At 43.9% G+C, this 144,179-nt stretch overlaps 3 protein-coding genes and 1 long non-coding RNA gene across 11 annotated transcripts; 3 read left to right on the top strand and 1 right to left on the bottom strand.

Moving 5' to 3' along the window:
- The first annotated feature begins 31,813 nt into the window (after nt 1-31,813).
- Nucleotides 31,814-60,791, top strand: TOP3B (DNA topoisomerase III beta). 4 transcript variants are annotated; one of them, XM_084820058.1, is made up of 19 exons: nt 31,814-31,923; nt 39,121-39,247; nt 40,392-40,523; nt 41,135-41,241; nt 42,917-42,991; nt 43,707-43,903; nt 46,078-46,234; nt 47,002-47,115; nt 47,864-47,954; nt 49,253-49,407; nt 49,729-49,834; nt 51,435-51,581; nt 52,286-52,459; nt 53,609-53,737; nt 54,278-54,427; nt 55,918-56,018; nt 56,851-57,052; nt 60,177-60,358; nt 60,494-60,790. In XM_084820058.1, the coding sequence occupies exons 2-19, from the start codon at nt 39,178-39,180 to the stop codon at nt 60,656-60,658; spliced, it is 2,454 nt and encodes an 817-aa protein (XP_084676184.1). In that variant the 5' UTR covers nt 31,814-31,923; nt 39,121-39,177; the 3' UTR covers nt 60,659-60,790. The 4 variants fall into 4 exon arrangements, with proteins under 4 accessions (XP_084676184.1, XP_084676185.1, XP_084676181.1 ...); XM_084820059.1 differs by having other exon boundaries at nt 31,814-32,068; XM_084820055.1 differs by having other exon boundaries at nt 60,177-60,791.
- Nucleotides 51,613-66,242, bottom strand: LOC146336101 (uncharacterized). The gene is made up of 5 exons (XR_014785768.1): nt 66,036-66,242; nt 65,207-65,277; nt 64,809-64,840; nt 63,002-63,083; nt 51,613-54,083 (listed from the first exon to the last, which is right to left on the bottom strand). It is a non-coding gene; the product is annotated as an uncharacterized LOC146336101 (long non-coding RNA).
- PPM1F (protein phosphatase, Mg2+/Mn2+ dependent 1F) lies at nt 66,215-99,274 on the top strand. 2 transcript variants are annotated; one of them, XM_084820060.1, is made up of 7 exons: nt 66,215-66,482; nt 78,388-78,518; nt 89,335-89,534; nt 90,498-90,686; nt 93,313-93,456; nt 94,767-94,860; nt 97,733-99,274. In XM_084820060.1, exons 1-7 carry the CDS (start codon nt 66,304-66,306, stop codon nt 98,098-98,100), a joined length of 1,305 nt encoding a protein of 434 aa, XP_084676186.1. In that variant the 5' UTR covers nt 66,215-66,303; the 3' UTR covers nt 98,101-99,274. The 2 variants fall into 2 exon arrangements, with proteins under 2 accessions (XP_084676186.1, XP_084676187.1); XM_084820061.1 differs by lacking the exon at nt 93,313-93,456.
- Nucleotides 99,275-114,058: 14,784 nt separating this feature from the next.
- MAPK1 (mitogen-activated protein kinase 1) lies at nt 114,059-143,961 on the top strand. Of its 4 annotated transcripts, XM_084820499.1 has the most exons (11): nt 114,059-114,404; nt 117,777-117,881; nt 121,860-122,065; nt 122,893-123,075; nt 124,535-124,724; nt 125,272-125,388; nt 127,271-127,385; nt 132,133-132,264; nt 136,144-136,253; nt 138,245-138,372; nt 141,882-143,961. In XM_084820499.1, exons 3-10 carry the CDS (start codon nt 122,028-122,030, stop codon nt 138,359-138,361), a joined length of 1,002 nt encoding a protein of 333 aa, XP_084676625.1. In that variant the 5' UTR covers nt 114,059-114,404; nt 117,777-117,881; nt 121,860-122,027; the 3' UTR covers nt 138,362-138,372; nt 141,882-143,961. The 4 variants fall into 4 exon arrangements, 3 of the variants coding, with proteins under 3 accessions (XP_084676625.1, XP_084676626.1, XP_084676624.1); XR_014785814.1 differs by lacking the exons at nt 117,777-117,881; nt 121,860-122,065 and having other exon boundaries at nt 141,882-142,679; nt 142,721-143,961; XM_084820500.1 differs by lacking the exon at nt 117,777-117,881.
- Nucleotides 143,962-144,179: the final 218 nt, after the last annotated feature.

Raw genomic sequence — 144,179 nt, 5'->3', positions numbered from 1 at the left:
CTGTTGATTGGGCAGTTAATAGACCAGGTGCTACTCGATCTCTCCTCCTCCCCAGCTCCGCACTCTCTGCTCCTGGCGCCGGCTCAACCTCCAGAGGCAACGGCTGCCTGCCCGCCTCCCCACTTCAGAAATGTGTGTGCGGGGTTTGTTATGAACGTCTACTCGCAAGCAAGTCCCACGTGATAGTCACGCACCCTCCTCCCCAGCTCTGAGCTCTCTGCTCTTCCCGGCTAGGGAAGCCCGCTTTAACCCTCCCATCTACCGCCCCAGTTGTTAATCCGCAGCGCTAATACTGCGCAGCTCCTACCGAGCAAATAATGAAATTGGTGCTATTTAGACGCGGCCCTAGAATCTGCATTTGTAAAGAAGCCATTCGTTTACTGATGAAGCAGTGTTGGCCTGAAGCCTTGTTTCCTGGAGTGTGTGTGTTGATTGTGGAGGGGAAGGACGAAGGAACGTGACACTTAGTGACTCACAATAAGAGCTTAGAGCTAAAATACGTTCGCGTTTTTTTGTATTCTTGGCCCCACCTGTTTTTGCCTCTGGCTCCACCCCCATTGCCTTTGGCCACACCCACCACTGGCATGCGGTCCCTGAGAGCTTCTTCAAAATGGAATTTGGCCCTCAGGCTGAAAAAGTTTCCCCACCTCTGAATTAGAAGAACTGGTGCTATCGCTTCCTCCATCTTGTTTGGAGCAAGGGGGTGATTTGTCACTGGCAACTCACCATCAAATCTACTACAACAGGAACCATTCCCCCTTACCCTGCTATGCAATCTCCTCCACTTCATTAGGAACCCAGGGTATCGAGAGCACTCTAGGTTTTCCTCATGAATTTTAATTTATTATTTATGTTTATTTATTTACAGTATTTATATGCCGCTCCACAGCAAAGGTTTCAGGGGTGTGAAACAGCTAGATAAAAGAATAAAACCCCATAATTAAAACAATGAAAACCTTTTAAAAGAACAGATTCTGAACTTAGCACTTATAGCTTACAGTCATGAAGTAACAAATGGATGATTACCTTTTATAGCCCTTTAGCTGAGTCTGCAGAACAGAGCGAAACTTAACAAATTACGATGCATTCGACAGGATTTGAAAACCGAAAATGTTACGAGGGGAGAACTCTGTTTGTGGCATTGTCTCCTATGGATGTTTTGTGGGGCAGGGACGGGGTGTGTGCATGTGTGACCGGCAGGGCTTTGTTATAATGGGTAGTTTGCGTCCTGATCTAAGGATCAGAAACATTTTTGCCCAAGGACTGCAAGCAGTGAAAATGCAACTATTAATAATATTAAAAACAACAACAACAGTAGAAGAATGAGTCATTCCACATGAAAAGTTCTGTCTGCTGTGAGTCTGGGACCTATTTTGATTCTCGGCACAGACAATTTGGCCATCTAACCCAGTAGCGTCTGCTCTGACTAACAGCCGCTGTCCAAGAGGCAGTGGCAGCTGGTGCCCACTGGGGCTGGTGGGGCAGAGGGCAGGGCAGATACTCAATATCCTCCTGAGATTGTCTGAGGAGGGCAGTAGATCATTCACGGCAATTGGCAGCTGCATACCATGCATTGGAGCAAATGGACCTGGTTGTGGGGGGGTTCCTCTGCCACAAGTGGGAGGGGAAGAGGCAGAGGGTCAGTGCCCCATTCTCCCCAAATACAGAGCCACCTCTCGCAGAAGGTCATTTCCATCACCCGCTACCTGATCCTTCTAACTACAGATGCCAGGGATTGAACCTGGGACCTTCTGAATGCAAAGCAGTTGCTCTGCCACTGAGCTGTGGTGGGCATCAAAACGGTTAGGGTTCTTCCCAACAAGCTACACACCTGAGCTTTGGTACGTATACAGTCCAAGACACTCAGTTCCTCAGGGAAATGAAAATGGGCGACTTTTGTACCTCTTTGTCAAAACAAGAGAAACAAATTGTACCTCAAAATGGTTAAGACAGTAATCCAATGGTCCCTGGGAGAGCGTCCCAGAGACCATAGGATTGCTCAGAAAAACCCTTCTGAGGTTGGGGGCAATGCTCCGACCTTGAAAGGGGGAGTTGGAGATCTGACACACACACCCTGCTCCCCTGCCCACTCACAGATGGTGTGGAAAGAACTGCTCCAGCTACCTTCCGAAGTTGGAAAAGTGACATCAGTGTCATGCCTGAGACATCAGTCTCATGGAGGAGTCCTCCTCAGAGGAGGAGCTTGAGGCCCCAGAAGCCCAGGGCACCCCAAACCAGTGACTACCACCAGATCCACAGGAGCCTGAACCTTCGGGGGAAGTGGTTGCCAGGCCATCCTTGTCAGGAGAGAGGGACTCTGCCTCTGAGGCAGAGGCTGAGCTACCCCTGATCCCCAGGAGTGTCTTTACCTCAAGCAACAGGCTAGTGGGGCTCCTGTGCAAAGGAGTGCTCGCCTCCAGAAGAGGTCTCCTTGGGAGAAAGGGACTCCTCAGGAGTAGGCTCTGGGAAGGGAGCTCTGATTGCCACAGCTGAGCTCTGGGTGGGGTCTGGCTAGCTTTGGTCTTAAAAAGCCTTCACTGGAAACCTAGCCAGGATTGGAACAACTTGGTCCTTCCAGCCTCTGCTGTGTGCCTTGCCTCCTGAATTGTGTCCTGTGACTGATGTGCCGTTTCCTGACCTTTTGGACTGCTCAACGACCCTGCTTCTGGACTGTGTGATGTACCTGACTGCTTTGCTGTGTTTGACGTCTTGCTTGTGATCTTGACCACTCCTGCTGCTGACTGATCCTTGCTGCCTGCCTGCCTGCCTGCCTGTGTCCTGACCTCTGCCTGGATTTTGATCACTCCTGCCTTAGCTTAAAACTCCTCGGACTGAAACCTGTGTGCTTGACCCTTTGCTTGCCAACTTGACTATTCTATTGCCTTGCTCCCTGTACGTGCTTGCGAACAGCCAAGACTTGCTCTAGAGGAGGACAGTCAGAGGAAGAGGAAAGGGGGTGGTCCAGTGAGCAGGGAGGGGAGGAGACCACAGAGGCCAAGATATGAGATATCCTGAGCCTCCTCCAGGCTACTTACCTCCCCTTCCAAAGTGCCCTCACTAGATGAGCTTAATAGCCTGTCTCATGAAAGTCACCAAAGATGGAGGATGGGGAGGCCAAGATCACCTCCACTGCTGCTCCCGCCCTGCCAGCTTCAGCCTGGCAGGGCATAGGAATCTTGTAAGCCTCCAAGAAGGAATCTCAGAAGCCTCCAAGAAGGACAGCTTGGACTTTCCCTGGACTCCAGAAGGACTCCACCCACCCGGGCGGGCATTGGCTCCCCATAGCAGGAAGAACGATCAAAGCTTCCTGTTCAGGTTGCAACTCTCCACTGGCAACAATAGTCCTCATTAGGCCTGAGGCCTGATCCCCCTCAGCTTGTGTCCCATGGTTCCCATTCAACAGCTCTGTTCCTGCTGGCCCTCTTATTTACAAATAAATAAAAATGTATGTTTTTATGCTACGATAGTTGTTTGAGTTGATTTGTTGTACGCCATCTTGGTGCCTCTTGTGGAAAGGCGGTATAAAAATATGACAGGCTTTCAGTATTTGAACAGGTGGTGTATAGATGCCACCTGCAAATGGATATTTACTGTATTTGGATATTTGGTCTACTTTTGTTGAAGTTTATGTATAGTTCTTAAACTTTATTTTCATTCATATATATATATATACACACACACACACACACACAGAGTTAACAGCATAGCTACTGATGAGGGCGAAAGCTGACATGTTTAGTTTAAAGTGTATTTTTTTAATATTCTTTTGTTAGTCTTTCATCTTATGTTTTACCTTAAGACTGACTGCTTCCAAAGCATATCTATCTATACATCCACACACACACTTCATATGTATACATTGAAACAGACATATTCAAATCTATATATTCATATTTTTCTTTCCTTCCCCCCTTTTTTGTTTTGTTTTGACACTTTATAGTAAAAGTTTAAAAAATGTTGGATCCAGGTTCTGCCTTCCACAAGAGGAAGGGATCTTCCCGGAGAGGAAGTTCCCCACTCACAGAAATTCTCTCTGCAAGATTTTTGGGGATCCCCAACCCCCACACACACCACAGCTCAGCCTTAGTTGGGCCTCCTGACTCTCTGTGTAGCATTTTCAGGGGGCTGGAGGGGCTGCCATGGGAAGGAGGAAGCAGGGAAGTCCACTTCCACGAGGGCGGTTGACCCAGGGTAAATCTGGATCCAACCCAGATGTGGATTTATACAAATATAAATGTATGTTGATCAACTCCTAGAGTTCTGCCATGTTCGTGGGGGCTACGCCCAGTTCTATGGAGACTTCCCAAGAAGGCCATCCCATTCTTCGTGACCCATTTCTGGCTTGGTTCAGTAGTCAGAGACTGGGGGAGGGAATGAAGGGGGGATAATCGCATGAGAGAGTCCATCACATGCACTGCTAGTTTTTCAACCAATAGCAGCACAAATACATTGCAATGGAATTTGCGGTGTGTGGTTATCAGACGAATAATACAGAGTGGCTTAGTTTGCTATTTTAGCTTTTGTGGGTTTGATTTGGGGGTGGAGGGCTGAAGAATCTATATAACAATGTTATCCCTTAACAAAATGAAGGATTCCTTCCATTAACTTAATATAAATATTGATACCCTGGCTAATCCTGCTCTCGTGGCTTTTCCTTACAATCAGTACATTTGTCGGCTTCAAGAGGTTCCTGCAGGGATTTCAGCAACAATTATCATAACTCCACATTATATAGTTCTAGTTTCTGCAGTTCCGATCCAAGATAGTCGTTCCCTGACCCTTCACATTCATGTTTTGAAATGCAACATGATACAAGGGCCAAACAATTTCAGCTAGCCCTAATTCTCTTCCTTTAGGCTGTCTCCGCACAAATATTAACTGGGGAAACAATACGATAAATAATTACTGCAGTGAAAAAGAGCATCAGACTTAAACGGGATAATGTAACTTTCTCCAGCAGACTGAAGGTTGATTCAGTTGAACCGGCCACATTGATTGGCAGGGCTATGCAAATTAGAATTGTCCATTCTATCCTGGTGGAGGAAGCCCTTCCCATATTTGGAAGGAAGTGTGGGCAGTCGGGATGCTGCAGAGTGACAGAGATGTATAACAGGGCCAAGAGAAAACAAAATCTCTTAGAATAGATAGACGTATTTATTGTGTCTATCTATTACGGGGCGGCCTGTCCGCACAGACAAACGAGATGGTCGTGTAGGGCACCAAGTTAAGTGGGGCACCAAATTTGAGGAAAAGAATACAAATTAAAAAACACAGATAAAATAATGATGGCATTCTTTCATATTATGTTTGCAATCTACCACATATCATGGGCGTCCACAGGAATTTAAGCATAAAGAAAAATACTTGTTTCTCTGTATATCTCGGCTGAAAAGGATGTAACAGTTATTTTATTTTATCTGATCTCAGAAACATTGCGAGAAAGGCTTCTCAGAAAAGCTATGTTTTGAGAAGGGATTAGAAGGAAAAGAGAGAGGTGTCACCATGAAGGGAGGCAGTTCTGCGTATAAAGGTCAGCAGGGGAGAAGAGGCAGAGTTGTTCATTGGGAGCAGGAGACATTTGGACAGCTGCGAATGATGGAGTTCAGAGCAGAAGTAGGCAGCTTGGTGCCCTCCTGTGTAGTCCAACTTTTGGACTACAAAATCTGTTCAAAAACTTCAGCTGGTCCAGAATGCTGCGGCCAGACTGTTAACCAGTTACAGGGAGCATGTGACTCCCTTGTTACAACAGCTTCACTGGCTACAGTTCTGTTTCCAGGCACAATTCAAAGTGCTGTTAGGAGCTATAAAGCCCTTTACGTCTTGGGACCAGGCTCCCTGAAAGACCGCCATCTCCCATACAACCCTGCCTGGATTTTAAGATCTTTGGGAGAGGCCGTTGTGTCAGTACTCATCACAGGCATGTTTGGTGGAGGCACGAGAGAGGGCCTTCTCAGTGGCCGCTCACAGGCTAACTACCTGTCGAGATAGGCTAGGTTGGCTCCCTCTCTGCTGTCCTTCTGCTGGCAGGCAAAATACATCTTTTATTTATTTATTTAAAATATCTCTTGGCCGCCTTTCAGGGCAGAAGCCCTCCCAAGGTGGCTTATAACAGTAACACACATAAAAACAATTAAAATATTAAAAGTGATAAAATATGAAAACAATAAAACCAACAATAAAAGCAACAATGATGTTAACAGCAGGAGCAGCAACAACAGCAGCAGCAGTCATATCAACAGAAGGCCAAGGTAAAATATGTTTTCAAGGCCTTCTTAAAAGGTTTTATTTATCTATGACTGCAAGCCACCTTGAGTGCCATTTTCTAGGTGTTATTATTATTAATTACAATTCTATACCACCCCATAGCCAAAGCCCTCTGGGCAGTTTACAGAAATTAAAACACTGAAATACAATATACAAAGTTTAAAAGCTATTTACATAAATGCACACAGACAGTATACACAGACAACATATAACTAAAAACAATTCTGAACTAATGACACACCCAGGACCAATTAAAAGGTAAAAGGTGAGGTTCAAATCAAATCAATAAATAAACTCCCATCAGCTCCAGTCAGCATAACCAATAGTCAGGGATGATGGGAGTGGTAGTTCAACTTCAAAACATCTGATGGACAGCAGGTTGCCTAAACCTGGTTTAGAGTTATAAACACCTTACAAAATGGATTTTAAATTTGACATCAACAGCAAATGTGCCATGTATTACTGAAAGAGAAAGAAAGGTATTGGCTGGGACGGGGGAGGATCTAGTGTCTGATTGACTTCATTGCTGTAGCTAACATTTGGGATTTTCCCCTCCTCCCCAGTGGGGAAAAAATATCAACCTGATTCAATTTAGGTGATGAATGCTCACAGAATGGAACTGTTTTGGAACGCTGGCCCTTGGGCGGATTAGAATAGTTAGGTAAGACACATCCAGCAAGTATTTATCAAAAGGCTCAGAAGACATGGCAAAGCAAAGGGAGTTCAAAAGCAAGAGACTTTTAGTCTTCATCCAACTGACAGGGCTGTAACGTTTCAAGAATGCCAGGAATCCATGTGGCTGTTCCATTAAACACCCCTGATTAGTGAATGCGCTGATAAACCTCAGAGGCCAGAGGTCAGCGCTGTGGAACTGAAGGTACCCCAGGTATTGGAGAATGTCTCCAGGATTCAGATTCCACTGGTACAGTTAACCCTTCCACCACTCTGGAGAGGGAGAGAGAGAGAGAGAGAGAGACTGATAAGTGCTGGGAATCTCTCATGTTTTGGCAGAATCCCCTTTTACCTTAAGAACTGAAATTAGACCCTGTTCATTTCAAGGGAAGAGTTCATTTCTGCTTCTTATTTATAGAAAACATTTATTAGTGTTGTGCTGAAATTTTCTTCTGCATTTCCCCCTTCCCCCCACCCCAACCATTGTCATTCAATTTAATGGAAAAGAAATTCCTTTGGAAGATAATTTCCAAGGAGGAGAAGGTGTTGGTGAAATTCTCATGGGTGGGCTGCAGGGTTCATGCGCTTAGCTTAGTTACAAGGTATCCAAGGAGTGTGTGACTATCCAGCCTTTTATTATATCATCATCTTTCTGGCAGTCTGCAGCCTGACTGGTTGCCCATACTTCAATTAAAGCTCACAGGAAGGCGTCATGAGGGAAGTCCTCCTAGGAGGCTTTCTCAGATCAGGAAGTGTGGCAGTCGGGAGGCTGCAGAGTGACAGAGATGTGTAATAGAAAGGGGGGAAAGCAACATCGCAGCACCCTTGGTCACCTCTCAGTGATACAGTAAGCTGAAAAACACCGGCAAATTTTTTAAAATGAAATTCTAATGCCCACTGAGAATGAGTCAGGAAAAACAGAATCTTCTTTCTTGGGAGAAGGAAATGTTTGAGAAATGGAAGGACAGGATTTGGCACAGCACTAATATTTATATGCCACCCTTCCATTAAAAAACACACACAAATGCACAAGGTGGCTTACAATACATTTAAAAAACAAATAACAAATGTCAAACACACAACTTTTTCTAGGGAATCGATTTGGGAGGTCAAATGCCTGCCAGAAAAGGAAGATCTTCACAATATGGTGAAAGACCATCAAAGTGGGGAATGGAGAGCAGTTGAGAGAAGCAGGGAGTTTAGCATTTCAGAGTGCCAAGGTGCAGCCGCAGAGAAAGCTCTCCTGCTTCACAGCCAGAGGTGCTCCAGAACCGAGGAGAGCCTCTCATAAACCTTAATTCTCTCTCTCCCATCAAAATCCTCATAGGGATCATGCTGGAAGTGTACGGACAAACCTTCATCATGTTTTAAAGCAGGGGTGGGCAACTTGAGGCCCTCCAGATGTTCTGGCCCACAACTCTCATGTTCCCTCACCATTGGTTGTGCTGGCTAGGGCTGATGGGAGCCATAGGCCAAAACCTCTGGAGATCCACAAGTTACCCACCCCTGGTTGAAAGGCAGCAGCGAGCCAGATATTCACAAAGAAATTCAAACCAGAGACATTTTGCAGGCTGGATTTAATGCAATTCCAGCTTCTTGACTAAATTGGGTCAGACCATTCATTGGATGGATAGGACATTTGTTTTCGGCACCAGCTCCGTAGGGGAAGACCCAATAACCAGAAACCACGGGATATTTATTTATTTATTTAAAATATTTATCTCCCGCCTTTCATCTCTTTGAAGATGTCCTCTGTTTGAAGGGCTTTCCAGTCCAAGTTTGGTTAAAGCTTGATAAAAAAACAAAAACAAACCTGGGACCTTGAAGTTGCCCATCTACAGCACCTGGACAACAAATTGAACAAGCACACAGCTCACCAGGTCACAGTCTTCCCTGCCATGATGAAATGCATCATGTCTCTATTTATATGATAGTCATTCTTTCTAAATTTGCACTTTATGTATATAAATTCGCAGGTCCAATTATTTTGTGCAACTCCATGTCCCCTCTTGTTCTTTTTGGCAGAAGTATTTCCTCTTGTTTGGTGGCGCGTGATTGGTCACCCTAGGTGGCGCTTTGGTGATCTTTCCTCCCAAAGCAAGTGTCATGTGATGAGAAGGCTCCCTTCATGAAATGGCTAAAACTTTAAGGGTGCAATTCTGTGCATGTTTAGACAGGAAAAGGTCCTACAATTCCCAGCATGCCCCAGTCAGCCACGCTGGGAATTGTAGGAGATTTTTCTGCCTATGACCCCATGTTCATTTTTGTTCCAATACAGAAGTATTTGAACTGATGGGGAGGGAGGGAATTAAAGCACACTAAATGTGATTGAAATGTTATACTATATAGGCATTTTTATTAGAATACCTGTAAAAATTTAAAGACATTAGCAGATACTTCCCTGTTTAAGGGTGCGCGCCAGCGCATGTTTAGAAAGAAAAAAGAGCTACAACTCCCTACTGGCTGGGGCATAATGGAAGTTGTAGGCCTTTTTTCTATCTAAACATGCATAGGATTGTGCCTTAAATTGTTTAAATTTAAGAAAAAACAAACAAGGGTACTGAAAACTGTTGACATACTCCATTCTATGCATTCTATGCATTGACATACTCAATGCTCAATACATTGGCTCAATTCTATGCATGTATAGACTGAAAAAAGGCCTACAACTCCCACTATCCCCCAGCCTGCATAGGACTTGTCTAAACGTTCATCGGATTGTGCCCTAAAAGGGCCATAATTCAGTGGTAGAGCACCTGCTTTGTATCCAGAAGGTCTCTAGATGCAATCCCTCTCCAGTTAGAAAGATCAGGCTAGCACAGGAGTGGGGAACCTCTTGCATTCCGAGGGCTGAGTTTAATTTCTGAAAAGCTCTCTGGGGCCATGTTCCAGTGGTGGGCGGGGGCTGAAAACAAAGGAGGCTTGGCCAAAGGCAAAAGTGTTAGGGCAAAAATACAAAAAATACGAGAATGTTGTAGCTTCGAGTGCTTCCTGCCAGTAACTCAGCCTAAGGAGAGGCATTTCAACCTTTTAGAATGGGGAGAAACTTCACAAAAGCTAGGAATCCCCCAAACAATCAGCTACAGTGACTACAATAAGTTTAAGACTTGTTTGTTTGTTCGATTGTTTAGGAACAGTTCTGTCCTGTCCTTCCACAGCCTAAATCACCTCTCAGAGCGGTTACAGCAGGGACCCCCAACCTTTTTTGGGGGGGTAGGTAGGCATATTTGGATTTCTGAGTGAGTGTTCTGGGCACTCTCACAAAATGGGGGGAGATTGTTCTTTCATAAAATGGCTGCCATGGCTAGTCACAAAACACTCATTTCCCAGAAGGCAAACTGGTAAGACTAAAAGAAAAGTAACATGCCCAAAAATCAAAATGCAAGGCCCAGAGAGGGGCTCTGAACTCCAAAACACAAACCCACCCGTTTGAGCCCAACTGAAGATGGTGCTGAAGGGCTTTGCTGGCTGGCAACCTCCCAATTATAAAATTTTATTTATTCATTCATTCATTTAAAAATCTTAAGAAGTAAAATTAGGAAGGGCAGGGAGACCAGTGGATACTAAGGGAGGTGTCTGTGGGCATGCTGGAGTGTTGGGGACATGGGTTATGGCTTCAATCCCTCAGCTCACAAATAGTATCTTTAAAAAGCAAATAAATACATTTCAGATTAAGGAAAGTAAAATGAGCAACACTTCCCCCACCCCATTAATAGTTTGGTTCACATATTTTAGTTGTATCCTTTCTGATGGTTCCAGGACACACAATCCACCAAGACAATCCGCCCCTGCGAGCGCCATAGAGATGAATGGAAGCTGCACATGAGTGCTACCAATTATGCCCCTGGTTTTGCATTTTCGCCGTGTCTTTCCTTCCCTTGAACTTCCTTCCAGATGTGTTCCTGCTGGACTGACCCAGCTGTCAATAACTGTTAATTTCACTGCCGTCTTTTCAAACGCGCTTGAAAACAAACAGGAAAAAAAGTAAATTGGAGGGGGTGGGTGGGGGAGCCACCAATGAGAAGACTCATTCTAGCCCGAGGAGGAAAGCTATTAATGATGACAAGTAACAAAACTTTGTACTCCTGTAGCAACATGCATCAAACGGTTTTGAGAAGCTGTTGAATACATAGGAACATAAGAAGAGCCCTGCTGGATCGGACCAAGAGTCCATCTAGTCCAGCATTCTGTTCACACAGTGGCTAACCAGCTGTTGACCAGGAACCCGCAAGCAGGACATGAGTGCAACAGCACCCTCCTGCCCATGTTCCCCAGCAACTGGTGTATGTAGGCTCACTGCCTCGTAGCACACAGCCATCAGGACTAGTAGCCATTGATAGCCTTTTCCTCCAGGAATTTGTCTAACCCCTTTTAAAGCCATCCAAATTGGTGGCCATCACTACATCCTGTGGTAGCGAGTTCCACAGTTTAACTCTGCGCTGTGTGAAGAAGTCCTTCCTTTTATCTGTCCCGAATCTCCCACCAATCAGCTTCATGGGAGGACCCCATTAGATTCTAGTATTTTGAGAGAGGGAGAAAAATTTCTCCCTACCCACATTCTCCATACCATGCATAATTTTGTAGACCTCTATCATGTCTCCCCTCCCCTAACATAAGCCCTTCTACCTTCCCGTTGCTGGAGAGCAGCGGTAGATCCCACAAGAAGGAAGGGGAGCTTTTTCTTGCAGGAGGGGCAAGCCAACCATGTGCTTGGAATGACCCCTCACACACACACACACACACACACACAAATGCAGAAGTTCAGATGGGGAATGGCTCTTTCCTAAGGCCCAAAGTAACATATAGGGCAGGGGTGCAAAACATCTTTCATCCCAAGGGCCACATTCCATTGTGGAGAAGCTCTCGGGGGCTACAGCCTGGTGGTAGGTGGGGCCAAAGGCAAAAGGGGCGGGGCCAACCCCCCCAGCATGTTTTAGCTTCAAGTTCTTACTGCCAGTAATTAGGCCTTAGGAGAGTCATTTCAACCTTTTAGAATGAGGAAAAAACAGCACAAAAGTTGGAAAGCCACCAAACCATCGGTAGTTGGGGGGAAGGGGTGTGGTCTTCTGGGGAACTCAGGAGGGCTGTATTTGGTCCCCAGGAGGGCCATATTTGGTCCCCAGGAGGGCCATATTTGGTCCCCAGGCCTGAGCTCCTGATAAAGGGGAAATATATCCCCACTCCTGATATAGGGGAAACTCCCCAGACCCCTCCTCGCACACAGGTTTCCCAACAACTTTGGGGGATCCCCTACTTTACATTTCACTTTTTAAACAATGTTTCTAGCCCTCATGGTTGCTGAGTAAAGCATGAAAATTAAGGCTGTAATCTTTAATCGATTAAAAATATTTTATTGACTAAAAACGCACCCTGCTTAAGCGGCACCCTTCAATCTGAAGAACTGCAAAAGCTAGGTAGATCAACAAAACCCATGTGAAAAACCAAGTATCTTCTCCCATTCATCCCAAGTCCTCCAGAGGACAAAGATGGTTAAGAGGTTGTGCTATATTTCATGGGAATGCTCACCATGCCATATGCCAGGTGTGGGCAAAAGGTTGCTTGGGATCGACTGGTAGATCTCTGGGTGCCTTCCAATAGCTCGGCAAGGGTTTCTAACTTCCAACTCTTTAATGACAGCTACAATTAAAAGTCTCTGTGTAAATTTGGCTTCTGACGCTTTGCAGTGCGGGGCCCCCAGGGCCAAAGTCCAGGGCCCTGCAGCCCGGGGTCGGAGGAATAACCACCCAAGCAGCAGCAAATGATGGGCACAGTGGCTGTAGCTCAGTGTTAGAGCACCTGGTTTTGCATTCAGAAGGTCCCAGGTGCAATCCCTGACATCCCCAGGTAGGGCTGGAAAAACTCCCACCTGAAACATTGGTGGCTGCTGCCAGTCAGGGTCAGCAATACTGGGCTAGATTGGCCAAGGGTCTGAGTCAGTATTAGCAATGTACATATCTTTTAAAATCCGTTCCATCTGCGTTTTGCGATTGTCAAGCATGTTTCATTCTGCTGTCCACTCACTGACGGAATCAGATTTTTTAAAGGGATGTTCAGGAATTTCGTTCCACTTGCGCAAGTGTGCATTAGTGCCAGTGTACATCAGCACAAGTGCACATTCGCATTAATGCACATTAGCACATCTGTGCACTTGTACTAAGCATTGACGCTGATGCGAATTCATGCAAATCCCCCCCAAAGTTAAAAAAGTTTGCAAGACTTGGAAAAAGCCAGCCTGCTGCAGAATCCACTGATTGGATTCATAGAAATCCAAACTCATTTGAATTCATTGCAGATTTCTCCAACATCCCTACTCAATGTAAGGCAGCTTCCTAAGTTCCTATGAAAACAGGTCACTCCCTGGGCTCGCAAACCCTGTATTATTCTCATAGTCATGATGGTGCTATGATTTCAGTGAGTTTAAAATGTGAAGCTGCACATGTTTAAAGTATTTCTTTGATAAGGGTTGACAAATATTTTTGTTGTTGTTTTTTCCTTACATATTAGGTATGCAGAACTAGTTGTAAAGCATGGAATGGCATTGGTGGCAGAGGGAGATGGGGAGAAGAGAAATATTCATTGTCGTTCTAATGGGGGTGCCCATAAGACCATTCGGTTGAGGGTCTAAATTATCTAGCTGCCCCACTGCTGACACAAAGGGAACTTGGGAACGAATGGCTTGGGGCCAGGTTATCTGAAGGATCTCCTCCTCCCATATGTGTCTGCCCAGACACTAAGATCATCCTCAGCAGTCCTTCTCTGTGAGCCACTGCCAAAGCAAGTGAGGCAGGTGGCTACCAGGAAGAGGGCCTTTTCTGCTGTGGCACCCCAGATGTGGAATGAGCTCTCTAGAGAGGTTTGCCTGGCACCTACATTGTACTCCTTCCGGTGCCAGGTGAAGACCTTTTTATTCTCCCCGTATTTTAGCATTTTAGCTTCCTAGTCTTTTAGCTTTGGTGTTTTAAATCTGTATTTTAAATCTCTGCATTGCTGCTAGGTTTTATTCTGGTTGTATTGTTAAATTGTGGTTTTAATGCTTTTATATTTTATATTGTTTTATCCTGCGTTTTTTGTTTTTAATTTTTGTGAACCGCCCAGAGAGCTTTGGCTATTGGGTGGTACAGAAATAAATAAATACATAAATAAACAAACAAACAAGGAGTGGATTTTTGAATGAAAAAGCTGAGACTGTAAGCTTAGTTCTGGTACTGAAGACACATTCCTGGACTGAGCATATGCTCAGAGGTAACCCTTTTCGGGTGCAAACCTATGCCTGTTTAGACAAAATAATAAGTTCTACAGCTCCCAGCATGCTCTAGCCAGCCAGAGTTGTAGGACTTTTTTTCTGCCTAAACATGTGTAAGATTGAGCCCTTTACCTTCTTTAATTCTAAGTGTATGTTTGCTCCACTGAGCCACTATGCAAAACACTTGCCTCCAGTTGGTGGATCTCAGGAATCTTGTAAAAACAACAGCAAAGTAGATCCCACAAGCCTGATGTCTGCTCACCCCTGACGCATGTATGTGAAAATGAGGCCTCGGTAAAGATTCTTTGGAAAGTCACGTTTGAAGAATAGCCCAGCTTTGACTAGTAGTCCCATTGAGCTCAGTGGGAGTTACCTGTTCCACCTGGCAAGAGCGTTGTTAAGCCTGGTTCCATGGGGCCCCTGGCCCCAAATCTATTTCCCAGGGGTCTGGATCTGTTCCACAGAGCACTGAGGGTCCATCAGTCCAAAGGTTTTTCCCTCAGCTTTATTACCATGCAGCTTAATTACCTTTTTTTTCTCAGCTTAATTACCATTTTCAAGGGGGATTGCAGCTGGGGAAGGAAAGGGTTAACTCCCCCTTCCCCAGATGCTGCAACCCTCCTCCAAAAAAAATATTCCCTTGCATGGGAATTAAGGTCAGAAAAGAACTGTTTCCATTGGTTTGGGATGATCTGGGTCAGGGTGCAATGATTATTAATGAAGAATGTATTTTCTTGGAAATTATTTGGATGAAAAATTATTTGGCTGGCTTTGTTGCTTGCGAAATTAAAATAAATCCCAGTAATTATTTCTAAATTTCCATATATATACATACATACATACATACATACATATATATGCAGATTTGTGCCCTATGGGCCTGAGGCCTGAATCGTTTAAGTGCCTAGCAACACCCCTGACATCTGCAGTGTGGGACAGTATCTCCTGAGTATCTCTATATACATAAAATGTCCACCATTTTGGCCCTACCTGACACTAATCTCCTGCACTAACATGGCTGTGGAAAGTGCCTTTTCCTTGAAACAGTCTGAAAACAGTACTCTATTAGCAACCTCATTCTAGAGCAGCCTTCTCAAACCCAGTATTCCCCAGATAGGCTTGGCCCAACCTATATTGCCACCTGAGGCAAGAAGCCACCTTCCCGCCTGCGGGGAGCTCACCTGAAGTATTGAGACCTTGCCCAAAGTCTCACAAGACCTGGCTGAAGTCTCGTGAGACTTCGGTTGACCTCTCATAAGACTTTGGCCAGGTCTCACGAGACTTCAGGTGGGCAGGGGCACACACCAGGAGGGCAGGAGGCTGCCTCAGAGAGCCCCGCTGGCTGTTCTTCTCCTGCAGCAAATGCCATGGCAGGAGAGCAGCTGGCGGGGCTCTCAAGAGCACCCGCTGGAGGAGGAGGTGGACTTTCTTGATGGGGGGTGGAGCAGCGCAATTCACAGTTCTTCCCTCTCTCCCACCTAAATTGTTTGCTTCAGTCTGCCTAATGAGAAGGCCTGGCCTGCCTCCAGATGTGTCAGATTAGAACTCCCGTCATCTACAGCCAGCATGGCTACGGCTGAATTTTTGTGCCAAAAGGACGGTAAACTCAGTTCTGATACAAAAACAAATCCCTGCTGAACATGTGTTTAGAGGCATCCTATTCCTTAAAAACATGCTTTACTGCCTCCCATCCCACCACTAGTTTGCACATGATTCTTGTTGCTGGACCTCAGGGTTCTAGCAACAACAACAAAAACTAGCTCCCATAAGCCTGAAGTCTGCCTGCCATTGCTACAGAAGTTCTCATGCTGAGAGCTAAGGGTAGTAGGTTTAAAGGTAAGTGTTTGGTTAAGACCTTGGTTCGTTTGCTTTATTCCTGACTCTGAGGGAAAATATTTGTGGAGATGATCTACAGGAACATGTACCCTCAACCCACATCAAAAGAAGAATATTATAATCTTGTTTCTCCTGAGAACCAAGTGTCAGCTGGAGGCTGCACGCCCTGCCTCCCAGGAATTGTGTCATGGCAAAGGGGAGACCAACGTAGCCCCCGCTCATTGGCCAGGGCAGGAACAGCTGCCCAAACTTTCCAGAAAGAACACCTTTCCAGGAGAGGGGCCATGGCTCAATGTGATAGAGCCCCTGCTTTGCATGTAGAAGGTCCCAGGTTCGATCCCCAGCTTCTCCAGGTAGGGCTGGAAAAACTCCTGCCTGAAACCCTGCAGAGCTACTGTCAGTCAGTGTTGACAGTTCTGGGCTAGATGGACCAAGGGTCTGATCAGGCAGCTTCCTATGATCCTATGAACACTTGTAGGAACTTCGAAACGAAGAAATAGTGCCTGAGTTTTGCTTTTTTTCGTCCTCCCTCCCAATCCCTTTTCCTTTTGTGTCGTGTCTTGTAGATTGTAAGCCTGACGGCAGGGACTGCCTTAAAATTCATCTTTGAAAGACACTTCAGGAGCCTTTTGGGGCTGAAGATTTTTTGGGGGTAAAAGAAATGCTGTAAATAAGAATAAATTATGATGATTTATTCTTTTTGTTATTTTTAGGTTGGTTTTTGCATAGGTCTTTTACTATAATACTTCTGAAGGTTCTCAGAAAGTAGAACATTTTCTTTCACTCTCCAAGATCCATTTCTTTTTGTCTTGTGTTTTTATTTAGATTCTGAGCCTGTGCGCATGATTCTATTTGTTTTTTAAAATTATATATTGTGTACATGCTTTCACCCAAATAATGTTTGTTTGTATGTTTGTTTTCACTTCATCAAGCTTTTTGGCACTATAGGCTGATAGAGAACAGAACAAATCACAGAGTATTGGATCTGTTCTTAGAAAATTAATCTAATGACATAAACAAAGGGCCAAAATTTGCCTGACCCTGAGGAGAAAGTTGCTTCCCTTTTCAATAGCACCCCAGTCAGAAGGCTACTGAGGTTAAGTGCCATTTTTATTGTTTTACAGGCAGCTGCCCTAGACAAAGAGGAAACTAAAGAGACAATCCAACACAAGGGTAGCGATGGACAAATCTCTATGTTTTGTTTTCTATAATGTTTCCATTTTTTCAGTCACAACTTCGCTCCATCCCATTTCCACATTCGTTTGCAAATATATATATATATATATATATATATATATATATATGCACAAAAATCCATACATATTTTTGTATGCATCTTCCCCTGAAATATGCATTTTTGCAAGCAATTTCCCACAATATATGTGCTTTTGGACTGTTTTCCCAAATGTGTGCATTTTTGATATCCAATTTCTCCTAAGGCATGCATTTTTGTCAGCGTTTTTTGTGTTGGCTGGAAAACTGCAACACAAAATTCAGGGAAATGCAAAAACAAAAGGATCGCAGCATTCTGGCTTGTGTATTAGTTCGGAAGGAGCAAATTAGGTTGGTTCATACTGAAATGTGAATCAAACAAATTTCTCCCCCAAACCTACACAAGGGTCATAGGAAATTAAGTGAGAACGAGTTTAAAAGTGCACCCAAGCGGGGGCAATGGATGGGTAACCCAGTCAATGACCTAAAATAACAAGCAAGGCAATACTGATTCTGATTATCACTCTATCCTTCCTTGTTCTGTTCCAGTTTGGGTTGCCACCTGTTCATAGTTTTGATGACTCCTTTTTCATAGTTTCTTGGGGGTTTTGTGCATGATGAATGGAGTTTGTCTTTGAACATGTTGACCAGCTTTAGCTCATGAAAACAGAGAGTTGTGGATCTCTTCTGTCGGGAGTTCAGGCAATTGCGGCAAAGCTGACCCAGTCTCCGCTTTCCAAAGTACCTTGGGCCCTTTCCATATGAGCACTGTTAAAGGCACGATCCAATCCACTGGGAAATTATTATCCCCTTGAAATGCACGGGAGATGTTGATACACACGCACTGCCGGTGAGAGTTGCACCTACAATACAGATGTGCGAGAACACTTGCTGTATTTCGGTGGCATTTGTACAGCTTCCAGAAGAACGTGATCCCAAAGAAACAGTTCTTAGTAAGTTGCTGGGCGCAGTTAGGAGCATAAGAAACTGCCTTGCAACCATGTCAACCCACAAATCGTTAGTCCCTCTAGGCTAGTATGTTCTATGACAGCTTGTCGCTCACCAGGATTTCAGACAGGAGTCTTTCTGCTACCTGGAGATGCTGGGGATTCAACCAAACCTGGGACCTTTTGCATGCAAAGCAAGTGCTGCACCACTGAGCCATGGCCAGTGATGCAGTGGTAAATGTTGAAGTACGGGTGCATCATGACATTCCTCTTAGCCACGCCCCCAAGGAGAATCCAAACATCCAGGCAGCTGTGTTGATCCGTATCATCGAACCACTTCTAGCAGTTTTATCTCCACCAGGAGATCTCTTTTAAAGCCAAGGGGTCTTCATTGCCCATTCAAAGCCAAGCCAGTGGGGCTGTTCACACAACATACTCATCCACAGGCAGTGGCTGAGTGTGGGTTGTTGTTGAACCACGAGTTATTTGTTGAACTGTGGGGTTAGTGAGTTGTCTGGACTGAGGACATTTTTCTCAGCAGGACAGCTTGTTAACCGTGCAGCATGGCTTGTTAACCACCCTGAACAACCCAACAACAAATCATGGATTCTCAAGGTGGTTTATTCGGAAAAAAATAAGCCACTCTGCATGGTTCACAAGCCACCCTGCAGAAAATGTCCTGGATGCAGACAACATGCTAACCCACGGTTCAGCAAACAACCTACTGTTCAACAACAACCCACACTCAACCACTGAGTGTGGGTTAGCGTGTTGTACGAACCCAGTTAATATATGGTTGGTGGGAAAATCTATTTCATCCCAGTTACTGTGAGCATTGCAGATAAGATCAGAGGGAGCAGGGAATTCTGAAGGGGTGTGGCTGAAGATATCAGCATCCCTGCTAATAATTTTTTTTAAAGGCCAGCGCTGCATGCCTGTGAGCCCTGGGTGGTCAAGGCAATTTTATTTAAGCTGGCTTTTTTTTTTTTAGGATCCTGGTTTTCATAATCTATGCTGTTTTTAACTGTTGTCTGTTTTAATCGTTGCTGGTTTTGTTGTTAATATGATTTTTTAAAAACTGTATTTTATTGCATTTTCTACCTTTTTGATCTTATGGTAGCCATCTTGCATTGCAGAGTTTAAAAGGTGGGCTACAAATAAATGAACAAATGCCTATTTGTTGTGCCATTTATTTGTCGGTGGGACCAACATGTGCAGAGCAAATGAATCGATGGAAAAGAATCAATCAAATCCCCCCTAAAATCCAGAAAGGAAGGAGGAGAAGGTGAAGGAGAAGAGAGACTGGCATGTAAATAAACGGAGCTAAAACAAGGCAGTATTGGTCAAAGGTGATCTTTTGAAGATGGGCCCCAGATGGATTCCAGCAGATGTCGTCAGGAAAGGAATCCCAAAGATAAGATTCTGGGGTCGAGGACACCCTGCCTCCAGCCCAATTCAGTTGGACCATGAGGAAAGGGAGCAAGCAAAGCCTGTCAACTCCAATTACTGGCTAGAAGCTACATTTCCTATTGACATTAAAGCAACCAGAATGCATACAAGTCAGTGAGAGAGAGAGAAAATCATCCCCTTTCTTTTCCTCCACTTTTCATCTTGGTTTGCTCTCATTGTCAGAGTAAGGTTTGGCTGTGCAATGGCCATCGGACCACACGGAGGGAAGCCAGATAAGAATTCTGACAAATATAGAAAGATTGTTAACAGGATCTCTCTCGTGGGCAAGCCTACGCTCGCCTACTCAGAAGTAAACCCTGTTGCGTTCAACAAAACAAACGTTTGGGGAGTTGTGACTGTCGTTTCTAACGGCAAAAAGCGTCGTGCTGCCTTACAAACCTGAGGCCAAATAATCACTTCTATGCAGACAAGTGAATGGATTTCCACCTGGACGTCTGCTTCTTCGGGGAGGGGCACGTGGTTTCATAGGGGGAAGATTTTCAACAAAGAAAGGGGAGCTTAGTGCAGCCATTTCTGCTGCACTCCTGCCCAAATCGGCCCCCTCCGTGAAGGTTTTGATGCAGATGTTTGTAAGGGTCAAAACACATCTGAAGATTATGGGGGGTGGGGAGAGGTGGCCAGGAGTAGGAGAGCTGCAATGAGAAATGGCATATATAGGAAGGATTTAACAGCCCCTTCCTCCAGCCTGCCTAATATTGCCCCCTCCTGAAACTGCTTTTTCCTATCAGAAGGGTCAGTCAGGGTTTACATATACCACTTTGTAAGTAGCAGGGGTGCAGAACGACAGGCTTGGGGGCCAGTTTTGCCCCCCCCCCAGTTCCCAGTCTGTCCCTCCCAAGTTTCCCAGATGACCATGCTCCTTCCTCTGGCTCCACCCCCTTTCCCCCAACCATGGATCATTTGGGGGTTTCCTAGCTTTTGTGTAGATTTTTCCCCCATTCTAAAGGGTTGAAATGCCTCTCCTAAAGCTTAGTCACTGACAGTAAGAGCTTTAAACTAAAACAGGCTGGTATTTTGAGTTTTTTCACCCTGCCCCTTTTGCTCCACCCTCCACTGGAATGCAGCCCCGAGAGCTTCTCCAAAATGGAATTCAGCCCTTGAGCTTAAAGAGGTTCAAAACCTTTTAGTGTGTAATTTGGGCAGTAGGCACCACATGTAAATGACGCTGGTGTTGGGGTAATATACTGATCCTAACAGGGAGCAAATTGCAAGGTGGGTCAGAAGTGGCCTGCCCCACTTCACACACTATCTCTTTGTTCGTTTGTTTATTGCCTTTATACCCCGCCTTTTTTCCTCTTGCAAGGAACCCAAGGTGGATTACATTATCCTCCTCCTCTCCATTTTACCCTCACAACAACAACCCTGTGAGGTGGGTTGGGCTGAGAGTCTGTGACTGGCCCAAAGTCACCCAGTGAGCTTCCATGGCCGAGTGGGGACTAGAACCTGGATCTCCCAGCTCCTAGTCCAACACTCTTGCCACTACACCACGCTGGCTCTCCTATCTCTTTAGCAGTCCCTTAGCTACTGCCATCAAGATTAGGCATGGTCAGGCATCTGCTGAGGGCCCAATGAAAAGAGCCCTCTGGACTTGTTTCTCCTCTTCACCCTCACAACCTGCTTGTTCACCTGCCTCTCGGTTCACCTGCCTCAGACAACGGTGGTGGTGAGAAGGAGGAGGAGCAGATGCCACAGCCTGCTTGCTGACTGGATCTCTGCCTGTCAAGCGATCAAGTGGTAGCGATAAGGAGAAATGATGTCTTGCCTGAAGGCTCTGAAAAACCTAGAGCCAGCACTGGGTGAGGCCCACGTTAGCTTCCCTGGTGAAAGTGGCAGTGGCAGGCACCAGTGCTCCAATCAGCCACCATTTCAATTTCCCACAATGCCCTGGAGTGATGCTATGCCCTCAGAATTGCGGGAAATTAAAATGGTATCTCCTTGACTTACATGCCTTGAATGAATGAATGAATGAATGAATGAATGAAAGCGACCCAGGGCAGGCAACAGCAGCGAGCCCTGCCAAGCTGCTGGAGCCCTGGCAACTACCTGAAGACGTTGTCTGGTGATGCCAGGCCTTGGAGAGAGCTTAAATTATGGGAACTAGAAGAGGCGGCCTGGTCCCTTTATCTTTTGTGACAGTCCCTTAGCTCCTGTTTTTAAAAGCTGAGGGGGCCAGGATTTAGATAGAATTGAGGTGGAATCAGTGGGGGGGGGCTTGTGAATTTCATTAAATGCCCCCCTGCTTTAAACGCCCCCCTAATTTGAGCACTGTGCACCTGTGTCGTCACCACCACCACCACCGTCTCTTCCTGTTACAGGTTTGCGAACGCATTCCCATTCTCCCTGCCCCAACCATGACATCTCAGAGGAACGTAAGAAGCTGCCTTATACTGATTCAAACCACTGGTCCATCAAAACCAGCATTGTCATCACTGGGCCATTCTGCATGACCAAATAAGCCACGGGGCTTGTTTTAATTGGTAGAGCGTGGTGGCTGCCATTTCCCCAGTTACCCACCCAGGCGCGGCTTGTTGTGTCATCCGAGCTTGGGCGTCATGGCTTGTTTGAGCGGGAAACAACCCCCAAATAACCCTGGCCTGTTGTAAGGTTATTTGAGGGTTGTTTCCCCCTCAGACAAGAGGCACACAACAAGCCGTGCCTGGGTGGATAATTAAGGAAATGCTGCAGATTAAAACAAGCCTACAAGGCTTATTTGATCATGCAATTGGCAGTGGCTCTCCAGGGTTTTAGGCAGGAATTTTTCCAGCCCCTCACGGAGATGCTGGGGATCGAACCTGGGACTTTCTGCATGAGAAGCAGGGGCTTTACCACTGATCTGCAATCCCTTCTCAGATCTGAAGAGGGGTTTCTCCTTTGCAGCCTTTCCAACGTGGCAAAATTTCCCCTGAACTCTCTTCAGCACAGGAGACAAAAGCTCTTAACACCCATAAACCAGTGAGGACCATAAACCAGTTAAGGCCAATTGACGTGGCCTAACTGGCATGCGGAGAATGGGGTTTGCATCGATGCACGCAAAAGCTTGGCATGTGGTACATTCTCGGCATGCCAGTTGGGGAGTGCAAACAGGCCCTTGGGCTCTGATTCTCTGGACGTGCTGGGGATTGTGTCCCAATGAAGTCAGTTGCACTTCCTTCCAAGTAAACATGCACTGGATAGGGCTGTCGCTCTCCGAGATGCCCTAATGTTCGCCCTATGGAGGATTCAGCTGGTGTGACACAGCCAAAAATTTGATGCATTAACTACCTAACAATGATGACCTGCATTCACATTTTTCCACGATGCACATGCACAATAGTACCAGGTCATCACAGAATACATACGTACAGGCTATAACCTCTTTCATGCAATACATGTTTCCAGCTACCTTGGCCTCAAGGGAATAACCTCCCCCCGCCCTCAAATCTGATTGCATCAAGCACACACCCATGATGTCTGCCTGCTGGACAGGTATTATTCATTTATTTGGTTTATGAGTTGCCCTATAGCTAAAGCGCTCAGGGCGACATACATAATAAAAGCAGCAACAATAAAACCAATGAATAATAAATAAATAAATAAATAAATGATAAAACACATGAAAAAGGTATTGATCCTATGCAAGATGAAACACATGAAAAAGTGTTTTAAAAGGCAGCAACAAAAGTACAGCATTTAAAAGAGATAAATAACTGATCCACTAAAAACATGAGAAGATTATTTAAAATGAAGCATTAAGGGAGCAATCCTATTGGGATCGACGGTCGCCTCCGACCCTGGGGGTGACCACCTATCCAGTGCAGGGCAGGAGGAGTGGTGAGGAGCAGATCTCCTTCTCGCTCCCCCCACCCTGCTTTCGCGGCTAGACAGCCAATTTCGGCTCTCTAGCTGCGGGACCTTGGAGTGCAGGAAGCGGCGGCCAGACAACACATAGGACCAGCATTTCCGACTTCCCCGCCCTGGCCTGCCCCCAGGAACACCCTGTTTTCACTGCTCCACACTGCTCTTACGAGCGTGGGGCCGATCTGTGCTGCCTACGAGGCAGTGTGGGAGAGGGTGCGTGTCGGTTCTCCAGGAACCGACATCGGAGCACAGGCTCTGAGATCGGTTCCCGGGAATCGACCTCTCCTGTGGCCATCTAGCTGCTGACTAGCAGCCATAGGATTGCGTCCTAAAATTTTTAAAATAATGCGAACAGCCATTAAGAAATACTATTAAAAGGCCTTGGAGAATGAAAATGTGTTTGTCTGGCACTGAAAGTCAACAAAGAAGACACCAGGCGGATCTCTCTGGGGAGGGCATTTTAAAATTGGGGGGCCACCACAGAAAAAGCCTGCTCATACATGTGATGCTCTGTCCAATATACTGGATTTTTATTTGTTTACTTATTTATAAATATAAAATGAAAAGCCCTCCTGGCTTTCTGCCTTCATACTTTATTTCTTGGTTTCTTGGCTTCTGTACTTGGAAAGCTACATTATTTAGGATTTGCCCTGTCCTTATAAATAAGCATGACATAGAAAATTGCTAGAAAATCATCTGGATCAAAACAAGATTCCTTCTACACGCCGAGGCAACTATATAGTGGCATGGGGGGGGGGGAATCTAGCAGTGTCTGTCCCCTGCCTAGCATTGCTTCCACTTTTTTGTAACACTGCAAATCCGGCAAAACAAATAGTTAATAGCTTGCCTTATAAATACTTGGGGTACTACTGCCCTCTTCTGGAACAGGACAAAATTGTTAACGTGTCATGTTCTTTAATCTAGGAGGTAGTGAGAGAATCTTGTTCCAACCATTTGTTAGTGCTTCAAGTAATGATATTATGTTCTGACACCCCATCCCATCCCATTATTCCACACACTTTTCTGCATAATTGAGAGCACAGATGGAGGGAGAAGACTGCAGTGCGAAGGTTCAAGAATTGGATACCCCTGGCGTTCAGACCTATGTTGTTGTTGTTCAGTCGTTAAGTCGTGTCTGACTCTTCGTGACCCCATGGACCATAGCACACCAGGCCTTCCTGTCCTCCGCTCTCTCCCGGAGCGTGCTGAAGTCCATATTCATTGCATCGGTGATGCTATCTAGCCATCTCATCCTCTACCGTCCCCTTCTCCTTTTGCCTTCAGTCTTTCCCAGCATCAGGGTCTTTTCCAGGGAGTTTTCTCTTCGCATTAGGTGGCCAAAATATTTGAGCTTCAGCTTCAGTATCTGTCCTTCCAATGAGCACTCAGGGTTGATTTCCTTTAGGACTGACTGATTTGACCTCCTTGCAGTCCAGGGGACTCGTAAAAGTCTTCTCCAGCACCACAGTTCGAAAGCATCGATTCTTCGGCGCTCAGCCTTCCTTATAGTCCAGCTCTCACAGCCATACATTACTACTGGGAAAACCATAGCTTTGATTATATGAACCTTTGTCGGCAAGGTGATGTCTCTGCTTCTTTCTATGCTGTCTAGGTTTGCCATACCTTTCCTCCCAAGGGGCAAGCGTCTTTTAATTTCATGGCTACAGTCACTGTCTGCGGTGATCTTGGAGCCCAAGAAAATAAAATCTGTCACTGCTTCCATTTCTTCCCCTTCTATATGCCAGGAAGTGATGGGGCCAGATGCCATGATCTTCATTTTTTTAATGTTGAGTTTCAAACCAGCTTTTGCACTCTCCTCTTTCACCCTCAACAAGAGGCTCTTTAGATCCTCTTCACTTTCTGCCATTAGGGTGGTATCGTCTGCGTATCTGAGGTTGTTGATAATTCTCCCGGCAATCTTAATTCCGACCTGTGATTCATCCAACCCGGCGTTTCTCATGATGTACTCTGCATATAGGTTAAATAAGCAGGGCGACAATATACAGCCTTGTCGTACTCCTTTCCCAATTTTGAACCACTCGGTTGTTCCATGTCTGGTTCTTACTGTTGCTTCCTGACCCTTGTACAGGTTTCTCAGGAGACAGGTAAGGTGGTCTGGTACTCCTATCTCTTTAAGAATTTGCCACAGTTTGTTGTGATCCACACAATCAAAGGCTTTAGCGCAGTCAACGAAACAGAAATAGACATTTTTCTGGAATTCTCTTGCTTTCTCCATGATCCAGCGAATGTTGGCGATTTGATCTCTAGTTCCTCAGTCTACTCCAATAGCCAACTCAAGACAAAAGGATTCTTTTCAAGGCTGTAATCCTTTTACAACTTAATGACTCTTTCAGACGCTAATCACCAGTGACTAAGCAATGAACAGCAGATTAGCCTATGCTCCGGGTTAGGCAGTTGGTCCCCGTTTGAAGGAGAATCACTTGCAGACCCTGAACTTATGGGCTAGGGAGAGTTCCTCTTTCCCTTGGGTCCACGGGACGCGACCGTTGCTTGCGTGTGAAACGGGCGCTACGCCTCCTTTCTGCGCCCTCCATCGCTCATCACTCCCTGCGTCTGCGTCGAGCGTCTAGCAAGCCCCCCTCCCACACTCTCTCACTGCCAGGGTCACTATCTATCTCAGGAATGCTGGCAGGAGGAATGCTGTGCCTGTGAGGGATGAGCGGGCTCCTTTCCCACCGATTGCTGTTCCTTCTCAGAATCAGAACTGCTCTGGGGTTTATGGGCTCAGTTTCCACCCTCACACCCAGCTTGTACTTCCGGTAGTTCTCATTTTACATACTGCTGAAGCCTAGCTTGTAGGATTTTGAGCATCACCTTGCTGGCATGTGAAATGAGTGCAATTGTACGGTAGTTTGAACACTCTGGCATTGCCCTTCTTTGGAATTGGAATGTAAACTGACCTTTTCCAGTCTTGTGGCCACTGTTGAGTTTCAAACTTGTTTGTTGGCATATTGAGTGCAGGTACAGCACTTTAACAGCGTCATCTTTTAGGATTTTAAATAGCTCAGCTGGAATACTGTCATCTCCACTAGTTTTGTTGTTAGTAATGCTTCCTAAGGCCCACTTGACTTCATTGTCAAGGATGTCCAGCTCAAGTTCAGTGACCTCACTATCATGGCTATCAGGGACATTAAGATCTTTCCTGTATAGTTCTTCTGTGTATGCTTTCCACCTCTTCTTAATCTCATCTGCTTCTGTTAGGTCCCTGCCGTCTTTGTCCTTTATCATGCCCGTCTTCGCACAAAACGTTCCCTTGAGATCTCCAATTTTCTTAAAGAGATCTCTAGTCTTTCCCATTCTGTTATTTTCCTCGATTTCTTTGCACTGTTCATTTAAGAAGGCCTTCTTGTCTCTCCTTGCTATTCTCTGGAACTCTGCATTCAGTTGTATATATCTTCCCCTTTCTCCCTTGCTTTTCGCTTCCCTTCTTTCCTCAGCTACTTGTAAAGCCTCATCAGACAGCCACTTTGCTTTATTGCATTTCTTTTTCTTTGGGATGGATTGAGTTGCTGCCTCCTGAACAATGTTACAGACCTCCGTCCATAGTTCCTCAGGCACTCTGTCTATCAGGTCTAATCTAATAATTCATTTTGTACACCAAGGCCATGCTTGCCTGTTATCTCGCTTATTTCTTGACTTCCTACTTTAGCATTCCAATCCCCTATGATGAAGAGGACATCTTTTTTTGGTGTTAGTTCTAGAAGGTGTTGTAGGTCTTCCTAGAACCGATCAACCTCAGCTTCTTCGGCATCAGTGGCTGGGGCGTAGACTTGAATTACTGTGATGTTGAATGGTTTGCCTTGGATTCGTACTGAGATCATTCTATCGTTTTTGAGATTGCACCCCAGTACTGCTTTTCCCACCCTTTTGTTGACTGTGAGTGCTACTCCATTTCTTCTAAGGGATTCTTGCCCACAGTAGTAGATATAATGGTCACCTGAATTAAATTCGCCCATGCCTGTCCATTTTAGTTCACTGATTCCCAAGATGTCGATGTTCAGTCTTGCCATCTCATGTTTGACCACCTCCAGCTTACCTTGATTCATTGACCTTACATTCCAGGTTCCTAAACAATATTGTTCTTTACAGCATCGGATTTTCTTTTCACCACCAGACACATCCACAGCTGAGTGTCCTTTCGGCTTTGGCCCAGCCGCTTCACTCTTTCTGGCACTACTTGGAAATACCCTCTGCTCTTCCCCAGTAGTATATTGGACACCTTCCAACCTGAGGGGCTCATCTTCCAGCGTCATATCTTGTGATACGTTCCATGGGGTTTTCTTGGCAAGAATACTGGAGTGGGTTGCCATTTCCTTCTCCAGTGGACCACATTATGTCAGAACTCTCCGCCATGACCTGTCCGTCTTGGGTGGCCCTGCACAGCATAGCTTATGGCTTCACTGAGTTATGCAAGCCCCTTCGCCACAACAAGGCAGTGACCTATGAAGGGGGTTCAGACCTATAGCTCAGTGCAAAAATGTGTGGCCAAAGCCACAGTCAAAAGCAATACAGTAATGTGGGAAAATGTACACGAAGTGTACATTGTGTGTGAACATTGTGTGCGCACGTGTAGCGTTGTGTGAGAAAATCAATGCAGAACAGCCCAAGACCAAATGCAGATAGCCTAATTTGTTCACAGTTAACTTTTTTGTCTTTCCTTTTCCAAAATCAGTGTTATAAAACAGAGGTAGACAACCTAGTGCCCTCCCAATGTTTTGGACTACAATTCCCATTGTCCTTGCCTATTGGCCATGCTGGCTGGGGCTGATGGTAGTTGTAGTTCAAAGCATCTGGAAGGTGCCAGGTTGCCTACCCTCTTATACAATATAAAAATAAATGCCTAGTGCTCATTTGTTCTCCCAGTGCCTTGCACTCACTGGACAGAACACATGAAGGTAAGAACAGGCTTGCTTCTTACTGAGCAATTGGATAGAATATTGCATGCACATTTTTCTTTATATCCCAAAAATAAATCTAGAGATCTACATTTTTTAAAAAAAGGTTGAACAATCAGGAATGGGGTCTGGAATCATCTGCTATCCAGATGTGTTAGACTACAACTCCCAGCACCCCCAGTCACCATGGTTGGCTGGGGGATCCTGGGAGTTGTAGTTCAACACATCTGGGGCGCATCAGCTTGGAGAAAGCCGAGCTAGGGTAAAACACCCTATGCAGAAGTTTGCTATCTAATGCAGCGGTGGGCAACTTATGGCTCTCCATATGTTGTTGGGACTGCAATTCCCATCAGCACTAGTCAGCATAGCCAATGGTGAGGAATGATAGGAGTTGTGGTCTTCCAGACGGTGGACTGCAAGATGCTCATTCCTGAATGAAAAGACAAGTTATATAGCATTTATAAGAGGTTTATGTGCTATTTTGTGTGTGTGTGTTATTTTTTTAATTAATAACACTTATATACCACTTAATATAACTTAATATTAATATACACTTATATACCACTTAATATTTATATGTGAACTCTCAGCAGTTCACATATAAATATTAAAAATCACATTTAAAATGCTCCACTAAAAAGAATTTCAACCTACAATAACAATACAAATACATTTGAAATACACTACCGAAAATAATTTCAATCTACAACAATACAAATACATTTGAAATACACCATTAAAAACAATTTCAACCTACAACAGTCCAAATACATTTGAAATACACTACTAAAAACAATTTCAAACTACAATAACAATACAAAACAGTACAAGGAACTCCCGGGGCAGAAAGTGTGGCATCTTTCAAGGGCCTCCTAAAACACACCTTTTCACCCAGGCTTTACCTGGGTTGTAACTGCTGTTGGGTTTTACTTTGGTTTTATATGCTGCTTTTAAACTTTTAGGGAGCAATGCTATGGCCGTTAGTCAGTGGCTAGATGGCCATAGGATACGTCAATTTCCGGGAACCAACCTCAGAGCCCGCGCTCGGAGGTCGGTTCCCTGAGAACCGACCTTCCGCCTCTCCCATGCTGCCTCACAGGCAGCTCAGAATGGCCCCGTGCTCCGTGCTCAGAAGAGGAGCACAGAGCAGCGAAAACGGGCATTCTGGGGGGCATTCTGAGGCAGGGAAGGCGGAAATGTCGGTATGACACATCCAACGTGCTGATTTGGCTGTCTAGCTGCAGGAAGGTAGAGCAGGGGAAGTGGCTGCCGGATTCGGCCGATTCGGCTGTCTAGCCGCAAATGCAGGGCGGCTGAAGCGCGGAGGGGACTATCCCCTCTGCGCTTCTCCTGCCCTGCATTGGATAGGCAGTCGCCTCCGAGTTCGGAGGCGGCCGCCTATCCAAATAGGATTGCGCCCTTAAAAGATTCATATAATCAAAGCTATGGTTTTCCCAGTAGTAATGTACGGCTGTGAGAGCTGGACTATAAGGAAGGCTGAGCGCCGAAGAATCGATGCTTTCGAACTGTGGTGCTGGAGAAGACTCTTACGAGTCCCCTGGACTGCAAGGAGGTCAAGTCAGTCAGTCCTAAAGGAAATCAACCCTGAGTGCTCATTGGAAGGACAGATACTGAAGCTGAAGCTCCAATATTTTGGCCACCTAATGCGAAGAGAAAACTCCCTGGAAAAGACCCTGATGCTGGGAAAGATTGAAGGCAAAAGGAGAAGAGGACGGCAGAGGATGAGATGGCTAGATAGCATCACCGATGCAATGAATATGGACTTGAGCACACTCTGGGACAGAGCGCAGGACAGGAAGGCCTGGCGTGCCGTGGTCCACGGGGTCATGAAGAGTCGGACACGACTTAACGACTGAACAACAACAACAACAATTTTATGGTTTTAATGGTTGTGAACTGGCCAGAGAGCCTCCGCTGTTGGGCAATATGTAACTGTAATTAATGAATAAATATGCGGCAGCGTATAATTAACTGCACTTATTTACAAGCCACAGAAAAGTCAGGTATAAAACAGGCAACTGTATGTGGCTGGAATTTAATCCGAAGTCCATTCGTGTTTATTTTATTTATTTATTTATTTATTTATTTTATTTCTATACCGCCCAATAGCCAAAGCTCTCTGGGCGGTTCACAAAATTAAAACCAAACAACACACAATAAAACAATTTACCCATGTAGCCGGTCATGCACTAGACCTTGTGTTTGTTTCTGGAGAAGTGGGGAGTGATCTGGAAGTCGGGGGTATATCCACCACCCCCTTGTCATGGTCAGATCACTATCTGGTGACGTTGGACTTCTCGGTTCCAATAAAACCTGCCCTGGTCTCCTCTCGTTTAGACTACTGTAATGCGCTCTACGTGGGGTTACCCTTGAAGACGGTTCGGAAGCTGCAGCTGGTACAGAATGCGGCGGCTCGCCTGATTAAAGGCAGCCGCCGGCGAGATCACATCACTCCAGTGCTGAAGGAGTTGCACTGGTTACCAGTTGTTTTCCGGGCCAAATTCAAGGTGTTGGTTTTGACCTTTAAAACCCTATATGGTTCCGGCCCAGCCTATCTTAAGGAGCACCTCCAGCACCAGACAGGCCGCTTAACAAGATCAGCCTCGGATGGCCTTCTCTCTGTCCCATCAGCCAGGACAGCTAGACTGGTGGGGACGAGGGAGAGGGCCTTTTCTGTGGTGGCCCCTACTCTGTGGAACTCCCTCCCTAGGGAACTCCGTCATGCCCCCTCTTTAATGACCTTCCGTCATGCATTAAAAACGTGGCTGTTCAGGCAGGCATTTGGGGTGGGTTAGGGTATTTTAGAAAATGTTTTTATTGTAGAATCTTATTGTTTTAAACTGTTTTTATTGTATGTTGTACATCGCCCAGAGTGGCTGGGTGACCAGCCAGATGGGCGATTAATAAACTTAATAATTAATAAATAAATGAATAATGCCTGGGAGAATAAACAGGTCTCCACCTGGCGCCGAAAGGAATACAATGCAGGCGCCAGGCGAACCTCACTAGGGAGCTCATTCCAGAGCCGGGGTGCCACAGCAGAAAAAGCCCTCCTCCTAGTAGCCGCCCGCCTCGCTTCCTTTGGCAGGGGCTCACGGAGAAGGGCCGCTGAGGATGATCTCAAGGTCCGGGTAGGCACATATGGGCAGAGGCGATTTATTATTGTTTAATAAATATATAAAGCAGCCACGCATACATGGGGTTCCCCACATCAATCCCCAAGCCAGAAAGCTCCTCTCCTTCAGAAAGGAGTGGGAGAAGGGCCGCCCCGTTGCCACGGCAACGGGCGCACCTGCGAAGCCGGGATGCAGGAGCCTGAGAGAGAGCATCTCTCGCCCGGGAAGAGGCGGCGGCGGCGGCGCAGTCTTCGCCCCTGGGCCCGAGAATGACCCGGCAGTGGAAGCGACGGCAATGGCGGCCGCCGGCGCCGCCTTCTCCTAAGGCCGCGGCGCCGGGCGGCTCGCGTGGGGAGAGCAGGCCTCGCCCGTGCGGGGAGAGCGAACGAGTAAGGAGGGGGCTGTGTGGGGACGGGGGCTCGGGGTGTCCGCGCTTCCCATTCAGGGTGAGGCCGCCGGCGCTTCGCCTTCTCCCCGTTCCCTTCCGCCTCGGACCACGCCACCGCACGCTCAGGCGGAGCCTCCTGCGGGAAGGCAAGCGCGATATGCCTCGTTTGAAACGTTTAGCTCTACATATATTTTGAAACTACTCTGTTGTTAGTCTGTTTACCTTAGGTATACATATATAATGTTATATGCCGTTGAACTAATGCGCTCAAATTCCCCTAGTAAGACGAGCCATATATATATATATGTATATATACACAGAGAGAGAGAGAGAGAGAAAGGGAAAGAGTTTAGTTCAACTATATGTATATGGCTCGAGCCATATATATATAGTTGAACTAACCCCTTTTTCTTTGTGTATATGTGTGTAAATACATATGTATATATATGGCTCGTCTTGCTGAGGAGATGAGCGTGCAATTCTGTGTATGTTTAGACAGAAAAAAGCCCTACAACTCTGTCTAAACTGGCGTAGGATTGCGCCCTAATTCCCTCAGCAAGATACATATACAGAGAGAGAGAGTTTAGTTCAGCCATAACTCTATATATGGCTCGAGCCATATATATATATATAGTTATAGTTGAACTAAACTCTTTCTCTGTATATGCGTATAAATAAGTAAATATATGGCTCGTCTTGCTGAGGGAATTAGGGCGCAATCCTCTGTATGTTTAGTCAGAAAAAACGTCCTGTAGCTCTGTCTAAACTGGCATAGGATTGTGCCCTAATTTCCTCAGCAAGATACATATACAGAGAGAGAGAGTTTAGTTCAGCCATAACTCTATATATGGCTCGAGCCATATATATATATATATATATATATATATATAGTTATAGTTGAACTAAACTCTTTCTCTGTATATGCGTATAAATAAGTAAATATATGGCTCGTCTGGCTGAGGGAATTAGGGCGCAATCCTCTGTATGTTTAGTCAGAAAAAACGTCCTGTAGCTCTGTCTAAACTGGCATAGGATTGTGCCCTAATTTCCTCAGCAAAATACATATACAGAGAGAGAGAGTTTAGTTCAGCCATAACTCTATATATGGCTCGAGCCATATATATATATATATATATATATATATAGTTATAGTTGAACTAAACTCTTTCTCTGTATATGCGTATAAATAAGTAAATATATGGCTCGTCTTGCTGAGGGAATTAGGGCGCAATCCTCTGTATGTTTAGTCAGAAAAAACGTCCTATAACTCTGTCTAAACTGGCGTAGGATTGCGCCCTAATTCCCTCAGCAAGATACATATACAGAGAGAGAGAGTTTAGTTCAGCCATAACTCTATATATGGCTCGAGCCATATATATATATATAGTTATAGTTGAACTAAACTCTTTCTCTGTATATGCGTATAAATAAGTAAATATATGGCTCGTCTTGCTGAGGGAATTAGGGCGCAATCCTCTGTATGTTTAGTCAGAAAAAACGTCCTGTAGCTCTGTCTAAACTGGCGTAGGATTGCGCCCTAATTCCCTCAGCAAGATACATATACAGAGAGAGAGAGTTTAGTTCAGCCATAACTCTATATATGGCTCGAGCCATATATATATATATAGTTATAGTTGAACTAAACTCTTTCTCTGTATATGCGTATAAATAAGTAAATATATGGCTCGTCTTGCTGAGGGAATTAGGGCGCAATCCTCTGTATGTTTAGTCAGAAAAAACGTCCCGTAGCTCTGTCTAAACTGGCATAGGATTGCGCCCTAATTCCCTCAGCAAGATACATATACAGAGAGAGAGAGTTTAGTTCAGCCATAACTCTATATATGGCTCGAGCCATATATATATATATATATATATATATATAGTTATAGTTGAACTAAACTCTTTCTCTGTATATGCGTATAAATAAGTAAATATATGGCTCGTCTTGCTGAGGGAATTAGGGCGCAATCCTCTGTATGTTTAGTCAGAAAAAACGTCCCGTAGCTCTGTCTAAACTGTCATAGGATTGCGCCCTAATTCCTTCAGCAAGATACATATACAGAGAGAGAGAGTTTAGTTCAGCCATAACTCTATATATGGCTCGAGCCATATATATATATATAGTTATAGTTGAACTAAACTCTTTCTCTGTATATGCGTATAAATAAGTAAATATATGGCTCGTCTTGCTGAGGGAATTAGGGCGCAATCCTCTGTATGTTTAGTCAGAAAAAACGTCCCGTAGCTCTGTCTAAACTGGCGTAGGATTGCGCCCTAATTCCCTCAGCAAGATACATATACAGAGAGAGAGAGTTTAGTTCAGCCATAACTCTATATATGGCTCGAGCCATATATATATATATAGTTATAGTTGAACTAAACTCTTTCTCTGTATATGCGTATAAATAAGTAAATATATGGCTCGTCTTGCTGAGGGAATTAGGGCGCAATCCTCTGTATGTTTAGTCAGAAAAAACGTCCTGTAGCTCTGTCTAAACTGGCGTAGGATTGCGCCCTAATTCCCTCAGCAAGATACATATACAGAGAGAGAGAGTTTAGTTCAGCCATAACTCTATATATGGCTCGAGCCATATATATATATATAGTTATAGTTGAACTAAACTCTTTCTCTGTATATGCGTATAAATAAGTAAATATATGGCTCGTCTTGCTGAGGGAATTAGGGCGCAATCCTCTGTATGTTTAGTCAGAAAAAACGTCCCGTAGCTCTGTCTAAACTGGCATAGGATTGCGCCCTAATTCCCTCAGCAAGATACATATACAGAGAGAGAGAGTTTAGTTCAGCCATAACTCTATATATGGCTCGAGCCATATATATATATATATATATATATATATATATAGTTATAGTTGAACTAAACTCTTTCTCTGTATATGCGTATAAATAAGTAAATATATGGCTCGTCTTGCTGAGGGAATTAGGGCGTAATCCTCTGTATGTTTAGTCAGAAAAAACGTCCCGTAGCTCTGTCTAAACTGTCATAGGATTGCGCCCTAATTCCTTCAGCAAGATACATATACAGAGAGAGAGAGTTTAGTTCAGCCATAACTCTATATATGGCTCGAGCCATGTATATATGTATAGTTATAGTTGAACTCCGGGAGAGAGCGCAGGACAGGAAGGCCTGGCATGCTATGGTCCATGGGGTCATGAAGAGTTGGACACGACTGAACAACAAATAGTTGAACTAAACTCTCTGTATACGTGTATAAATAAGTAAATATATGGCTCATCTTGCTGAGGGAATTAGGGCGCAATCCTCTGTATGTTTAGTCAGAAAAAACATCCTGTAACTCTGTCTAAACTGGCATAGGATTGCGCCCTAATTCCCTCAGCAAGATACATATACAGAGAGAGAGAGTTTAGTTCAGCTATAACTATATATATGGCTTGAGCCATATATATATATATATATATATATATATATATATAGTTATAGTTGAACTAAACTCTTTCTCTGTATATGCATATAAATAAGTAAATATATGGCTCGTCTTGCTGAGGGAATTAGGGCGCAATCCTCTGTATGTTTAGTCAGAAAAAACGTCCTATAACTCTGTCTAAACTGGCATAGGATTGCGCCCTAATTCCCTCAGCAAGATACATATACAGAGAGAGAGTTTAGTTCAGCCATAACTATATATATGGCTCGAGCCATATATATATAGTTATAGTTGAACTAAACTCTTTCTCTGTATATGTGTATAAATAAGTAAATAAATATATGGCTCGTCTTGCTGAGGGAATTAGGGCACAATAAAAAAAATAAACAATTAAACAACAATAAAGACTCATTTAATGTTTGGAAAGGATCTTGAACCCATAACCCTCTGGAAGCCCTTCTAGCACAGTACCCTCTTCTTTACAGAGAATCCAAGTGAGGAAGGGGAACTCCTGGGCATTTTAAGAACTGGGGGGGGGGGGTAGATCACTGCACTTTTATAGCTGCTGGTTTTACTTTGGTTTGATGTGCTGGAGAGTTTTTACCCTTTGCTGCTGGTTTTATCTTGGTTTTGTTATGTGCTGTTTTTATTCATTGTCTTGTTTGTATTTTCTGATTTTAATGCGTTGTACAGTGCCTAGAGGTGATTGGGTGGTTTTAATGAATAATAAGGGTGCAAATCCTATGCAGGTTTAGACAGAAAAAGTCCTATGACTCTCAACATGCCCCAGCCAGCGTGCTGAGCCTTCCCTGACTGACCAGCCATGGTTTTATTGGCATAATTTGATTTTAAATGTTTTCATTTTGTATTTTTATTGTTTATTGGGAATCTTGTTAGATATAGAGCACTATAGAAATCCTGTAAATAAATAGAAACATACATATATCCATACAGCTCAATCCTACTCAAAAGTAAGTCCCCCTGTGTTCATGTATGTCTGTATGCATGTAAGTTGCACAGACCTCAAAGAACTTGGTTCACATCTTCTTATCTGTGGTACAGTGAGAACAGTGCATATATGGAAATAGATTTCTATGTGTGAACAGCCCCTCTGAATTGGGAACCACATGCTCAAAAGTTGTGCTTCTCAGGTGCTTCCCAGCTGTGTATCTCTGCATCCAGCCCTCAAGGCCATATATGTAGGGCTCCCAATATGAACTAGAAACTGTGTGCCTTGCCAAATGCCAGTTTCAGTTAAGTTACTAAATACTTGGTTTGTGCTGTCAGCTTTGACAGATCTGATCACCTGACTGAATCTATATGCCCACTCTGAGTAGTGGGAGGAAGGCTTGAGATCAGTCCCTCAATCTTCAGATCCAGGATAACATAGCTCCCCCAAAGATGGGAGGCAAACCGAAGGATACTACATGTGCACTTACAGTAAATCATAGAGTACGGGGAGAAATGTGATCAGTCTATTTTATTTATTTATTTATTTATTTATTTATTTCTATACCACCCAATAGCCAAAGCTCTCTGGGCGGTTCACAAAAATTAAAACCAAACACACAATAAAACAATTTAAAATATATAGAACATTAAAACCACAATATAACAATACAACCACAATAAAATCTAGCAGCAGTGCAGGAGTTTAAAATACAGATTTAAAACAGCAAAGATAAAAATTTAGAAAGCTAAAATGCCTGGGAAAATAAAAAGGTCTTCACCTGGCACCGAAAGGAATACAATGTAGGCGCCAGGTGAACCTCACTAGGGAGCTCATTCCAGAGCCAGGGTGCCACAGCAGAAAAAGCCCTCCTCCTTGTAGCCACCCACCTCACTTCCTTTGGCAGGGGCTCACGGAGAAGGGCCGCTGATGATGATTTTAAGGTCCGGGCAGGCACATATGGGAGGAGGCGATCCTTCAGGTAACCTGGCCCCAAGCCGTTAAGGGCTTTAAATGTTAATACCAGCACTTTGAATCGGGCCCGGAAATGGACTGGCAGCCAGTGCAGCTGGAAAAGTACTGGCGTAATATGAGCTCGCAGGCCAGTCCCTGTTAACAATCTTGCTGCCCTATTTTGGACCAGCTGAAGTTTCCGGACCATTTTCAAAGGCAGCCCCACGTATAACGCATTGCAGTAATCCAGACGAGAAGTTATCAGAGCATGGATAACTGTAGCTAGGCTCTCTCTGTCCAGAGAAGGGCGCAGTTGGTATACCAGCCTAAGCTGATAAAAAGTGCTCCGTGCCACTGAGTTCACCTGTGCCTCAAGTGACAGTTCTGGATCCAAGAGCACCCCCAAACTACGAACCTGATCCTTTAGGGGGAGTGCAACCCCCTCCAGAACAGGTTGAATATCACCTAGCTGGGCAGACGAACCACCCACTAACAGTACCTCCGTCTTGTCTGGATTGAGTTTCAGTTTATTAGCCCTCATCCAGTCCATTACCGTGCCCAGGCACTGATTCAGAACAGTCTAATATATTGCAGCATCAGAATATCTTCTGGAATGAGTCTTGTGGTCTCAAAAACCTTGGAGGCAGATAGGTTGAACATGCAAGTGGCTTAAGGGTGGTATTCTGGAGCTGAATTCTGACCATTCCAGAAATCATTTCAGAGCTACAAAATGGAACATCAGAACTGAACAGGGATTAATGGTCAGGGACTGGCCAGGGATTATTTTGTAACATTACCTTATAGATGTTTCTAGTCTTCCCATACCCAGATACAGAAGAGCAATGCTCAGATAACTTTCAATAGATTGTTAAAACCATAGAATGGCATAAACTTTGATCTGTGTGTTTTAGCAGGACTTTGCTAAGCCAGTATGGGCTTTTGCCTATTTTATTCAAACTGCCTATGTCACAAAATGTTTGCTCCACCAATAATCTTGACTTCTTTGCTTCCCAGAGAAGAGTAATGTTGTTTCTGCTTCTTATTTTTGAATATGGTAGTTCCACAGATCTCAACAGAATAAGCCCAGCATAAAATGGAATTAAGCTTGTTTTTTTGAAATTTAGGGCGCAGTCCTATTGGGATAGTCGGCCGCCTCCGAACTCTGAGGCAGCTGACTATCCAATGCAGGGTGGGCCGAGCACGGAGGGGATCCTCTTCTCTGCGCTCCAGCTGCCCTGCATTTGCAGCTAGACAACTGATTTTGGTTGTCTAGCTGGAGACATTGGCGCGGGGGGGAGGAGGCCAGAGGGCGCACAGGAAGCATCATAACAGTGCTTCCGCGGTCTCCTCCCCTCCCTGCCCCTGGGAATGCCCCCCTTTTGCCTGCTCTGCCCTGCAGTTACCAGCACGGAGATGGGGAAGAACAGTGCTGCCTATGAGGCAGCAGGGGAGGGGAGGGGAGGGGAAGCGTGGTTCCCAGAAACTGAAAAATCTTATGGCCCTCTAGACACTGTCTAGCAGCCATGGGATTGCTCTCCCTGATAGCAGTCCTGTACCTACTTATTTGGGCTTACCTCTGAGTAGATGTGTAGAGAATTGCAGTGTTACAGTACAATCTTTATGGGTTTACTCAGAAATAAGCCCCATTGAGTTCAATGGGACTTTCTCCTAGGCAAATGTGTATAGGATTGCATCCTTAATCTAGTACTTTTATTTGGAAGAGACCTTAAAAAAATTAGTGTGCTTCTAGACAGTGCAGTTTGCAAAGATGTGAATGCCAGCTGATTCATAGCTGATTTTCATTTACTTGTGAAATAAAGACATTGAGAGTGGAGTTATCTTCAGGCCACCAATCTAAATAAATAAATAGGATTTGTTTTCTCTCCTTAGGTTGAAAGAAGCCAGAGTTTTCTTAAACCTTGACAGCCTGTTCACTATCAGCAGAGGATGAAGACGGTTCTTATGGTAGCAGAGAAGCCTTCTCTGGCTCAGTCTATAGCCAAAATCCTTTCAAGAGGTTGGGAAGAACCTACATTTGTTTTCTTTATCATTCTTGCTTGTGTCACTTTGGCAAGATTTCTGAACAGTATTGTTTGAATCAGCTTGGATGATAATCCCATTCATACTTACTTGGGAGTAAATCTGATTGAACTAGTGATAGCGAAATTCAACCAGGTTTAGAAGTGGTATTCCTCTGAATATCAGGTGCTGGAGATGGGAGAGGAAAGACAAACAGGAGTGAACAGCTGTTACTTTCATGCCCTGCTTGTGAGCTTTCCACATGGCAGGGATGGGGAAAGTGTGGCCCTCTAGATGTTCTTGAATAGCAACTCCCATCATTCCTCACTGTTGGCTATGCTGGCTAGGGCTCATGGGAGTTGCAGCCCAACATCTGGTGGTCCACACATTCCTCATCCCTGCTGCATGGAAATGAAATGCTGGACTTGGACAAACCCTCGGCCTGATCAAATAGGGCTCTTATCTTCTTATGTACATAAAATTGGGCTGTTGCATAGATTAGCTTACAGAGCAGGTCTGTGGTGGTAGGGAGTTTCCGCTACTTGTGAAGCTCTGTTGATTTGCTGTGACCAAGGCGGGGATGGCTTTTTCTGTTTTTTTTTTTTAATTTGCCATTCTTTTTTCCCCTCTCCCATTTTGGTCAATGGGAAGGAGGGAATTGCACCCACTGCAGGACTGGCATAGTTGAGGACTTCTTTTGGGGATGTGTCAAGAGATCCTAGGCTGCCCCCCCAATTCCCTACACACACACACCACCTATGGGATATCTACACCCTTGGAGCTTTCTGTAGGCATACTGGAGTGGCCTCTGGCAGCACAAATGCCATCCTGCCAGTGGCCCTCCCTCTCTGCCAGTGGAACAGCACTTACACTGCATCCAACAGCCCCTCCACTGGCTTTAGGATTGCACTCCATTGATTATTTACTTTATTTATAGGGTTTATATTATACCCCATCTTTGAGACAAGCAAGGTGGTTTACAACAGACGTAAAGCGTAAAACACACTTAAGCCAACAGGTTTTTTTTTTTATTTATGCTCACCCTCCTTCCCTCTCTTGCCAAAACCAATATCTGCCAAAAAATATATATAACTTGAAACATTTGTAGTGTCTGTTGTTATTGTTATGTCTTCTTGTCATAGGAAACATGTCCTCTCGCAAAGGGCTGAATGGGGCATGTTCGGTGCATGAGTACACAGGATCATTCCTAGGACAAAGTTCCCACTTCAAAATGACATCTGTGTGTGGTCATGTGATGACACTGGACTTTATAGGTATAGCATCATCTGTTAACTATTGACAATTTTATTCAGTGCTGTTGTTATTTAAAGCTAAAAAGGAGGAGGGGTGCGGGGGAGAGAATTCCTGTATAGTTGAATGAAACTTTGAACCCTGGCACATTCTGAAACACAACAGTATCCTGTTGGTTTGCAGTAACCACTGTTTGCCCAATTCAGATGTCACAACAAACTCTAGTTATTATTAACCAGGAAGCAAGGGAAAAAAACTGGATCGTGCAAGAGGGGAAGTGAGCAAGTGAGCTGGAGGCACAGCTCTGACAGTCAAACCATGGTTCTGCATTCATGTCTGAACCAGACCATTATGTAAGAATCCATCTTGATACTGGAAGACAAAGTTAAAAAAAAATCTTAGCACTTTTTGTAAGGGTTTCAGAGAATGTCAACAGGCCACAAGTTCCTTTGTTATACCCTTCAGATGAATGTAGTTATGCACCCCTGGAGTATTTATATAGAATACTAAAGTACAGAAGCATCATCTTCTAAAGCAGAAAGAAAGTCACAGTAGCCTTTGAAGGCCACTGTGTCCACACAAACATTTTACCTAAGCTAATGAGAGCTGTATTTAATTCTCTTCCCCCTCTCAGGCAAATACAACAACTGGGATAAAGTGGACCCAGCTGAACTTTTTAGTAAAGCCCCTACAGAAAAGAAAGAAGCTAATCCCAAACTGAACATGGTGAAATTCTTACAGGTATTTTATTCACTTAAACAACAATGAAATTTATTTCTGTATTGGTGGACTCCTTGAAACATACCCTGTATAGATAGAGTGGCAAGTAGGTTGGATGCAAGGATACTGACTAGAGTGCACTAAAGTGTTAGCTGTTGTGCAGTCTATGCATATTTACTTAGTAGTAAGTCCCATTTCATTCAGTGAGGGACCATAGTTCACTGACAGAGCACATGCTTTGCTTGCCGGAGATCCCACATTCAGTCTCTGGTATCTCCGGTTGAAAGATCAGGTAGTAGGTGATGGGAAAGTCCTTATTCTAGCTGGAACCCTGGAGAGCCAGTGGCAGTCAGGTAGATAATACTGGGTTAGATGGACCAATGGTCTGACCTGGTATAACGTCGCTTTCTAGGTTCCTACCTCCAAGTAAGTATGCATAGGATTGCAACCTTAGATGGAACACAGGATTAGGCTATCAGAGCCAGTTTTTGCAGTTGGCAGAATCAAGTGGTAAAGCTTTTCCCTTCCTTGAATGTACCATTTCAGGCTACAATTCCTAAGTCATGTTCAACCTGTTCTGGAGGGAGCTGCACTCCCCCTAAAGGATCAGGTTCGTAGTTTGGGGATGCTTTTGGATCCAACATTGTCACTAGAGGCACAGGTGGACTCGGTGGGACGAACCACCTTTTATCAGCTTAGGCTGATATACCAACTATGTCCTTATCTGGACAGAGATAGCCTAGCTACAGTTATCTATGCTCTAGTAACTCCTCATATGGATTACTGTGTTATACATGGGGCTGCCTTTGAAAACGGTCCAGAAACTTCAGCTGGTCTAAAATAGGGCAGTGAGATGATTAACGATATTATGCAAGTACTTTTCCATCTGCACTGGCTGCCAGGCCATTTCTGGATCCGATTCAGTTTGCTGGTATTAACATTTAAAGCCCTAAACAACTTGGGGCCAGGCAACCTGAAGGATTGTCTCCTCCTGTATATACCCTAAGATCATCTTCAGCAGTCCTTCTCCGGGAGCCCTCACCAAAGGAAGTGAGGTCGGTGGCTACTAAGAAGGTGGCCTTTTCTCTTGTGGCACCCTGGTTGTGGAATGAGCTTCCCAGAGAGGCTTGCCTTCCCAGGCATTTTAGTCTTTCAGTTTTTGTTGTTTTAAAACTGTTCCTATATTTTAAATCTTTGCACTGCTGCTAGGTTTTATTTGGTTTTTATTTTTGTTTTATACTGTAGTTTTAAACTTTTTAACTTCTATATTGTATTTTATCATGTTGTATTTTATGGTTTTGTTGTGAACTACCCAGAGAGCTTCAGCTGTTGAGTGGTATAGAAATGTGATAAATAAATTGCAGGGGTGCTGTTGGAATAATCCACTAGATAACAGATAAAATGCCTGATATAACGTTATTGTTGTTTTAAAAAATAGCACCTAACCTCTTCCCTGACATGCTTGTTTAAAATGTGAAAGAAGACTTTTGTTGCTGTTCTGTGGAGCAGCGTTCAGACATTACCACTCACCTGCAGCTTGAAGTGGTAAAGTCTAGAAAACGTTTTGCCATTTGATCCAGCTGATTGTATAAACTGATCCATAATTCCCAAATTGTAAAAGATAAATAGGTATGCATCTCTTTCAACATTAGTGTATTTGCTTTACAGTCACTGGAATATGTGTATTTTATTTTAGGTGGAAGGGAGAGGTTGTGACTATATTGTTCTGTGGTTAGATTGTGACAAGGAAGGTGAAAACATCTGCTTTGAGGTATGATTCCTATGAATAATTTATATTTATTATTTAAATACAACATATTAGTTGATATCTGTGGATGTAACCAATTACTTTTACAGTTTGTAGAACAGCTCAAAGTGGGTGGGGAAGCTTGGTTAGTACTTATGGCCAGGTCTGGTGAGCCAGAAGACTGTAGGTAACTTGTGATTTCATAGAATTAACCTTCATTTTCATATTTAATTGACTGTGGTATGCAAGGAAGTTACAATTTTGGACAACATACTGGTTCTGCAATATTCATTCTATAGTTTTTCTTGCCCTTATTCTCAAATATGGAAAACATCAGCCCTTGAACTATCTAGATATATTGACGTTTTAAATTTAAAGTGTGTTTGCTTTAATTTATAGAGCCTCGTGTGGTGCAGAGTGGTAGGTGGCAGTAATGCAACCAAAACTCTCCCCACGACCTGAGTTCGATCCCAGCGGAAGCTGGTTTTCAGGTAGCCAGCTCAGGTCGACTCAGCCCTCCATCCTTCCGAGGTCGGTAAAATGAGTACCCAGCTTGCTGGGGGAAAAGTAGTTAGGACTGGGGAAGGCAATGGCAAACCACCCCGCTATACAGTCTGCCAGGAAAACACCGAGGAAAAACGGCGTCCCTCTAGGGGTCAGTAATGACTCGGTGCTTGCACAAAAGGAACCTTCCCTTTCTTTTGCTTTAATTTAAAAGCACATATATGGTTTCTTATAGGTCCTGGATGCTATAGGTCCAGTAATGAATAAACCCCGTGGCAGTGAAAGGACAGTGTACCGAGCCAAGTTCAGCTCTATTACAGACACAGACATCTGCAATGCCATGAACCACTTAGGAGAGCCCAACCACAATGAGGCTCTGTCAGTGGATGCCCGTCAGGAGCTGGATCTCAGAATTGGCTGTGCATTTACCAGGTACTCACACAGTTTTTCTACTGTGGGCCCCACCTACATGGGCCATTTACTCCGAGGCCGCTGCAATTCAAGGTCCTTTGGGACATATGACGCAGTCACTGCTTTGCAGTCTAACCATGGTTTTCATCCAGAAAATGCGGATTTCCAAAGACACGTTTTGCTGTGATGTTTTGGGTTTGGTGTGGGTTTCCCACGGTTGCGACCTGTCTAATCCTTCCCCGAACCAACTTCGCATATTGTGGTGAGCGTGTGGTAGTGCTTGTGTCACTCTGTGACGCCCCTTCATTCCTCCCGTTCCTCCGTGGTGCGCAGTTAAAGAGGCACAGGGAAGCATGTCCATTTCTTCAACCACACTTTCACACACCTTCACAGCTTCGTGTCTTCACAATGACTGCTTTGAAGTCATTGGCCAAGGGCCGGAGGGTCTCGGGGGAGCAGAAGGTCCAGGACCAACTTCACTCCAGCCACCATTTTGGAATGATGGGTAGGCATGTACCTCTCAAGGCACACACCTTGGCGAACCATCACAAGAGTCTCAGGCTGGAGAACTGCCAAATGAGGAATGGACAGACACAAAAGAACCCCTAAAATACAAAACAGGCACTAAAACCCAAAGTGTCGCACCCCTACCCTCATGTGTCTGTGCAGCCATGCATTTAAATATAATGGTTTAAAAAAGGGGGCAGCATGACTGCTGCAGTTTACTTTGCTTCAACAGGTGTGTGTCAGGGTCCAGTGGATTTTCCCGTTGGAGAAGTCCGCAGTAGAAGCTAATTCGCAGCTGCAGTGCTGTGCAGTTACAGTGGAATGAAGGTTGAAAGCGGTGCTGTGTAGATGGCCCCCTGGTATCTTATTCTTTGGTATTAAGACATTGACCTGGTTCACATGACTTCAGGATAGTTAATAAGCCACAGTGGCTTGTTAACTACCCTGCGTGTGCCAGTCGCATGCCGGGAGGATTAGCATAATTACCCTTGGCAGCATGGGTTGTCTTGTCATGTCAACCCGGAGAGGGTGGCTTGTTGCTGTGGGTAACAAGCCACCCAGAAGCCTACAACAGTCCTTGGGATCTGGGTGGCTTGTTACCAACAGCTGCAAGCCACCCTGGCCAGGTTTGCCAACTACGCTAATGCGACCGGCATGTGTGGTGGGCAAAGTAAGCCACTGTGGCTTATTTCCCCCAGCTGCGATCATGTAAACCGGGCCCTCCTATTTGCCATGGAGATAAGCATCCTCATGGCACGTTTCTCACCCCTCAGCCATATTGCGTAGGAGGACTCACTGTGAGAACCTGGGCCATTACATTATGGGTTTCCCCATCTGCAAACAGCTAAGGCATTCACCAGGGCAGGTGTGGAAAGTTCATGGCATGATGACCCCCTGCTTGCATGGTTAGTGGTACAGCCGTAGTATGGCTGTGGGGTGGAAAGCTGTCTTCAGGGAAGCTGATTCCCCCATGGCAAGTGTGCCACTGAGATTGGGTTTGTACTGCAGAAGAAGCGCACAGGAGCGCTGAGCAAAAGTGAAACTCTACTTTCCCTGTTATTTGTTCAGAAATTTTTACAACAAAGCTTGATATAAGTCACCTTAGGCACAAAGGCAGGGTTATAAATGTTCTTAATAAATTAAGGGCACAATCCTATGCACACTTATACAGAAAAAAGTCCAACAACTCCCAGCATTCCCCAGCCAACATGGCTGGCTGGAGAATGCTGGAAGTTGTGGGATTTCTTTCTGTCTAAACATTCATAGGATTGCACCCTAATTGTATTGGACGCTGAATCTAGTTATAAGATTGGCTGCCATCATTCTGTAATCCAGTTCTATGTACAAGGATGTACAAAGATCATTTCATACTAAATTATCTGAAAGTAATCACACACTATAATTTCTTATATAGGAGATGGTCACTACAATAATCAATTTTAAAACAGCAAATTTTAAAATATGATAAAACAAAAAAATCTTACCCAATAAATTCGGTATGTAAAATCTACGGATAACTTTTATAACATATGCAAGTGAGATGGTTATGACCTACCAATCACATCTCCCAGAATCCGTGTTAGGGTTCATAGGGTTTTTTTTCCATATGTAGAAAGAATTGATATATTAAGTGGGTTTAATTACCAATACTGAAAATCGTTAATGGTTAATTTTATTTATTCTTCTAGGTTTCAGACAAAATATTTCCAGGGGAAGTATGGCAATTTAGACAGCTCGCTCATCTCCTTTGGGCCCTGTCAGACTCCAACACTGGGGTTTTGTGTGGAGCGGCATGATAAAATTCAATCTTTCAAACCTGAAACTTACTGGGTGTTGCAAGCCAAGGTTAGCTATATCCAGAATTCCTGTTTCTCTCAGCTTCTAAATATTTACTGATGCTACTGGTAAAAAAAATAATGTGTAGTCCAGGTTTCAGAATGTATTATAAATTTATCATCTGAAAAGTGCTTCCTCTTTAATGGAATGGGCTTCAGGTGAGCTAAAGGGGGTCATGGTGCAGCTACTGTGGAACAGAATAAGGATAGAGGAGGGCTAAGGAAATACAGAACATCCATGTGGTGGAGCTCTTTAACATGGCTATTTGATTATTGCCTCAAAGTAGTGATGGTTTATGGCTGCAGGATGGGATGGAAACTAGGAAAAGATACAAGCATTTATGACTCCTCTTTGTCTCCACTGCAGCAGTGATAAGTTTCTTATGCCTACTCAACCTTTATTATTAGCATAAATTCAAAATCTCAAAATGTAATAAGTAAATCTCTGTGCACTTGTAATGATTGCAGATGGCTTTGTGACTTAAAGGAATGAGTGAGGGAACACATAGATTTTAAAGTGGCTGTATCATGAACCACAAATATTGAATCTTCATCTTACTAGTAAATAAGGTGTGTTCAGAAACTGGTTTTATCTGCTGTCAGTCTTGGGTATTTGATGTGTCACACCATGCTGATTTTGACAGTTTTAATGACAATTTTAAAATATACAATGACAGTGTTCATTTGGGCTGCCCAACAAAGTCAGTTACAGAATAGTTTATTACTGGAGAAGAATGGAAGATACTTTAGCTTTTCTCTATATTTTTGTCCTTCTAGGTTAGCCATGAAAAAGACACTTGTCTGACTCTGGAGTGGGACAGAGTGAGGGTGTTTGACAGAGAGATTGCTCAGGTGTTCTTAAACATAACAAAGGTAGCAAAGGAAGCAAAGGTAAGGCTATAGAAGTGTTCTATATGAACTGAATTCCTGGTTTCAAAACACTTTTTTCAGTGCTAAGTTTAAGTAACATTACATATCTTGTCTCATGGTTGACTTTAATTTTACTGTTAATATATGGTACTTTAAAGTGTTAGAACTAAAAGGCTGTACAATAAAAAGAAATGCCAGCTTCATCCTTTCTGTGCTAACAGTGTAAGAAAAAATTAGATGGCTTTTCCTTCCGCTTAATTTGTCTTTCAGGATAACATTACTGCAACTTTTCCCTTATGGATTTATACAAAATTAAATTTAAAAAAACAGAGTCACAGCTGTTTTCCTCCTGCAGAGCAAGCCCAGACATTTTAAGAGCAAATCACTAATAAATATATTTACAACATTTCATTAACTTAAACCAACATTTAATTAACAAGCAAAACTTCACATTTAACTAACTAACCTAATAATATAAGCGATAAAACAACTTGAAGCATACTATATTAATTAAATATATTAAAATCTTAGTATAAGGTGGGGATGGGGGGGTACATTAATCAGTCAAGTCCTTAGGGCAGCAGAATTAAAGTGCAAATGTGCAAAATCCAGCTGACATAGTAGTAGCCAAAAATGTCCTCCTAACCCCTTTTCCCACTCAGGTAGTCCATGTTAAGGGAATTTCCAGGTACAGCGGCCAACAACCTCCCTCTCAGGCCTTACTAAATGATCATCAGGTCTTATTAAGGGATGTCTTTCCATCTTGTAGGTAGAGTCTGTGAGTAAAAAGGAGAAGGCTAAGCAAAGACCTCTGGCTCTGAATACTGTGGAAATGTTAAGAGTTGCCAGTGCTGCTTTGGGTAAGTATGTGGCCCAACAACAGAATTTCCCACATGAAAACATTTTTGTAAATTCAGATAAAGGATTATCCTACAAAACATGCGGAGGATCAATACACATAATTCACAGTGGGTGAGTGAGAGCTCCAGAATTTCCATGCCTTCTCTTGGCAACTGTTACACCTTTGGCTAGACTTCTACCCATATCCTGTGTGGACCCAGAGAGAGGAGCAAAAGTGTGATCCCATGCAGTTACAGAGGAGTAAGACTCACTGAACTGAATGGAAATTAGTTCTGAGTAAATAAAGATAGAATCAGGTTGCAGCTCTCCATCTCTCTCTTATGCATCTGCCATACTTATCCCAGGCTCCCACCTTCTCCTAGGCTGATGTGTATGCTGTTTATGGGAGGCTTTGCCATCCCCAAGAGCAAAACAACGTAAGATATCCCCTCCTCTTGGTCTTTGTTTCTCCTGTTATCTCCCCTCCCTTTCCTTTTATAGTGGTTTGTAGATTTCTAGTAGGAATGTCATGCAGTTAAGGAAATCTTAATAAGAAAATTTGTATGATTTATTGATTAAATGTGCATATTAGAAAAATAGTTCCGAAGCATACTTCCTTGTTCTTAAATGATGTATGTGTGTCATGGTAGGTATCATCTTAGAATTCCTTCATGTGTGAGAGAAAGGGGAATTCCTCTTAAGATGGTGCTTACCATCTGTAGGTGTTTGGTTTTTTTTAAGTACTTGCATTAGAATTTATTTTTAAAAATCTGCTGCCTAATCAATTGGGCACCCATTTTTATTCAGCCAAAAGGTGTTCTTTTTTAAATTGATGTAATCTGTTAATTGTTACTGTACTATTTTTTGCTACAGAGCAAATGAGAGAAGAAACTAGAGGCTTATGACTTGTTGAACAGAATCAGGCAAAAAGGGTGGGACAGGATGGACAAATTTGGGGAAGAAGCATCACTATGTTCATAGCGCAGATCATAGCTGGAGTGCTTTGCATGCAGGAGGTCCCAGGCTCAATCCCTGGCAACCCCAGTTAGAAGGATCAGGTAGCCAGTGATGGGAAAAACCTCTTTCTCCCTGAGGTCATGGAGAGTAACTGCCACTCAGAATAGACAATACTAGACTAGATGGATAAGTGGTCTGAGCAGACCTAAGGCAGTTTCCTATGTTCCTAACTATGTACAACATTTAACTTAAGTGTAACTCTGAAAAAAGTGACAACACTTTATCTGTAAATGTTTTGTTGCTGAACCAAAGGTCTAGTTAATAATTTTGTTTTAAAAATATGTAAATATTTTATGTCTAGGAATGGGACCGCAACATACCATGCAAATAGCTGAACGGCTTTATACTCAAGGTTATATTAGTTACCCTAGAACAGAAACTACCCATTACCCAGAAAACTTTGACTTGAAGGGCTCTTTGCGACAGCAGGCTAATAATCCTTACTGGGCAGAAACAGTGAGTATATGAAATGAAACTTTAAAAAAAATTAGAGATATAATTTTTTATCTGGAAAAGGTGGAAGAAGTCATTATGCTGAAAAATGGCACTCATCTTACAAAGACTCCTGCACAAACACCAGCGCATACTTGGGGCATGATCCAGCCAGTGTTCAGCTCTTCTGAGTCCCATTGATTTCAATGTGAGTGTTAAGCACCTGCTTAAGTGTTTCCCATTGAAATCAATGGGTCCCATTACCCAATCTTTGGTCAGATTGTGTCCATGAACCCAAATCCACAACCCATAGTTTGCACACACTTTCTCTTGTTTTTTCTCTAGGTAAAAGCACTGCTGTCGGAAGGTATTAACAGGCCAAGGAAAGGCCATGATGCTGGTGACCATCCCCCAATAACACCAATGAGAGCTGCATCAGAAGCAGAACTAGGTGACTTATGATTCATAATTCTAAACTTATACAAACCAGTGACAGTCTTGTATTTAACAACTTGCCTGGTAGCCATATGTGACAAGGAATTCCATGCAGGTAAGTTGGCGGAGAAGGGACAGATTGCTCCACCTGTCCTTTGCCCATCTATTTAGTTCCCATGTAGCTGTAGAGGAAGGAAAGTCTCTTCCTCCACAACTAGCAGGGAAATGTTGCAGGTTGGCAGGGCTGGGGGCAGAGCAATCCATTCCTCCTCCAGCCGACTGCTTTGGTAAAAGTCAGAGTTTGTTTTGTTTTTTACTCGACTTCTAAGAAGCTAGTAGCCTGTGTTTCAGTGCTGGCTGCAAAGGAGGGGCCTTCCCCTCCTCAGTGGGCAGCACAGAAATGCAGGCTACTAGCCTCTTAGCAGTCTGGTAAAAAAATGTTCCAGGCTAGTAATTTTTGTGGGCTTACTTACAAGACTGGAGCACTTTATAGCCCTCAGGGAAAGGACTGGGCCTACAAGCAGAGGAGGCCTTGAACTTGCATGAATACAGTAAAATTGAACTGGAAGTATTTTTAGTAGCAACTATGATAATTTCATAAGGCCAAATAATCTCTCAAATATTTCTTACTTTGAAATCTATGAACGTGTCTGATGCTAAGAAAGCAAGTCAGAAGTATTTTCATTAGGCAGTTGTGTTGAAAACTAAGATGGTACCATTTAAAATTATACAACAGTCAATGTCCAAACAATGAAGCAGTTTTAATTAGTCCCACTTGTATTCTTTCCTGCCGAAGCTACTAGTCCCTCTCATTAGTGAGAAATAAATTCAGTCAATGGGTGTCTTGATTACATTTAACTGTCACTTTATAGTCAACTAAGCATGGGAGTTTTACAGAATTTGACACTTCCTTAGATACAAGGATCCTCTGAAGGCCAACCTAAAAGCATACATGATAGGTACCAATACTTGGGAATTTCCTACATCAGGCAACTTCTGTAGAGAGGTCTGTACCATGAGGCCTTATGCGTGTTTTGAACAGCAGCAGCATACGCAGTATCTACAGGATAAGAGAAAACATCGTAAGTGCAGTATTATGAACTCCATCACTTTCCCTAATACCATTATATGTTACTGTAATAAATGTAAATATGTTCGCCAATCTAAGATTGGACTTCAGGGAAGCACCGTAACTTAGTGGTAGAGCACATACATTGCATGTACAAGGTTCCAGATTCGGTCCCTGGCATCCCCAGGTAGGGCTGGGCAAGGTTTCTGTCTGAAACCCTGGAGAGCCACTGCCAATCTGCATAGACAATACTAAGATAGATGGACCAATAGTCTGACTTGGTAACAAGGCTATTTCTTATGTTCCTTATATCTCATCTCATAAAAACTAAGGATTCAAGTTGATATTGGCTGTACACTCAACTGCTGAAGCAAAAGGGGAGAGAGGGTGAAAATATTTTGGTGCAGAAACATAGTGGATATGGAGGTGTAAGGATTTAAAGAATTGCACCTGAACAGGAAATTAGTCTCCTTTTTCTGCATAACTTTTATTCATTTCTTCTAAATGATAAACAGAGCTGTGTGGGTAACAATCTGTGTATTTCCAGGTGGTGATGGATGGAGACTATACGAATACATTACTAGGCATTTCATTGCCACTGTCAGCGCTGACTGCAAGTACCTCCAAACGACCATTGCCTGCAGCATTGGTCCTGAACGTTTTACCTGTATAGGAAAGACCGTTATTTCACCAGGTAAGGAAGGAGCAAAACAATGTCTCATTTTCCATATCTTTTTATTAGAGAACGATCTTTAATTCCTTTATGTATTTGGGATTATTCCTGACCCTAAAGTAGTACGGAATATACATAAGATTCTATCTCACCCTAACTTACAGGATTGTAAGGATAACATTGCAAGGATAACATTGGGGGCGGGCGGGCAGATGTATGCTGCTCTGAATTTGTTGGAGGAAGCAAGATACAAATGCTGCATTTGTACATTCGTTACAGATTTATATAACTTTATCTCTTAGCATTTTACCAGTTAGGAGTTATATTTAGGGGGGAAACACAAGATTTAATATTTTAGTTGTAATATTGTTGTTGAACAGAGCTTAAATGCCTCTGAGTCTGGAACGTGTCACACTCCAAGTATCTGTGCAGTGTTCTTCTTAACACTGTGGTCAACTCATTACAGACCCCAAGTACCATATTTATATAGTTGTATTCTTCTGTTGAATAGAATGATCCTTCATAACATTTCATACTTTCTTACACAAAGTTGGAATTGTCAAATACATCTCATTAGGATTTCAAAATGGACTTAATTGAGGGGTCTCTCTGATATTGGAGCCAGATAGGCTCCAGCCAGTTGCCTCCAACCAGTGGAGGGTTAAGATGTGGAAGTTTTAGATAACCATAACCCACTGTATTTAATTTTGTTAACCTCACTACAGGTTTCACAGAGATCATGCCCTGGCAGAGTATTCCGCTCGAAGAGAGTCTTCCCATTTGCGAGAGAGGAGATGTCTTCCCCCTCAGCGAAGTAAAACTGCTGGAAAAACAAACCAACCCTCCTGACTATTTGACCGAAGCAGAGCTCATCACTCTAATGGAAAAACATGGCATTGGTAGGACATTTTAACACTAGCTGAAGCTGGAGAAAGCAAATCACTTAATTTAATCTAATAATAATCTAATGCAGGGGTGGGCAATCTTTTTGAGTCATGGGCACATTTGGCAATTTGAGAAACTGTCCTAGGTACCACCCCAAAATGGCTGCCATGGAAGGCAATGCAACGGAGAAGTTACCTGCCCAGAAGACTAAGTATTCATTTCATTTATTACATTTCTATCCCACCCAATAGCTGAAGCTCTCTGGGTGGTTTACAGAGATTAAAAACCTTAAAAATACATTATACATAGTATAAAAATCATTTACATACAGATATATAAACAGACAGCACACAGAGAGACACACGTGTATCTAAACAGTTTTAAGCAACAATAAGAAAAATCAAGGACCTGATTAAAACCTCATCATATGCTGCCAAATGTTTGCGAGAAGAGGTCTTAACCTAATGCTGAAAAGATGATAATGCTGGTGCCCGGTGGGCCTCAGGGAGATCGTTCCATAATTGGGGGGCCATTTGGAGTATGAGGCAGAAATGGAGTCTGAGCCCCAACACACTTAAGAATTCCTTTGAACCCACAGTTTTCAGTACCAACAGAAACCTATTTTACAGCAATTCCAGCTGGCAGTAAGAAAATTTGTTGTTGTTGTTTTAAAAAGTGGGAGTGGTAGAGCACCTTGGTGGACACCAAGAAAGGTGTCCAAGGCCACATTGGTGCCTCTGAGCACCATGCTGCTTGCACCTGATCTAATGTTTCTTCAAATATTTGCAAAATACTCATGGCATGTGTGCGCCTAGGATGTCTCAGAATCCTGGAAGGGGATCGGGGGGGGATGCGCATTCCCATTGGACTGTTAATTCAGGGTTGGGCAGACGTCTGGCTTGCAGGATCTACTTTGTTTTGCACTAGAAGCCCAAGGTCCCTCAGTCAGTGTCAGATGCAAAATAGAGGTTCAGATGGGTAGACATAGACTAAGAATGAAGAAACAAGATACGTCCGAGCACATAATTCAGCCAAGGAGTTTGCTTTCAGTACCAGACCTGAGTTCATAGTCCTTTAACCCCCAAATCCACTCCTGGTTGTGTCAACAGCCTAATTTAGAAAGAGCAGATGTTAAGATCTATTATTACTACTACTCCTACTAGGAACGGATGCCAGCATTCCAGTTCATATCAACAACATTTGCCAGCGCAACTATGTAACTGTGGAGAGCGGTCGCAGACTGAAGCCTACAAACCTGGGCATTGTTCTGGTCCATGGCTACTACAAAATAGGTACATTCGTGTCTACCTTTCTGTGCGTTTTTGTGCTGCTCTGGAGATCCTATGGGCAAGAGTCTAGCCAAAGGAGAAAAGCAGTAAAAAATTTGGTTAAAAAAATTACATACACGACCATACCACTGGTGGTCATTAGATGGAAATGTAGCTGAATTATGGGTACAAATATTGGTAAATGCTGTTAGACGTTCGGTGCAGCCAACTGCATAAGACACGTTGAAATGGTCCCAGGCATGGTCTGAAGGCACATGAGACAGCTACCTTGCTGAAGCTGAGCAGGTCTGGGCCTGTGCTGTGCTTGGACGGAAGACCACCTGGGAACCACATGTAGCCACCTTGATTTCTGCGATGGAAGAAAGGTGGGAAAGAAAGAAAAAGAAAGAAGGGAATTATTTAATAACACCAGCGCGCTTTTGCACAAATCCTATTTATTCCAATGGGGCTTGCAGTGGGAGCGTTTCTGGTGGATTGTGCGTGTTATACATACTCCTGCTTATACATGTTAGATCTTCTATCTATCTCTGATTTTGCTTTTAGATGCAGAGCTTGTGCTTCCCACAATCCGCAGCGCAGTAGAGAAACAACTCAATCTAATCGCTCAAGGTAAAGCAAATTATCACCAGGTCCTGGAGCACACCCTGGATATCTTCAAAAGGAAGTTTCATTACTTTGTTGATTCAATTGCTGGTAAGGGTTTTTTCATACTTGAATTTACATAGTCCTGCCTGTTGAAATCAAGAAGCAAACAAGTTGTATAGAATTCTCTGATTGTCGAAGAGGGTTTGTTGTGTTCTCTTTGGGAAGGTACATACAACTAGGAAGTTCATAAACACAACAGCCAGTGTGGTGTAGTGGCTAGAGTGTTGGACCGGGAGCCGGGAGATCCGGGTTCTAGTCCCCACTTGGCCATGGAAGCTCACTGGGTGACTTTGGGCCTGTCAGACTCTCAGCCCAGCCTACCTCACAGGGTTGTTGTTGTGAGGATAAAACAGAGAGGAGGAGGATAATGTAAGCTGCCTTGGGTTCCTTGCAAGAGGAAAAAGGGCAGGATGTAAATACAATAAATAAATAAGTACTCACTATGATCCTCAGATTTTAACTGCAGCTGCAATGATACTTTGCCTTTAAACTTGAGAGGCAGAACCAAGTTCCCGGGGCTGCTCTTTAAATTGTCTTAAACTTATTCAAATTTTCAGATGCACATATGCTGCTCAAAATGTTGGTCTGTTAGAAAAAATCCCAAATCCTTGTTACCTAACTGTGGATCATGACAGGGTTCGTTGAACTCTTGCAAACCAGAAACAAGTCAAAAGAAAGAAAAATCTCACAAGCTTAGGAGAGCATGATTTTTGGAAGTAGGCCCTTGGTCATGGAATATTTAAAGCTGAGAGTATCACTCCTCTTCAATACAGCTGTTTGAAATATCAGGCTGATCAATGCTAGTTAACTTGTTGCTCCTTGCAATAGCGTTGGCTTCACCCCTGTCACCTAATACTCATCCCTTCTTCTCCAGTTCCTGCCACACATAGTTGCTATCTGCTGCTCTCACACCAAAGTTTGCAAATGGAATAAATTAGAAAAATTGACTGCAATGCCAACAACGCTTGGAAATGTGTTCCATTGACATCAGTGGTGCTTACTTCCAAATTAATATGCCCATGGTCGAGTGTATATACATTTGCTTGCATTGAAATTTGTTGCGGTCATAACATTGTTGAATGGAGAATCTGAAAATAGTTATGAAAAGAACTATTCATTGGGCCCATTCACATCCCACCACTATTTTGAATACACAACTTCTGATTGGCCTGATCATAGCTTGCTCCATGACGTAGGTTGCTCCGTTAACTTTCGGTTGTTTAACCCAGAAAAAAATCATAATGTCTGGGTTTGCACATCATGAAGCAACATAGGATTGGGCCGATCAGAGGTTGCAAATTCAAAACAGCAGTGGCACACGACCTGGCAAATCGTGGGTTAATTAACCCACAATTTGCCACTGTTACATGCAGATCAGGTCATTGGCTGCACCCCAATCTTTCCACTTAGGACGTAGCCACATTTTAGAATGGTTTTGAGTTGTTCATCGGTTCAGTTTCTTGTTTTCTATGGCTGGGAGCAAGGAAGAGTTACACAGTTGTAGAGTTCCAACATTTCTGTGACTTTATTTTTGGCAGGTATGGATGAATTGATGGAAGTGTCCTTTTCACCACTCGCTGCCACAGGCAAACCTCTCTCCCGTTGTGGAAAATGTCATCGTTTTATGAAGTACATCCAGGTAAAGAGAATCTAGAATTTAAATTAATATCAGGTAAGAGATGCAAAGATAACTTTGTCTATGGCTTTCCATTTAAAAAACAACAACCACCTAATGGTCAAGGTGGCTTAGAACATGTTAAAAAGCATTAACATCATCTCAACAATAAAAAATAACAAGTTAACCGATAGGAGTATATCAGATAAAATAAAAATTCAGTCTCCTAAGGATCAGCGGAATAACTTGACTTTAGCAGGCTAAAATCCTACCAAAAAGGAAAAGTGTTGCAAGATGGTAAAAGACCAATGAAGGGGTGGTGGTGGTGGCAGTGAGCTTCCCTGAGCAGGGAGTTCCACAGCTTTGGTGCAGCCACAGTGAAGGCTGTCCCCCACATTTCACCAGCCACTCCTCAGTTACTGATTGGACACAGAAAAGAGCCTCTGGCAGATCTTAATGAGCAGGCAGGCTCATATGGAAGGAGATGATCCTTTAAGTATCTTGGTCTTCAGCCATATAAGGCATTAAAGAGGATAATTGTTTGAATCGTGCCTGGAAATGAACCAAGAGCTAATGCAATGGTTCTAATGGGGGTGTTGCATGCTCCCAAGAACTGGCTCCAGTCAACACTATAGCTGCTGGATTCTGGAACAGACTTTTCCAGCTGCTTTTCAGAGGCAGCCCAGATTAAATATGTGATAAAAGGGTTCTGCAAATAGTGGATGAGTCCTAGAAGGTCAAGTGACACTCCAATTAGGTGTTCCATTTTTTACCAATTGAAGATGACTTCAGAGTAAGATGTGGGGGAAGAAAAGTCAGCATCTTTCTTAATGACATTTTCCTTCGCTCTTTCTAGGCAAAGCCAAGCCGTTTGCACTGTTCTCACTGTGACGAGACCTACAGTCTTCCCCAGAATGGTACTATCAAACTCTACAAAGAGTTACGATGCCCACTGGATGACTTTGAACTGGTGCTGTGGTCCTCTGGATCTAGAGGGAAGAGCTACCCGCTGTGCCCTTACTGTTACAATCATCCCCCTTTCAGGGACATGAAAAAAGGTTAGGCTCCCTTCAATAAACTGTATATTGGTTATTTCCGTTTGTGACACATTTTTAATAATCTCCCTCTCAGTGTTAAAAGAACAAAACTGCTGCAGGTATCATTCTGACAACTTGGGAGAGCGTTGTTGTTGTTCAGTCGTTCAGTCATGTCCGACTCTTCGTGACCCCATGGACCATAGCACGCCAGGCCTTCCTGTCCTGCGCTCTCTCCCGGAGCGTGCTCAAGTTCATATTCATTGCATCCGTGATGCTATCTAGCCATCTCATCCTCTGCCGTCCCCTTCTCCTTTTGCCTTCAGTCTTTCCCAGCATCAGCGTCTTTTCCAGGGAGTTTTCTCTTCGCATTAGGTGGCCAAAATATTGGAGCTTCAGCTTCATTATCTGTCCTTCCAATGAGCACTCAGGGTTGATTTCCTTTAGGATGGACTGATTTGACCTCCTTGCTGTCCAGGGGACTCGTAAGAGTCTTCTCCAGCACCCCAGTTCGAAAGCATCAATTCTTCGGCGCTCAGCCTTCCTTATAGTCCAGCTCTCACAGCCATACATTACTACTGGGAAAACCATAGCTTTGATTAGACGGACCTTTGTCGGCAAGGTGATGTCTCTGCTTCTTACTATGCTGTCTAGGTTGGCCATAGCTTTCCTCCCAAGGAGCAAGCGTCTTTTAATTTCATGGCTACAGTCACCGTCTGCGGTGATCTTGGAGCCCAAGAAAGTAAAATCTGTCACTGCTTCCATTTCTTCCCCTTCTATATGCCAGGAAGTGATGGGGCCAGATGCCATGATCTTGGTTTTTTTAATGTTGAGTTTCAAACCAGCTTCTGCACTCTCCTCTTTCACCCTCAACAAGAGGCTCTTGAGATCCTCTTCGCTTTCTGCCATTAGGGTGGTATCGTCTGCATATCGGAGGTTGTTGATAATTCTCCCAGCAATCTTAATTCCGACCTCTGATTCATCCAACCCGGCATTTCTCATGATGTACTCTGCATATAAGTTAAATAAGCAGGGTGACAATATGCAGCCTTGTCGTACTCCTTTCCCAATTTTGAACCAATCGGTTGTTCCATGTCTGGTTCTTACTGTTGCTTCTTGACCCTCATACAGGTTTCTCAGGAGACAGGTAAGGTGGTCTGGTACTCCCATCACTTTAAGAATTTGTTGTGTGGATCACAACAGTTTGTTGTGATCCACACAATCAAAGGCTTTAGCGTAGTCAATGAAGCAGAAATAGACGTTTTTCTGGAATTCTCTTGCTTTCTCCATGATGCAGCGAATGTTGGCGATTTGATCTCTAGTTCCTCTGCCTCTTCTAAACCCAGCTTGTACTTCTGGTAGTTCTCGGTTCGCATACTGCTGAAGCCTAGCTTGTAGGATTTCGAGCATCACCTTGCTGGCATGTGAAATGAGCGCAATTGTGCGGTAGTTTGAACACTCTTTGGCGTTGCCCTTCTTTGGAATTGGAATGTAAACTGACCTTTTCCAGTCTTGTGGCCACTGTTGAGTGTTCCAGATTTGTTGGCATATTGAATGCAGCACTTTAACAGCATCATCTTTTAGGATTTTAAATAGCTCGGCTGGAATACTGTCATCTCCGCTAGCTTTGTTGTTACTAATGCTTCCTAAGGCCCACTTGACTTCACTCTCTAGGATGTCCGGCTCAAGTTCAGTGACTGCACTATCATGGCTATCAGGGACATTCAGATCTTTCCTGTATAGTTCTTCTGTGTATTCTTGCCACCTCTTCTTAATCTCATCTGCTTCTGTTAGGTCCCTGCCTTCTTTGTCCTTTATCATGCCCGTCTTTGCACAAAATGTTCCCTTGAGATCTCCAATTTTCTTGAAGAGATCTCTAGTCTTTCCCATTCTGTTGTTTTCCTCGATTTCTTTGCATTGTTCATTTAAGAAGGTCTTCTTGTCTCTCCTTGCTATTCTCTGGAACTCTGCATTCAGTTGGGTATATCTTCCCCTTTCTCCCTTGCTTTTCGCTTCCCTTCTTTCGTGAGCTACTTGTAAAGCCTCATCAGACAGCCACTTTGCTTTCTTGCGTTTCTTTTTCTTTGGGATGGATTTCGTTGCTGCCTCCTGAACAATGTTACGGACCTCCGTCCATAGTTCCTCAGGCACTCTGTCTATCAGGTCTAATCCCTGAAATTGGGAGAGCATACTTGAAAACTATTTTGAGTCTTGGGATCCCTACTGATGATCAGATTTTCTCTCAAAGGAATGTGCCTGCAAGTCATTCCTGTGATTGAAATTGTATCAGAGGTATGTATATTTGCATTTACTTGCAAGTCAGACATGGGTACACAGAGCACATACATTTCTGACTTGTAAGTTAACAGATGCGTAGATGCTTCTGAATACAGTTTCACTTATAGGAAATAACTGCTTGGGAACATTCGCATTAGTGAAATCTGTGGGGCTCTATTCACTATTAATAAATGAAAAGTTAGCTGAACTCAGCTGCCTATAAAGCATGATTTGTTCTCTCCTTCCTGCACAGAAGGGGCCACTCTTGTTATCTTCTTTCCCAGCAGAAGAATTCTGAAACAAGTCCTGCTTGGCCCCAATCCCATACACAGGTCTTTTAGGAATGTACATGGCTATAAGTGCTCCACAAATCACGAAATATAATCTCTGATGCAACATTTGACAACTACTGCAAAATATTGAGAATCCCAGCTTTCACTCTGAAAAGGGGCAAGTTTCTCATTTGAAACCTCTCTCTTTTTCAAACATGAAGAACAATTTTATTTCAAGGTATAAAAAACAGAAGGGTTTCTTGATGAAGCTTCTGGTGCTCTATCCAGGGAGTGGCCCTACATAGCCATTGCCCCTTTCCCCAGTCTCTGTCTCAATTTCTAAACAGGCCTCTCACAAAAATCCAGATTTATACAGAGAAATCCAAATTGTACAATGAGAATAAAAATGCAGAGCTGCCTGATTTGCATAATTTCCCCAGTCATGAGATTTGGACTGTTAGATTACAGAATTTGTTGGGTGGTGGGTTTTTTTTGCAGAACTCAAGCTCCAATTATTTACTCTTTGTCATACAGAAGGGGCCCAGAAAATGAGCCACAAAGTTTCCTCGTGGTCTGTTTTGTTGCTCTTTGTTCTTTAGGAATGGGCTGCAATGAGTGTACCCACCCCACATGCCAGCACTCCCTGAACATGCTTGGAATCGGACAGTGCGTGGAATGTGAGAATGGAGTGTTGGTGCTTGACCCAACCTCTGGGCCCAAGTGGAAGATGGCCTGCAACAAATGCAACGTGGTAGTACACTTCTTTGAAAACGCCCACAAGGTACGAGTGTCGGCAGAGACCTGTGAGTCATGTGACGCTGCATTGGTGGATGTGGATTTCAATAAAGCCAAGTCTCCCCTCCCTAGCAATGAGACGCAGCACTCCGGCTGTGTGTTCTGTGACCCTGTCTTCCAGGACCTGGTTGAATTAAAGCATGCAGCGATGAAGCATCCCATGCACCGTGGCGGACAGGGGAAAAGGCAGGGCAGAGGAAGAGGAAAAGGCAGGAGGCCTGGAGGAAGGCTAAATCCAAAGAAACCAAAAGACAAAATGGCTGCTCTGGCTGCTTATTTTGTATAATAATGACCCTCGTGGTAACAATTGAATAATAAAACTCCAAAGTCTTTGTTGCAGTTATTCTTGCCAGTTCTCTTTGACTCTAAACACTTTAATTCGCTTCTGTGTTGGACCAATAAAAGGAAAGGTTACGACGATTCAGGAGTTTTAATTTAGGAAACAGGCAACAGAGTGGGGACGTGATAGAGGTTTAGAAAATATATGCAAGTGGATAGAGAAGTTTTTTCTTCTCATACTAGAACCTGGCATAATCCAATGGAACTGATTTACAGGAGATTCGGGACAGACAAAAGGAGGAACTTCACACAGCATGCAATTAATTTATGGAATTTGCTGCCACAAGATTTCTTATGGCCACTACATTGGGTGGTTTTAAAAGGGCATAAGGCTATCGATGACTATTGGTCATGACGCTGCAACAATAACAACAGAAAAGGGCTATTGCATTCATGTCCTGTTTGTGGGCTTCTCAGAGGCCTCTGGTTGGCCACTGTGGGAATGGGATGGTGGCCTAAATGGGCCGTTGGTCTGATCCAGCAGGCCTCTTTTTACGTTCTTAAAAGGCATCATATCCCCTTCTTTGGCTGCAGTCTTACCCAGTCTTTTTAAAAATCCAACTGAAGACAATAGGATTTATTTAAGCAACCTGTCTTTCAGAGACGTACCTCAAGTAAGTGGGGTATAACTTACAACGTCCTAACTACTTTACACTCTTTTTATTTATTTATTACATAGATTTATATACTACTTTTCAGTGGGCTACCAAAGCAGTTTACAGAAATGATAAAAACATAAAATATAACAAAACACAGTAAAATAATCACTAGTCAACTATAACCATTTGGGTTTGGTCACCCTTCAGGGAATGCCTGCATGAAGGTCTTGAGCAGTTATCTAAAGATCAAGACTGAAGACACCCAATACCTGTTATTGGACCTGCTGCTAGGATGCCAAAAAAAGGGGACACGGTTTTGAACTTGCACTAGTCTTCTTCACACTGCAACCGAATCCGCAGAGTAAACACAAAACTCTGGGATTTCAGGGTTGGGAAGACAAACTGTTTCAGATGTTTCATGCAGTTCTTAGTGTTTCGAGATGAAGAATGCTGGCAAGTCCCCTAGAGATGAGCTGCCTTGGGACAAAAACAGCAATCTACCAAATTAATCTCACTGCTGTGTATAATAATGGCCAATGCTATTGTGGGAAAAAGGAAACATTCCTCCTGTGCAAGCACCGAGTCATTGCTGACTCCTAGAGGGACACTGCTTTTGTAGCACAAGTCTAAAAGGGATAGGGACTAGAGTTATTCTGATCCTGGAGATTAAGTGAATGCCTTCAAGTTTTGTAATCGGAGAATTTCACTGAACCCCAACCTAAATCCAGTTCAGTAATTATATATATTATAGCAAGACGGAACTGGATCTGAACCTACAATCCCTTTGCTGCCTTGAATCCAAACTGAAAAAAATGGTAACTGGTTCAATAATTAGGTGTTCAGGAGATTCTGCAGAGGGGTACCAAGAGACATTTCCTGGGAAACCATCAGACAAGAGCAGGAGAGGGAGTCGGTCGTGTTCTCTTCTATTTATCTTAAATCTATATTTGTGGGTGTCCATTTCAGTTGTGTCATGTACTGAAAATATAGCCTTGGATATAAGGTATGGAGAAGGGGTGAGTTATTTATTTATTTGACTTGTACCCTGGAATTGAGCTTGCACTTGTGGGTTCCAGGGGGTAATACTCCTGGTCATGACATCTGTACTGAGAACAGCTATGTGAGACAGGCTACTGTTTGCTATGATTATGTCTTTTGCTGGCTGCATCCTGGGGTGATAGAATGGTTTGGTTGTTACCTATCTCACAACCGTAATGTTGCTTCCTGTGAGTTAATGTTCTCCTTGGCGAGCCAAGGATCAGTCATTTCGAATTAGTGCTATGACTGGTGGCGGTGGCAGCAATGCCATCACATGCTTTGCTCTTGCTGGAAGGAGTTGTCTAGATGTCGCAGTGTGACTGGTGAGATGCAAAACAATTGCTAGGGGCTCTCTGGGAGGGGATGTGGGCACTCCTGGTACTGCACCTGTGTGTAACTTCATAAACTCTGCTCAGCATTTTTTTTTTATTTCTATCTGCCTGTCTATACCGCCCAGTAGCCGAAGCTCTCTGGGCGGTTCACAAAAACTAATACCAAAAAGCGCAGGGTAAAACAATATGAAATATAAAAGCATTAAAACCACAATATAACAATACAGCCAGAATAAAACCTAACAGCAATGCACAGATTTAAAACACCAAAGGTAAAAGACTAGAAAGCTAAAATGTCTGGGAGAATAAAAAGGTCTTCACCTGGCATACATTCTTGCCTTGCTAATTTTGCACTACTTGAAAAGGCAACCATCTTATGCAAACTGTAGGATCAGCATGTGCACTGTAAGAAAATTAGATACAGTTGGTAAGGATGGTACTGCCCAAACTTCACATGCCCCAGATGCTCCCAGGACACACAGGTTAAGTCTGCTTTAACAAAAACAGCAAAGGGTGTTTGTGATCGATCCCTTTAAAGACTTAATAGCGCACTCCTGTGCACGTTTAGGTGGAAGTAAATCCCACGATTTTCAATGGTGCTTACTCCTTTATAGGTATGGTATTGCAATCCTAAGCACACGAGGGACTAAATTACATTGAACTAAGTGAGGCTTACTTTTAAGCACAGGATTGCACTGCTAATGTGGTAGACGCTAGAACAGGCCTGCCCTGAGCTTCACTTTTGGAAGATAACAGTGTGTGTTAAATGCAGAGGCAGGAGATGCAATCAGCAGGTGATTCTTGCCCTCGCTCCTGTCAAATATCATCCTGACCTATTGAAAACAAACACCCACAGCAGGCAGACACAGCGGTTTCTTCTGCTATTGGAGAATTTCACAGGGAGGTCATGGCGCTCCTGTTCCATGGGCTGGAAAAAATACCACTTTTTTGCGTTTGGGGAAAACACGAAATGGAGGAAGACACCCTGGAGGGTAAAGAACCCGCAAACGTCTTGAGAGAGTGCCGTCTCAATAGCAGCATAAAAGCTCCATGTGATGAACGCTGTAGTGATGGCCGCTACTTTGGATGGCTTTAAAAGATTAGAGAAATTCATGGAGGCTCAGGCTACTAGTGCTGATGGCTGTATGCTGTCTCCAGGATCAGAGGAAGTATGCCTATGTATACTAGTTGCTGGGGAACATGAGCATAAGGGTGCTATTGCACTCGTCCTGCTTATGGGTTTCCGGTGGGCGGCTGTTTTGCCGCTGTGTGAACAAAACGCTGGACTAGATGGACACTTGGATTGATCCAGCATGGCTCTTCAGAGGGAGCAATCCTATCGGGATCGATGGTGACCACCTATCCAGTGCAGGGCAGGAGAAGTGAGGAGCAGATCTCCGCTGCGCTCCCGCTGCCCTGCTTTCACGGCTAGATAGCCGATTTTGGCTGTCTAGCCACAGGACCTTGGAGTACGGGGAGAGGTGGCCAGACAAGATGTAGGAAGTGTCGTACCAGCACTTCTGACCACCCTACCCTGGCCCGCCCCCGGGAACGCCCCATTTCCCCTGCTCCGCGCTGCTCTTCCAAGTGCAGCGCGTGGGGCCAATCCGTGCTGCCTACGAGGTGGTGCGGGCGGGGGTGGAGGTCAGCTCTCCAGGAACCGACCAATCCTATGGTCGTCTAGCTGCTAACTAGCGGCCATAGAATCATGCCCTTATGTTCTTAAGTCTGACAACGTGGTGAGAGCCAGCTTGGTGTAGTGGCTAGAGTGTTGGACTGGGAGCTAGGAGATCCGAGTTCTAGTCCCCACTTGGCCATGGAGGCACCCTGGGTGACTTTGGGCCCGTCACAGACTGTCAGCCCAACCTACCTCACAGGGTGATTATTGTGAGGCTAAAATGGAGAGGAGGAGGATAATGTAAGCCACCTTGGGTTCCTCACAAGAGGAAAAAGGCGGGATATAAATGCAATCAATCAATCACATGGTCTCTCGTCCACAAAATCTTCTGCCCCAATAAAGTTCCAGTCCTAGATCCACTTACCTGGGTGTATGCCCCATTAAATTCAATGCAGCTGAGTAGACATATATAGGATTGCACTATAAGTCTGCGCTCTTACGCCCACTTACCTGGAAGTAAGCTCCATCAAACAGTGAGACATCTGCGTAGTCATGCATAGGATTGAGCTGTAAATATGTTAATCTTTTAAGATATGCCATAAGACCTCTCTCTCTCACACACACACATGCACGTACGTTTCTGTTTTCATTTCATTGTATTTCTCTCCCACCCCATAGCCAAAGCTCTCTGGATGGTTCACAGAAATTTTTAAAAAACATAAAAATGCATTATACAAAGTGCAAAACCATTTACATAAAAACATGTGAACAGATAGCACACACACAGACAACATATAAAAACATTTTGTAAACAATCAAAGACAATCCAGGATCTGATTAAAAACTCATTATATGCTGCCAAATGCCTGAGAGAAGATGGCATTTTTAACCTGCCGCTGAAAAGATACAATGTTGGTGCCAGAAGGTCCTTGTCAGGGAGATCTTCCATAATCATTTCGGGGGCCATCACTGAGAAGGTCTGGTAACACGGAAGGGGAAAGATATTACTATTATTATTTATTGTAATCGTTGTTGAATTTATAAACCGCTTCACGTTGAGAGAGATGAGTGGAGTATAACGAATTAAAATACACCCCACCTCACCCCAAGAAAGCAATAAAACTCTGGCTGGAATTTAGCCATCAGTCAGGAAATGCTTGCCTGGGGGAAACAATTCAACAAAGGAAGGTAGATGCGCGCCTGACCTCCGTCTGGGACCCGCTACCCTAGGAGTGCAACCCCTTACGCAGAAGTAAACGCCACTGAGTTCAATGGGCCTCCGCCCCCCATTACGTGCGGAGAGGGCCGCAGCTTGAAGGGCATGCACTCCTGCAGATTTCCCAGCCGGTCTCCAACTCCATGAGAGCCAGCGCGGTGTAGTGGCAAGAGTGTTGGACTAGGAGCCGGGAGATCCGGGTTCCAGTCCCCACTCGGCCGTGGAAGCACACCGGGTGACTTTGGGCCAGCCACAGACTCTCAGCCCAGCCCACCTCACAGGGTTGTCGTTGTGAGGATACAATGGAGAGGAGGAGGAGGAGAATGTAAGCCGCCTTGGGTTCCTGGCAAGAGGAAAAAAGGCGGGGTATAAATGCAATAAATAAATAAATAAATAAAATAACTCTGGAGGGGCCACCAGGAGGCCCTCAGTCGTTGCCCAGTCACAAGGAACGAAAGGGGCCAATAAAGCTGGATTTCCCGAGCCCCAGGCCCTCGGCTTGTTCCTGTCATAATTCATACCCCCGCCGCCCCGCGTTTGCCCCGTGGCTGGCTGGGGAGCGCCTCTCCCCCGCCCGGCCCTGACAGGAACCGTTTCCAGGCGGGGCCCGCGCCACTCCGCTTCCCCGGGCGGCAGCGGCGGAGGCCGCCAGCAGGGAGGCGGGAAGGGAAGGAGGCGGAGGCCGAGGCCGAGGCCGCGGCCAGGCTGCGGCGGAGCCGCCCCCCCCCGCCTCCTCCTCCTCCTCCTCCTCCTCCCGCTCAGCCCTGACGCCGGCCAGGCGCCGAGGCCATGGCCTGCCCGGAGGCGGCGCGGGGCTTCTTGGGCTCCCTCCTGCGGGACTTCCCGAGGCCGCTGGGCCCGGAGGCTGCCCTGCCTTGGGGCCCGCCGCCGGGCCGCGGGGGCGGCCTCAACCAGGCCGAAGCGCCGGCGGAGCTGGCCGAGCTGGCCAGGGCCTTCCTGGGCGGCAGGTAGGACGGGGAAAGGATGGACAAGGGAAGGGGAGAGGAGGAGGAGGAGGAGGAGAGGGCCGGGGGCGCCGCGCCCGTGCCTGGCAGCGCCTGAGCGGGGGCGAAGGGAGAAGGGAGGCGAGAGGCGGGGGCGTCGCAAGGAGGCAGGAGCTGGGCTCGGGGTGGGTGCCATTCGCCCGTGTGCGCGGGCAGGCTGGGGTCATCCCCCAGTTACGGCGCGCCCCGCTCCGTGCACGTGTGCGCGCTAATAATCCCGCTGGGCGGTGTAGAAATGAAATAACCAATCAATCAATCAATGATTAGTGCATGTGTGTAGGGAGTGGGGCTCGGAGTAACGGAGGAGGGGTCAGAAGCGCAGATGTGGGGCGGCCGGGGCTTAATTCGTGCACGTATGGAAGGGCGGTCGGGAGCGCATCCGCCGAGAGGGTGTTGGTAACGCATGTGCGTGACTTGAGGAGAGCATATGGACGTTTGAGGAGCCCTGCTGGGCCAGAACGAGGGCCCCTCTAGGCCAGCGCCCAGGAATGTGCAGAGTCCTCCGAGGTGCCAGCAAGATGCGGTTGATGGGCCCCCTGCTACCGAGAAGGTCAGCCAGGAACATGAAAGCATCAGCAGTGCCCCGCTGGATCAGACCAAGGGTCCGTCTAATCCAGCATTCTGTTCGCACAGTGGCCAACCAGCTGCCCATGGGAAACCCACGAGCGGGACCGAAATGCAACAGCATCCTCCTGCACGTGTGCCCCAGCCACTGGTGTACACGGGCACACTGCCTCGGACCCCGGAGGTAGGGCATGTAGCCATCAGGACTAATAGCCATTGATAGCCTTCTCCTCCAGGAATTTGCCCAGTCTCACTTTAAAGCCATCCAAAGTGATGGCCATCACTACATCTTGTGGAAGTGAATTCCGGAGGAGGAGGACATAAGTGCATATGGGGAGGGTGGGATTATGCGTTCATGTGTGTATAGGGGGAGGGTCATTAGCACATGCATGAGGAAGGGCATCACTGCATTTCAGAGCCAGCGTGTGGTGTAGTGATGAGAGTATTGGACTGGGACTGGGGAAATCTGGGTTCTAATCCCCACTCAGCCATGAAGCTCATGAGGTGGCTCTGGGCCAGTCACTGACACTCAGCCTAACCTGCCTCACAGGATTGTTGGGAGGATTAAATGGAGGAGGATCATATATCCCACCTTAGGCTCCTTGGAGAAAAAGGCAAGATACAAATGCAACAAATAAGGACGCAATGGTATACATGTTTAGACAGAAAAAAGGCCTACAACTCCCAGCATTCCCCAGCCAGCATTGTAGGACTTTTTTCCAGTCTAAACATGCATAATTTTTCCAGAGGGTGGGATTATTGTTTATGGAGTGGAGATCGTTAGCATATATATGAGGAGGGTCAATGGATTTATGGGAAGGGTGGGATTATTAATGCATATGTGTATGGAGCGGGGGTCATAAGTGCATGTGTGAAGAGGGTCATAAATGCATTTGTGGGGAAGGTGGTTTATTAGTGCAAGTGTGTAGAAAGAGGATCATAATTACAGGTGGCGGGTTGTTAGTACATGTTGTATGGAGCTCCACTCCATCTATACATGTGTGGGGAGGGGATATGAATGGGGTGGGGTCATAAGTGCATGTTTGGGATTATTACTGCATGTGTTGAAAAGATTTATATCCTGCCCTTTCAATCAATGCATTCGCATTGTTCAGAGTAGTTCATTAGCACATAAAATAATGTGCTATAAAGCGGGGTCATCAGCACATGTGTATGAAGTAATTTATTCATCTATTATGCACTCAAGGTGGCTTGCCATTTAAAATGTTAAAACAAGAAAAGAAAAACAATAAAACAGCAGATCTCTCAGGCTCTGGGTGGTCTTTTCAAGAGCTGATGGCATGAGCTCCCTGGTCTGGCCTTTTCTTCTTATTTATTAGATTTGTGAGCCGCCCATCTGGCCGGCTACCCGGCCACTCTAGGCGGCGTACAATACTAATAACACCAAATACAACCAAAACAACACTGCCCTAAAAAACCCTAACCCACCCCAAACGCCTGCCTGAACAGCCAGGTTTTCAAAGCCTGGCGGAAGCTCAATACATAGGTCTTTTAAGGGAGGGGCTGGGCTAGATGGACTCTTTCAGCTAGCAGTGGTCTCTTCAGGTGCTGAGAACATGATGTGCTCCTGATTCTGAGCTCCTTTGATTGTGTTTTGTATGATTATGATTTTATGGATTGGTAAACACCTTGGGAACTATTTAAAGGTAGAATGACCAGATATAAAAGTTCTTCATAAACAAGATTGACTGACTGACTGACTGATTGATTGATAGATAAAACTGTTAACCTGCCCCTCATCGCATCTGATCTCAGGGTGGGTCACAACAATCAAATAAGCAAATACAGTTTAAAAACCAAAGCATACAGCTGTGATCATTAAACAACTATTATTATTCAGCAACCATGACCCAAAAGGCCTGCTGAAAAAAAAAGGCTTCAGGGTGCCAAAAGGTGTATAATGTAGGAGCCACCCCAGAGCCTGGAGGGCTACAACCGGGGTGCTAACGCATAGGGACTACCAGACTACAACTCCCATTACCCCCTCACCATTGGAGGGGTAATGGGAGTTGTAGTCTGGTATCATTCGTAGGGCCAGAAGTTCCCCACCCCTGTTGTAGTCTGTTAAAGTTATAGGCACCAGCTGAGGTGGACCAAAAGGGGAAACCAGGGACCCACCATACACAGCCCACTGGAATTCCAGCACTTTGGGGTAGGGCACAGGCTGCCAGAGAAAAACAGATCAAATGTTTTAGTGCCCAGGTTGGGCGAATGAGGATCAGATTAATGTTTGTTTTGCGGGAGGCCTGGGGGGTTGATTCTGCTCACCACTGTGGGAAGAAGAGACAGAATGGTAATACTTGGTTCTTGGGCTGTGTAAATGGAGCAAGACATAAGTATTGGAAGGGAGTAGTCCTGAACCGTCTCCTTCATTATCATAGCCTTTGACATTTTCTGAATCCTTGAGAGTGAAAGGAGACTGTGTACTACTTATTGTCTCTATCTCAGGGCCTGCCAATTTCATTATCTCCCAATTATCTGGATGTAAGCAAGCTGATTGAAGGCACTGTTCAGACCTGGTAAAAGTATTCACAGTATTGTTCAGATGCTTCTCTGTGTTGTTGTTTTTAATGAGGGTAGCAAGGTGTTTCCCTAATGTTGGCAGGTGGTATGATCTTGACATCAATTGCCTAAGCTGGATTTAAGGAAGACTTTGTGTTATATCAAAATCTGTTTTCATATTTGAAGACTCCCCCCTCCTACTATGTCAGTGTAGAGGATAATGTATTGAACCCTGATCCTTAATGTTTGCCTGCAAAGAAATCTAACTGATTTCAGGTGAACATATTTCCAAATCAAGATGCTTAGGACTGTAGTTTTCTAATTCTACAGCAGGATTTGTATGGACAGCAAAATAGCTCATGTGCTGCTCAATAGCCACCCCATGTCCTTTTGGCCCTTACACATGTTTTTTGTGCATAAGGAGCTGTCAGTTTGGTTTTTTAAAATGAAAATACTTCACTTCTGTTGTTTTTACTATTCTTAGTTTTTAATTTAAGTGGTACAAACTGTTCAGTCATATAATTTCATGTTCTCAAATTAGCAATGAAATTTGAGCTTTAAAGGAAACCATTTTAATAGCTTTTGTAGATTTATTCTTAGGGACAAACTAGACAAGACTACTAGTTTGGACCATTAGTACTCTTAGGGTGCAATCCTATGCATGTTTAGACAGAGAAAAGGCCTACAATTCCCAGCATGCCCCAGCCAGCATTGCTGGCTGGGGAATGCTGGGATTTGTAGGCCTTTTCTCTGTCTAAACATGCATAGGATTGCACCCTTATAAATCTTTTTTATCCAGTACTTGATTTTGTTATGATACCTTGATTTAAACTTCGATGTTTGTTGAATCTTTTAATGCCGTTCTTTCCTTATTCTTCCACAAATGGCATGCACATATTTTGGCACTCCCCTGAGAATAAGTGCATACTGGCCAGAACTGTTGTCTCTTCTACGGTTTTATATAATGTATAATATATCTACCATATTCATTATGCAATTTAAAAGTAATGCTTATTGTTGGCTAATATGGATTAAATGCAGGCCTTTAAAACTCTCCTAAATGAAAGGCTAGCTTTGTGCTGTTACACCAGCCTGAGATCAATGAAGTGAAGAGAGGGAGGAAATTAAGTTTGCTTCCGCTAAGGCACAGAAGCTCTTCCTTAATAGCTGCATACTGCTATTTCATTTCCTTGGGGAATGAAGGGGACAGGAAGTTCAGCATCCAGGTTTCTGTGTGTTGTGGAATAGGGAGTTGGGATCCCAAGGTCTTTTGGAAATGGAGATGAAACCATAGAATTTGATGAGCTGGACTCCATTCATGTTTTTCATCAATACAGCAGTTTATTTATTTATTACACTTCTGTACCACCGAATAGCCAAATCTGTCTTCTTAAACAGACACAATTATATAGATGCAGTTTCATTGGACAAACCTAAAGGAGGGACAGTTGTACAAATGGGCAAGGCTGTAAAAATCCTGTGTACTTAAAATGTTCATTTTAGTGCCTATTAATCTGAAATATTCATTTAGCCCTTCTAGGGGTACAGGTTTTTTTGCTACACAAAACACAGAACTTGAAGTTTATTTTTTATATTTCATGTTAATTACTTCAACCAAAACCTTTAATTACAATTGTCATGATTTCATAAAAAACAATCCTGAGAAGGTCCACATCATATTTACAAAATGCAAAGTGTGTGTGTGTGTGTCTTAATGATATCTAATGTTAAGAACATAAGAAGAGCCATGCTGAATCAGACCAAGGGTCCATCTAGTCCAGTGTTCTGATCACCTACTGGCCAACCAGCTGTCGACCAGGAACCCACAAGCAGGGCATGGGCACAACAGCACCCTCCCACGCACGTTAATGTTAAGTAAATAATACCCTAGTTCTTTCTGGGGGTAGAAATAGAATGTAGGATAAAATATTCACCTATTAATATGAGAGGAAACGTGGCTCTAATGAAAGAGTTGTGATTGAACAATCTTTGGTCATAATGTGTTTTGATGAAGAAGGCTTCCATTTAAAATTATGGCTGACATGGTACTCTGTGATCTAACTAATGTTAATTCAGTTAAAGGTAGTTAATCCTAATTAAATTCTACTGAATACACTGTTAGCTTGGATTTGAAACTCTATTTACCCAGTGAAAATTATTCATCCAGTTATCTAGATAAATCAAATATGAAATCAACTTAGCCTGTGTATTCCAAGGAATGTTTCGCATTTTATCATTATTAAGCTACCTAAGGATGAATCATCACTCTGTGCTTAAAATAACCATTTTACTAGGCATAAGCCACGTGTATAGGTCAATATGTGCGGTTTGGTGAATAGCATTATTAGTACTATCAGTTCAATGCATGTCTGAACAGCTATCCTAAATGCAACCATGTTTTTTTACTGGAAACCCTTGGGTGTATTTTGTGCCATGGCCTGATGTCTCAAAAGTATCTATACAGTGGTTCTGAATTAGCGTTTTTTGTGATTCACCTTCTGCTAGTGTGTCTTCAGCAAACATATTCCCCAGAGGTAGACGAAATATTACTGGAATGGGCTTTTAAAATGAGTTTGACTTAGGGCAGGGGTCCACAACTTCATTGGCCAGTGCTTAGACAGCTTCTGGCAAGAGATGCACCCCAGGCTTGTTCCTAGCCCTGGAGCTGCAGGTCAGGATGATCCACACCCTACTCCCATGCCCAGTATTCAGCAGAAGACTGGGATTTGCTTTGGATTTGTGATTGCCAAGCATGCCAAGCCTATGCACCTGCAGAGCCAAAGCAAGCCTTTGCCTCCCATCACTCTAGTTCTGAGCTGGAGGGGAGGTGGGGACTTTTGCCATCACAAATATTTGGTTGAACATCAAGATTGTGATCCCCTGACTTGGGGAGTCAGAAAGAGAAAGTGTAGAGGACATCTTGATTTTCTTATTTTGATTTTTTAAGAATTTTCCCCACCCCAGGTACAACCTGTGTAGTAGTAACGTTCATGCTGTGTTTACAACGCTTTCATCCTATCTGTCATTCTTGATGTTGATGGAAGAAGGAGCCTAACGTGTCAGCAGCTGCATTTTTTGCATACCTGGCCTGAAGCTAGTGCTGGTTGGAGAGACTGTGCATCTCAGAGATACTTGACTCCCCAAGACTCCAAAACTGTCAAGCCTCATCCAGTTTTATTACTCCTTTTCATCTGCAAGAATTCTTAAGGAGGGAGCGGCCAACTCTCCCACCCAACAAAACTTGGCACTCTGAGACCTTGTACTTGCATTCTTCCTATGAATAAGAAATTTGTATCATTGAATAAAATCTTCTCCAAATACCTTTCTTGCCAGTGGTTTAGAAAGAGTACGTTGTGATGGCTTGACCAGATTTGTTTTTGTGTATTACAGGTAGACTTGTTGGATATTTCAGTAGCACAGAGGTATTCTGCAAAGGGGGACTTGCCTGTGGAATTTTGGTTTGGGGCAACATAATCTTTTATTGTAGTGCTCATTTGAGATGTGAGGACTGCTGTGAACAATTTTTCATCCTGATTTAATAATGCTATCGGCTGGTAGGAATCTAATTGATCCATTTGCTTGCCTGGTTTTAAGATCACCGCAGTCCTCACATCTTCCTGTGAGTGTGGCGGTTACTCCCGTTTCATTATCTCATTTTATATGCTGCAATAATACATGTTTAAATTATTTAAAAATTCTGCCCCATGGCCATGTATACCTGGGGACTTTCCGTTTTTTAATTTCTTTATTATATTTTCCATTTCTCTGCTTTCAGTTGACTTATTTAATATTTGTCTGTGCTCATCCTTGCCTGTAGAATTTTGATTGGGAGTTTTGGCCAAGAGATCCATCTGTCTCTTCCTTTCCCAGAAGAGAAACATTCCTATATCACCCCCTGTACCAACAGCTTGGCAAGGAAGTAACCAATGTATGGTATTCTTGTGACCCATTAGTAAGTCCTATCTAACAAGAGAGGTATCGCAAGATTTACCTGAAGGTTCCACTTACTGATTGAGAGATTCTAGCTGCAATTCTGCATGGGCTTTCTTGGAAGTAAGCCTCATTGACTTTAGGGGGCTTACTTCTAAATAAACATACATAGGATTGTACAGTATGTTTACTAATCCCAGATGCCTCACAGGTAGTTTTGGCAAGCTTACTCAGTGGTGAGAGAAATAAGCAGTTTGAGCATGCTCCTAAGCACTATGTCCTCCAGCCAACCTAGATGTGATAATGATAATCCTAATTAATGGATGGATGCAAGAGACTTGGGATCAGAGCCAATCGTCTATGAATTCCAGTTCAGATTAAATCCTTAAAATGGTTCTTCTCTTGTTTGACCTCAAAAATAATCCTGCCTTCTAAATCTAGCTGTGGGGTATATGTCTCCATGTGCAGAACAATCTGCAAGATCTGGTTCTATCTTTATTTCAGCACTAGAAAATACAGATTGCCTTCTGCAAGCATAGATACATTCCTGGCTGCCCCCGCCAAATCCTTCCTGCCCCATTAATGAGGCTGCTTGAAGTGTGCGAAGGCAGAATTTCCTCAGTTCAACATTCTTGCTTTGGGGCTGGTGCTGATGCTGTGAGTCAGCCACATGCTTTACTTCCCCACCCACAAGCATTCTTCCAGTTTTCCTTTTTCTCCCCTATTTTTATTTAGTTCTTTGAAGTCTGTGCGCTCCCCTACTCCAGTGCTGTTATGCACTTTCCCTCCTCGTGTTAAAGAAATGGTGACCACAAGCGTGCCTGGCCGTCTACAGCAACCTTCCCCAACCCGGTTCCCTCCAGCTGTTTTGCACTACAAGTCCCAGCATTCCTGACCATTGGCCATGCTGGCTGTCACTGATGGAAGTTGATCCCAAACATCTGGAAGGGACCAGGTTGGAGAAAGCTACTCTGGATCTATGCTACCTATCTTTCCATTACAGAATATCACAGTGTTGTACTGTGCTTCCATAATTGCCCTGTTAATTATTTTTTTAAATTATCTGGAAAGGCCAGATTCTCTTTGTTTGCATTGTTTCTGTTTAGTTTTTCCTAAAAGGAAGCCAAGTATTGCTCATGCCAAAAGGTGCAGATTGCGTCCTGTAGAAAGTTCTGGAAGGAAGAGGGATGCCATTGTTACCATCACAGTTCCAATGTGGAACATGGTTGCTTTGGGAAAGAGAGAATAACAGGAAATGCCTAGAATTAGCTAAGAACTGAAAATGACCCCATTGCTGTACGTACAAAAGGAGCAAAGTCCTTCAAGTACAAAGTGGATGGGATATGTATGCACACTAAAATTAAAAAAAAATATCTTAGATGTGCAGAATAAGTTGTTATGAGTTGTAGTGCTTTGACATGAGCTTTAGGGTTGATTCACATTTTTATCAACATAGCCAAAAGGGGTTAAATATGTCAACATCTTATTGTTATTTTTTATACAAATCTGCCAATATTTACTTAATAGTGATGGTATTCTTATATTGTATTTGCTTGGTCAGTTCCTGCAGATGCTGGAGAAAAAACACATTGATTGACTTCATTTGGGTACGGTACTATGAATATCACTTCTAATTACTATTTTCAGATTTCTTATAAACAAGAAACTCACCTTTTCCAGGAAGCCTTTGGAACATTTCCCTTGTCCCGGTAACCCTACTGTAACTAAGCTAAAGTACATGTAATTGAAATAATAGTATATTCTTTCCCTGTTTACTCTGCTTCCTTTCCCCGCTTTTTGTTTCCCTGTTTCTATTTTTGATTGGAAGCCACTGTGCATAGAGATCTGTCAAATCTGTTCTTTGTAAAATACTATGTACGCAGATGATGCACTAATAAGAATAATGAGGAGGAGATATGATAATTATATATACTCTCATTTGGTTATGTTGATCACTGAATGCTGAGGCAGTAGTGGTAGGAATGCACACAGACATACCCTCCTAAAAAAAATCCAAGTTACCCCAGGACTATAGTGCATTTCCCCCCAATGGTATAAGTCAGGCTTTCTCATGCAGTTAGAATGCAAATGACAACTGTATTAATCAGTGAATTGAATGCTACAAAATTATCTTCAAACAGAACAAAGCAAATCATACCATCAGATTGCAGAAAAGAGGGAATAGCCCAAAGAAGCTATAAAAATGTCTCAATCAAATTGTTCCTAAATCAATCAATGTTTTGAAGCAGGTCCTATTTCAGTAAGAAATTCTACATATCATTGTAGAGAGATATACTTTTTTCTCCTCTCTCAACTTACGGAATGCCTTACCCTAAAATAACTTATTTCAAAAAGCATACAATCATAGAGTTGGAAAGCATCTTAGAGATCAGCCAGTCCACCCCCCTTGCTCAGGGCAGGCACAGCATCCCTGACAGATAGCTGTCCTTTGCGAAGGAGAACCCACCACCTCCTGAGGCAGTCTGTTTTACTGCTGAACAGCTCTCTGTGTTAGCAAGTTTCTTGTAATGTTTAGCCAAAATCTGCTTCCTTGCAATTCCCACCCATGGTTTCTAATCCTGCTCTCTGGAGCAATGGAAAAGTCTGCTCTATCTTCTGCATGACAGCTTTCAGATATTTGAATACTGCTATCATGTCTCCTCCTTAATCTTCTCTTCTCCAGGCTAAACATACCCACCTCTTTCAACCATTCCTCACAGGTCTTGGTTTCCAGACTCTTCACTGTCCAGGTCGCTCTTCACTGGACACACTCCAGATTGTCAATGTCCTTCTTAAAGTGTGATGCTCAGAACTGGATACAGTACTCCAAAAGCAGTCTGACACAAAATTCTGTGGAACTATTACTTCCCGTGACCTGGGCACAATGCTTCTGTTAATGTAGCCTAATATTGCATTCACTTTTTTAGCAGCTGCATCACACTGCTGGCTCATATTCAACTTTTGATTCACTAAGACGCCTAGGTTCTTTTCACTGCTGCCAAGCCAGTTCTTCCCCATCCTATAGTTATGCCTTCGATTTTTTTAATCTCTAAATTAAGGTTTTGTATTTATCTCTGTTGAATTTCATCATGTTAGAATGGACACAGCGTTCCAGACCATTAAGACCCTTTTGAATCTTGATCCTGTCATCTTTGGTGTTGGCTGTCAGATTTGACAAGCAACCCCTCTACACTCTCATCCAGGTCATTTATAAAAACGTTGAACAGCACAGGGCCTAGGACAGAGCCCTGCAACACTCCACTAGAGACCTCCCTTCAGGTGGATACTGAGCCATAAATGATACACCAAACTAGTAACTCGCTCAAAAAAAGGAGATAAAGTTAGTCTGGCATGACTTATTGCTGACAAACCCATGTTGACTCCTAATAATCAATGCATTATTTTCTAGATGCTCACAGATGGAACACTTAATAATCTGTTCTAGAAGTTTACCTGTTATTGATATGAGGCCGACTGAGCTGTAGTTTCTTGAATCCATCTCCACCCCCCACCCCACCCCTTCTTGACAATGAGAACATTTGCTTGTCTCCAGTTTTCCAACCCTTCACCAGTCCTCCAGGAGTTCTTAAAAATTACAGATAGTGGCTCTGAAATAATGTTCACAGGCTCCTTTAGCATCCATGGATGTAATTCATCCATCCCTGGAGACTTGAATTCACTTTAAGTAGCTAGGTGTTCTCTAACCAGTTCCTTACCCATCATGGGCTGCAAGCCCCTCCTTAGAAGGTATGTTTGTCTGGCCTGTTTTCTGCAGGTGTTGAGACAGTAAGGCTCTGCTATCAGGATTCATGAGATAATTTCTGTGTCAGATTGGCATTTGAACCCAGGGAAGCAGTTTATCCCAGTTTGACAAAAGGTTTGGCTTCATAAAAACCTGTATGCACAAATATTGATAACAGATATTGTAATCCCAGGATCTTATTCTCTGGACGAGGGGTAGGCAGAAGGTAGATCTCCAGGTGTTTCAGATGTTAACTCCCAGAAGCCCTTGTCAGCATGGCCAGTGGTCAGGAATGCTGGGAGTTGATGTCCAAAACATGTGGAGATCTACTTCCTGCCCACCCCTATTCTAGGTTTTCAGTAAAGTTACATTAGTAACACAGACATGAGCTGAAGTTCCTCACCCCCTTCAGCTGTAAAATTGCTGACTACACAACTTGGTTCAGTTTCAACAGGTGTAATGCTCAGTAATGGCAAAATGCCATTAATTTTGATAAGGTTTTCTTTGAAACTAAGCACAACTGGACTGAGAAATATAAAGCTAACTCTGTTATCAATGAGCAGTGCCACCTTAAATTTGGCCTTGTGAGTTTGTGTATGAAACTTAAATGCCAATTCTATAGGTTCGTAGTGAAAACTTGCTTATCTTTGACTGAGGTTAGGTAGATAGGTTGAATTTTGTTGAGCTATCAGTTTTCTGTTCTTATATTCCAGTGATGGCCAACTTCTTCAGCGTAGAGAAGGAAGCTCAGATTCCATCTTTGCTTGGAGGCACAAAGTGGGGTTTCCGAATAAACCATAGCTTGCCTGGTTCACATGCAATAGTAAATTGTGGTTTCCTGACAAACAGGGAGGGAGGTTTGTGCAAGGGGGGAAGGGAGCATATGAGCCCAAGGATCATTCATGGAACGCCAAAACATGGTTTGACATTATATCTGAATTGAGCCATAGCTGTTTGCCATCTGAAGTTATTTTCCTGTTTTGCTATAGAGAGGACAGAAGCACCACCGAAATCCTGAGTCTTAAACATATTGTGCATTAGACTTTAATTGTCCAGTGATTGCCTTCCCCATGAAGACCATTTCAGCACCTTTCCTTCTTTTGTTAACAGGAACGCACCCCCTCTTCTTGCAGCATCTTTGATTCATGCTGCAGTCAGTGATATGCTACAGACAGATCTTAGTGACTTTAAAAAGCAGAATGTGGAAGGTGAGGAAGCTGGAGATGGTGGGACATCCCCCTGTAAGTATATTTCCCTCCCGTGGGAATATGTGTAATATTTGGTTCCGGAGCTAAAACTCATTGCTATTTGTTGAGTATTATTTCATTAATTTAAAATATTTATATATTATTTATTATTCTTTAATAGATTTTTTTAAATATCTCTAAGCGGTTCATCAACATTTTGTTTCAGGGCAATTTACAATAATTAAAAATAAAACATTCAGGTAAAATTACATCGCCATTGAGAAGCAGTAGATAAAAGGTAAAACCAACAATACTTAACGTGCTTGATCAAACAATTTTTTTTTAGCCTGGCACCTAAAAGCTAACTACGTTGGTGCCATGAGGTATTCCACAGGTTGGGCGCCACACCCAAAATGTCCCTGCCTCTAGATGTTCTGATTCAGATAGAAGAGGCGCCTGGTGAAGGGCATCAGAAGATGATCTTGAAGTGCAGGCAGGGTGATAGACGCGTAGGCACTCCTATAAGCATAGGTCTCAAACAGTTGAAGGCTTTAAACCAGTGGTTCTCAACCTTCCTAATGCCGCGACCCTTTAATACAGTTCCTCATGTTGTGGTGACCCCCAACCATAAAATTATTTTCGTTGCTACTTCATAACTGTAATTTCGCTGCTGTTATGAATCGTAATGTAAATATCTGATATGCAGGATGTATTTTCATTGTTACAAATTGAACATAATTAAAGCATAGTGATTAATGGACACGATGGCCTTGTAGGCCCCTTCCAACCCTACTATTCTATGATTCTGTGATTCTAATCACAAAAACCAATATGTAATTATATATTGTGAAATATTTATTTCTAATTACAAATAAATGAAATTTTGTCTTGAAGCATGGTGTAGCATGGGTAACAGTCTTAATATAACAACAGTAAACTACATTGCTACATTTTGCGACAGTATGCATAAAAAGCCAATGTCAGTGCGAAGGTTGAGCTTGCTTCTTTCTCACCAGATCAGAAATTCTCAGGGCAGTCTTTGCAAGAGCACAACGAAGATCATCTTCCACAACAAGTCTACTTCTGTATTTAGACTTGATAACCAACAAGCTGGAAAACCCTGTTTCACAAAGATATGTTGATGGAAATGGAAGAAGGCGCAACACAGTCTCAGACAGAACATACATTATGGCACCAACCCTGTCACATACACCTGTATTTGTACGGGGTGTATGTGATGGGGTTGGCGCGATGATGTCATCACGCCGGGTACTCGTATGTGGGCGGACCCGCCTGGAGACGGATAGAGGAGCGGTGTCTCGGTTCCTAAGACCACTGGAGATATGTGTTTTCCGATGGTCTTAGGCGACCCCTGTGAAAGGGTCATTCGATCCCCAAAGGGGTCGCGACCCACAGGTTGAGAACCGCTGCATAAAGCACCACCACTTTGAATTGGTCTTGGAAGCGAATCAGCAGACAGTGAGGCTCTCTTAAAACTGCTGATATCTCGTCAGAACAAGCCGTCACAGTCAAAACTGAGGCAGCCGTATTCTGCACTAACTGAACAGTCTTCAAAGAGAGCCCCATGTATAATGAAGTATTTCAAACGGCAGGTAAAGGGAGCTTTGATATAAACTGGGGTCTTGGTGTTGCAAGGTGCAGAATTAAAAAAATACTTATTTTATGCGTTTCTATAGCACGGGAATGTCATTGCGCGAGACAGTACAACCATAGGACAAAAATTGTTCTTGATTAGAACTGGCAGGTTGTTGGAACAAACTGAAGGGGGGGAGGGGCAGTACTGATCAGCAGGACTAACGGTGCTTAATTTTATCACGCCAGCCCAAGGAATTCCAGGCATCTTGCCAAAACAGCTGGAAGCACAGGGACAAGTAAAATCCAGTTCTCGCGTTAGTTTTTGGTGACGCAGTTGAGTCTCTCAGAGATAACATGATTGCTGTATTCAAGAGGAGTGGTGCAAGAAGCATAAACATATGGAAGTGCCTCAGTCACTCAAGAGAATGAGAAAGTTCTTGTGCACAGAGGAGATCCAATGGATCACAGTATATACATATTCTTTGGGAAGGCATGATTTCTCAGCCTTGATTTGCAATCTGCCAAATGGAATTCAGGATTCAGCAGCAGCTGGGCCTGCTGCTGCTGCTGGGCCTGCTGCTGCTGCTGCCGCCGCTGCCACTACCACCACCACCAGGCCTTCCCTGTAGACTTCTGCCTGGCAGACCACCAGTCCCTGCAGGACCAGGCCCCCAGGTACAGAGCCAGCTGTGCTGCTCCACCTTCCCCTCCCTGGAGGGGCTACATAAGCTGGCTGGCTGAAGTGGCCTGGGAGAGCCAGGGCCTGCAGGAGAGGCCACCACCACCACCACCGGGGAAGAGGCGTGCCTGCTGCTGCTGGGCCTGCTGCTGCTGATGCCGCCGCCGCCACTACCACCACCAGGCCTTCCCTGTAGACTTCTGCCTGGCAGACCGCCAGTCCCTGCAGGACCAGGCCCCCAGGTACCCAGCCAGCTGTGCTGCTCCACCTGCCCCTCCCTGGAGGGGCTACATAAGCTGGCTGGCTGAGGTGGCCTGGGAGAGCCAGGGCCTGCAGGAGAGGCCACCACCACCACCGGGGAAGAGGTGTGCTTGCTGCTGCCGGGCCTGCTGCTGCCGCCGCCGCCACCACCAGGCCTTCCCTATGGACTCCGGCCTGGCATTATTTTTAAGGAGATTTTTAATTGTTTTTTTTTGTTGTTTGTTTGTTTTGGGGGGGATTTTGTTGCGTTTTTAGGGGTGGGTAGCCTGCCTGATAGGCGGGAGCGAGGGGGCATGTGTCCACCTGATGGAGGCAGTGGGGGGAGTGTTGGGAGCCAGAACATACCGAGGCTGGGCGGCAGGCGGTGGCGGAGCGCTAGGGGCAGGCCATGCCAGGTAAGGGGAACAAGGGAGAGATGTGTAATATCTGTCCCCTGCTCCGGGCCTGTCCAGAGCCAAAGGATGGCGGGGGGGGGGGCGTGACCCCATCTTCTGGCCTTCGTTTGCTGCTCTGCAATGCCAGATCTGTTACCCAGAAAACCTCCCTCATCCATGACATGATTCTGGATGAGGGTGCAGACCTGGCATGTATTACGGAGACCTGGCTGGCCAAGGCTGCTGCTCCAACCCTTGCAGCCATGTGTCCAGCTGGATTTTCGTATGCACAGCAGCCGAGGGCTGGGGATCGGGGAGGGGGAGTGGCTGTTATCTATCGAGAGTCCTTGGTCTTCACCAGACCCCCTCTCCGGGAGACCAAGGTTGTTGAGTGCATGTACTGGAGGTTGGGCCCGAAGGGCAGTCTGGGGATTCTGCTCGTGTACCGTCCACCCCGCTGCACGACTGACTCCCTGGCCGAGGTGCTGGAGGTGGTCTCTGATGTGCGTGTACAGTCCCCTAACTTATTGGTGTTGGGGGACTTCAACGTACATTCGGAAGCCATCCTCACAGGAGCACCTCGGGACTTCATGGAGACCATGGCCTCCTGGGAGCTGCACCATATTCTAACTGGGCCCACCCATGTAGCCGGTCATGCACTAGACCTTGTGTTTGTTTCTGGAGAAGCGGGGAGTGATCTGGAAGTCGGGGGTATATCCACCACCCCCTTGACATGGTCAGATCACTATCTGGTGACATTGGACTTCTCGGTTCCACAACCCCTCCGCAGGGGTGGAGGACCCATTAAAATGGTCCGCCCCAGGCGTCTTATGGATCCAAATGGATTCCTGAACGCGTTTGGGGATTCTCTGGGGCACGCCAACGGCCACTCGGTCGAGACCCTGGTGGGTGGCTGGAATGCCGCAATCACTGGGGCATTAGATCAGGTGGCTCCGAAACGCCCTCTCCCCCTGAACAGGGCTCGGACTGCACCATGGTTCAATCCGCGGTTACGAGCTCTGAAACAGGAGGTGAGACGGCTAGAGCGCCGGTGGCAGAAGTCTCGCTCCAAAGACGATCAGACACGGGCTAGAGCTGTATCTTCAGCCTATCACGTGGCGGTGAAGGCAGCAAAAAAGGAATTATGCTGCCTCCATCACGTCTGCAGAGTGCTGTCCCAGGAGGCTGTTCCAAGTGGTCCGGAGCCTGGTCGGTCCTGTGGCTCCGGAACCACTGGAGCATTCTAAGGCCTCCTGTGAGGCCTTGGCAAGGCACTTTGCAGATAAAATTGATCAGATTAGGTGTGTTACTCTGCACACTGTGGATACAGTTAGTGAGCAAGAGGCAGCCTGTGGCAAACCGGTTTTGTGGGATCGGTTTCAGTTTCTTCCTCCTGATGAAGTGGACAAGGTGCTTTCATCTGTAAGGCCGACCACCTGCTTACTTGATCCTTGCCCATCTTGGCTCATTATGGGCTGCAGAGAGAGACTGGGTGAGGAGACCAGGGTGGTGGTGAGCGCCTCCATTGAGGAGGGAGTGATGCCATCAGCCCTCAAGGAGGCAGTGATAAGACCGCTCTTAAAGAAGCCCTCCTTGGATCCTCAAGTTCTGAACAACTTTTGCCCAGTCTCAAATCTGCCATTTTGGGGCAAGGTGATTGAGCGGGTGGTGGCGGTGCAGTTGAAGGCACACTTGGAAGAAACTGATTATCTAGACCCATTTCAGTTGGGCTTCAGGCTTGGGCATGGGACAGAAACGGCCTTGGTCGCTTTGGTGGATGATATGAGGAGGGCTCTGGATAGGGGTGAATGCGCCTTCCTTGTTCTCCTCAACCTCTCAGCGGCTTTTGATACCGTTGACCACGGTATCCTCCTGGACCGCCTGGAGGGGTTGGGCATTGGAGACACCGTATTGCGGTGGTTCCGGTCCTTCCTCTCTGGCAGGTACCAGAGGGTAGCACTGGGAGAGGAGGTTTCGGACCCGTGGCCACTCAGTTGTGGGGTGCCACAGGGTTCCATCCTCTCCCCGATGCTATTTAATATCTATGTGAAGCCGCTGGGGGCTATCATCAGGAGGTTTGGGGTGCCGTGTCATCAATACGCGGATGACACGCAGCTCTATCTCTCATTTAAATCTTCACCAAGGTTGGCCGTAGAATCCCTGTCCAAATGTCTGGAGACGGTGAGTGGCTGGATGGGGAGGAATAGGCTAAAGCTGAACCCTGACAAGACCGAGGTACTTTTGGTGGGAGACAAGAGGAAGCTGGGGGATGTTGACCTGGTGTTGAATGGGGTACGGCTACCCTTGAAAGACCAGGTCCGCAGCCTGGGGGTCATTTTGGACTCCCAGCTGTCCATGGAGGCTCAGGTGTCAGCTGTGAGCCGGACAGCGCTGTATCAACTCCATCTGATACGGCGGCTGCGCCTCTTCCTTCCCGACCATCTGCTCCCATCACTAGTACATGCCCTGGTCTCCTCTCGTTTAGACTACTGTAATGCGCTCTACGTGGGGTTACCCTTGAAGGCAGTTCGGAAGCTGCAGCTGGTACAGAACGCGGTGGCTCGCCTGATTAAAGGCAGCCGCCGGCGAGATCACATCACTCCAGTGCTGAAGGAGTTGCACTCGTTACCAGTTGTTTTCCAGGCCAAATTCAAGGTGTTGGTTTTGACCTTTAAAACCCTATATGGTTCCGGCCCAGCCTATCTTAAGGAGCGCCTCCAGCAGCACCAGACAGGCCGCTTAACAAGATCAGCCTCAAATGGCCTTCTCTCTGTCCCATCAGCCGGGACAGCTAGACTGGTGGGGACGAGGGAGAGGGCCTGTTCTGTAGTGGCCCCCACTCTGTGGAACTCCCTCCCTAGGGAACTCCGTCATGCCCCCTCTTTAATGAGCTTCTGTCGTGCATTAAAAACGTGGCTGTTCAGGCAGGCATTTGGGGCGGGTTAGGGTATTTTAGAAAATGTTTTTATTGTAGAATTTTATTGTTTTATTGTATGTTGTACATCGCCCAGAGTGGCTGGGTGACCAGCCAGATGGGCGATTAATAAATTAAATAAATTAAATAAATAAATAATAGGATGATGAGGGCTGGATTCAAAGAAACGTGGGTGGAAGGGGAAAAGCCACTAATGCTCTTCTGCAAATGCTTAAGAGTTAGTGCAGTGCTGCAGTAAGCCAAGCAGCCTCTTTGGATTTAATTTCACTTTTCTCACACAGTGCTCTAGCGGGAGGTGTAGAACAACCCTTAGGAGGAACACAGGAAGTTGTTTTATACCAAGTCAATCCATTGGTCCATCTAGTTCAGTAATGACTGGCAGAGGGTTCTTCAGGCAAGAATCTTTCCCAGCCTTACCTGGAGATGTCAGTGATTGAAACTTGGGAACTTTTGCATGCATTTCATGTGTCTGCTACTGAGTTGTGTGCTTTCTGTGAATACAAGATGCCTTCCATGAGCAGAAGGGCACCTTTGGATCCAATCCAAGGCAGTTTGGGGTTTATACGTTAAAGATTCATTGTAAATCACTCAGCAAACTAAAATGCTATACAAATTTGTATTCATAGTAAATTTCCTGTAATACACTAGTTGGCTTTAATATCATATTTTAGGCGGTTAATAGAGTTGCTTTCTATGAGGAAGGATGTGGCTTCATGTCAGACTAGATTGAATGAGAAAGCACAGATGCCCTTCCGCCTCTTCATTAGAATATGGTGGTAAGACTGTCTTGCAAATGTGGGTAAGACAGTCTTGTAAACATAAGCCCACTTATGTACCTAAACTGTTTTGAGGTAATCACTGCCACTTTTTTATTTTTCACAATTCTAGAATAACTAAGCTGCTCATTCTCCCTCCCATCCCCTCTCCTTCAGTTGTTCTTTGATAACAACATTACTGTCTGTTCTGAGAAGCAGGAACAAAACCTTGATTATGCCTTTGATCCCTCCCTCTTTTATACTTCACCTATTCTATCTGTTGCCAAATCATGTCAGTTCTTGCTTTATAACAGCCATTCATTCATTTATTACATTTATATCCCACTTTTCCTTCAAGGCGCTCAAGGCAACATACATTACTTCTCTTCCTCCCTCCCCCCCCCCCGCCCCATGCACACATTTTATATCCTTACAACAACCCTGTGAGGTAGTTCCAGCTGGGAGAAACTGACTCGCCCAAGGGCATCCGGTGAGCTTCTTGGCTGAGCGGGGGTTTGAAGCAGGGTCATTCTTACCACTACACCATGCTGCGTTGACATTTTCACATTGAGCAAATGCTCCTGTGGAGTGGACTCCCTGGCATTTCTGTCACTTGCCTCCCACCCAAACGCTGAGTAACCGGCTGGGTGGTTCAACTGTGGCTGGCAGGCAGGCACAGGAAAAGCTGGACCCAGTGGATGGTAGGGGAAGTCCCAGGAAAGTAGAGCAATATAAAAATCCCCAGGAAAGTCTGGGAGGTGGAGGACCTGAGATGAGGTAATGTTAAGGGGTGAGACAACAGCAGCCAGTAGCTCCAGTTGAGCTCATCCTGGCTGGACGACTAGGCCTGGGCCCTGCAGGGATAGGTAGTACACTGGATAAGGGGCCTAGGAAGCTCCCAAACCACCAGCCACAAGGTAGGAAGAGGGCCTCTGCCTAGATGATAAGGCACCATGGGGACACAGAGACTGTACTGTGCTTGTTAACTGAAAGGCACAAAGCATCAAACCTTGATTGTGGGCAATATTCTTGGCTGGAGATGGCTGGGCCGTGTGATATCAAACCATCCCCCTCCCTCAATCCGTATGATACCTTCCTTGGCTAAAAAACTCTGGTTCCTGGTCTGGTTTTCTCTGTCTTTGTTTACGATAGCTTTCTTCTGTCTGACCTGCCACTGTCATGCCTTAGGTCTCTTGTGTCTATCCTAAACTCTGCTGATGGTTTTCAGCTTGATTTAAAGTGCTTTAGGGCGCAATCCTATGCGTGTTTAGACAGAGAAAAGGCCTACAACTCCCAGCATGCCCCAGTCAGCATGGCTGGCTGGGTCATGCTGGGAGTTGTAGGCCTTTTCTCTGCCTAAACGTGCATAGGATTGCGCACTTAGAGATTTTAGTTTTACTGCTATATGTTGACAGCCCATGGTGATGTAGTGATTAGAGCATTGGACTAGGACCAGTGTGACATGGGTTGAAGTCCCCACTCATGGACGAAGTTTATTGGGTGATCTTGTGTCCGTTGCCACTCTCAGCCTACCTCACAGGGTTGTTGTGCAGATCAAATGTGGGTTGAGGAACCATGTATGCTCTTGTGGACTTGTTGGGGGATGGCTGTGGAATATAAATGTAATTAAAAATGCCATGACTTTGCCAAACACTAGATATCATTTAGCTCTTCTGATCAAATGATCTGTAGGGTTACTACTTTCCCCCTTGAAGTAATACATTGGCTCCATCTACTGGGGATCATGAAAACCGCATGTCCTTTAACAACATTGGGAGCAACATATTAAACTTAACTCAACTTTCAGCAGCTCTCCAAGGTCTTCACTGTAATGTACTGCCCAAGACATGCAGGTATCTATTCCTAAGCATGGTTTGAAAAGGTTTTTTGTTCAGGTCACCCCCACATGGCATGTTGTTCTCAGACCCACGCTGGTTCTTTCAGTGCTCACAAACAAGACTAGACCAAACAGACCTCATTCTCCTCTTCTCATGCATCCCACTGCCTGGGTTTTGTAAGGAACCAGTGGGACTAGAAATAGCAACTCCCAGGAAGGGGGTGCCTGTGGAGGATATGTTCTTGAGTAGGGCCTTGACTCCACAGACTCTCTGGATGCAGGAGTCCTCTCAACTTTCCCTCTGCAGACACCTCTTGCATCAGTAACATTACAGAATGTTTAGAAGGGGGCTCAGATTTTTGGGGTGGGGTGGGATTTCAGTACACATGTTAGAGCTGTTAAAACAAAAAAGGTAATTGTTTTAAGACAGGGACTGAAAGGCATCTAAAAACACAGAATTAAGGTAAAACAAATAAATAAACATTGTACAGGATGCTTTCATTAAAGTAATAATTGCTATAATATCACACAAATAATAAAAACCTTAATAGGCCTGATACTGTAACATATGCTACAGCATAAGTCAAACACGTTTCAACACAAAGGTCTTCCAGTGGACTAATAACATCATAACAAACCTGTAAAAAATAAAAACAATTAGAAGTCAGCTCTTCTAAAATAAAAGCAACAATATAATAAAAAAGCAACATCAATAGAGTTTGGCTCTTATGTGCAAAACCTTAAAAAGGAGGAAGACTTAAACAATTCTCTTCAAATATGTGCTGTAAACGACCATCCTAAATAGATCAGATTTCAAAAGTCACTGGATTTAAATCATACACATCTACTGTTTCAATTCCCAGACAATATTTTTTCTTCAGACTTACTAATTAATCATCTGTAAAGTAGTAATTGGTGAACATTTTCCAAAACCCAATTAATATAGCTGACATTGTCCATAAAAATATTTCCTCCTCCACTCTCATAGACTGAACTCAAAGCCATTGGTGAGTAAATGTTCTGGGGGTAGACAGAGTGGGGCCTGCAGTTGTTTTGAACCACAGCTCCTATAATTCGTGACCACTGGCCATGCGGATTGGGGCTTATAGGAGTTGCAGTCCAAAACTTTTGGAAGGCACCACGTTACCTGAAACCGCTAGTGAGTTTATATCAAGGGTTTGTTACCCTTCTTATCACAGCTGTAAACTCTGACAGCTGCGAGCTCACACTAATTTAATTAACTCCAAATCTAAAAATTAGTGCTGAGAAAAAAACCCAACCAAATCCTGAATAATACTGTAAAGCAGCCTTCCCTAACCTGGAGCCCTCCAGATGTTTTGGACTACAACTCCCAGCATTCCTGACCATTAGCCATGCTGGCCAGGGCTGATGGAAGTCCAAAACATCTGAAAGGTACCAGGTAAAAGATGGCTGCTATAAAATAACATAATCTTGTATGTACATAATCTTGTTCCTGACATACAAGTTTAAAGTTAGTAGTGAAAGTTGGTTAATTCTTCAAAGGGATGGATGAGCTATAAAGATAAAGGAAGGTGATTGTTTTATCTGACAGACAACTCTTTTGGATCCTCAAATAAGTGATAAGCCAAGACTAAAGGAAAGTTGGAAGTAGTTTTCACATCCACATCCCATAAGCCTGTCCCCAAATAAGGCATATTTACTAAACAAAGACAGCTGCGTACATGATGTCAGCCTGTTCTTATGGCAACCAAGGTATTTGGATGGATTTATAAAGATTTCAGCATATCGTAGCAAAACAGAGCTTTTCCAGGTACCCCTTCTGAACCTTACCCATGTACTGACTCCATTACATGTGGGTAGATACTTGTATGCCCCAGAAGAAAACCAGAGCTTATCATGGCAAACAAAAGACTAGTTTTCAAGCAGTTGGTCTCAGCCAAGCTGATAGGGGAGACCTCCCTATCCTGGAAACTAATTCGTGGGCTAAGCACGTGCTCATAGGCATTCTGTTCCCTAATTCTCAGTGTACATCCATTCCCCAAGCCAGTATTTTGCACCTGGTTTTGGTTGGTGGACCTCGGGGTTCTAGTAGGAAACACAGTAGATTCCACAAGCCTAAAATCTGCCCACCCCTGTTCTAACCAATCATCTCCTTGGAGCGTTAAGAGCAAGAAGCAGGATTTCTGGCATTGTTGCTGCATTGTACAATTGCAGCTTAATTTCATCATAAATGTTACTGCCCCATGCTGAAAAAACACAACGAGTGCTTAAAGTGTGGAACTTAGCCTTGAACACAGGATTATTAATAAAATACTACGCCATCTTAGATAAGTAAACTGGTGAGAAAAACCTCAAGCAGCGGGAGGAGTGGTATTCAGATGGTACAATGTAAGTGTCAAAAGATGACTCTCTCTCTCTCTCCCCCCCCCCTCTCTTTTTTTAAAATGACAGTGCTAGATGGAGGTCCTTTGCAGCGCTGTTTCTTTAACAAGCTTTGGGATCTTTGCTGCAAATGGCAGAAGCAACTGCCGCCACTGAAACCACTTGAGCGCTACCTCCAGATTTCCACCCACGCGACTCGTAATACCCGCCGGAAAATGGAGGACAGACATGTTTCTCTCCCAGAATTCAATCATCTTTTTGGCATGATGGTAAGTTCTTAGGGCTCAGATGGGGAAGCACAAGTACCCACAGAAGCCATCATCCCTCTCCAGGGTAATTTTAGCTGTTCAAAAGCAGTGAGAGGAAATCATCCAGCCTTGACAGCAGAGACGTTTCTCTTCCTTTTGGCCAGGTCATGGTTTCACACTGGCAAATTTGACATAGTCCCATGCACTTTTGGCGGCAATCCCAGGCCCTTGTTGCACAGTGAATTTGTGCCACAAGGGTGTGGTTTAACAAGCAAGGGACAGAGCTGAAAGAGGAAAACTCTTTGGTTACCTGTTTTGTGGGATGGGTGTGTACAAGGGACTAGGCTCAGCCAGGCAAATTATGCTAGGGATTGGATATGGATCATGACAGAGCATTACAAATATTATATATACACGTTCTGTGAGGATGTTTCTGTAGAATAAGGAGAGCCAGGATCAGCCCAACACATTTTGCTACCTGAGCCAGAGCATCAAATGTCACTCCCACGCACAAGTCAAGGTGTGTAGTACCAAAGCTAGCCAAGTTATTTTGGCACCAGAGGCAAAGCTTCCCACAGGCACCTCTCCCTTTCTCTCTCTTTCTCTGTGGCCGTTAAAAATACAATGGATCCAGACTTAGTCGTACTTACAGCAAACCCAATGGAATCAATGGGACTTAAGTTAGTCATTTCAGTGCATCTACTTGTAATTATGGCTAAGTCTGGATCCAGTCCAATAAGAAAAACATTAATAATGAACCATTTTCTGGCTTTTCGTGGCACCAAAAATCTGCTGCCTGAGGCAACTGCCGCACTCTGCCTAATGGTAGGGCCACCCCTGGGTAGAGCACACAAATCTCAAAACTGTTTGCTAAGCTATGTGTTCTACCAACTTAATAAAGTCAATAACTAGGAGAATTGCTTAAAAATATGAAGGTAACCCAGAGCTTTTTCTCATCCATTTACATGTCCTTGCCACCAAAAGGATGGTGTTGACCGAGCATACTTCGCCGTGTTTGATGGTCATGGTGGAATAGATGCTGCGAACTATGCAGCTACTCATCTGCATGTAAATGTGGCACATCACAAGGAGATTCTGAAAAATCCAGGAGAGGCCTTGAGAGAATCCTTCCAGAAAACAGATGAAATGTTCCTTTCTAAAGCCACAAGGGAGGTGAGTGGGGAGAAGCAGACACTGCAGTACTGGTAAATTGTTGGTCTGCCAGAAGAAAAGGTGCAGTAAGCAGGGGGTGGGGATATGCTGCTGCTGCTGCTGACTATTGACCTTTCTGTGACAATTTAAGGCATATTAGTTTGTAGAGTATCCCAAGTGAATAATTTATTGGTTCCCTTAATAGACAGGGGCATCTCTACACGAGGCTTTTATCATGCGTATCATGGTCACTCATGGAAGTTTGCAGATCCTTTACACAACGTCATCAACCTCCAGGGCCTCTCCCATGCCATATAACCTTTATCCCGTTGTTTTTTTAAGATCAGGGAAAGTCTGGCATGTTTTTCTAGAAGCGCAACAACAGCTGCATGTAATCGCGCAATTCCAGTATACCACAGCACAATCTAGTGGCTGTATAATGAATCATAGAACTTTCAGAGTTAGGAAATCCCAGGGGGAAAAGCATGTGTAAGCATGTATAAAGTAACCAATTTTAATCTCGCAAAGAATCCAGAAGCAGAAGCCCTGGTAAAGGTGCAAGATAAAACCCTGGTGTAGAGGAGCTCTTAGCCTGAGAATAACGGTCCATAAATTTGAGGAAATGAACATTTTAATTTAGGTCAGCTTTGATTGATGTCTCAGTCTTTCCAGGGGTATAGCCATATGTTTTTAAACTATGGTAGATTTGACTAGTTGACTGTTCTCTTCACCTCCACTCAAGCAAGGATCTGGTTGGTTTTGATGAGTTGCAGTACATAAGCCAAGAATTAGGAGAAACTGAATCTGGGGTTTGGCTGCTACAGCTGATCCCTTCTTTCTTATTTGGGTGGATTATAAACCTGAGGTACTAGCAGGATAATTACTCTTGTTCTGCTAATAGTGTATTAAAAGTACATAGTATGGTAGTTAGTAAGTAAGGTAAGTAATATAGTGTATTGAGGTAGATAGGTGATGTGGATGGGCCACTATTCAAAAGTAATCTGTGATGGTGGACTAATTTAAATCAAAGCCATTTTAATCATCAAAAAGACCCCACCGTATTTAAATCAATTTTCCAATTGTATAACACATCCATATTGCTGGACAACAATATTGATTTGCAACTAAACAGAGCATTTTATAGAATCCAGAACTTTTGGACAAATATTACCTGCTTACAGACAAAGGTAACAATTGTGAAATTAATGGATTGCCATTTGGCACTCTCTTTACATATATGCAGTAATTATTCCTAAGCACAACAATTTAACAATTAAATACTCAGAACTTTTCAAAAGCAGGAGCTAGTACTTTCTGGGCATAACCACCCCCATTACATCCCTGACATCTTCACTCCTCTAACACTTCCACACTTATACACCAGAAATCTCTGGTACTTGTAAATGATTCCATCCATTCTCCTTTGCTTCCCTCGTGCGTAGAATTCCCTCTCAGATCGTCTGTGTAGTGCCATTCTGTCTGTATGCTTCTGGATGAGACTTTTATTTGTACAATCACCCTACCTCCTTCATGGAATTTTATGGGGGGGGGGGTCTAGCTGACAACCTATTCAATTTGTAACCGTCCCATGATTTCTCACTGCTTCTGTCTTTTTTCTAACTAAAGAAAGTCCATTAAGGAGGGAAAAATGGAATAACTCCAGAATTTCTTTTGACTGGTAGCTCTCGGAGCCATCCTCTCTCTTCAGTTTCCACCATTATTCACCAAGGGAAAGGACCTTCATCTGAAATGGTCCTTAACAAAAAGTGCCTTTTATCCAGATGGTGCAGAGCCTAAATATTCATTTCCATAACGTATTCTTTGTACTTATATTCTTAAGAACGGCTTTTCCCCCTAGTGTGATCCTTGAATTTTCCTTTTCCTTCTGCTTGGAGCAGTTAAAATTGTACATGGGTAAACAAATGTCTAAGATGTATAGAGAATCACTCCCATTTAACAAAGCAGTTATGAAATAATAAAGTATATTTGAGCATGAAGAGAGTATATTTAAAGTTTATAATTCATGGTGATGCATCCACACAACCACTAAAGCCGACGTTGGTTCTCGATATCTGATCGTACCCTCTCGCTTCAATCTCTGTGGTGGTTAGTTGCAATGGATGTTAAAAAGCACTGGAAAAAAATATTGAAACGGCCGTTCCTGCCAACGCTACCTTGGATAAAAGCAAACAAAGATCTCAAGCAGATGCGATGTTTTTCTAACCTTGATAGTTCTTCCATGTTGGGAAAAGTACGAAAGCTAGATGCACGTGGTCAAGTATGGTGATTGCATGCATGACTATCATTGCTGCAAGTTTGTGTGTGAAACAATAAATGTCGATTATCACACATGGCAGTCTATAGATATTTTGCGTGCAGTTTCACACACAACTGATTGTGTGTGTGTGTACACAATAACGAGTTGTGTTTAATTTCTTGACGTGTTTTGAGCAACCAGATAAATCTCATCATAACAAAAATAGGTTGGTGTGAACTCATCGTAATTCTTTTCACATCACTGATAAAAAAATTTGACACCAGATTGCTGCATGGTTAAATAACGAGCACCAATTATCCCGACACAGTTATGTTTCATCTTTTAAAAGACTCTTTAGAACATTTCCCCCCTTTTTTTCTAATTTCACAGAAGCTGCGCAGTGGCAGCACAGGTGTGTCTGCCTTGATTGTTGGGAACAAGTTACATATAGCTTGGCTTGGGGACTCCCAGGTAATTCTGGTTCAGCGAGGGAAAGTTGTAACCCTGATGGAACCTCACAAACCAGAGAGAGAGGTAACTGCTCTTCCTTTGAGACTTTTCCACAAAGCTCTTGTGCTCCGTTTAATGCTTTATTATTCCCTCTAATACTGAACTTGGGAAGCTCCATGCCTATTAGTTCATAAGTAAAATAGAGCCACCCAAAAATAAGAAAATGGTCTACATGTTCAGTGGACTCTCTAGGTATGTAGAAGTATATTAATTTCCAAGTTAAATAGAAAAGAAACATTTAGAGACACAAAATGGCCAAGTAAGAGTCTGTGAGCTTTCAGGACCTACAGAATGTTGAGTGCAGTTGAAGCATGAAATGTTGTGGGTGTCAGTTGAAGGAGGAGGGAAGAGGAAAATGGAGAGGGGAGACTTATAGCAAGTATCTTGGAGGTCTGCATTAGGGTTGGGAAGTAGCACGCAGGGAAAGAATTAAAGGACAAACTCTCTTTCTACAAATACTGCTATCACTAGGAAGAAGACTAGGGAAACACCATACAATTATCCAGATGGCTATTGAGTATAATAATTTGTTTTATGTATGTATTTATTTATTATTACATTTATATCCTGCCTTTTTCCTCTTGCAAGGAACCCAAGGTGGCTTATATAGTTCTCCTCCATTTTATCCTCACAACAACCCTGTGAGGTAGGTTAGGCTCAGAGTCAGTGACTGGCCAAAAGTCACCCAGTGAGCTTCGTGGCCAAGTGGGGACTATAACCCGGATCTCCCAGTCCAGCACTCTAACCACTACACCGCACTGGCTCTCTCACTGAATCCTAAGTGGAAATACTACAGAATGTATTAGGCTGGGCGGAACCAGCTTTCATCATCAGTTGGTGCTGTACCAACCAATGACGAAAGCTGGCTGACATGCACATAACTATAGACTTCAGGCACAGAGAAATAGGAGAAAGACCCATGTGGTTGCTTCATTCACATGCAGTCCCCAACCATATGGGATCAGTTCACAGAAAATCAGCTCCCACATGGCTGTGACACACAGGAGGGCAACAAAGGTAGGAGATGTTTGGTTAGGGGATATATTTCCTTAAGCTGCACACACAGACAGAGAGAGAGTTAGGAAGCAATGGCAGTATTGCTTTTCTGCATATCTGTGGATTCTGAGCTTTCTCATAACAGAGAAACCAGTGCCTCCGAATGGAAGGAGTGAGTAAGAAGCACGCCATGAGGCTTTTTTTAAAAGCCCTCACTTCCCTAGGAGGGACAAAAGGAGAAATTATGCCTTTTTCCCCTTCCCACTTTCCAGAAACTGCATCTAGTTGGTGCACTCTACACAACAAGTCGTAGTGAGGGGTTTTTTATTTGTTTGTAGGATGAGAGACAACGCATAGAAGCATTAGGAGGCTGTGTAACCCACATGGACTGCTGGCGTGTCAATGGAACCCTGGCTGTTTCCAGAGCTATCGGTAAGCATGATTCTTGATACTAGCCATCCTATAATAGCATGTTCATTTAACATATTTAGCTCTAAGAAAATATTTCCGGCATACAAGTGTGATGGGAGATTGTTTTTTCTCCCACGGTTCGCAACTTCGCATTTCTCATCGAACAGGAAATTATTTCAAAACACCAAGTCTTAATAATTAGAAACTTCACAGTTAAAATGTTTATACATCTTTATTTTAAAAAATCTCATTTGACAGTGAATGTCTTTTGTAGAAATCTGTACAGAAGGAGACCAAAAGAGAAAAAAAACAGCCAAATCCAAATTGTACAAAGCCATTTGTTTTTCTTATTAAGAGATTGCATCATTTGCTAACCTTGGACTTGATGGCTGCCATTATTGCACCTATATTAATAATTGCTCTGCACAGTACATTGCCATAGTAACACACACCTGAATAAAGCTCTTTCAGTTCCTTCCTTGAAGCATCTGTAATGATATTTTAATATTGTAGATGTGTCACCCCAGATGGCCCAAGTGTATGTTGGAATCAGAAGCTGTTGCTAACAGCTCTTGCTCTTCACCCTAACTGATAATTGGATGCTTGAATATTTTGAAATGGTTTATACCTTGTTTTCACATCTGTATGTGAAATGTTTTAGTTAGCTATTTGTTTGTTGAAGCATGTTTAACCTGCCTTTCTTTTCATAAAGAGTTCTTCATAAAGGCAACTCAATAAGGTTTATAAAAATAGATTAGAGCCTAGATACCACTACTGAAAAGGCCCCACTTATGTACCCACCCAGTGTATGTCAGATGGAGATGGGGCACCTATGTGCATATTGATCCAGGCTCTAATCTGTTGCACTGAAAGACATCCCTGGCTCAATGTGGGGGTAAGGTCATATGGGAGAAAGCATTCCTTCAGGTATCCTTGTCCCAAACGATGTCTTCATTATGGTTTCCTTTTGTTTTTAAATTTCTTGTGCTATGCTGTCCTATGTATACTGCTTGGCAGGGGATCCCTGTTTGGGATAACTGAGGGAAGGAATTTGCTCTGAGGCCTGGTCATAAAGCATGACAGGAAAAGAAAGAAGTTATCAGCAGTGACTGCTCAGTGCAGAAACTCCTGAGAGAGATGCAGTCCTTTATCACTTGTTTTGCTCTGTGTGTTCATGTGTAAGAAAATGCAAACAGCACCCAGTTACAGCTTCTCTTCAGCCCCCCGTCATTTCAACAGAAGTCATGCAAAAGCCCCATTGAAATGAGTGGATATTGTGTAGGAGCTGTGCTTGGAGGAGTCCTTCTGGAGTCTGTGGCCTGGTGTAGTCATGAATCACCCTCTGGTGAGCTGCTGCTGCTATTTGCCCACCACCGCACCCACCTTTGCCATTTGTGAGACGCCATTTTGATTTCCCACCATGTTCCTGATGGTGCCTTGCTCCAGGACATTTGGGGAAATTTAAATGGCAGCTCAGGACCACCACATACTGATCCAAGTGTGCTGATACCTCCCGCTCACCAGGTAAACCAACAGGAGAGAGCCCACCAGAGGGCATTCTGTCAAGGGCCCTCTGCAACCTGCATCAGGCCCTGTCTGCAACTTTCACTTTTCAGCCCTTTTCTTGTTCCATATTTATTACCTGGCTCTATTCCTCTGTTGATGTATATTGTTATAGGCCAATTCTTGATAATGATTATCCTTTTATTGAGTGCCGCCTCCCATGTGAGTGGCCTCCTTATCTAGCTCATCTGAAAATGGCCTGCTTTGTGCTCTTTGATGGATGTGGTGCAAGGCAGGGCATCACAATTTTGGAGTACTCCTCAGGCTCCAAGAGCCTTTTGGCATTTAGCTAACACACTTGTTTCTCTAAGACAGCCTTCCCCAACCTGGTGCCCTCCAGATGTTTTGGACTACAACTCCCACTACCATTAGCCATGCTGGTTGAGGCTGATGGGATTTGTAGGCATCTGGAGGCACCAAGTGGGGGAGGGGGCTCCTCTAAGGCTTGGGCAGAAATGTTTTCTAAATGCCATTGCCTCTCTTTAATTTTAGGATTTGTTTTTACATTTTGATTCATTGCCTTTATAAGTTGTTGATAATTTTATTTTGTGTGAGGGTTTTTTTTTTACCTATTCCTTGGACAGAAAGGCAAGATTATCTGTTTTTAAAATTTAAAATAAATAATTCTGCATGTATGGGGGCGTGTTTATTCCATCAGTAGTTCAGTGGTGTAAAGCTACTTCCTTGCCGGTATTCCAGTTATTACACAAGATGCTGCCTACAGCCAGACAAGGCGTGGAGTTTTCATACTCCCAACTGTGTGTGAACAGGAAGAACTTTTAGCTGCATCGTTCATATCCTTGCAATGAGAAGTACATTGGAAATCTCAGTAATGAGCTGGAGGACTGCAGCCAAATGTCTTAGGTTCCGTTCAGGCATCATGCCAAACTATGGCTAAGGAAACTGGTTTAAAGTGGTGTCTGAACTGGCAACCCATGGTTTGCAGTTGGCCAGCAAACCAGAACTAGAACCTGTGGTTGGATATGGGTTTGCAAACCATGGTTCATGCCAGCTGTGATGGTCTGGTGCCCTGCTGTTGCCCTGCATGCAGAGGCTGCTGCACCATGGAAACAGGAGTGAGCTAAGGAGCTTAGAAAGCAGAGTGCTGGGAGGAGGAAAAACACTGGATTCCCTGTTGTATGTTTGGAAGCTTGAACAATAGTTGGGATTCTAAACTACGGTTAGTGCAAACCATAATTCTCCCTTTGAAGGCAGGGGGACATTCAGAGGCTTAAAGGCAAGGGTTGGACACTCACAAAAGGATTGGGGTGGCTGGAAATTTGTACCTTGTGTGAATATTTACTTCATTCTCTCCTGCTTTCTTTTTTAGGTGACCTACTCCAAAAGCCTTATATCTCTGGCTGTGCAGATAGTGCATCATTTGAGCTGACTGGTGCCGAAGATTACGTGCTTCTAGCCTGCGATGGATTCTTCGATGCCATCCAACCTTTTGAGGTGGTGGACCATGTTCTAGAGCACTTAATGCAGAGCAAAGGGGATGGTCTCAAGACTGCCGAGAGGCTGGTGGCTGCAGCAAAGGAGAGTGGATCCACTGACAACATCACCGTCCTGGTGGTGTTTCTAAGGGAGCCCAAAGATGTCATGACCGACTGTCTCAGAGACCCCAAAAGCTGCTCTGCTGAAGATTGCTCAGCAGGTTCACCCTTTAACTTTTTCAGCTCTGAAATGAACAATTGAAATGGTGGCAGTCAAAAAGGTGACTCCCAAGTCCATTTAAAGCACAATATCCAAAAGTAAACAAGTTTAAAAACAAACACCTCTCTTACCACTGGAAACCAAGGTATTGTGTGGTGGACAAAATGACAGAATGTAAGTGACCAACACTTCAAAAACCTAGATTCCCTGTAACTCAGGCCTGTACCTGGGTTGTACCACTTTAGACTGCAGGTTGAGGGATCACATGACTAAATGCTCCTCCCTACAAAAGAAAAGTATCCCTGTATCTATGCAGAAAAAGGTTGTTATATCTGGGAGAAAGAAGGGTTCTAGCCTCACCTTCTCTTTGACTTGATTCTTTTCTATGTGGAGAGCTATTGTTTTATGAAGGAGCATTTCACCAATCTGAAGTTATAGAATTCAGACACAGGTTTACCACCTCAGAAAGAACTTGGCTTCAGGGATCCTGGCAGCTTGTGCATTTACTTCCCTGGAAGTAGTTTTAAGGCTGCTCATTCATATCCCTTCGTCTTGAGAGATAGTGAAAGGTATCTAAGTTAAAAGACCAATACTTGGGACTCTCTGGAATACTTTTAAGTAGCGTTTGATTTAAAGAGTGCTGCATTTAGATATTATTTAATTATAATATATGTGAATAAGCTACCACCGCCATCACCAAAGATGAGTTAACTCCTGTGGACAGATTCAGTATTACATGAAGTATTCAAGACTGGAACATGAACCATCTTGTTTTTACATAAGAGCTGAGCCCCATCCCCCCTTTCTCTCCCTTGCATATCAAAGAAAATATTAGTAAGGAATGTCAGTGATGTGTTAATGAAGTTTGAGAGGAAAGATGAGATACTGAAATGAAAAATATCTGCCAAAGAGTATCCACCAACATACCAAACCAGCAGCATAGGAAACTCCTCTATGGACATGCTATTACTTGTAAATGCCATTAGCTTTGCTGAGGCAATGTAAGTGTGAAAGGTTACAGCCAATTCACCAAACACAGTTCTTGCATGAGCCTCATCCATTCCACTGACTATGCAAGGGAGCAGCATTCAGTGAATTTCAGGGGTTTTGCCATTGCATTCTGTTTGTTTATTCAGTACTATGTATAAAGGTTCTGTCATTCATTTTGGAAAAAAACATTGTTCCTGTTATATGCATCTAATAGTGAACCATATGTAGAATTAAGTATTTTATTATTTTTATAATTATTATAAATATTATTTTCTATGGCTGGGAACAAAGTATTATATTATGTTGGAAACTTTATTTAAGTCAAAATGTAGATATACATAGAGGTTATTTTTTGCCACTGGTATTTGAAATTGGCCACTCTCAAGTGCCATATTCCTCCTGACAAAGATGGACAGGGGCGCTTTTTTAAATATATTGTGTGGACTTTGTGTTAGCTTTTATATTCTTTCTTAAGAGGTGAATCATTTCATTCATTTAAATGCTCATAAAGCACTTAAGGCTTTTCTTATGTATGCAGAAATTGGTGTGGTTCAGGAACCTTTTCATTCTAAAACATTTTGGGGAAACATGCTGTTTAGAACCTTTCCCAAGTTTTTGATCTATACGAAATGAACAGCTATTTATTTAGGCAGGTATCACCACCCAAAGCACCATTTTTGAGGCTCAAACCACACATGATGCTGGCTGACCTGTGTGCTTTATTCGAACGTGCACCTGCCCCTATCACATAGAAAGGGAGGGGTCAATCTTTAAGAGCAAAAGGGAGCACAGGCAATGCAGAGTCCTCCGCACTCTGCCCATCTCCTGAATCCCTTTCTCCTCAAATTGGGCCCCAATACCACAGGAGAATCCAGCTGGAAGAAAAGCACCAGGATGGGGGAAGTGAACTGCAGGAAGGGGAAAGGTTCAGCACCCCTTACTTGCTCACCCCTTTTGCTCTTAAAACAGGGTCCTTCACCAGCACCCACTTCATATGTGATCGAGGCAGACCCAGATTGTAAACATACGGGTCGGCCACTATCATGTGTGGTTTGTGCCTGAGTTCTGAAAGTTGTCCTGCGTCTTATGGTTTCATTTGTCAACATAGAAAATTGCTTGGCGGGTGGTGAAACTGGTCAGACCATGCTTGATCCTGGCTTATTCCAGTACGTGTTGTGAGTCTTGGATGAATTGTTTGAATTGCTGTTTTGCAAAGCAGATGAGAGGACATGTGTTGGAAGCAGAAACTTCTCGATCAAACTGAGATGTGTTAGTCGTACTTGAATACTAGCCACATAATAGAGCATTAGTTTTTTCAAAAGAGTTAGGAAGTGTGCCAATTTATGAAAACTGCAAGCTGGAGTGGCTGATTAAAGGCTTAAGGGAGGAAAATATCTCTTCATGAAGTCTTTTGGATAGTGTCCCAGATCGTGTCCTAGACTGGTTGTAACCTCTTCATAAATGTGGTGAATAATGCAAAATTTGGGGAACGCTGTTGCCTAATTAGCATCTGAACTGGGAGGCAAGAGCAAACATCAATTGCCTATCTATATTAGGGCACTCATAAGCCTATTTTGGACATAGTGCTAAACCGTGGTTTAGCATTATGTGCACAAGCAGCAGCAAGTGTTGGACTTGCATGCTCCCTGCTTCACTCTCCCACTGAACAGCTGCAAGGGAGAGATCAGAAACATCTGTTTTTGGTTTTAAACTTAGCAAAATGTTTCATTATATCTGAACTGGGGAGAACTTAATTTAAACTATGGTTTGTTAACAAGCCAGGATCATAACTCATGGTTTGGTCATGGCTTGTTTTGAAGAAAACATAGTTTAAACTAACCATAGTTCCTCCCGGTTCAGATGTAATGACAAATTCTGGTTAGTTTTAAAGAAAGAGCAAAGGCTTTCAATCTCTTCTTCACTGCCATGCCAGAGGAGAAGGAGGAAAAGGGAAGGGGAGCACACAAGCCCAAGGTTTGCTGCTGCTAGTGCTCATGTGTTTCCATAGTGCACCACAGTTTAGCGTAACATCCAAAAAGTGCCATATGTTCCTCAGTAATCACTGGTGGTGAAAGCCTGGTGTAGCACCAGCATCACCTTCTTAATTGGAAGCTTTTGGTTATTTTTGTTTGGAATCTGTGTTTTTTAAAGAAGTAGCTAGATAGACCTCTGCACCAAAATTAATTCTTTTTAAAATTTAAATCCTCCATTTCTAAAAACTTCCTTTAAATCCTCCATTTCTAAAAACATTCTTTTTTCTCTCATGCTGTTACAAGATGGAAGTGATTGCCTTTGTATCTGAGCCTTCTCAAGCATCTTGGGTGGCAATCCACATTCTCACTGAAATTGAATGGCAAAACTCATATATATATATATATATATATATATATATATATATAAATAAATAAATTCCTAACCACTTACAGCTTTTTTTTCCATTTACTCCTGTGGAGGAAATTTTAGCAAGCCAAATATTCTAGAGTTGTCCTCAGCAGGTGACAATAAACTAGAAATGTACAGCTTACTGGTGTAAACAAGGAGAATTTTTCAAGGGGAAAAGACTTCCTGTCACAGCCTGTTAATCTCTTTGACATGCAGTGTTTTTCAGAACCTTTGAGAGAGCACGAGAATGTGCAGAACAATTTTTAGAACAATGGGGGAGGGGAAATTTTAAGCAAATCCACCCTCTAATAGTGGTGATGGAGCAAGAGAAAAGGTTGGGAAAGCATTTAAGAATTATTATTGCCTGTTTTTAAAAGGAGGTGGGCTAGAAAATAGAGCCACGTATGTCTGTTTCTTATAGAGGGAAGCTACATGCTGCAAGATGTACAGGATGATTAGCAAATGCATCTTAAAGCATTTGGCAGCCCTTGTATGCGTAAATACTGTGGCATTTATGAAATGCAGTATACAAGAAAACAAACCAAACCGAAGTACCGTTTTAGGTACTTTTTAAAGTACCAGGTACTGCCACACACGAACCTGCTGCTGTAAGTAGACTTCCCGAAGGCTGCTGATGGGTTGATACTGCAGATTTGTTCTGATAGGATGAATATTTGGCAGCTGAATAGTGTTAATCACAGCAATGACTTTAATAGTTGCCACTTAGTGGAACTCAAGGGTGGGATGACACGTTGCTTTTTTCTTCTTTTTATATGCTCCCAAAGCGATTAGAATCTTTATCATAAAAACCCTAAAACTTGCAGAAGACCATTACCCTTTTTTGAAAGGGGCTTGCTTTTTGCGTCGCTGCCTTTTACTTCATTAGGACATGTCATTTTTTTTTTAGACAAGTAAATGAAGAATGAGATCAACAACCATTAGCCAAAGTGGTCGTGTTTAGGAGATGCACAGTGTCATGAAACTCCTCTTTGCTAGACACTGGGGGCCAGGGGATGGCTTTGCTCCATAATTATCCTGATTCATGACCTGTTATTTTTGGCCTGATCCAGTACTCATATGGTTATGTATCGTCCCTGCATTGGACATTGAACTCTTAGGTTAGAAGTGCCAAGATAGTGATAAATCAGACTTAAAGGTTTGTTTACAAGGAGATTTTATTGAGTAACTTACAGCACACAGGCATACCCAATGGTTGGATCAGACAGCTTCTCTGAACCCCGAGCCACTGGGTACAATGGGTCTTATACTCTACAGGTTAGCAATAAGCAGTGTTTCAGCAGCATGCACACCTAGCATTCATTCTCAGCATAGGCTAGAAGTGTTTGGTTCTCAGGCACAGCCACCTGTAAACAGACTTTGCTTCCCAGGCACATCAGAGATAAAGACTCTCCTCATTAGCAAGGAATGTACCAAGAAGGCTGTTATCAGCCTTTTGACTCATCTGCACAGGCTCAGAGGCTTACTGGCATGGGAACTGCACCAATAATGAACTTAAGCAAGCGTTATGGATCTCTAGGCCCCTGTAACACTAAAAATGACTTGGCTACGCTCCTGGGGGCCAATACAGGTTATTATAACATAATAATTGAATTAACATTGTGCTTACATAGCTGCTGTTCTTCAAGAGTTCAAAAGAATCTTAGGTGTTTTCAGTAGCTCATTTTTATCATGGAAATACAGGCATCTGGCATGCCAGTCCTGTACATTGCACCAATGGGCCTGTGGGGTGTGGTGAACCGCAGTGCTTGTGCTCTCAGAGTTGGGCTGTCAGGGCAGGCGTCAAGGGTCGATTTTGCTGGGCAGCTGCCAAGGCCCGCACTCCAACAGGGGGTCCATTGGCAAAGCCCCTGTTGCTCCACCACCTTGTTGCTGCCCCCCACGTCCCAGCGCTCCCCCTCTTAGTGGCAGTTAATGAGAGAAAGGGGCAACAGAAAAAGGGTGGCAGCCTCTGTCTTCGGGTTGTTTGCCTACCCGCTCCCTCTAGACAGCAGTGGGGATTAAACCCAGAGGAAGAGAGTGAATAGGTGATGGCAATGAGGAGGAGGGTAGTCTGCCCGTGACTTCAGGTCGGGGCACCTGGAGCTGGTGAAACCTCTCATTACGGCAGATGTATAGGGCAGGGCTTATATCATAGGATACACAGGGCATGTCTGTGTTCAGAGTCACGTTATGCCTTCCTACATGATCCCCGTCAGCATCTCCTCAAGTGCATTCCTTTCTCCCATCGAAATGACTGGCTGCTATTCATTCCTATGAGGAAGAGTAAAGCATTGTACTTGTGAAATTGCTGAAGTGAAGCCAGTGGACTCCACCCCCAACATCCTTGTCATGTTGAGCTCTTTTGGTTTGGCTTCACTACCTTAAATAGGACAGCAAATTTATCTGGAAGAAAGTGGGCTGCAGTCAGGGAAGTGGCAAAAGCGGCTCCCATGAATGTTTCAGTCATTTGTATTTCTGGCAGTTGATAAAGACACCTTTTCCTCTAGGCCGTAATAAATTAATTAGCCTTTAAGGTGTCACAACATTCTCCACTGTTTTTACTGCAGAAGACTTAACCTGGCTATCCCTTGAAATTCTGCTTTGCAAGTGGCCTTATCAGACAGATCCCCTGTCTCCAGCTTGTCTGCTGATAGACTCCTTTGGAAGCATTCATCTTCTATTTGGAAAAGAAATAGCTGATGATTCAATTAAGTGCCCGTTTTTTAAAACAATTCTCCAAAGTTCAAATATTGTTTCGCATGTGTATGTACAAGTATCCCAGAAGAACAGCGTACCTTAAAACATGTACTTGTTATATTTTTTGTTGGTTTGTCTTCAGGGGAATACATTTGTGTTTTATTTCCACCTGGGGATTTCCCCACCACCACACCTTTTGGCAAGATGCAGATCTCTCCACACCAGCCTCCTACTACACTGTTTTGTAAGGGCTATTGGGCCACATTTTGTCAAGCATCTTAGAAAATTCTGAAAAGTCAGCCTGTATTTAATCAGCAATGTTACACCCAAGAGGGAAACTCTTGGGTGTAACATTTCTGATTAAACATAGGCTGACCTATTTATTCAGTGTGGTGGCAATGTCTGAATCTTAGTACATGGCAGTATTTGAATCAGGAGTTCTCTGGTTCTTTTGCGTCAGTTATCTATTTGGTTATTTTACATTTAATAATGGGGAAATTTATCCATGTTTAAGTGTTCTGTCATGCCTAGAATCAACAGAGTAGAAAAAGTTCTGGGAATCCTTCTTTATATGAGGTTTTCAAGGACAGACTCATCTGTTAAGAGAGCATCCTATGGCCCCTTGACAGCGTCTAGTGGGTCATAGGATAGTTCAGATTCCTGGACCTGAGGTCAGAGTCAGCGCTCTGCCTTCAGACCCAGAAGTCCAAGTTCCCCACCACTTCCCCCTCACAGCTGGTGTGGAGAGAACCATGCGGGCTGCCTCTCCGAGGTTGCAAAAGCAACCTTGGAGAGAAGGGGAAGGGGGCAGTTCTTTGGGTGGGGAGGGGAAGCGACTGGGGAGGCCGGCTTACAAAGAATTCTCTGGCCTCTCCAGCCTCCCCCGCCCCCCGGTCCACAGAGCCCCAACTAGAGGGGCAAAAATGCCCATCTAGCAAAAATGCAGAGCTGGAAGAGCGCAGAGGCAAAGATCACCTCCACACTCCTCCGGCTCTGTTTAGGATGCCCATGAACTTCTGAGTTCGGAGGCTGATGGGCATCCTGATAGGATTAAACCCTAGGTTGTTTTATGTATTAAGACATCCTGCTTTGAGTGAAGGCTTGGACTTGATTACCTAGCAGATCCTTCCAAGCTTTATGCTCCTGTGAAATTGAAAAGAAGCTCTAGTGAGTAACAGGAGCCCACTCATTGAGAATAGTCCACAGGTCAGTGGAAGAACACCTGCTTTGCATGCAGGAGGTCTTATGTTCAGTCCTTGGCACTTCTGGTTTGGGCCCATTTCACTGATAGCCAATGCAAGGGACGGGCGTAAAACGATGAGTTCCATACACCCAGGGTCCTGTCTAGTGGCCCAGTATTTTCTTTCACATCAGGATGCTTCTGGGAAGCTTATTCGCAGGGTGTGAAGGCGAGAGGCTTCCACACATTGACAACGATGTCTCTGGGGAATGAATTCCTTATTCAGTTCCCAGAACAAAGCTGACTTTTAACTTGAGGAAAGGTGAGATAAAAATATATATTTAACATTCAGCTGTCAGTCGATAGAAATGGAAATTAACTGCCTCCGTTTATTTTATGGATTCAGTACCCCACTCTGCTAAATGCATGCTCTTTCTTCATAACAGGACTATTTAATGCAGCTGTTTTGCTCTGTAGATGTTGCATTGTGTCAAACATGTATCATCTTAACCACTGGAAGTTTTATTTGGGAATGTATTTATACCAGCACAAAAGATACATCCGTTGGAACTGTCACTATTCAATATCTAGGTCTGGCATTAATCGCTTCCCTTTTGTTTCTCCCTTCCTTGTTTTGCCAGTTACCCAACTAGAAAGGACAACACATGCCCTCTCACAAGAGTTAGCCTCAAACCATGCCAGTCAGACTTGATCTCTCCCTGGGGATCAGTTTGATCAAGGGTGTGCAACCTTTTGGCCACAAAGGCTGCATCCAGTATCCCCTCCTTGCTTCAAATCCCTCTTCAAAACCTACATTTTCTGCATAGCATTTGCCACAACCCCATCATCCTATTATCTTCACAGCTGAAAGATGTGGAAGTGAAATAAATGTATATTCTTCCCTCCATCTCCCACCCTTTCGTCCACTGTGTTGAATTTAGATTGTAAGCTCCTCAGGGCCGGAGGCCTACCCTCTTCTAGTCTTAAATTGACATGCACATTGATGATGCTATAGTAATATTTGGAAAGTTGATGTTTGTAAAGTTTCCTGCTTCGGGCCACTGTGGATAGGGTCACATCCTGCAAAGTCTTAACTATAGACAGGCAGTACTCTGCACTCATCCTCTGTGCTATAAACCTCCAAATTCTGCAGCTCAGATTCAGTAATGCACACTTCTATTGTTTAAATTGCAATGCACATGTCAGTAGGTGAGGAACTAGGCGCCATGGGGAAGACAGAGGGTTGTGCAGACCACAAAAGGAATAGATCTTAACCCTAGGCCTTGGAAGGGGCAATGATGGCCCCTTTGGCATGCACTTGCCTGTGTGTCTTTGTGTATTTTCAATATTGAGGACTAGAAAGATCTGAAAAACAAAAAAGCATATTCTCAGGAAACACAATTCTGCATTTTTGTAGCATGTGGATTGTTTAAAATGCAAAGAACCTGCCTATGAATAGTCAGGAGGCTATCCATGCTTCAGCCAAACTGGAGACAATCAATAGCTATGATTAATAATGTAACCATTTTTCCAACAAACCATTTCTTCAGCATTTGGCATATTATATAACTACAAAAGTACAGGCAGTAATGTTCTACTTCTGTAACTGCATCTACTGGTTTATCTTTTTTTTTTTTTTTAAGTTGTCAGTATTAATGACTTTGAGAGTACTTAACTGTTGCTTTATCTTGGCAACATTCCTTCATTCTAGCCAGTTGCCTAATGAACCTTGAAAGGAACCCTAGAGGCAATTATGTTTAGAAGTAAGGAAACTCTTATCTATGTGTCATTTTAAATGTAATCCTATTTATTTTGAAAGACAGTCTGCACATTAAAAAGACTGAAATAGGATGGGCTTTTATAAACTGTAGCTCTGGCCCTTTGGCTAGTATTTTTAAGGATTTTGTTTTTGCCCATTTATGGTATGTGCATGAACCGTAACCTTGTTGTTAATCATGATCATATGCTTATGCGGATTGTATCTTATGGATATGGGGTTTTTTCCCTAATGGTGATTGTGTACATTCTGCAATATCTCGTATTTGTGTTGCATGAGGTTGACTGGATTTTGTGTGTGTTTATATTATTTTTTTTCCAGTATTCGCACAGAGTGCCTCATGTACCCATTTGCATACCGTAAGGAAGGATATGTGAGGGAAACCACTGGCTATAGGATGTGATGTTTTGGAGTGATAATAAATTACTAAAGATTTCATTTTCAGTTTTCTGTCATTCGTCTGCAAATGGGTTGAACAAGAGGACTAATTTTAAAGTCAACAACTGCAGTTCCCAAAATCATGGGCGCCAGATGCATGTTCACTTAGGTTTCTTCCTTCCAGTTGTCACTTCAAGCAGCCCTTCCTCCTTGCCAAACTGTCAAAACACTACTTTAAAAAAAAACTGGGGGAAAGGGTGGTCGTGCTGCTGGCTTGCGCACAGCTGGATTTCCCTGTCAGCTGGATTGCAGCTACATGTTTTCCAGCTGCCACAATAGGGTTTTTTTCTGGGAGAGAAAGCCATGGAGGAATGAAGTCTCTGCACATTAGTCTGAGGGTAGTTCTGAAAAGGACGAGATGCCACTGTCTCATACTTTGCAACACAGCTTTCCTGTGAATGGTTGCATGGAAGGTGTGCGTTTTCATGTTCCAGCTCAGCATTTTGGTGCTTTGAACAAGAAGTGCAAGAAGCAACATCTCTCCTCTGTTTAGCTTTAAAAAAAGGCAAGTAAGGAGAGGCATGATCAAGGTGTACAAAATTGTGTGTGGTGTGGAGAATGTGGATAGGGAGACATTTTTCTCCCTCATAACTCTAGAACCCAGTGGCATCGTTGCATCGTTTATCTGTGGGAGATTCAGGATAAAAGGAAGGACTTCTTCACACAGCGCATAGTTGAACTATAGAATTCAGTTCCACAAGACGTAGCGATGGCCACCAATGTGGATGGCTTTGGAAGGGGGTTAGACAAATTTCTGGAGGAGGAGGCCATAAATGGCTACTAGTCCCGATGGCTATATGCTACCTTCAGTATCACAGGCAGTATGCCTATATACACCAGTCGCTTGGGAACATGGGCAGGAGGGTGCTCTTGCACTCATGTCCTGCTTGTGGGCTTCCCATGGGCAGCTGGTTGGCCACTGTGTGAACAGAATGTTGGACTAGATGGACCCTTGGTCTGATCCAGCAGGGCTCTAAGTATGTTCTTCTTAAAAGGTACTTTGTTACATTGGGGATAGGGGGTCCACAGGATTCCATCCACAGCGGTTTTTACCTGCCTGGAATCAGAGGGAGAGGCAACAGCAAGGCTCCTTGCGTTGGCCTAGCTGGGACCAGCTGTTCTTTGGCTGCCTCTGTCAACATCCAATCCACCTGGCAGTATCAGCGGGGAAGGTGAGACAGTGAACCCACCCCACTCCACCAACCTGCCACTTGCCTGCAGTGAGCCATTCGGCCTGGCTATTATGTAACTTGCCCATGCAGCCATACGTTTGGTTTGGTTTCTACCTTTCTACAAACATAGCCAGGGCGGTTTGGAAATGTTTAAAAACAGTTTTAAAAAGCAACGCTGTATTAATCTAAAAGCACAAGCCAACAACATCAGTCGAAGAGTCAGAACCTGACTATGCTCATTTTCCTTTTTCCTCCCCATTTCTCCTTTTGTATCATGTCTCCTTGATAGGGCAAGGCTTGCAAAACTGCCTTGAGTGCATTGGCAGAAAGGCACGAAATAACTATTCCCATGTGGGAATTGGCGCACATAACTGACCTCTCGCATCTCTACGATCTCCCATGTAGACAGGTATCAGTCAGGGTTGGGGTGAAACAAAATATACCCAAAAGACCTCCCACAAAAGGTCACTCCTTTCCATGTCCTATCTCCCTGGGAATGACCATCGGACAAAAGCATAAGAACATCAGAAGGGCCCTGCTGGATCAGACCAAGGGTCCATCTAGTCCAGCATTCTGTTCACATAATGGCCAACTGTCAACCAAGGAACCACAACCAGTTGTTAAACAACTGGGAGTCAGAAATCCTTACTGATCTACTATAGCCCTACCAGTAACCCAACTCTGCCTTATACCCACTCCTGCCTTAGAGGCTACCTCTTCCCCTTTGCATCAGTACAGCCTCTCAGTTCCACCAAGAAGATGACAACATGATTCTATCTATGCATTAGGCTCAGACAAGGGGGTGAAGCGAGGTCTTCTCAGCAGCTGTCCCCCAGTTATGAAACGTTTTCCCTCTATGGACTTGTCGAACTCTAAATCAAAACCTTTCAGAATTGTGTTAAGTCTTTCAGATTCGGGGCTGAGTCGCTTTAATGAATTCATTGACATTGCATCCTGTTTTGCTGGAAGCACAACTGTCTTTGTTGCTCAGAGCCTTCCAGATGAGGTGGTCTATAAATGTAAATAAACAACATGAAGCCCTGCATACAGTTAGATGTGCATAAACCCAATTCACTTTTACGGGGTTTACAAGTGCTTAGCGATGTACAGGATTGCACCATCTGGTCCTCCCCCTCATTGTGAAAGCTGCTCGGATTATGTAATAAGATGAAAAATATTTTTGTACCAAGTAACATTGTCATCTGTGGTCTCTCTCCCACCCCTCCCTTTTCATGTTCCTGACCAAATTTTTAAAAAGAAAACATGGACAAGAAAAACAACGCTGCATTGGAAACCGTTGTTGCAAATAAGTGCCTGCGACGGATGGATTTATACTTGTTGATATCTCACTTGTTTAAATCTTCCTTGCATATGGATTGTATAACTCACTCAGTGCCTGACAGACAGGTGTCTGTACTTCCAACCCTGCAAAGTAGGACAGGCTGCAAGACACCTTTTGCTGTCTGTTTAGGGCATTCACTGCCACCACCCACAATTATACGTGAACCGCTTAGGGATTATTTTACATTTAGTGGTATATAAATATTACAAATACATAAATAAATATACTTATTTATTTAAACTTGAACTCGTAGGAAATTCAGGCTTTTACACCTATGGAGAAGAACTGGCCCTTTTTCCAGAGTTTTCTTTGATCTCTCTGGAAAACCAGGTTGTCTATGCCAAGCAGTCCAGTGTGAGATCAACCTTCAGCTAGGCAAAAGAACTAAAATCGACTCGTTTCCAACTCAGTACATGCATTTAAGATCCAAGCAGAGAGAAGTTCAGAAAAGGTCAGTTGCTTGTAAAATGAAATGAAACAAAAGATTTCACAAAAATATTTTTAGCCGGGAGGGAGGCAACTCCAAGAGAGGGAACGGACATTCAAATTGACCAGTCAGTAGTCTGAGATGACCTGCTCGAGTGTCCTCCACGGGACTCCTCCATGTACCTATTAAACATAAGGCTGAGTCAGAGCAATGCAATGTTTGGTACCTATAGATGCCTGGGCATGTCTTTTTTTCTGAGCTATACTCTGGCAAGGAATGGGGAAAGGTTGGGTTTGTCACACAGTGTAACCCTCATTCAGGGACCCTGGAAGAATGAGACAGAAGATAAAAAAGCCCCCACTAAGTTTGGACAGGGAAGCTTAGCTCTCCTAGGGATGATGAGGCAAAAAAGATTGCAATTATAGTTGAGGCTAATTAAGGAGATGTACAGAAAACACAAATGTTCTAGAACCCTGTAACCGACTGCACCCACCTTGCTTGATGTAACTTAGGGCTTCACCACACCAGGCTTTTCATCCCACAACTTACCAGGGCTTCTGCTTCCAGATTCTTTGTGGGATTAAGATCAGCTCCTGACACAGGTTGACATAGGCTGTTTTCTTCCAGGCTTGTCTGTCTTGGCAAGTTCTCAGCAATTTCTATATGTTTCATTTTACAGCCACTAGATGGCGCTATGGTTATAGCACAACTCCATCATTACACACTGCCATATATTGGATTAACATTCCTTATTGGGTTATGTCTGAACTTTCGAAAAGTGGGATAAAGGTCAGAAAGAGCAGGAGATAGTCTGGAGGTTGACAACTTTGTGTAAAGGACCTGCAAACCTCTGTGAGTGACTAATCCCGAGCGTGCAATAAAAGCCTTGTGTAGAAATGCTCTTAGGAGCAGACAGTGGTGTAGTAGTGAATTCTGAAGTGCTAGCCCTCATCATGACAGTTTCCATAGCCACTTCTTCAAAGAGAGGCCAAAATGAAGGCAGCTGGGTTGATCCATATCAACAAATCAACTATAGCAGTTTTCATCTCCACCATCTTCTGCAAAGCTAACAGGTCTTCATTGCCCATTCAACAGCAGGCCACCCCAAAACACTTTGCAATACAGCAGGGAATAATATATTGTTTGGGGGGAAATTCATCCCCCTGCCACCGCCCCAGCTACAGTGAGGATTGCAGCTAAGCTCAGAGGGAATTCTGAGGGAGCTGGCAGATGACATCAGTGTCCTTGCTATTCAAAAAGCACCAGGGCTGACTACACCACTGGGATCAGAGTTTTGCTGTGGCGGGAAGCAAAGCTGAACTGACATATGCAGAGAAAGGGGAGGGAGACAGAGTTGTGGTTGAGAACTTGAGAGTGAAGATGCCAAGCATTGAACAGCGAGCTTCTGGTACTTCACCTGTGTCTTTTCAGTACAGCTGTGATCCCTTTTAAATTCTTAATTTAATATTGGACTGCCTCGGTTCCCCACCCCCCTTTAAAAGCACATCCAAGAGCTTTTTTCTCCTTGCATGAGTATCAGTCTTATGTTTCACAGGGTCAGCTGTAGGATCAACAACCAGCAAGCACTGGTTGTTTTTAGAAGCTGAAGGGGGGGGGGGGAGGTTGTTTGCATTTCCTGCATTTTAATTTGAATGCAAAACTGCACTACATTCCATTTTGAAATGGCTCTCTTCTGCTATTGATGGCTGTTAGCTAGAGGAATCTTTATGCTACACTAATGGAATCTTTATGCTTCAGATAATTATCAGATATATTATTGACAATAAACAACAGACAATGGATACCACTAACTTTCCCAGGAAAATTTGTTCCTAAAGGCATCTAGTTGACACTCATGAGGGATGTGTTTCTCTTCACAATGAGGATTTGTGAAATTTTCGCTATGATTTTTTACTAGCGCAGATGCAAGCTATGATTTAACAGTGGATTTGGGATAATTCCAAGTGTAAAAATCAAGACAAGCTCTGGATTTGTGATTTGTTTAAATAATGCAGCTTATGTGGCAAGATGCAGGCTGTGGTGAATAGAAAATGGATGTGTAAGGATCTGAGTTTCTTAAAAACAAAAACAAGATCTTGAGCCATTGAAATCCTCAAATATCCAGTAATATGTTTCCCCCAATTGCGGGCCACACCTAGATCCAAACCCTCTCAACTAGCTGAAGAGGCCCTTTGAAAGACGCGTGAAAGAGGTGTGAATGAAAACTTCATATGCATGTTATTTTTATGCAGCGCAAGTTTTCACTTCCAAGAAAAATGAGTGAACAAATGCATCTTTCCAGACTCACGAGCACATTTAAAGAGCAATCCTATGCATGTTTAGAGAGGGAGAAAGGCCTACAACTCCTTTTTCTCTTTCTAAACATGCATAGGATTGTGCCTTTAATCCTCCCTTTTTCCTCCTCCCCACCCCAACCTGCTTTTTGTAACATCTTGCCTGATGAACAGATCTCAAAAGCCTGCACATTTTGTATTCTTGTGCTGATTACAGTTTATATTGATTTGGGTGTTCTTTTTTCCCTATTATATGCATCATTAATGTCTGTATTGTAGGCCACTTTGATACTGCTTTTTGCAGGGGGTAGCTTGGCATAAATCTAACGAATAATATTTTTTGTTAACTTTGGGTGACCTAATAAATGCATTGCCCCAGGCTGGCTTGGGGGATTTTTCTTATGGGTAACACGGCTCCCTTTGCTTGGTGAGTATGAGGTAATTTACTCTCTCAGGTGAACACATCTATATATGAGGTCGCAGCTGGCTCAGGATGAGAGCCAAGCTGCCACCTCGCCCTGGAACCTCAAATCACCACAGACGCGCTGCGGTCCGAACCTTCTCAGAAGGGCGCAGGAGTGCCCACGTGACCCCCCCTTCCCTCATCCTCTGCGGTTCTGAAGATACCGCAGTCCCCGCAGAGGCCACGCCCGCCCTGCCTCCACGCCGCGCCCACCTCCCCTCCTGCGGAGGCCACGCCCTCCTCAGCCAACCTCTCGAATCCCTCGCTGAGGCCGCGCCCCTTCCCCGGCGGCTCCGCCTCCACCCCTCCCGCCACGCCCACACCCTCCTTCCCGGCTCTTTGCGTCTCGTCGAGCCCCGCCCCCCCCCCCGCGCGAGCGGCGACGTAGAGCCGCCAGTCCTGCAACGAAGCCTCCCTCAAGAGGCCCCGCCGCCTCTCCTCGCGCTCGCTAGACGCCAGCGGGGGCTGGTGGCTCCGATGTCCGTGGGGCTATGGGGTTTCAGTCACAACCGCTCAGGACTCGGAAGGGGCCATCCAAGGCGCTAGTCCCATTTGGGGAGGGGAGGGGGTTCCGCAGCGCCTTCCGAGTTCTGGCTGGTTCGGAGTGAGGCCCAGAATGGATGCGCGGCCCCACCGAGATCGGAGCCGCCAGCCTCCGCTGCCGGGCGCAACGGTCGGGAGCAGGCAGGCCCCGCCCACCGCGGATCCTCCTCCTCAGCTCGGCCCCGCCCCTGGCTCGCCGCCGCTCGCTCGCCCCTCCCCTCCTCGCGCGCACAGACGCGGGCGAAGGGCGAGCGAGGCGGAGGCCCCGCCCCCTTCCCCTCAGCCGCTTCTCGGAGAGCGGCCGGCGGCTTGCGTGGTGGCGGCTGGTCGGTCGTCCGTCCGGCTCCGTCCCTCTCCCCCTCCGCCGCGCACGGCCAGAGCGGGGCAGCGGAGGGCGGAGCCCAGCCGCCGGGCGCTTCTCCCCCGTCTCCTCCTCTCCCCCCTCCCTCCCTCTGTATTCTCCTTCGCCCCCTTCCTCCTCCCCTCACGGACGGCAACATGGCGGCGGTGTCGGGGGCAGCCGCGGGCAGCTGTGCCAACCCAGCCGGGGGCCCGGAGATGGTGCGAGGGCAGGTCTTCGACGTGGGGCCTCGCTACACCAACCTCTCCTACATCGGGGAGGGGGCTTACGGGATGGTCTGGTAAGACGGCAGCGGCTCCCTGCCCCTCTCTAGCGCGCTCTCCGTATCCATCCCCTCCTCCTCCTCCGGCAAACGTTTTGCCTCCCCGAGGCAGCGAAGAGCCCTTCGGCACCCGGAAGGCGGGCGCGCTTATTTCCCCTGGCCTCGGCTTTCGTGGACGCTGCACGCTTCGTCGGATGCGTCCGGCGTCCGCGAAACCAACCATCTGCCAGAATAAATGCATTTGTGCGGCTCTCAAGGTCCCACAAGGCTCTTTGTGTTTGGGAGGGGGGGGGAGGGGCGCGCGCGCGCGTTTTGCCGCTACCCCCTGTGGAAACTGTCTCCCAAAGCGACGCACAGCAATTTCAAATTGCGGCAGCCACCCATGCTTGCTGTGGCAGGGCGCTGTGCGTCAGTGCTGCTCCTGCTGCAGCGGGAGAGCGTTTACTTTTTATACACACACACACAGGATCCGACTGAGGGGCTGCAGGTCCTGTGTGTGTGTGTGTGTGTGTGTGTGTGTTCACTCGAAAGTAAGCCCTGCTGTGCTCAGTGGGGCTTACTCCCAGGTAACAGCGTGCCTAGGGTTGCAGCTTTGTTTATTTAAAAACAGCAGTGTCTATCTTCCCTTTTCTGGCTCACCAAGAGGCACTCAGGATGGCTCGCAGCCTCATCCAAAACAACCAGAATCTTTGCACGCTGACCTGCCACTGAAATGCACTTGTTTGTTTTTATCACGTCCTGTTGCTTTGCTCTGTCCTTGCTTTTTTTCCCCCAGCTTCCAGTGGCTTGTATTGCCTGCAGAGATGCCCTGTGAATAGTCCATCCACAGTGTTCGAAATCCTGGTGTATATTTATGTGGCGGCGGCAGCACCTGCCCCTAGCATTAGTGTATAGTATTTTAATTGTGACTGAGCTGCTTTCAGCGAGAGGGGTGATGTTGGTTGCAAAAGTGGAATAATAAATGGGTCTTGCTCACAGATAAGCACATTTAAGATTTGCAGCCTTTCTATCCAGTTGTGTGTGTGTTTACTTAGAAGTAAATCCCTGTGAATTCAGTGGGATTTTACTCCAAGTAAGTGTGTGTAACCTTAATAGGCATCCTAATTATGCGCCGTTGGATGTCACAGACCAGTAAAAGAGCTGTAACAGTGAAATTCTATATGTCTACTTAGAAGTAAGCGCCATTGAGTTCAGTGGGACTTACTCCCAGGTAAGTATGTATGGGATTGTAGTCTTAAGAACTAGATTCTTTTCTCGTTGCCTTTTCTCCACCAGACTATTTAATCAGTGCTTCCTGAGTGAAATGGAGGTTTTTCTTGTGTGCTTACTGTTTTTAAAGTAATCATGAGGTGCCTGTCCTCATCCAAAAGCACTCGAAGCAATATAAATATAAAATGCTAAGCCAGAAGTTGAATAACCATATTGCTCAGTGTGTGCATGAAACCAAGGGATGGTGTGTGTGTTGTGCATTAGCTATGTTCACCTTCATTATCGTGTATGTGGTATGAGAGTTTCCGTGCAGGGGATACTCCGGAAATATACCAGGGGAACCGCCTGATTCCTCATTGATGAGAAGGGCCGAGGGTAAAAGCAAGCAGCCAGAGCTCAGGTATTATCTCCTCCCCCCTCTCTCTTCTTTGCTCACAAGGCACCCAGTCTTTCCTTTCACTATCTGATGGTGCCTTTTCCCATTTCCTTTGTGGCTGTTTGCCATTAACATGCTGCAAGAAGTAGGAAAAGTAAGTGAAGCGAAGAGGTTCTCAGTTGGATTTAATTAACATTAATAACTAGTGGTGCATTACTGCTGACTGTGTTCTGTCATGAGTAGTGTACTAGATGCAAGGAACGGGTAAGAAAGGAAATGATGGCTCAAATGCCTTTAGGTTTCTCACATCTAGTTGGCAGTATGTTGAGGGATACCTGGTATATGAAGGAACAATCTGCTCTTGCAAGTGTAGTAAGGGGTAGCTTACTGCATCTTCATATATGTGTAGAAATGTAGTTATGAGAAGCTATGACAGTAAGATGTAAAATAATGTTATCTAAGCTATCTTGCTGCTTGATTAATACTTGCTCTCCATCGCTGACGTTTCCCATTCTTGCCATGTCAGTGTGTTGAAAGATGCCATAGATGTTGCCCAGAATAATAGAATATATTGTATTCATATATCCATATGTTGTGATGGAAGGACCTATAAGAAAGGATCAGAATTAGTGATGCTCAAACTGACAAGAGCTCATTGTACCAAAAAAAATCCAAAACAAGTGCTGATACAACCACATTCTGCTTAAACTGCTTGTGTTACAAGTTCCACTAAATTGTGCATGTAATCCAGGCAGTCTAATGGTGCTTAACTACTACTGAAATAAGCAGGGTGCAAGTGTTTCAGTGCCACAGACTTCAGTGCAGCTTAAACATGCCTTACGTGCAATCAGTGGCGCTTTCCGCTGATGCATGTAATGGAGTATGGTTGGGACAGTGTTCAGTTGACTGGTCAAATATCGTCATCCACAGGAGTTGAGGTGTATCTCTCACATAAACGCCTCTCAACTCATTGAGGACCAGGCAACCCCTGCTCTACAGTTTTCTTTGGTTAGCAGCCCGCCAGAACTGGGCATGGGTTCAGTGGATGCATTTGTAGCATAGTACATGTATGTGCTGTGCCGACTGTGCTGAATGCAGGCTCTGCTGCTCTATACAGCTAGCACTGTTTTACAGATACATTCAAAAAGGCTACATGCATCTGTTTTGGTCTCCTAGATATTGTGCAGACCACCCAACCCAGAGTCGATGTTTCTTCTCAATCAAATGCATGTGATCTCTCCTGAACTTCAGCATTTGGGTACTAGTTCCCAGTTCCTTATTTTTGCACAAGTTTGAAATAGAGCTTAATCAGTAAACTGAATAAGGACCTAAAGTGTTTATGTTCCTGAACCTTAAAATATGCTTTGGAGTACTACATACATATCTCCATGAATAGGGAACTTTCCTCTTCAAGATAAACCGTGATTCTTTTCAGTCAAAGAGTCATTTCTGCGCAATGCACATTAATGTGTAATGACCCCCAGACAAGAATTACATCGAAGAAACTGGAGGTATGAACCTCACAGTAAGCTTTGCGACACCCCAAATCATACAGCCATATTTCCAAGAGAGTGTCCATTGTGATAAAGAATTTTATCTGTTTCTTTGAAGTTGGTGAAAATGGATTTGAGTGAAAACCATATGGGCTATCTCTGTAAGAACTGTGTATTGGTGAAAGTACGTTATTGCTGTGAAAACTGTTGATGAGATCTACTTTAAAAACTAAAACAGATGTAAGCCATTCAACTGTGGTCAGTAACTGACACTAATGTGGAAATTTAAGAAACACTTTGCACATGTGTTAGTCCAACAGGATTTATACTTTAAGAAGAGGAAATGTCCAGCAGATTGGATGTAAAGATGCCATAAGCATGTGCACACTGACTCTGAATCAAAGAAATCATTAGGAGGTACTTCTGTTCCATGTCAATATGTTCAACATTGGGGTGTTGGGCTTGTTCTGTGACTTTGCTAGAATCATTGATTTTAACCATACAACAGAAATTATTTGAACCCAGCAGTTGAAAAGTCCTAGGTGTGCGCTCCCTGTGACTTGTTAAACCCGATATTAGAGTTCCTTTGTCATGTAAAGTGAAACCCAGGTACTAGTCAGAGTAGCCAAGCGCTGTCCTAATTGGTTGTTTCTCTCTTTCCTTCAGATCTTTGACATCCATAATTTGGTGTTTCTTTCCTAGCCATTAAAACCAAGATCACAGCCAGAGTGACAGCCTTTGGTGCAGCTGAAGAGTATTGCTCATTTATCAGATAGTGATCATTAGAAAGTTTCCTCTCTTGTGCTCTCTAGTTACTTGCCCTCCCCAAAACCTGGCTTCCTCCCAACACTATCACTGTTGCTGTCCCCTCTTTTGAAAGTCTTTCCTATTTGCACATACCCTGCCCTGGCTGCTGTAATGGCAGAGTTTGCTTCCTTGCAGAATCATGCCAGTTCAGCCTCTGACTGTACTCTCTTCGTACTGCTTCTCAAAGTTTATTCTATATTTTTCCTTTGCCTCTCTCTTTTGCTGTGGTTCTCATTCCCCCACCCTGCCTCCTTTCAACTTCCATGCCAGATCTCCTATAAATAGCTTCTCCCTTTGGCAATATTCTTACCTTGCTCTTTGATGATTCAGCTTTCATGGTAGTAAAATCTCTGACCCAGCTAGTTCCTACTTTCTCTTCCTCTTCATTGATTTCTGCACCCATTGCCACAGCCACAGCCTCATATTTTCTAAGAAGTGTGCTGCCGGATCCTTTTTCTGGGGAATTCTGTCTTGCAATAACCCTCTTTTAGTATCACCACTCAGTTCCTTTCCTCCACTCTGTGTCTTGCTATTTCTGTGATCTGCAGTCTATTGATACTGTGGTCTTCTTGAAAGTGTTACCTCCCCTGTTGCTTCTGCTGATGCCTTAGGCCCTGTAACTATAGGAATAATTATTCCTTTAAGAATAAATGGTAAATTCTCCCCATGGAGGGAAGTAAATAGTGGGGTCCCACAGGGATCTGTATTAGGACCAATGCTTTTCAACCTGTTCATAAATGATCTGGAATTAGGAGTGAGCAGTGAAATGGCCATGTGCCACCATGACACCAAATTATTTAGGGTGGTTTAAACAAAACGGGATTGTGAAGAGCTCCAAAAGGATCTCTCCAAACTGGAAGAATGGGCATCTAAATGGCAAATGCGGTTCAGTGTAAGCAAGTGTAAAGTGATGCACGTTGGGGCAAAAAATCCCAACTTCAAGTATAGCCTGATGGAATCTCAGCTAGCAGTGACCGACCAGGAAAGAGATCTTGGGGTTGTGGTGGACAGCTCAATGAATATGTCAACCCAGTGTGCAGCTGTTGTAAAAAAAGGCAAACTCCGTGTTAGGCATAATTAGAAAAGGAATTGAGAATAAAACTGCCAATATCATACTGCCCCTATACAAATCTATGGTGCGACCACATACCGTGTACAGTTCTGGTCATCACACCTAAAAAGCTATATTGTAGAGCTGGAAAAAGTGAAGAAAATGACAACTCAAATGATCAGAGGGGTGGAGCATCTCCCCTATAAGAGAAGGTTACAACAGCTGGGATTGTTTAGCTTGGAAAAAGGAGGTTAAGGGGAGACATGATAGAAGTCTACAGAATTATTCATGGTGTGGAGAATGTGGATAGGGAGACATTTTTTTCCCTCTCTCATAATACTAGAACCCAGTGGGGTACTCCCATGGAGCTGATTGGTGGGAGATTCAGGACAGATAAAAGGAAGTACTTCTTCACGGAGTGCATAGTTAAACTATGGAATTTGCTATTTCAGGATCACCAATTTGGATGGCTTTAAAAGGGGGTTGGACAAATTCCTGGAGGCAAAAGCAATGGCTACTCGTCTTGATGTGCTCCCTCCAGTACCAGAGGCAATGAGCCTATGTGCACCAGTTGCTGGGGAACATGGGTGGGAGGGTGCTGCTGCATTCATGCCCTGCTTGTGGGTTCCTGATAGACAGCTGGCTGGCCACTGTGAGAACAGAATGCTGGACTAGATCGACCCTTGGTCTGATCCAGCAGGGCTCTTCTTATGTTCTTAACTTAGGAACATAGGACACTCCTTTCTACCGAGTCAGAGCATTGGTCTATCTAGCTTAGTATTACCTCAGCTTCCACCTTCAGCTTCTCCCTATCCTTAGTTCTGGACATACTTACTCCATCAAACCCGTGATCTGGCTTAACCCCTCTGTTTGATGGTTCTAATCATGCTTGGGCTGTTAAGCACCTCTGAAGGAAATCAGAGTTGGCTGCGTTTGCCTCTTTTAAATTCATGTACCTTTTCTTCTCTGCCATCTTTCTAGAACATTCTACACCAGCCTCCCCCTCCCGTTATGTTGGACTGAAACTCATCATTCCCAGCCAGCATGGCCAGTGGTCAGGAATGCTAGGAGTTGTCATCCAAAACATATGGAGAGCACCAGGATGGGGAAGGCTAGTCTATACCATTCTGATCTGTGCTTGCTCTAACAATACTAGATGGTTCTTTACCTGTGCTCTGTTAAAGCCTGTACTTGTGCCACCTCACTTCTCATGTTCTGTTCAGGGCCTTCCCTCCAAGAATGAAGTTAATGCTATTGCGTCTCACACCCTGTCCCTCTCCCTAGGTTGGATTTATCTAAATCGGTGGTTTTCAACTTGTCAGGAGTTGGGACCCTCCTGGACTCCCAACCTGCAACATGGGACCCACTTCCAATAGTCCATACTCCAGGGACAATCCTCATTATCATCACAAAGAATTTTTTATTTATTTCATTTCTATACCGCCCAATAGCCGAAGCTCCCTGGGCGGTTCACAACATTAATGGAAGAATTCCATTAATCAAGCAGAATTCTTTCCTGTCTATAAGGTTTCAGCTTTCTAATCCATTACAGTACTACCTGAATTAATAGAAAAATCAGTAGAACTCAAGAACCAGGAGAGTTGCTATCTAGCTTGTTAGTAATTCCAGCAAATTTCAGCTAATCTGTAAAAACATGAACCTCTTCAGGAGTATGCACATAAATGGTAGCACTTATTTTTTTCTTTTTAAAACACTGACTTCACTGCAGATCCCATCTAAAACTTATAATTTGCTTTTTCTAATCCGTTACTGTATAAGTACTCCACATAGGTATTTGCTTTTAATCTAATGGCAGGTTTAACCCTGGCCCTAACAACATTATCTAAAATCAGATTCAGCTCTAGCCTAGACATCATTCAACCTTGGAGACCAGTGATTCATTGCTCAGTAAAGAAGGGAAGTGATTTCTTTTCTACTCCAATTGGCAAATTCTGGACTATAAAATTCTTCCTCTTTCTATTCTCTGGCTCATCAGTTAGGTCAGCTAGTTTAGAAATTAATTGTTCCTGGGTGTCAACCTTATAATCAATATATAATAGAATGAAATATAATAGAATATAATGTAATCATATACACACACGCATGCACACAGAAAAGATCCTCCTGTTTCCTAAAAGCTCTTGCTGTCTTTAGATATGTACTGTTACTCCCCAAAACATTAATTTTCTATTCAGTCTTACTCGTTTGATCTTCAGATTTCTTACCAAACATGTCTTATCTTTTGAGAAACCCTATTTCTACTTGGTCACACCATGGGACAATGTTATCTATGTGAAGAAGCTGCGGTTAGGGGTACAGGCAGTGTGGGGCTTATTTTCTAATTCCTGAAAGGTTAATTTGGTTGTGTTTCTCTCAAAGACATGAGATTGTATGCCATCTTTCTGTGTAAAGCAGACATTATGGACACTTTAATTATTAGGCCTGAAGTCTGGAATGAAGTTTGACATTATTTTTTGTAAAAGATAAAAATATCTTGGCTGCAAAGCAATGGTCAGTTGTCTTGCTTATATTTAAAGGAGACTTTTAACTGGTATTACGAATATTTGGGCAAGTTTCCTGACTACACCTTCTCACATCCTGAGAAGTATTTGGAAGACGTTGAGGCTGGAAGTGACTTAATTGTTACCTGGACAACAGTGAAAGCATTTATAAGACTGGATTGATGTATCAACATCTACAGGAAAATGTCAACTTGTTTGTCATGTGTACCATTTCTACATTGGTAAAATGTCCCATCTTTATTTCTCTAATCCTAGTATTCAGTAATAAGTGTTTAACTAGAACAATGGAAAAGTTGGTTCAGTAGGCTTATGAGGACAGAATGTTTTTAGTAATATATCTGGGCAACTGAAAATTATTTCACAGGACTTGAAACTAGTACAAGTGTCTCTGGGTTGGATACAGAATTATATGTGTGTAACCAGGCCAGGAGAAGCAGGCATCCATGCTCTCCTTCCCATGGCAGCCCCTCAAAATGTTACTCAGGGGGTTGGGAGACCCTACTAAATGGGGTGGGCTGTGGTACACAGGGTTGAGGCGGAAGAGGGAGGTTCCAAAGAACTGGACAAAGGCACTTTCGATGAGCAACATTTCTAATCTACCCAATTTTGAGGAACTTTCCCTTTAGCCCCCCACTCCACAGCTGACCCGCTCCCCCATTCAGCAATGTAACATCTTTGTAACATTTCTAGGGGAGTGGGGAAGTATATCATTATGCATGTATAACTCTGGATCCAACTCTGTTTTGAATGGCATTTCTCTCACTGTCTAAAGCTTTATCTATTTATACTGCTGTAAATGAAGAGAGGAACTTTGTGCAAGTAAACATGTAGGAGGAATTATGATACTGTGTAATTCTTGTAACAATACTCAAGTACCAAGGGGAGTCTCTCAGTGCTGAAACCTGACCAGCATGTTTTCAAAAAATACAATTCAGATTGCCATGTTATCTTTGTGAATGTAAAAAGGCAGTCTTATCTCTAAATTTCTGGATCTTGTTCTGTAGATAATGGACTTCAATTTTTTGTTTAATATTGACAATTCCTCTAGTTCTGCCTATGATAATGTCAACAAGGTTCGGGTGGCTATAAAGAAAATCAGCCCTTTTGAACACCAGACTTACTGCCAGAGAACTCTGAGAGAGATTAAAATCCTATTGCGCTTCAAGCATGAAAATATTATTGGGATTAATGACATTATCAGAGCTCCAACAATTGAACAAATGAAAGATGTGTATCCTTTAAAGATATATGTCCTTGTGTTCTTTGTTTCAACTTTCCGCTCTGTGTTGAGCTAATGTTCTTATCTAGGTACTATCGTAAACTGTACATGAAAAACTTGACTTCCTTTAGAGAACCAGGGACACTTGCAGATCCTTCTTAGTTGGCCTAAGCCCAAGTCCCTCCTGTATCTAGTATAACTAGGGATGTACGAAAGTGACTTACCTTTCCGCAGATTATGTTGATGGTGGGAGGGAGGCGCTCCGTTCCTCCCCCCTGGAATCCTGGCCGGGGGGGGGGAGGCGCTCCGTTCCTCCCCCCTGGAATCCTGGCCGGGGGGGGAGGCGCTCCGTTCCTCCCCCCTGGAATCCTGGCCGGCCGGCTGTGCTCCGCAGGGATTCTGCAGAGCCGCCGGCCGGCTCCGCCAGCAGCCGGACATCCGGCCACTGGCTAGCAGGGACGCAAATGGTGGCAGCCGTAGCTGCCGCCGTTTGCGTCCCTGCAGTCAGCCGTGATAGGCTACGTAAATGTTTACATAGCCTATCATGGCTGATTTTAAAAAAAACAAACGTGCGTATGCAAATGGCGGCGGCCATGGCCGCCGCCATTTGCGTTCTTTATTTTGGCACGTCTTAGTCTACGTAAACATTTACGTAGACTAAGACGGCGAAAATAAGGGGAACGCAAATAGCGTAGCGTCTATGCTATTTGCGTTCCCCTTATTTTCGCCGTCTTAGTCTACATAAATGTTTACGTAGACTAAGACGTGCCAAAATAAGGAACACAAATAGCGGCGGCAGCATTTGCGTACCTGCGTTTGTTTGGTGTTTTTTTAAGTCAGCCGTGATAGGCTACGTAAATCTTTACGTAGCCTATCACATTTTTTTGTTTCATTTTTGTTTTTAACCTGGAAATGGCGGCGGTGGCAGCCGGTCGGAAGACCGGCCGCCGAACCGCTGGAGCCGCCGCCGCCAGGAAGATCCGCCCCAGGTAAGTCTCGTCCCGGGGGGGGGGGGGGGCGGGGGGGCAGGCTGTTCCCCCACCGATTTTGGGGGGCCGAATGCGCTGGCATTCGGCCTCCCCGAGATCCGTGGCGGAACTTTCATACATCCCTAAGTATAACACGGGAAAGGCATATACCTACCTACTTGCCATGCTGGAGAGAATTATCTGAAGCAGCCTTAAGAATTCTCCCAGGAGTTTGGCTGCTGAGCAAACTTTAATAGGGTATGCAATCATGCCATCTATAAATGGTCTCTGTACCATGAAAATAATATAATCTAGGGTTACTTGATCTTAAATAAGACACCAAGACATTTGCTGTGGATCATGCGTGCCTTTGTTTATTAAGTATCCAGCAATATTTCATGCTTCCTGATTTCCCTTAAAATGTCAAAATGTAAAGAACTGGGAGCTCAGAAACTCCAGTGTCAAGTAAAATGTTGGTTTGTTTGCCTTAATATGATTTACAGATACATTGTGCAAGATCTCATGGAGACAGACCTTTACAAGCTCTTAAAGACTCAGCATCTCAGCAATGATCACATCTGTTATTTCCTTTACCAGATCCTGAGAGGATTAAAGTATATCCATTCAGCCAATGTGCTGCATCGTGACCTCAAACCTTCTAACTTGCTGCTAAACACCACTTGTGATCTCAAGGTTAGTGAGTTAAGTGTCTCTCAGTCATGGAACAATGATTCTCCCCCATAGAAATATACGTTATATATGTCCCTATAAAACGTCTTTATTCTACACTTAAAATAATTTATGTGCCAGGAAAGACCCAAATAAATTATGCAAATTTAATGAGGTTCTGATCTTCCCCAGAATCAGGGGCAGAGGATGGTTAGAAAAGCAAATGTTTACTATGGGCCTTTTTGGCACGTCATGGTATTTGGACAGTAAAGTTTGTAGCAAAAAGAAATAAAGGCTGGTTGAGCATGGATTGAAAATCGCTAACTTTTTTTGTGGGTTCAGTTTTGCTCACTTTTCTTGTAGGTTTGGATGTTATCTCCATTTCCTTAATACTCAAAATGGGACCTGGAAGTGCTCCTGCTTGTTGTCATGGAGGAGTCAAGCTGCAGATGCTAACATTAACACAGTGTATATTGTGGTGTGCAAATCTGAGATAATTGTGATGAGCAGCATTGATGTAACTGAAAATAAGACGTCTCTCCTATAATACATTTATTTTATTTAATGTTAGATCTGTGACTTTGGATTGGCTCGTGTTGCAGATCCAGATCACGATCACACTGGGTTCCTAACAGAATATGTAGCCACACGTTGGTACAGAGCTCCTGAGATCATGTTGAATTCGAAGGTGAGAGCTGTGTGGTGGCTGAAATATTTTGTGTACTGTGTATGGCAGTAGAACACCTTTTTGATCAAACACAACAATGTTGTACTGAACAGCTCTTTTTAGTGGCATGCTTGGGTTTGCCATATCTCCTTCCCTATACCCTGACTCCTAGAAGATCGTACTCAATCCTAAATTTTGCATGCACAGAAATTGCACTCTAGAGTTTAATACGCCGTGATGGCTAGAACAGTTAGAAGTCTTGTGTTGGTTTGGAACATAATTTGGTAAAAGCAGAGGTAGCTTTGACTTTAAGCAGAAATCTTTGAATGCCCATTATTAAAAATGATGCAACTAAGATGCAACTGATTTCATCTGGCTTTCCATATAGCTACCTAACTGAGACCACAATACATATAGCTGCCACTGTTTAGCTTTGGAATGAAACCGTGAACATGGTGGGAAATTTAAAAAAAATGTTGCAGCCTTGTATTTCTTTGCTATTTTAATATCTGAATGAAAGTGCGTATAGGGATATCAAGTTATTAGTGGTGGGAGGCAAGAGCTGGCTAGACTGGCAGAGAGCACTGTAACACATGGTGTATTCGCATCATAGTTCGGGGAAGAAGACAGATGGTATCATGGGAAGACTGAAGCTTATTAATAGTCGGGTCCACCCTGCATTAGGGATGTGCAAATCAGCATAACCTGAGCCTGTTAAAATTCTCCAAATTCCATCTCAAAGCTTGTTCCAACTCAGTCCGTATCAGTTTGCGAGCTTTGTTTTTTCTTTTCACATGAAAATCTGCGTGTATTTTTGTGCATACTCTTCCAAATGTATGTATCAATTTTGCACATATTTCAAATGTATGCATCTACCATTGATTAAACCATATTTGTATGCATTTTTCAAAAGTACACGTTTTCGTGTGAATTTTTCAAATGTATGTGTGCCACCGAACATATTTGGAGGGGAATGCGAATCACACTGCAAACTCAAAAATGTACGGACATCAGACCACAGATTGCATCCAAGTCCATATTTGATCTGGGAGGTGTGAACTGGGTAAATCCTGATCAAAAACAAACTAAAATCAATTTCTCATACATCCCTACCCCACGTACGCCCTAAAAGATTGGTAATTCATGTTTTAATACTTGTGCTGTTCCCCAGTCTTATGCTAGCATATCTAAATCATTAGATGTGCTCTAAATTATTTAACATCATGTAGTTGAGCTAATCTATTTAGTACTACTTTTGCCTCCAAGCAATGCATACATAGGTAAGTTCTAGTGCACTACAGCTGAAATACATGTTGTCATATTTTTAATTATTTCAGTAACAGTTATTTCAGTGTGCAAAATATACTATTTATCTTCGCTGTATGAAATAGGCTGCTTGTCCCATTTTACAGGTGGGGATATCAGTTTGAGTGTGTGTGACTTGCTTAATTCTGCAGTCATTTGAAGCTGGTGTGTCATGGTCTATGTCCAATACTTGATGTACTAGAGGATCATACTGGCTTTTTGGGCTTGCAGATTAAAAAGTCACCTGTGTGGGTGTCACATGACAGTTGAATAAACTTTATTATACATTTCTGCAATCCGGTGTACCTTTACTTCGGAGTGAGTCCCACTGAATACAGTGGGACTGGCTTCTCAGTAAATATGCATAGATTGGGTTGTAGGAGTCTTTTGTAATTTTTTGCTTCCCCTTCATTTTCCTAATGCACAATGCTTGCCTCATTGTTCAAGAACAGTTACATAAAGTACTGATTCATCTTAAGTGCTAGAACTAGAGTTCCATGTTACAAAATTACCACATATTAGCACTCTTAAACTGTAGTATGTATAACAATATAGCAAATGCTATCAACAACTGATTTTCCCCCCTTTCTGTATTTAGGGTTATACCAAATCTATTGATATCTGGTCTGTAGGTTGTATTTTGGCAGAGATGCTGTCAAACAGACCCATATTTCCAGGAAAACACTACCTTGATCAGCTGAACCATATCCTTGGTAAGGTTTTTAATAAATATATAGGTTGACTGCTTTTGTCTATTAATTGTCATTTTTCTCCAGCCTACCCAGTTTGATTTACCAGCTGTGGCCATCGCATTTTTTATTTTAAATCTGTGGCAGTCCTCTCTCCTGCTTTCACCACTCCTTCTTTGTATGCAACATTCTGCACCTCTCCCAACAGATAAGGGTGCAGACCACCAGACCCCTCTCCTGGGCAAGCTCCATTGAAATAAGCAGGAAATGAGCAAAAGCCAACTTCCTTTTCCTCATTTGATATTAATGTGTTGTTTTAATTAGCTTGCAATATATTTATAAAATACTATGTACTTGCATGATAAGTAGTGATGTCCCTGAATTGTCTTCTGTGGGCATAACAACCTTTATCAAGGGTAGAGTCCAACCAAAGTGTCAGGTTTCCTGATCCCCCCAGCACACACGCTCAGGCAATCTGACACTGGACACCCAAATCAGTGAGGTTTCTTTATTGCAGGGAATCCCTTGGCAAAAGCTTAATGGTTACACTCTTCAGAAATCATATAGCTGATGGTCAGTAGCTATAGGCTCTATGTAATTCCAGAACAGTCCAAAGTTAAACACTACTACCGTGACTGAGATCCTCATCAACGTGGTTTCCCCGTTGTCATTCTCCACGGTTCTGAACACAAGGGAAGGGGCTCTGGATTCCTGGGTACCTATCCCAGACAATCTGTTCACAGAGTTCTAACCCCGGACATGGAAGGGGAATGATTCCTGGAATGAACCCATCAGGCAATCAAGGGATAACTTCTTGAAAGGCCTAAACAACCCACACCCATAGAGAATCCAACTTCAAATCTTTTGTTGATAACTCCAGGCTACATGGTCAAGGCTCATCAAGATCAAGGGAAGGCCATACCCACACACACAAGGAGTTTCAGGCCACTGCTTTAGCACTGGCAACTCCATGCTGCGTGAGTTCTGGCAGAGGGAAGTCCAAAAGTCATAGATCAAACCCATCCTGCTGTACACTGAGCTGACAACAAACACAGACACACAATCCACAGCAGCCAGAGTTCAAGTCTGTGAAAAGCCTCACAGTACTTTTCATGGCAAGTCCTTAACAATCCAAAGTTCCAGTCCATGTGCAGAATGCCTCCAAAAGCCCAGACAATGATGGATCCAAACAGAGAAGGCTTTGGGCAATGAAGGTGAGATATTCCTAGCAAAGGCTCTTCACCTTTGCATCAGCTTAAAAGGGAAGGCGTGACTGTAAGACACCCCCTCCAGATCCCTTGACAGACAAGGGCCTTTAGCCTTTCAGCAAGGTCCTTGTCTAAACGGGGTGGCACTGCTCAGCCCTCCAGCAGTGACACTTCAACCTGGGCAACCCTTCTGCAAACCCCAACCCCCCTCTGTCAGGTTCTCACGGACAGCTTCCAGCCTCCCTGCCTGCCAAGGCCAGACCAGCAGGTGGACAGGGAGTTGGGTGGCTCCCCCTGGCTCTGCTCTGAGAACACTGACAGAGAGAAGCTCACACAGACTCTGACATTCCAGAGGCTGAATAGGCCCAGGCCCTTCCAGGCTACTTCTAATCAAATCCTGGCTATAACCTACAAGGCCCACAGCAGTACTGAAGCTGGGCCCTGACACAAAGATGTGATTTACATCTCATTGATTTCTATGAGGGAGAGTTATGCCATAGTTTAATTTTCCCATTGATAACAAAAGGGGATTGAAATAGCCTTGAAAATAAATGTGAACTATTTACCAGTTCGTGGGGGGGGGGGGATTATCCTGTGCACAGTGGGTGGAATAAGAGGCTGGTGGGAATGGTAGCAACAAGCCCCTTATCTTGCATGGTGCATATCCGTCCTAATACTCTTAAATCTCTATTTTGTACGTGTTTACTCAGACATCAGTTCCACTGTTAAGTGGAATCTGTTCTAAGATTCTTATGCACATAAGTCTTCACTATTTAAAAGATGTACCTCATTCAAGAATACAATAGATCTGGAACATGACAGATCCACAGAAAACAGACATCTCTAAATTCAGGAGTGCAAAACCACATCCAGGTGCCTATCCATATCTCCAGAATGCGCCTCCTTTGGGATATTTTGATCTGGCAAGCCTACTTCCCACTACCATCAGCCATTTTTCAGGATTTACTTCAGATGGTCTTGTGCTAGTACTCCTGGGCTAGAGCTTAATTGGTTATTAAAAGTAAGCAAAGAAAAGACTCCAAAATAATAGAAATGGTAAGAAATTTGTACTAACTTAATCATTAGTGCCAAAATGCCACCTATGTAGCTACTGTATAATCCCCCTCCCCCAAATCTAGTTAAGAAACAGCAACATATTCATATTTTGCACTGCAAACAAAATAAAGGCGGAAAGCTAGAAGCAAGTTTATTTTGTTCAATAACTAACATTTTATTTTTAGGACAGGGCTCTTTGACTTGTAAAAGTCCTTAACTTTAACCTCCCTCCCCCAACTGCCACCAGAAGAGCTTCTAAGGAACATCTTGCCCTGAGGGGGGTGGAAGAAGAAACAGATAAGTCTTGAACTCAAAAGAAGAGAAACTGCAGAAGAGAAAATAGAGAACAGGGACAGGTCAACCCAGATGGACAATAGTTGCAGTGCATACCTGAGTTCAACTGATATATTCCCATCCATCTAGGCAACTGAATCAAGCATCACCCATCATGCTTCCCCCCCCTTCTCCCATCACCATCATGCTTCTCTCCCGCCCTGCCCCCCCAATCCCTTTCCTGTCTTTTTAGATTGTGAGCCTGAGAGCAGGGACTGTCTGGTGGTTGATTGTTGTAACCCTGTCTGGGAGTATTTTGACTGAAGAGGGGGATATAAATGCTTTAAATGAATGAATGAACAAAATAGTGCAAACTTCGGCAGAACCGAGTTTGGAATTAAAAATCTCCGATCTACAAGAACAGCAAAAATTCAGCCAAAGTAAACAGGTTTGCCAGTTGAAAGCTTTCTTCACTTAGAACTTCTTTTATGACAGTCTGCAAATGCCACATGTCTCTTACCCTCTTGCAAAGTTGTACAATTTTTCCCAGCTCTGAAAATCTATTTGGCATCTTGTAAAGTTAAGGCCTACAGGCTGATCTTAATTACCAGGACTGTAGGGGAGCTGGAGCAGATTAGAAAGATATATGTGCCAGTCCCCCAGTCTTTTTGTTTGAGTTTGCAGCTGCGCTGTTAAAACATCAGGAGCTCATTAAGCGTAGCAGCTCATCTTCACAAGGGCAATTGTCATTCAATAATGGCCAGTGGTTATTTTCACAACTGGGTTAAAGTGCCTGATTTTTGCTGGGTTGTGGCCACACCTAAGCACCTGTCTACATACCTAGGACAAGACCTATCTTGTCACATAGAAAAATTGTAAACTAAAAATGTACAATAAAATGTCATAGTGTCAGTAGAAACATCCAAACCCTCTTCAAGGATATATTCATTTTTTGTTTTCTTTGGGAAGAATTTAGATGAATTTTCATTTTACCTCATTTGTTCATAATTACTTTCATTTTTCTGCAACATCAAACAAGGAAGAGGCTGGATGAGGCTATATTCTCGGTGGGGGTTATCAGGAAGAGTTGGAAGCTGTTAATGTCAAATGCAAAATGTACATGATGGGAATGGAAGTGAACTTGTTCATATGTTCCTAAAATCCTATTATACTTACGAAATTTCTTCTCCTTTCAGAGGCCTAGTTTGCACATAATGCTAACCTGTTGTTTATTTAACCCATGGTTTGTTGCCCTAGCCTAGGTTTGTCTGGCAAACAATTGAACAAACCATGGTTTGTTTCTCAGCCCTTGGGTTGTTTGTTTTCCTCCTCTTTCATCTGCTTCCTCTCTGTATTCCAAATGCCTTTGCAGAACTGTAGTACTGTCAAGTAGAGCGGCTTGATTTTTTTGCCGCTCTTGCCTGCCACCTCTGTAGCCTGACAAAATAACCCATGGTTTAAAGAAGCCAGAGTTCACAACCCAGCAACAGACCACAGTTTTGCTTCTGGGTTGTGGTTAACAAACCATGGTTCATTAATATAGCCATGTTCATATGTCATGACAACCCAGAATTCAACAACCCATTCCATGGGTTAGCATTACGTGTGAACCAGGCCATTATCACTACCCCCAGGGCAGTTAACCATAATGTAAAAACAGAGGAAAACAATATAAACACAAATAAGAAATATGTAAATTCATAGCACCAGAATTTTAAAAGGTTTTATTTGGCACCGAAGAGACAAAAGTAGGTACCAGGCAAGCCTCCTGGGGGAGTGCATTCTAAAGGCAGAGTGACACAGCTGAAAAGGCCCTCTTCCTGGGAAATCCCTGAAGATGAGGAGGCACCTGAAGAAAGGCCTCTGAAGATTACCTCAGTGTTTGGGCAGGTTTATTTGGGAGAATTTCAGGTACCCACATCCCAAGCCATGAAGAGCTTTAAAGAATAAGCACCAGCAATTTGAGTTGTGCTTGGAAATGGAACAGCAGTGAAGTTGTTTTTGTACCAGTGAAACATGTTTCCATCAACCACTCTGTTAGTAACCTAGCAGCTATATCTTAGACTAACAGCAGTTTCTGATTAGTTTTTAAAAGCAGCACGATGTAGAACACATTGCAGCAGTTGAATCTGGAAATTTACCAAAGCATGGATAATTGGCCAGGCTGTCTGTCTTAATGTTCATAGTTATCAAATGCATGCATTAGTTTTTTCTCTATTTTCTTCATTTTCTAGGGATACTTGGGTCTCCTTCTCAAGAAGACTTGAACTGCATAATCAATTTGAAAGCCAGAAACTATTTGCTTTCTCTGCCATACAAAAATAAGGTGCCTTGGAACAGGCTGTTTCCAAATGCTGATCCCAAAGGTAACTTAAAAAATGACATACAAATGTGATGGAATACAAGATGGTTGTTGTTCAGTCGTTAAGTCATATCCGACTCTTCGTGACCCCATGGACCATAGCATGCCAGGCCTTCCTGTCCTCCGCTCTCTCCCGGAGTGTGCTCAAGTTCATATTCATTGCATCGGTGATGCTATCTAGCCATCTCATCCTCTGTCGTCCCCTTCTCCTTTTGCCTTCAATCTTTCCCAGCATCAGGGTCTTTTCCAGAGAGTTTCCGCATTAGGTGGGCAAAATATTTGAGCTTCAGCTTCAGGATCTGTCCTTCCAATGAGCAGTCAGGGCTGATTTCCTTTAGGATGGGCTGATTTGACCTCCTTGCAGTCCAGGGGACTCGTAAGAGTCTTCTCCAGCACCACAGTTCAAAAGCGTCAATTCTTCAGCGCTCAGCCTTCCTTATAGTCCAGCTCTCACAGCCATACGTTACTACTGGGAAAACCATAGCTTTGATTAGATGGACCCTTGTCGGCAAGGTGATGTCTCTGCTTCTTACTATGCTGTCTAGGTTTGCCATAGCTTTCCTCCCAAGGAGCAAGCGTCTTTTAATTTCATGGCTGCAGTCACTGACTGCGGTGATCTTGGAGCCCAAGAAAATAAAATCTGTCACTGCTTCCATTTCTTCCCCTTCCATATGCCAGGAAGTGATGGGGCCAGATGCCACGATCTTAGTATTTTTAATGTTGAGTTTCAGACCAGCTTTTGCACTCTCCTCTTTCACCCTCAACAAGTGGCTCTTGAGATCCTCTTCGCTTTCTGCCATTAGGGTGGTATCGTCTGCGTATCTGAGGTTGTTGATAATTCTCCCGGCAATCTTAATTCCGACCTGTGATTCATCCAGCCCGGCATTTCTCATGATGTACTCTGCATATGAGTTAAATAAGCAAGACGACAGTATACAGCCTTGTCGTACTCCTTTCCCAATTTTGAACCAGTCAGTTGTTCCATGTCCGGTTCTTACTGTTGCTTCTTGACCCTCGTACAGGTTTCTCAGGAGACAGGTAAGGTGGTCTGGTGCTCCCATCTCTTTAAGAATTTACCACAGTTCATGATGCACACAATCAAAGGCTTGAGCGTAGTCAATGAAGCAGAAATAGACGTTTTTCTGGAATTCTCTTGCTTTCTCCGTGATCCAGCGAATGTTGGCGATTTGATCTCTAGTTCCTCTGCCTCTTCGAAACCCAGCTTGTACTTCCGGTAGTTCTCGGTTCACATACTGCTGAAGCCTAGCTTGTAGGATTTTGAGCATAACCTTGCTGGCATGTGAAATGTTACAAGGGCTAGAATATTGTGGATGTGGAGGCACTCTCCATTAAACCTCATGGTACAGAATGGAGATTTATAAACTAGGCCATATTTATGTTCAGCCTCAAATTCATTGTAACTTATAAAGAATTATTGGTAACCGGCCTTCTAAATACTCAAAGAGCAATCCTATGGTGCCTGGGAGAGCATCCCAGGATTGTTGGGAGTTCCCCTCCCAAGGCCGTGGACATTGCTATGACTTCGGGAGGGGGATTCTAAGTTCCAGTCCACTGCCCTCTCACAGCTGCTGTGGAAGGAACTGCGCTGGCTGCTTCCAGCCTCAGAGGGAGAGAAAAGGAGATTTTCCAGTGTGCAGAGAGGGGAGGCCAGGATATGAGAAATCCTATGGCCTCTCCAGCCCACAGCAGTGTGCACTCTGTAGAAAAGAATTTGATGTAGAGGCCCATCTAGAAGAGAAATACTTAAAAAGAGGCCAGAGAGGTGAAAAGCAGTCTGACAGGGCATTGGATATACGGAAGCCACTGAGCTCAGAGGTTTGTTTCTAAGGAGAATACAGATACTTGTATTATACTAATAATTTTTGCCGTTCATATTCCTTGGGCTGGATTAGATAGATTCACCTTGATAACAGAGCACTTACTTAATGGTTAACCACTAAGGGGGTAATCTATTACTTAGTATTAGTAATAGATTTATCACTACTTAAGCTGAAGCTGAACCCTGACAAGACCAAGGTACTTTTGGTGGGAGTCAAGAAGAGTTTGGGGGATGTTGACCTGGTGCTGAATGGGGTACAGTTACCCTTGATAGACCAGGTCTGCAGCTTGGGGGTCATCTTAAGACTCCCAGCTGTCCATGGAGGCTCAGGTGTCAGCTGTGAGCTGGACAGCGCTGTGCCAACTCCATCTGATACAGCAGCTGCACCCCTTCCTTCCCGACCATCTGCTCCTGTCGGTAGTACATGCCCTTGTCTCCTCTCGTTTAGACTACTGTAATGCGCTGTACGTGGGGTTACCCTTGAAGACTGTTCGGAAGCTGCAGCTGGTACAGAACGCGGCAGCTCACCTGATTAAAGGCAGCTGCCGGCGAGATCACATCACTCCAGTGCTGAAGGAGCTGCACTGGCTACCAGTTGTTTTCTAGGCCAAATTCAAGGTGTTGGTTTTGACCTTTAAAACCCTATACAGTTCTGGCCCAGCCTATCTCAAGGAGCACCTCCAGCAACACCAGACAGGCCGCTCAACAAGATCAGCCTCAGATGGCCTTCTCTCTGTCCCATCAGCCAAGACAGCTAGACTGGTGGGGATGAGGGAGAGGGCCTTCTCTGTGGTGGCCCCCACTCTGTGGAACTCCCTCCCTAGGGAACTCCGCCATGCCCCTCTTTAATGAGCTTCCGCCGCGCATTAAAAACATGGTTGTTCAGGCAGGCATTTGGGGTGGGCTAGGGTAATTTTAGAAATGTGATGTTTTTAATGTTGAATTTTATTGCATGAACTGTTTTTATTGTTGTACATCGCCCAGAGTGGCTGGGTGACCAGCCAGATGGCCGATTAATAAATTTAATAAAGAAATAAATAGTGTGGTGGAAATATAGAAATGGGACAGGCACATGTGAGATCCATAGCACATGTGCATATATACATGTTTGATGGGACAGGGCAGGGATAGGGAGTATCTTTTCCTTCTTCCTTAGCCCATACATACATAAAAATGGATGTGTGCACACAAGCACACTGTAGGCAATGGATTACAGGGACGGAAATATCTCTCTCTCTCTCACACACACACACACACACACACACACGTACGTGTGTGTACTGAGAGAGACTGCAGAAATGTCAAGAAAGATCAAAAGAGTAGGGCTGGCAAGCACCCCAAGCCAAGCAGAGTTGCATGATTTTCTTGGGAGCAGGCAATTGTCTGAATGCTATAAATTTATGTTATTTATTTATTATTAAATTTATTAATCGCCCATCTGGCTGGTCACCCAGCCACTCTGGGCAATGTACAGCATACAATAAAACAGTTTAAAACAATAAAATCCTACAGTAAAAACATTTTCTAAAATACCCTAACCCACCCCAAATGCCTGCCTGAACAACCACGTTTTTAATGCACGATGGAAGCTCATTAAAGAGGGGGCATGGTGGAGTTCCCTAGGGAGGGAGTTCCACAGAGTAGGGGCCACCACAGAGAAGGCCCTCATCCCCACCAGTCTAGCTGTCCTGGCTGATGGGACAGAGAGAAGGCCATCCGAGGCTGATCTTGTTGAGCGGCCTGTCTGGTGTTGCTGACCCAGTCCAGAGTCCCATACAACATCCAGCAACTGATGTCTAGTTATTGGTTAGGGAGGCTGGAGGGTTTGTCCTCTAATACATAATGTTTTTCAGGGCATGAGTCTCTCTACTATAGGTAGAGCTCTGTTGTCCAGTTTATCAAACTGTTCTAAATTAGAATATAGATGTTGTCCTGTACCACAGGATAGGACCGCTCTCCAAACCATACATAGAAGAAGAGAAGTACTGTAGTAAAATGGCTGCAATGCAAGGCAAACTAATTCTAAAATGATCTTTTCTATAGCTCTTGATTTGTTGGATAAGATGTTGACCTTCAACCCCCATAAGAGAATTGAGGTGGAAGAAGCTTTGGCCCATCCATATCTAGAGCAGTATTATGATCCAAGTGATGAGGTAAGGGGACTATGCTTTGAATAGTTTTGGGGTTTGGGGAGGCTAAAAAGTAAGTTACTGAACCAGTTCATATTTATATTCATATATAAGTTTATAACAGTTAATATGAGAGCTCCGTTGTGGGTCATGTGACTGTCAGGTCCCTTTGATGTCAAACTGCTTTCAAACCACCCAGAGAGCTTCAGCTGTTGGGCGGTATAGAAGTGAAAATAAATAAATAATAAATAAATCAGGTGTATTTGAGAGCAGTGCCACATTTGATGTAGCAAACAATTGCTCCATCATGTACACTGGTGTTACACCAGTGTTTCCCACGACAAACCTCTATGCGCTAGATTCTCAGTGCTTAATCAGGTTTCCCAGACATATGTACAGAATAGTTTAAAGCTATGCACATGTCCGTGCTTTGTGTTTGCTGGGAAATACCAATGCAGTGCTAGTATACATGTAGCAGTTGTGTCTGGAACCCATGAACAGAACCATTGTACAACCACCATAGTCTCGTTTTGTTCTTTGTAATTAGATTACTGTTTATAGCAAAGGAATGTGGACTTCGACTCCAGTCCATTCTAACTTAGGCTGCAGTCCTATACACTCTTACATGGGAGTACGCCCCGCTGAACACTGGGACATTTTTGAGTAGACATGTATAGGATTGATTGGGCTATTAATGCATCTTGTTAAACGTTTCAGTTTCACTCTAACTTATAGACTTGGCTATTTTCAGTCATAATCAGATACAATTTGGACCTTATCAGAGCAGAATATTGCATGAGAAGTACAGATTGCAAAAACGTTAATAGGAACAACAGATTGGCTTTTACTTCCAATTTGATTACTAAGGGCGCAGTCCTGTGCATGTTTAGACAGAAAAAAAGTTGTACAACTCCCAGCACTCCCTACTGGGAGTTGTAGGACTTTTTTTTCGTCTAAACATGCATAAGATTGTGTCCTAAACTGGTTATGTTTCATTTATTTTGGTATGCATTTTTATATCCTGCTTTTTGACTGTCAGATGCTCAAAGCACTTTACAGCATAAAAGAAAAACAATTTTAACTTCTTCCCACCCTCCTATTTCCAGTTCCCTTCGCGTTTCAATATGATGCATGGTCCTTCTATAGTTCATCCCTTTCCACATCTTATATCTGATCCCTCTATTACTAGTGTGTAACCAATTAAAGAAAACCCTTAAACAGTACATTTGGAAGGGCTGGGTAGTGGGTGAGACAGAGTGCTTAAACCACAGTGGTTAATATGGTTTCATCTGTAATTATTATCTATGTTGTGGAAAGTGGGGAAGGAGAGGGGAGTAGGAAAGTATATAAAACTAAAATAATAAAAATCACTGATTTCAGTGTGTAAGGTAAAAAGGTAAAGGTGTCCCCAACCAGTCGTGTCCGGCTCTAGGGTGTGGTGCTCATCTCCATTTCTAAGCCAAAGAGCCAGCACTGTCCGAAGACGCTTCCGTGGTCATGTGGCCGGCATGACTGATTGTGTATATGGGCTTGCAGCCCAATCCTAAATGCTGTCATGTAGAACTGAATTCCACCAAACCCAGAGGGATCCATTCCCAAGCAAATGTACATCAGGATTGCAGTCTTAGGCCACAGTCTCACACGTGTGCACACCCAAGGAGTGAGCCCAAAACAGACTTAGTGGGGTTGCTTTCAAACAAACATGGGGGGGGGGGTGTCGTTCTTTTTTAGAGTACTTGAGTGGCTGCCTCTGTATTTTATAGCTAAGAGTTAGTCTTCAAATACTGATTATAGTAACTGGAAACTTAGAATATTCATGTTTTGCAGAGGGAGTCATAGTTCAGCTGCTTTGTTTCAGGTGGTTAATGTTTGACAGAGTACCTCTAATAATAGCCCTGTTCCTAAGTTCCATCCATGGTTTCAAAAAACATGTGGAACAAACTTGTAAAGAGGGCTACTAAGTATTAATGCAAGTGATTTCATGTTTGTTTGTTGTTTTATTTATGTATTTTAAGCCTGTAGCAGAAGCACCCTTCAAGTTTGACATGGAGCTGGATGACTTGCCGAAGGAAAAACTGAAAGAACTAATTTTTGAGGAAACTGCCAGGTTCCAGCCAGGATACAGATCTTAAATGGCGCATGGGTACATTAAACCTCACAATCTATGTGAAACAGACAAAAGAGAATAACAGACACAAAATGTTAAACATTTCTTTAAAGTAATAATTTGATAAGTACTGAATTACTAGATTTCACTCGTAATTGTTATGGTTTTTAAGTCAGAAAATCTTTCTAAAGAAAATTGCTGCATAAAAATTCAAGCATATTGCTTTTTGCAACAAACCTTGGCATTTGAATAAAAGCAGTAGTTGTAAATGAATATTCAAAGACTATTCAGAACATGGCTTAATGAGTTGCATAAAATGTTTGTGTTTAAGCAAATATGTTCATATTTTTAATGAAAGGAGAAATAGTCCAAATGCCTGATGGCTTGAATTAGTTTTCCTAAAATGTCTCTTGAATGCTTTCCCTTTTTACACAATGGGAGAGTATTCGTCCCTATTGCAGAGGGAATCATGTACGAAGTAGCTAGAACTTTGCATAATAATATCTAAGACATATGCACTGCTGAACCAGGGTACAAGAATTTGGTGCTTTAGTCTGGGAATCAATACTTTCTCTTGTAAAACAGAAAACTGTCCTGCCTAGAAGTGGCATAAATGTGCTTAACATAAAGACAGAAATGTCGGTCTGCTTTCAAAGCGCACTTGTCTGCTTGTGCATCGCTCTTCAACCAGTAGATTAACCCACCATAATGTGGCAGCCCCACCTAAGGAGAGTTGCACCAGTGGTGTTGCTCTTTTCTGTTTAAGTGTAGGCTGCAGCATACATTCCTAGATGTGCATCCACCTATAATCTTGCAGAGAATGCTGAGGCATACCTCTGAAAAATTGTGTAAAGCTTCTGTCCTGCCTAGGGTGTACAAAGTAACAATATTATACATGCCGATAGGAAGGAGAGAGAGAAGGGGGGAAATGTCCAGAAATTAAGATTAAACATGATGGTGGTCTCCTGCAAAGCACATTCTTTAAGGAACAATAAGTAATTTTCTTGTAATGTAGAAGAAGGTCTGAGACACACGGTGAAGTCAGATATGATGTAGATCTTGTAAAGACTAGATTCCCTCAAGTTTCTTTCAGTAATCTGAGAAGGATGCTGCTTGTCCACTGGAAGGCTAGTAATCACTTTGAGCTTTAAGTTAGTAATGAAAATGAAATGACTTTTTAGTAGGGGGGAAAACAAACTATTGTACTTGAGCACAATGATATAACATTGCAAGAAGCTGGGGTGTAATTGGGCTGTAATGGGAGACTTAAGGAATACCTAACAAATATTCAACTAGAAGAGTAGCATATTTAGCGGGTAGAGAGGATGGCAGAACAAGAATTAGGCCTCTTCAGTCTTCACTAAGATATTTGTATACTGGATCACTTCATCTTTATTTTAATTTGGATTTTCCATTTTATTTATTTTTTCATTTCTATACTGCCCAATAGCCAAAGCTCTCTGGGTGGCTCACAAAAATTAAAGCCACAAAGTATAGCATAAAACAATATAAAATATGAAAGCTTAAAAACACAATACAACCAGAATAAAACCTAGCAGCAATGCAGAGATTTAAAATACAGATTTAAAACACCAGAGCTAAAAGACTAGAAAGCTAAAACGCTACAATACTGGAAGAATAAAAAGGTTTTCACCTGGCACCGGAAGGAGTACAACGAAGGCGCCAGGCAAACCTCTCTTGGGAGCTCGAGTTCATTCCCGAGCTGGGGTGCCACAGCAAAAAAGGCCCTCTTCCTAGCAGCCACCCACCTCACTTCCTTTGGAAGGCTCACAGAGAAGGACCGCTGAGGATGATCTTAAGATCCAGGCAGACACATATGGGAGGAGGTGATCCTTCAGATAACCTGGCTCCAAGCTGTTAAGGGCTGTGATGTTAATACCAGCACTTTGAATTGGGCCCAGAAATGGACTGACAGCCAGCGCAGCTGGAAAAGTACTGGCGTAATGTGATCTTGTTGGCCAGGCCCTTGTCAATAATCTTGCTGCTCTGTTTTGGACTAGCTGAAGTTTCTGGACCATTTTCAAAGGCAGCCCCACATATAACGCATTGCAGTAATCCAGATGAGAGCATGAATAACTGTAGCTATGCTATCTCTGTCCTGGTAAGGGCATAGTTGGTATATCAGTGCTCCGTGCCACTGAGTTCACCTGTGCCTCAAGTGACAGTTCTGGGTCCAAGAGCACCCCCAAACTATGAATGTGATCCTTTAGGGGGAGTGCAACCCCCTCCAGAACAGGTTGAACATCACCTAGTCAGGCAGATGAACTACCCACTAACAGTACCTCCATCTTGTCTGGATTGAGTCTCAGTTTTTTGGCCCTCATCCAGTCCATTACCGTGCCCAGGCATTGATTCAGAGCAGCCACTGCCTCACCTGGGTTGATGAAAAGGAGAGGGAGAGCTGGGTGTCATCTGCATATTGATGGAACCTCAGCCCACACCTCCAGATAACCTCCCCAGCAGTTTCATGTAGATGTTAAACAGCATAGGGGATAAAAGAGAGCCCCGTGGAACCCCATGGCATAATTGTCAAGGCACAGAGCAATAATCCCCAGCACCACCTTCTGGAATCGGCCATCCAAGTAGGAGGGGAACCACTGCAGTGCAGTGCCTCCAGCTCCCAACACAACCTATCCAGAAGGATACCATGGTTGATGGTGTCGAAAGCTGCTGAGAGGTCCAGGAGAATCAACAGGGTCACACTCCCCCGTCCCTCTCTTCTCCATTTTATGGACCTTTGTAATGGTCTACATCAGGAGTGGGCAGAAAGTAGATCAGGATGTACTGATAGATCTACTGTGATATGCAGTAGATCAGCAAGTTTCTGACTCCCAATCATTTAATAATAGTGACAATAAATGCTTTTTCCCCTCTGCCAAATTAGGCAAAAATTAAGGGGGAACAGCAGCAGTTATGGTGCTTGAAAGGATTTGTGTGAGAGCTCCAGTTCAGGTATTGAAAACAAATTCCTAGGCTGAGCATGTGCTCAGCAACATCTTGTTTCGAAAATCTATGTTCACCTTCCTGAACCACTTCTTTTGCACCAGGCACCTTTTTTGCATTTGGTGGACCTCAGGGTTCTAGTGAAAAACAAAGTAGATCCTACAGACCTAACGTCTGCCCACCCTTGGTGTATCTTGTATCAGTGTTAGTCCAGTGCTCTCTGGTTAAATCTGGTTGTAGAGCATAACTTATATTTAAATGGTAACTATTTGATGCAACTTGTGATGTCCATAGAGTACGAAATCCCATATTGTTTGCATAATGTACTTGCTCTACTCTTTTTGCAGATATTATGAAAATTCTTTCAGATTACTGGAGAAATCTATTGCACAGATCTCTCTCTCTCTCTCTCTCTCTCAGTATATGAAGAACTTCGTACTGCTGCCATTTTTTTAATGCTGTAATTTGTCATTTGTGTTGTGTCATTTCTAATCTCCGGTACGCTATTTTTTTTATTTGTTGTTATGCATGTGCACTCGATCCTTCATTAAAATTTGTTTCCTCTATATCTTTTTTTCTAGGATAAAGGAGTTAAAGGGCTGGGCATACTCCACATAGATGTTCTCTTCCTGGTTCTTTATCTATGGTCATGCCTTGTGGCCTATTTCAGCGTATCCACTAACCACATCAAGCCATTCAGGAGGGCCATCTCTGGTAGTCCTGGCTTTTATGCTTTCAACAGATTCTTTATTTATGCCTGAAAAATGGTTACTGATATTCCTTTGTGTAATATCCATTACTGACTGACCTTTTTGCAGTACTGTCTTTCCATACATACTGCTGATAATATGTTTAAATGGCTTCCTTTTCTGATTTGAAAGATACAGTGTTTTGTTTCTGATTTTAACCAAGGTGGTGTCAGACAAAGATGTTTACACCGTGAACCATTTTATTTCTTCAGTTTTGTTTCTGGCATTTTTAATTACTTTTAAAAGGAAAAACTACAATTTAGGGCACTTTAAGTCAGTGGCATCCTCCATTCTTTAGCACTTCTTTAAGCATGCAGTGATTTGCTAACATGCACAATGCAGATTGACAGAATAAACCTTGTTTATGTACTTGTTCTAATTTCTTGTTCTGTATATGTAAATGAATGCAGGGCATTTTACTAGGACATCTAGAAGTCTTGCTTTTTAACCAAACTATGAAAAAAAAACCTCACATTCTCACCCCTTTAAGAGGTCATAGGTACTTGTGCAATTTTGAATTTTAATGGTACTCCCAAAGCCTCTGCTGTCATATTTGCAAGATGTGTAGTGCAATCCTAGGTGTGTTTACCCAGAAGTAAATCGCATTGAGTTCAATAGGAAGTAATAGGAGTAATCCTATGTCCCCCCAGACAGCGTCTGGGGGGACATAGGATTGTTTGGTTTCTGGGCTCCAAGATCAGAAACAGGGCTCCGACCTGTAAGCCCAGAAACCGCGCTCCCCACCCCCTCCCCATCGTAACCAGCATGTTTCTGGCTACATCGCCACACTTGGAAATGGAGCACAGAGACAGGAAAAAGGGGGCATTCCCGGGGGTGGGGAGAGGAGGAGACTGGGGCAGCTACGGTACAACATATACTATGGGTGCCCCAGCCTCCTTCCCTCCCCCTCCGAAGCCCCATTGCTAGACGGGCAGAATTGCCCATCTAGTAGAAATACAGAGCATCTGGAGAGTGGAGGCGAAGTTTGGAGGCTGCCAACTATCTTCACAGTATTGTGCCCTTAGGGAGTGTATTTAGGATTACAGCCTTATACAAAGTAGAGGCTCAATAACTTGCAGAGTGGTGAGAGAATAAAACAAAATCTCATATCTGATCATTTTCTTTTGTAGAAAGACTCCCACGTGGTCTTAATAAGTAGAAATACTCATGTGAATATTGCAAATGGTCTACCTATTGAATACCAAGGAAACACTTCTTTTATCTTTACAATCATTGAATATTACATGGAGGGCTCTGACAAAGGAACACTGCATCTTGAAATGAGAATGCTAGAATTTACTTTTGCTGCTATAGCATGTCAGCATCTTGAGTTTATTTCTTGTAACTTGCCCTGTGGCAATGCACTCTCAAATCCTCTATGTTTGTGACGCTGAACTACTGCTCAGCCAAATAATCATAAGGCGTTACTGATGCTGACTTAGGCCCACCAAACAAAGCTATCACTAAATCATTTTTCATCAGTACACCCTACCTAATTAATGACAGCTCTTCGAGTATTTGTTTCTGAAATTGTATACTGTGGAATTTACTAGGTGTTATGTTCCAGTGCAGTGCCTCCTTTACTTTTCCCCACTGCTCTGTGGTGAGAAATTTGCCTTGTTCAAGATAATTACTGTGCCCTCGCATGACTGTTAAAAGCTTTCTGTGCAAAGATGATTGTCTAAGTGCCACATGCCTACAATTGAAAAAAGTTACCTCTGAATTGTGTTAAATTAAATTCTGTCCAACAAATACCTTAAAAAAAAAAAAAAAAGCTTTGTCTTAGCTGTTCATTTTTCTGCTCTGTTGTATTTTGGCAGCCGTGAAGAATAGATTGTATAAAGACTGCTTACTAATATGAACAAAAACGCACTTGTAATTAATCAAAAATAAATTTTAATCTTGTATCTTTACATTAATCTTTCAAATAACTTTATTTGCTCTTTGAAGCATGTAAATGGGAATCTGGCTACTGTAGTATTAAAGATGCTTGCTGGTGGATAGCACTAATTTTTCCCCCAATATAATTTAGAAAGCCAATAGACTAGACTCTCAGCAACCCTATCGTTATGCATATTTACTGAGTTCAGTAGGACTTACATCTTGTTAGTCATAACTAGTGTCATTGGT

The sequence above is a fragment of the Heloderma suspectum genome, chromosome 13 (genome assembly GCF_057233095.1).
Source record: "Heloderma suspectum isolate Gila_16-S chromosome 13, 16-S_ref, whole genome shotgun sequence".
Classification (NCBI taxonomy): Eukaryota; Metazoa; Chordata; class Lepidosauria; order Squamata; family Helodermatidae; genus Heloderma; species Heloderma suspectum.
The sequence above is the reverse complement of the archived record's forward strand: the minus strand, read 5'-3'. Positions and strand labels throughout refer to the sequence as shown.

Excerpts from the sequence above, each read along its gene's own strand:
- TOP3B (XM_084820055.1), top strand. The coding sequence starts at position 39,178 with ATGAAGACGGTTCTTATGGTAGCAGAGAAGCCTTCTCTGGCTCAGTCT. Across the intron at positions 39,248-40,391 it reads AGCCAAAATCCTTTCAAGAG|GAAACATGTCCTCTCGCAAA; the intron begins GTTGGGAAGAAC and ends TTCTTGTCATAG. Across the intron at positions 57,053-60,176 it reads TTTCAGGGACATGAAAAAAG|GAATGGGCTGCAATGAGTGT; the intron begins GTTAGGCTCCCT and ends TTTGTTCTTTAG.
- PPM1F (XM_084820060.1), top strand. The coding sequence starts at position 66,304 with ATGGCCTGCCCGGAGGCGGCGCGGGGCTTCTTGGGCTCCCTCCTGCGG. Across the intron at positions 89,535-90,497 it reads ATCATCTTTTTGGCATGATG|GATGGTGTTGACCGAGCATA; the intron begins GTAAGTTCTTAG and ends TGCCACCAAAAG. Across the intron at positions 93,457-94,766 it reads CTCACAAACCAGAGAGAGAG|GATGAGAGACAACGCATAGA; the intron begins GTAACTGCTCTT and ends ATTTGTTTGTAG.
- MAPK1 (XM_084820498.1), top strand. The coding sequence starts at position 114,262 with ATGGCGGCGGTGTCGGGGGCAGCCGCGGGCAGCTGTGCCAACCCAGCC. Across the intron at positions 123,076-124,534 it reads ATTGAACAAATGAAAGATGT|ATACATTGTGCAAGATCTCA; the intron begins GTATCCTTTAAA and ends TATGATTTACAG. Across the intron at positions 125,389-127,270 it reads AGATCATGTTGAATTCGAAG|GGTTATACCAAATCTATTGA; the intron begins GTGAGAGCTGTG and ends TTCTGTATTTAG.